The following is a 129,645-nucleotide window of genomic DNA, read 5'->3' as shown; positions in this document are numbered from 1 at the left end:
CTGGTGATTACTTCAATGCACTTTTATAGGACTGGAGTCCATTATCTTTTTCTATTTTGTGCAGGGATACTATAGCAGAATGTTAGGTTACTCCGAATAAATTCTCTGTTTCCCATTCACCGCACACATCTGTTCACTGTCAACACTAAAATAATTATTCCGTATAATTTCAATTACTATCTGTTTTTCTTGTATGCTGTATGACCCTATTTTAAAAAAGCGTCAGTTCACATGTCAGTGCATGTATTATTGAGTCAGATTGCCACATTTCTTATACCTGCTTCTCCAAGACAAGATACAAACTTAATATATTCATATATGCTTTTATGCTGTTTGCTGTGGTTGTACTTAGGAAAATAGAGCAGCCAATCTTTATTGGAAATGGACCACCCACCCACAAGTAAACATGCCTAAGAATTTTCCCCTACTATGCATGTTTTCCCTTCAGCATACACAGAAGTGAAATTCACTACAAAATTCTGCCATAATGATGCTTGCTATTATCATCGCTACTTGGTAGGGATCACTACAAAAAAACCTGAGTGATTTTAATTACCTAAAGTATTGAATTGAGGCATGAAAATTAGTACTGAGTGACCTTCATATAGTATGTTTTTTTGGTCATAATTTTATCTACTTCATAGATGTATGATACATGGAGGACACACACAATAAAATACAATTACCTGTGCATATCACTGAATCAGACAGTTGTTAGCAAAATTGAGCTTATAAGGCTATATTAGTATGATGGGGGCTGCCACATAATCATACTATAAGCTATACCACATCATTACATGCCTACACATGATGTTCCTGCTACACCTGTTAACCGATATCCTTGATTCCATATATATATATGAGTCAACATCCTTGACTCCAACATCTGTGTCCAAGAAGAATCCTTACAAAAACCATGAATAAGTACCTCATTGTAATGAATCTAATAATTAAAAAGTTGATTATCACATGCACTCAATGTTATTAAATAAACAGTCAGTAGTACTGGATAGTAAAAGTCATGAAGGTTTGCAGTTTTCTATTCTTAGTGCTCTATTGAATCATAGTCAATGCAAATTATGCCTTGTTAAACACCTTCAACTAGTTTTATGGCATTCTAAACCTCATATTCAACAGAAGTTTTATTGACTAACTAACTAACTAACTAACTAACTAACTAACTAACTAACTAACTAACTAACTAACTAACTGATGCCTTAAATACAGACTATAGTTAATGCTACAGTTAGTGTAGATGCTGCAGTTATGAGATACGAAAATTTTAATCCATGCATACTATAATAATTCCAAGGGAAATAGGTTCAGACTTCCAAGTTTAAAGCTCACGTATCCTGATATCTATATATGTATGGTATTTTAATCTCAATAATAGCTAATTCTTCTGAGTATAATAATACACAGTAGAGCATGACATGGTAAAAGACCCAATTATGGGATCTGGGTGGGTATAGTGAGATACACATATTTAATCCATTGTAAAAGCAAAAGGAAATCACCCAAAAACATTAAAACTTGATATGTAGTTCACTACTAGCTGCCCTATCTACTGGTGGTAAAAATCATTTTGTTGTAGCAAGTAATGCAGAAAAATTAAGACATGCTCAATCAGCCAATTATGGGACACTTGCAGACTATATGAGACACCATACACTAAAAGTAGTTTTCTGCATTGAATTTGAATAAGGAAGAAAATGATTCTTACAATATTTTCAGTTCATTGATAATATTTTAAATTGTAAGCAATGCCCCTTAATGTGTAATCTTTGCTGCCAACAGAGGTTTGTGAGCTTAAGTCCAACTAATCAAATATTTGAAATCAACTAATGGCATTTCTTACATTTGCAGATTGCCATCGTGTTCACACAAACAAAAAACTTAGCAAATGTGCATACAACAGTGCATATATACATGTGCAACTTTATTTTTAGCTATAGGCCCATTTTTGCAATAACTTTTGTGTACTGCATTGTGCAGTACTGGAGAAAGTATTATAACCAATGTTTTCATGACATGTTCACTACATAAACAAGTGCTAATGACAAGAAAAATCGTGACAATACAGCAAGGTGTCCCATGTTACCTACCGTCTCATAATAGCAGCACCTACTCTAAACTGTTTTAGCCTGAGGTTTGCCTTTTCACCTACTAGCTATAATGTATGCATCCAGTGATATAGCTATGCATATGTCCTCCTTTGTGTTCCTATTCTTTCTCCACACCATGTCTGTGTTGATTTGTGGGTAGTGTGTCTCTGTTTTGATAGATCATTTGATTTGTGAAAATTTACCAGGAAAGAGACTAAAAACCCTGGTACTGACTATTATGTTATTGTCTGGATTTTTAATATAGCTAGGGCTAGTTTGTAACATTGTGTAACCGGTGAAACATATAGCTGAAAATAAAATGGCCACCACATAACTTTGCTTTTCAATAATTGATCATCAGGGTGCATTCAGGTGTGAAATTTGTTATATGAAATGCCTTCCAGACACCATTTTTTTGATGTGTTGTGCACCAGTTCACCAGTGTTCACTAAAATAGTAAACAAACAAATACAAAGAAAAATTAGGAAAATGTAGATTCAAGTAGGGATCACAACAATTCAGGGCCGATGCCGGACCACTTTTCAGCCACTTGAATTTGCAAAAAGATCGAGATACTCTAATAGAGCAGTCATCACATTATACTCTAATAGAACAGTCATCGTGATAATAGCTATAGAGCATTCAGTATACACTCTTTACACTGGTTCAGTCTGGTTGATCTAAGCCATTATATCCATTTTAATTGTCTTCAAATTACTTTCCAGTGAACCATCAGCATAGAATTGTAATTGATAATGCATTAACAATTACAATCAAAATTGCTTCTGTCTCTCAAAAAAGCTAAACTCACTTTGTATCATGAAAGTAATTGAATTAATTGGTATACAGTATAGCTCAAAATTACCTGGATATATTCTTGGTGTTAAAATGCAGAAAGAGACCAAGTATGTAAAATAGCTTCCTGATGCCATTTCAGAACATGTATTTTCAAACATTTTCCCAGGGAGCATGCCCCCAGACTTCCTTAGCTTAGCATGTTAATGCATGCTGTAGCTAGCACACACAAAAGAATTACAATAGATAATCTGATTTAAATTTCAAATCAATAAAATGTAGTGTGCATGACTATGACCTCCATTGCAGTCTATGAATGGCCTGACCACTTAAAATATCTGGGCTCCGGCCCTGGCTGGATGTGATATTGTGAAGCATATAGAAAATGAATGCACAAAAGTGCCTATACTGTAAATGCTTTCTTGGCCAGATTTTGATATCATGTCTTTTGGTTACTCCATGAACATGTACTTGTGCATTCTTGGCCCGGCTCGCCTTTTTTTACAGCTGGGCTGTTTTTGGCACAGGTATATATATATATGTGACTGAGCCTGCAAAAACAGAGTATGTGGGCACAACCTACATCTTAGTACCAGAGTGGAATATCTACCCAATAAATATTTAATGTGATTTGAAAAGTTATATACAATAGAAAGTTATGAGTCTGTCATGAAAAGTAGGCAAATTTTATGTGCTCACATGACCTATTTTTGTAGGCCTGGTAACATAATATTGCTTTTTAAATTGATTAAAAAGTAGCACTGTTAGCAGTTTGGGGTCCTAAAAAACATTACTTTACCAAAATAACCACTGATGGTAGTTCAGTGGAAGCTTCTTATGCTGATCTGTTTCTAAAAATGATACTGTGTATGCCAGTATCAAACAGTGTACTTGTGTGATAATGATTAATAATCAACTGTAAATTGGAGGCCAGGTTCAAGGCTGCCCAGGTCCAGTCATGGATTTCTTTTCCTTTCTGCACCTTTTCAAACATACTTAATATAATATCTTTAAACAGGCTGTAGGACACCTCTAAGCTGTTGGTAAAGCCTTAAAACAAATATTAATCAATTCAGTATAAGTGTCTTAAACACACGGAACCAAGGCAATAAATTACTTTCTTCAATTCATAGCTAGATCTTATCATTTATTTTATAGTAGCTGGTCTCCTAAGCATGTTATGTATAACAATTTACTAGCCCAACCATGCAGTAAGGAATTGTTTTGTAGACATTATGTGTTCCTCAGTCTCAGTTGACTGAGGGCAAGAACCTTATGAATCATTCTGATCAATGCCATAATATTATATTGCATTGGTGATACAATTTGATATGGAAATGTATATATTACTTGTGGCATATAAATGACTGCATGGTGAGCATGAACTACAAAGAACAAAACCCCATTTAAGTACAACAATAATAAAATAAAAACTAAAGAAAATACACATTACCAAAAGCTGTGATCATATTGTTCAGTATATGTTAATTTTGTGTTTAGTTAACTGGATATGGGTATATGGAATAATATTCTTACAAGTGATGTTCAGCTGCTGTGCTGGATATATATACACATGCAGGTGTATGTCTAATAACTAATGTATACATTTTGAACTACTCACATTTTCATACATGATGATTAGTATACAATTATAATTATGGCATTTGTACATATATAACTTTCTAAGCAGATTCACAGGAGAAAATTTTGATGCAACAATTCAGACTGTCACAGACATAGCTGTTACCATCAGTGCCTATAGCCACTCCCCGTGGATTTAGAAATTGAGCATTGCCAGTTCCTTTTGATCCAAACTGATGAACACATGTGCCATCTTTACTGTAAACTAACACACGATGATTTCCAGTATCAGTAACCAGAACAAAGCCATCTTCATTGATAGTCAGACTACGTGGGCCACTTAACTTTTTCGTGCCATAATTTCCCATGTATTCTCCACGCAATGTGAAAATTCTTATACAGTTATGGCCACAATCAGTAGTAAGCAATTGGTTATTTTTATTAACAACCACCCCATGGGGGTTGTCCAGTAATCCCCTACCAATGACTTGACAATACTGGCCATTGGTTTGGTACTTTACAATACAATTGAGGTTTGAATCAGCAACAAACACATTATTGCCATGAACTGTGATGCCCACTGGAGAGTGTAGCTGTATACCACCATGTTGCCCAAAGTGAAGAAGATAGTTGCCACCTATGTCAAACTTTACAATTCGATGATTATTGCAATCAGCAATATACAGATGGTTGTTTTCATCAAATGCAATGCCACAAGGGCCATCCAGTTGATTTTTATGTTTTCCTTTACTACCAACTTTCCAAAGCAACTGGCCATCTTTGTCAAACACATGCACACAGTGGTTCAGATTATCTGCTACTGCCCAGGCACCATTATTTGCAAATGCTATGCCCCAGGGTTTTCCCATCTTGCCACCACTGTTAACTATGTTGCAAGGTGCTCTCATTGCTGGGTAATTTTTGCAGACAGAAATGTTGTAAGGACTACCTTTGATTTGTTGCCCATTAATGGTCACAAACATCTTTAGTACTCCAAGGTGTTGTGGCAAGAAGGATATATTGTAGCTGCCATCATTATTATCCTTGACTTGCACAGTAGTCTTGGTACCTTCGCTTGACTCCAGCCTCACTGATACTTGGCTTCCTCCCTTAGGGTAGCAAACACCATTGCCATACCTTGTAACAAGTGAAAAATCTGCATTTACCCCTACAAAGGCACATGGTTTAGGATTTGATAATTCAGACTGCAGAGGATCAACATGGAATAATAATTCACCAAACTGTGGAAGAGACATTTTGGTTGGATAAAATTGCAACGAACTAGTCAGCATGGATTGACGAGGGTTTAGTTTCTCAAATCTGCTAGTAAGTTGCTTCATTTGGTCAGTTAATTCTTTCTTGGATGACAGTACCATTTGTTGGTCAGTACTTTTTTTGACGGAGTCATTCAGCACTTTTAGCTGATTAAGTTGAGTTAACATAATTTGTATCTCACCTAAATGTTCCACAGATGATTTCTCAATGGCAGCTATTTTACAGTTTACTTCTTCCATCTTGTGTTGCTTTTGATCCATTAACTGCTGGTACAATTCATCATAATAGGAATTAATTTGATTTTTTGCCTCCCTGCCTTGTTTCTTTAAATTGTCCATAGTTGATTTGAAATTTTCATAAGTTTCAGAGAGAGTCTGTATCATCATGTCTATTGCTGTTGTGTTCTCTTTCAACTTTCTCTTGTATTCATTGGTTGTACGCTTTAATGAATTATAGTTGTGGCCATTGTGAGTTTTAACTGTACAGTAGAAACACACCAGATCCTTGCAAGTCTCACAGTAATATGCTATTTCATTTTCATGCTCCTTGCATTGTACTTCTTTCATTGCAGATCTGGGCATGGTTTGGAGCAGTGTTCTATTGTTTGAGCTGATGTCAGTTAATCCAATGATGCCATGGCCATGAGATGTGCATGGTCGCTTCATGTGATATTCCTTGCACACTTGGCAGAGAAAATGAGAGCAGTCAGGGCACAAAGCTACCACAGGATCATCATGCTCACAATTGTCACATTTCACTGGTTTTTGCTTTTCTTCACATTTCAAATGATTTGTTTTTAGTATTAACTGATCCACGAGCTGGTTAATAAAAAAGTTATTCTGCAAACTTTTCACTCCTCCAGCAGGAACCATTGTTTCCTTTCTGCACTCAGGACATGCAATCTTGGAGTCTTCCATTATCTTCACCAAACATTCTTCACAATAGAAATGGTAACATGACAGATACTTGGGGCTTTTGAACAGTCTACGACACACTGGGCAACTGAGAGCTTCTGTTGTCCTCTTCAAAGTTTGATCAGGAGCAATACAAGTTGACATGGCCTTAAATCCAGGCAGCTACGTACAGACGGCTAATATTCCTCGTGCTATTCGTATGCCTACGATTTAATATACATAATATAGCTAGTAGTAATATAGCTAGTGATAGCACGACCTACCTTGCCTTTGATCCGGATTTGATTGAGGGAATCGTGCTAAAATATCGAAACTGTGACAAGAGAGACTGGCAACTCGTGCACACAGGTCAGTATAATCAAATGTGCCCGACTTGATTATAGCTTCCCTTTTCTTTCGTCTAAATATATATTTAGCTAATAATGAAGGCAGGGAAAATCTTGTTAAATGCCCCTAGGAATGTAAATGAAACAAAAATCCCCGCTGTTGCAAAAGCTAACTCTTCATGAGCTAAGGGGATTTCCCATTCACTATAATTATTCGCATTGTTTGGCGGCGCCCGTACCTGTGTGGGCATAGATATACTAACCTCAAATCTATCAAGGTTAGTGTATCTATGGTGTGGGAGCGGTCACCGCAAACATTTGCATACCGTACTTAATGGATGGGCTTCCCCAATTGACTCATTTTATACAGCTGGGGTAGGAAGATTCTTGCTCAAGGAGACAACAATTTACTGGACAACTATCACATCACTCTAGTGCATCCACTGTTGCTACTTGACTCTTGAACTTGGTTTCATAGTAATATTAATTACATGGAGTGTGGCCATGCAGTACCATCAGCAATTTTCATCAGTTTGCGCAATCACAGGACTGACTTCAGCATGCAGTACATGGCTATTTAAAACTAGAAGTAAGAATTACAGTTGGAATGCATTTTATTGTCTCTGCTCCAAAAAGCAAATGCTAACTATTCTTGTCTTGCTCAGCAGTGTTGGGTTAGTTGTGGAACTCCAGGTTCAGCGACTCAAGTGTGCCTGAGTGGTACACAGGCATCCCTAGAATGCTTTCTTTAGAGAATATGTAGAGGCACAAAACCAGAGACATGATTAGGCCTTTACAAGGTCAACTGGACATACTTGAGTGCATTCAAACATTGCAGACCAAACATGGTTGAAATAACTAATATACGAAGCAAAGCATAGTTACGTAAATGCTGAGGTTACATATTTATTCTATTGAAGGGGACCAATCCATCATAGCAAATAAGGATCACTACCACCCCCATAGTTCCACTGACAATTCCCTTATCTTATATACAAGCATCTTTATGTAATCTGTTGCCCTAAAATATTTTATAAAGCATTCCCTTACACATAACAATGTCAAAACATTACATCAGCATTGATGTACTGTTTTAGCACATTGATGTAATGTGACACCCTGTCATCTACATAATGAAGAAAATAGTTCGTTCCTATAAAAAGAGAACACACACAAATATTATGCAAGATAAATAATTAGTGCTCACTTGGTAGCATCACTCATGTACAGTAGTCACTTTTACTACGGTGAATAGGTGTCATAAAGTTGACAAGTTTGGAGTGAATTTCTCATTCCCTGCCATGACCAACAATTACAATTGTAACATTTTGTCTTGTTACCTGCAAATACAAGCATTTGTGTTACACCACTGTATGTTGGCCACTAACAAGATGTGAACTATTTGAAGGCTTCTAGTCTTCTACCTTGTATGGTACAAAGCACAAAAAGTTTGCATTAGCAACCATAAAGTATAGTGGCACTTATAGAAACTTGCACCAGTCGTACCTCTATTCTAACAGTGACACACAGGGATATAATCAATACATTTCTAGGAAACTTGTGCACTCTTATCACTTCTCTATAAGGACAAGTTTTTAATATTACAATAGGGAAATCATCCAAATGAAGCCATACACAGAACCATGCATGACTTAGTACGTACCACAAGATGAAGTAATCTTTTCAAGTAGTACCTACACATATTGTGTGTGTGTGTGTGTGCTGTCTGGTCATTGTTACATATACTCCATGATCACTGCTGGAATTAGGGCTGGGAGATTATATTGATTCTGGGATTAATCTCTGAACATCGTCATGTTGATGTTTATTGTAAATAATCGTGTTGTGGTATCACATGCAAATGAATGCAAATGGTGGCACATACTGTTGTGGAAGAACTCAATCTGGAAAACAAGCCTACAACTGTAAGATAGTTCATTGTCTGAATACTTTTTTATTAGTTTAAAAACTTGCCTGTTAGAAACCATTATTGCTAAGGCTATTTATTATACTGTTTATATCAAACTATAACTGCAGAAGTACACAATGCCACTTTATTTAGCTAAAATAAATAATTACACAAAGTTGTACATGTAGGATGCTACTGATGTTCATAAAGTTATAACATTGTGATAGTTGTCATAACTGAGATATGCTGCTTCCTACTATTGTGAAAGTAGCAAATTTCACAATTGCTGGAATGTTAAGCACAGTAAATCAGATCACTTTTCACAAACAGAAAGGAGTTCTTGACATATATACTATAGTTCCCTACTTATACAGTATCCTCCAACAGCTTTAGGCTCAGGACTTCCAACATGGGGTTTGTCAAAGAAGCAAGGAAAAGATTTTCCGGACCATTGAATCAGAGCTCCAACAATGTTTCAGCTAATTCACTGACACATTGCTAATCTAATCAATCAGTTTGCAGGGATGACATGTCATTTCAAGTGCAATAAGGTGCATTTTAATTGATTTATGGAATATGGATAGCGTGCAACATCAATGATGTTTTTACTGCTCCTCATGTGCACACAAAACATCTGGCACATGAGAATATTGTCTCAAAGGTGTCCTTAGGAGACACAAGTGCACAAACAAATTTGGAATTTTCAACTAGAGTAGGGACCATAGCACATCGATAAAAAGTACTGAAACAAGCTGGAGTAGTCCATGATATTAAATCACAGTAAAGAAGTGTTATATCCCTACTGTGCTCAAGATACTGAAATGGAAATGCACAGTAAGGATATAACACTTCTTATTGTTTTACTGTGATTTAATACCATGGACTACTCCAGCTTGTTTCAGTACTTTTTATCAATGTGCTATGGTCCCAAATTTTGTTTGTGCACTTGTTTGTTGACTTTTTTTGCAAGTAATTATTATGACTGGTGAACCCATGCATACTGCATCTGAAATGGTGCCGTGTGCCCCAGCTATATTAATTATTGTCTGAAAAGTGAAGTATCCACTATGTTTCATCGCCAGCTATGTTCAACCCGTTACACAGCATTTTGAATCAATAACTGTTCGAAAAGCACCTCCACTACCAAAAGAAATGGTGCCGTGCACCCCAGTTGTATCGATTATCGTCTGGCTGAAAAGTGAAGTATCCATTATGCTTCATTGTTGGCTATGTTCAACCCTGTTACACAGCAGTATGAATAAAGAACTGTTTGAATAGCACCTCTGCTAACAAAATAGCCACTATGAAAAATATGGATGACTTCTGTTACAAAGGGAAGCCATCACGTGCTACCACCAAATTGACACTTCGCTGTCAGCAAAGATGAATGGGACACAAAGGAAGACACTAGTAAGTCATGAAGAGTACTGTGGTATGCCAAAAGGCACCTTTCGGGCTGAAGCAACATTGAAAAGTGAAAAAAATCAAGCCCGTAGCCTTAGCCGTTATCGAGTTACACTTGTCTGAAGGCACCAGTCAGTCAGTTACTCAGTCAGTAGAAAATTCCATTAAATATATATTTTTTAATTCTGTAGCAACTTGTTCGTTTGGGCTTAGTTTTACCTAACCGATACTGCCTCATCGTTGTCAGGGGAAATTGAGGCTGTTTTATGGGTGATATTATTTCATGGGTCACGCCTACTCCTTTATGGTTCCTACTATACAGTAACATCGCACTGTATGATGCATGCTGGCATGTTATTTTACAACATTTATTATATAGGAGCTCTTGTAAACGCTTTGTCAGATATACTGAGGCTGTAACTACCCTTAGGCTATATTTCAATAGGTTCTGTTGGCAAATATACAATGGACTATATTGTAAATGGCATAACAGACACCTATGTTTACATGGAAACAGATACCTGATTTTTCTGCCTTTACTGGCACGTGTGTCCACAGTTTTCTTTGCTCTTCTTCTCATCTTCTGTAACTCCAACAACTGCCTGCAACCATACATATAGTCACCTTCCTACAACAAACTCAAAATACCTCCCCATAGCTACTGGGTCGCTGGTGTCAGTTAGCTTCATCTTGCCGTTTATCAGTGCTTGAAGTAACTATTTGTAATTGTCATAAAGAACACAGATGCAAAATTGCACGTTTTACGTACCTGACGATAGAAATCATCGTCATAAAATATTTCTTCCTCATAATCTCTGAGATGGACATCATGTGATAGATCTAATGATTCAGGTGTTTTCCCTAGTATCTTGTACTGCGATCTCTTCACTAGTCTGGGTGTGTCCTCCATTACCTGGCATCATATCATAATATACTGAACAAAATAAGAAGGAACCTTGGACATCCTGGAATGCATATGGACCCCTTAACAACCAGGAGCCTATCCATGGTCTCATTTGTAATCCGTATCAGTGTACACACATTTAGACCCCAGAAACCAGGACACCTTATTAAGGTTTATAATCAGGGTACTTGTCTGTGGTCTCATTTACATTAATGCTTCATGGAAATACAATAAGCACACTTGTCTATGGAATCATACATACAGTACACAGAAAAGCATAACAGACCAACCAAGGTTTTCTGCTCTCAACTATATTCCTCCTTTTAAGGTAACCAGATATGTTACCTGGAAATCATAAACACAGATTCCCAAACACTGTAGCTATGTGCATATTCATCAAAATTCACATTGTAAGCAATTTTACACCTAGCGACTCTGGAATCAAGACATCTTCCTAATAAGTGATAAAGGGTTTTACCATTCATGGTAAAATATTAATTAATAGTGAACATCATTTCTGTATAAATCATATAATTTCCCTTTTGAACAGTACCTACCAACATTCTTGGCCTAACAGTAGTTTATTCTAGAATGACATCATCAGCAGGGACTGAAGGGCTATCTATGCGCCTGCAAAATATTGTTCTCTATAATACAGGCTGAGATAAGTATGCACAAGTTACATGGTCCCATTTTTAGTGTACACACATTTAGACCCAGGACACCTCATTAATGTTAATAATCAGGGTACTTGTCATTTGTATCGTTATTTCCACTGAAATATATAAGCATAGAGAATTACACTATATTATATACAACCAAGAGTACAAAATAGGGTTTTTATTATGTACTCTTGATACAACAGGCCGACCATCTGTCATAAGGTTCTCCATACTATAATTAGTTCCCATTTAAGGTAACCTGCAGATACATCACCTGGAACTTGGGATTATATGTGCATATTTATCATTGCTTTGAAAAAAATTCGTATTGTATAACTGCATGTAAGCAAAGTTCTAATATTAAAAGTATCACTAAACCTAAGGACCCTGGAATCTAGATACCTTCCTAATAAGTGATAAAGGGGTTTTACCATTCATTGCAAAATATTAACTACCAATTTTTTTAAATCATAATTTCCATAATTTCCCTTCTTGAACAGTACCTACTAACATTCTTGGCCCAATAGTAGTTTATTCTAGAGCGACATCATCAGCAAGGGACTGAAGGGTTATAGCTCCTACAAGATGATTGTTTTGTGTAATACACAGTATGAGATAAGTGACCACAAGTTACAAACTGAAAACCACAAGTGAGGTCAAAGTTGTGCTCAGCAAGTTCAAAATCAACTTTTCACAGTTTTCCTTTTGAACAAATTGCAGAGGTGTATGAAAATAAGTCAGGCACAGGCGCTGGGTGCTAAGGCAGAAGGCAGACTCACCGGCAGAGTTCTGGGGGCTTCCCCAGACGTTAATAAAATTTTCAGAATTACATGGCTCAAAATCATTGGAAAGTACACATTAGTGGACAAAACAGGATCACTTACATACACATAGCACAGTAGCTACTTGCAAATATGTATTACCTATTATAACATTGTAGCTGTGCAGTACAATTTACAATTGTACTGGTATAAGGTGTCTCATTATGTAACTATGTGTATACTACTCTAGATTAGAGAAACTGCTTTGGCCAAATTATTGAGTTAAACCAAAAATTGATCAATCAGTCATCAGTATTAATTTATCAGATCTAGTTGTTTCATTTTGGATTTCAGTGACTAAATGCTTTTAACAAAAAATCAATGGCAGTTATTTTACAGTTTGGAATATGTAGCTAATAACAAGCTGTTGTTCAGTTAACAGGCACTCCCAGACAGCTTAACTTTTAGTACACTAGAGAAGGACTTCTCAAGCAGTAAAGCTACCATCAATAAAGGCAAAAAATTTAGAATTTTCAACTAGATTATAGGGACCATAGCACATCGATAAAAAGTACTGAAACAAGCTGGAGTAGTGCACGATACTTAATCACAGTAAAACAATAAGAAGTGTTGCTCGTTTCAGTATTTTTTACTGATGTGTTATGGTCCCTACTCTAGTTGAAAATCCCAAATTTTCCTGTGTACTTGTTTGTTTTTGTAAATATTTATTATGACTGGTGAACCCATGCATACCGCATCTGAAATGCTGCCGCGTGCCCCAGCCATATCAATTATCGTCTGAAAAGTGAAGTATCCATTACGCTTCGTTGTCAGCTATGTTCAACCCGTTACACAGCATTTCGGATCAAGAACTGTTTGAAAAGCACCTCTGCAATCCATGCGTACCAAAAGAGAGAAATAGTACCATGCCCCAGTTATATCAATTATCATTTGGAAAGTGAAGTATCCATTACGCTTCGTTGTCGGCTATGTCCAACCTGTTACACAACAGTATGAATCAAGAACTGTTCGAAAAGCACCTCTGCATTCAAAATAGCCACTATAAAATACAGACGATTTCCGTATGAAGGAAAGCCATCACATGCTATCACCAAATCAACACTTTTCGTTGTCAGCAAAGATGAATGGGACACAAAGGAGGACACTGGTAAGTCCATGAATGCATTGTACATACTGCAATATGCCAAAAGGCACCCTTAGGGCTGAAGCGATGTCAAACAGTGAAAAAATCAAGCCCGTAGCCTTAGCCATTATTGAGTTATGCTTGTCTGAAGGCATCAGCCAGTTACTTACTCAGTCAGTCAGTTACTCAGTCAGTAGAATATTCTGTTAAAAAAAATTTTTTTTTAAATTCCGCAGCGACTTGTTGAAAGCATTTTGGGTTGATTTGAAGGCTTGTTTGGGCTTAACTAATACTGCCTCAACATCGTCAGGGAAAATTGAGGCTGGAATTTGGCTGATGTTATCTCGTGGGCCACGCCTACTCCTTTGTGGTTCCTACTATACAGTACTATCGCACTATACTGACACACATAGCTGAGTTGACATTGAGACAAGCTCTTACAATACTGTTAGCAGTAACCTTCTTATTTCACATTATCCATGTTAGTCCTGCTACTAGTGGTGCTTGCTGTGTTATCACCTTCTCTTTCGTTACTTTCATAAATGTTATAACTGCAGGAATGGGAGTCCGAAGGCGAATCCTATTTATCTCTGCATGTGGAACAAATGTGTCATTGTGATGGATTGTGAATTCATCGTTTCTATACTTCTTCCAGCTAGCCTACAGTGAGCTGCAACATCAGAATTGTTAGCATCACTACTGAAAAAGTCTTGTCTGGTCACATGATCCATTTTAATTACTCTGTGGTGCACGCAGGCAAATTTGTAAGGGTGCTCCAGCACCCACTGCACCCATGCTTCCTATTCCATTGCTGAAAGTGTGTTTATACTATATTAATTTGTCACAGAGACAAGTTTTGCCTTACAGCGATCAGCATTCAAGCTGCACTATATTTAGCAACAAACTGTTTGAACACTGATTTAGATTCTTTCACACATAAACAGGATATTTACATGTAAGGATGGTACGTTAGCATGATTCTGATATTGCATAACCCTAACATCAATATTATTGTCAGCTAACCCGATTAATTTGAGTGACAACTGATCGGTTGAATTTCATGAATTCCTTGTTGCTAATGACAAGGCCACTAGCTAGGTGTGTCCGATCCTGCCACTTTGTGATCACAAGATCACAATGATCCTTCAGGGAATGCTGCATCTTGGACAGGTACTCATCATCAATCCCTTCTTGTTGTTTATGTGATGAAGTAGCAGTGGACTTTGGTACAATGCGCTCAGTGTCAGGGTTTTGTACTATCACTAACTTGTTCATCAGCTCTCTCAGTTGCTTTTCCACTAAAATAACAACAGATATACAAGTCAGGAATGCTAACTATTTTTTGTAGGTGGTTACAATGAAACCTGTGTGACTAGACAGAATTACATTAATTCAATAGTAAAACTATAAATGGTACCAGGTACTACAGGGTACAGGCAATAGTAGTTATTACAGCACTACACAATATACAGCACCACAACATCAATCATTAATTAACATATGCAGTGAAACCCGAGTAATAAGAGAGAGAATGTCTAATGCCTAATGCTGTGGAAAATTATAAAATGGCTTCTTTTTCATATAAGGTATAGAGTAAAGTGTTTGTTCATCTCCTTACCATGGTTACATGATGATGACGATTTGAGAATGTTTAAAGGTTTTTATCCCACTGAACCAGCAAATCACCCAAGACTGAGTGAGAATAATATAACGGACAGTACTCTTTCAATTATAGTATGTTTGGCTGTGAGTCCATGTGTGTGTGTGTGTGTGTGTGTGTGTGTGTGTGTGTGTGTGTGTGTGTGTGTGTGTGTGTGTGTGTGTGTGTGTGTGTGTGTGTGTGTGTGTGTGTGTGTGTGTGTGTGTGTGTGTGTGTGTGTGTGTGTGTGTGTGTGTGTGTGTGTGTGTGTGTGTGTGTGTGTGTGTGTGTGTGTGTGTGTGTGTGTGTGTGTAGCAGGTACATCTCACTGACCATAAACATCATCACACTAATCCGCACACTGTTTGTTTGTATGGCCATGTTTCATTATTGCAAATGTGGAAAAGTTCAATGAGCTAACCACACTCGATAGCTCGTAACTGGGGCAACCACTATATCTATGTAATTACAATTTGTTAATATGGAGCCATGATGGTGCAGTTGAAAATTCCAAGCAAAACTTCACCTTCTGTAATTAGTTTCTCAGGTTCTAACAGAGTTATCCTTGAAGATATCAGCCATGCTTTAACAACAGTGCTGCTCCTTCTCGCTTGATACTTATGTTTGCTACATACTGTATGCGGAGCAAAATATTACTAGGCAGTCTACATCATGCAGTAGGTTACAGAACTACATAGCACATACATACATACATACATACATACATACATACATACATGTAACATTTTCACACCTCAGATCTAAGGAGCCACCCGGGCTACATTTCGTATGTAGCCCAGCTAGCCAGGCTACAACCAAAATGTAGCCAGGCTGTGATTATACAAGGGGTAGTCATCTCCATACCACCAATTGATGCACTTGTGACCGGGATCAAGATTTAATCAAGTGATCAAGGGGTATTTTTGCAGTGAATCAAGTGATCAAGGCATCCACAAAAGTGGCAATCAAGCACCTTTGAAAGCTAACTTTGGGAAACACGAGGATTTACTAAGCTTTTACAGTTGACGGTCAAGAATCAAGGCTCTTGGAAATATGAAATCAAGTGATCAAGGCAATATTTTTTGCCATCAAACTTCTTGATCCCAATCGCGAGCGCATCAATTGGCGGTATGGAAATGACTACCCCTTGTTATATAGATGTTGATGCTGAAATCAATTGTGAGGATCGATCAACATTCATGTGATTAGGATGCACGACTTAGGATTCTGCTATGAAAACCACTCAGACGGAGAGCGTTTTGTTATCCTTGCCATCCTACGAGTTGAAAAACGTTGGGCTAAGGTGAAAACTAGTGCTATAGCTTATTCATCGATCGTTTCTGCACACTTTCGAATATGGACATGCCACCATCACGAAGCTACCACTCTGCATGGAGTAACTACTCTACAAGCAAGCTTAACCTTTAGTGAACTACGTAGATTTTCCACAAATGATTCAATAACACTGACTAAAACATTAAACTCGTGTAACGGAAATTCTCCGTGATATCTCTAGGATGTGTCCGTTTATCATAATCGAATGTAACCATTTTGTACTAGCTGCTGACCCATAATCAAAAATTTTAGGTATGCATATATAATACATCCAATGGCTGCACTCGTATTGGCTTGGGTGATTGATCGCCCTGTACAGGCTATCAGCCTAATAAGTTTTACATATTAGCTGCAACATCGGCATTCAGGCTTTGCCTAATATGTATGCCCTCTGCCCTCATGCCCATGTTACAAATATTACATACATACACATACCGTATGCTACTGAATCAGTGGCTGGTTGCTTGCCATGTTCCACAAACTCTGGACACACCTCATGTGATGGCAACCTGTTGCTGATGGTGAGCATCTTCTGGAGATAAATACAAACTTCTAGCAGTTTTTCCCATAGTTCTGAAAGAATATGGATTGCATACTTAAACAGTTTGATCAGCTGTTGTGCATTTTGCAACACCAAACCATTGGCCAACATGTCAGAACACTGTTACATTGCCACCATATCTAGCTCTCACAGAATTATAGGGACAAAACCTATTACAATATTTTCAAAATTAAACACAATTCAAAATGCCAACACAATTATTATGCATTAATGCAGTTGTAAAATTCTCAATCCTCAGGAAGCTAAGCTGCATTTATCAGAAAACTCAGGAATTACACATACAGACATAACAATTCGTATATGTTTAAATGACTGGTAGTCACCTGTATAGGAACTAAATATCTCTACAGAACAAAACAACCTGTAGCTAACATCAACAAATTTGGGTGAAGTCAATGTTAGAGTTAAATTGTACAGTATATTGGCAGTTTACTCTTCCTTACCTATCTGTTGTTTGGCAGCTTTTCCCTTTGCAATATCAGCCGAGATGTCAGGTATTGAAAATGGCTTCTTGGTGTCTGGTGATCCACTAGCATCATCATGTGATCCTGGTTCTGGTGGCTCATCTCCATTCTCCATGTCCCATTCTATTTCACCATCTCCATACTCTAATTCCTGTTCCTGATCTTCACATTCCATACCTGTGTAATATTCCACATGCAACTAAAGACAAAGTAACTATGTGCCCCTAGGAAAAATGGTCATGCATCTATATAATTATGACCTACAGCTTGCATAATTAAACATGAGACCACTAACACTTGTACATAAATTCATTTGTCATAAATGATGAGAAGTATAGTGAACTATATGTGTAGGTTTACACACCATTACTAAAGCCATAGACAGCTGGGTGATTAAGGATAGTTCCAAGGCATGGATCTAATGCACACTACAGAGGTTGACTTTAAGCTAAATAACCAGTTTTGTCTTTGAATATCTAGCAGTAGAGCAGTTTCACATGATATCACAATGCAGTTTCTATAAAGTACGTAGCCTACACAAACGTGACCATGGTCAAGTGATGATAGTCAGTAGACAAGGCCAATTTTAATATCAAACATAGTATATTTAGTAGGGAGGTCAAAGAGTGTATTGCATGAAATCAGTTATTGACTGGTTTCCTGAAATCGTTTCTGTCTGTTTGCATGTACCTATACACTATCTGTGTTTATCCATACACACCCACACAAGCAACCCATCACTTGGTAAAAGCTAGCATCACCATGTGAAAAATATAGGATAAATGAAGCCTGAATAAAAAAAACCCAAAAAATTGTATAGGAAAGCATTGTTCTGTTGAGGTGGTCATGGGTGTACACAATGGTCGGCAATGACCAGCACTAAAATAAATAATCACCACCACTATCACTCACCAACCACTACACATTTGCATGATTAACACAAGCTAACCACATCTTATCCTACAACTCTGAATAGAAGATACGGAGGCTCAACTTCTTGAATCAGTTGCTGTCTCTGTTCCAATAGCCTTTCAAATAAGCTGTCGTAGTAAGCATCAGTTCTTTTACTCACATCTTTACCTTGTCTCTTCACCTGCCCCTTCATAGTTTCAATGCTTTTGTGTGCATCAGTATAAGTGGTGATCATCACATCAATCACAGAAGTGTTTTCTTTAATGGTTCACTTGAGTTTGTTTGCCATTCGTTTAATGGTATTATGTCTGTAAATACTGTGATATTTCACTGTACATGATGAGCAGACAAGTTCTTCACATGTCTCACAATAGAAAATCACTGTCATGTCCTCTGCATCGCAGCATCTTCACTCTGGATATATTTTGCTCAACCTTTTCAGCTGACTCGAGATTGTTTAGTGGAACTATGTCATATCCACGGGACAGCTTGCCACGTTTGTGATAATTGTTATAAACTGGCTTGGCAGAGAAAATAGTTACAATTGAGGTGGCAATAAGAAACCACAGGATCGTGCAGCTTCATCACAGCTATCACATTAGTCTCGTGTAGCCAGGCCCTTTTCTTTCTTTTGTGTGGGGGCGAGGAAAGAAAAGGGTCTGGTGAACATAGTATAGCATTGTCGTTGGGCTATCCCAAGGTTGTGGGGATTCTACTGCGCAGCTTCCGGATTGCTGTTTGGTGCAAATGACGTGATCTGCTGCATTTACGTCCTGTTACTATAGATATTTCAGTAGTAGCTATGGTAACAGGATGCAAATATTAACAAATCACGTCACTTGTACCTATCAACAATCCGGAAGCTGCACAGTAGAGTCCCCACAATCTCGGGATAGCCAACGACGAAGCTACACTATGTTCACCAGACCCTTTTCTTTCCCGCCCCCACACAAAAGAAAGAAAAGGGTCTGGTTACGCGAGACTACTATCACATTGCACTTCTTCACTGTCTTACTGAATGTGAACTCATCCATCATGCGATTGATAAAGAAATTGCTTTGAAAATTCTTTACTTTGTTCTTTACTCCTCCTGTAGCTTCTTGCCTGCACTCGGGACAAGTGATCTTGAATCGTTCCATAATCTTCTCTAGACATCCTTGACAATAGTAATGGTAACCGGAAGGAACTTGGGATTCTTGAATGATTGACGGCAGACTGGACAGCTTAAATGGTCGGCAGTTTTCTTGATATGAAAAGAACTCGAAATAGTGATGTTAGCGAAACAAGGGGGTGACACACAGACTCACTGTAGGTATATCTGCGACCGCGGTCAAAGTCTAAGTCAAAGGTCAAGGCCACCAAAATCGTGCCAATTCAACGGTCAAGGGTCAAAGCTTCCAACCCACAATCGAAAAGTGCTGAAATATCGTTGCTAAGTCACCGGTAAAAGGTCGAAAAAGGCTCTTAGTCACAGGTCAAAGCGAAAATTCGGCCGGTCAAGAGTTTGACCGCGGTAGCAGATCTACCTACAGCGCGTACCTACGTGACACCCCCTTGCGAAATCAGTTGTCGTGGTTCACTCTGAATCACTATAGCAATAGCTAAGGCCACTCCAAATAAATTCTCTGTTTCCCGTCCTAGACTCAAGCATATTTACATGCGGGCGGGCGGTCCATTTCCATCATTTAAACGAGTAGCTAGTTATAAGTTACAAGATTAGGTAGGGTCCGCAACGCGAAAAATCGATATCCTCCAATCAACTACCTAACTATTGTCATGTGTTAGGCTAAGTGTAACTTGAATAACACCAGCGTGGCAACCAAGTTTGTCACTTTCTTCTGGTAGAAAACGATACAAATGTCTTAAAATCACGTGATTTTTCGCTGCAGCGGTTCGTAGGGTTCTTCGTATGCCACGATATTCACTCTCAACATTGTTCAAGTAGTCTATCATCAACTCAAAGTATTGGTGGTTTGATTTTATTGGTAAGTTTCTGGTGGCAGCACGATCTGTGCAGCTTTTTGACGACAGACAAAATGTTTCCTCCTCTGGAGCACAGGACAAGCAGAGCAGCAACTGCGCCGTGGGTCAGCAATGACCAGTACTAGGCAAAGTACCTGCATGCGGAGTATGGTTATAATTGAAGCTTGTTAGCCATCTGGCTGAGCCATCTATATGCTGAAATTCGGCCAAAATGACGCGAATTTTGCAAACAAATACCAGAATGGTTGATACATCAGTGAGACAGTCTCCAACAGCAAGGATACGAAGCTTATAAATGTTCTATACCATATGCGTATTTTGTACCATACGCGTATGGTACATACCATATGCGTATACGCGTACGGTACAACCATACGCGTATGGTACGGAAAATCGTACCATCTGAGTATAGCTAACCTGGTATGCGTATAATATCAAGCAGAAGGTTTTTGCACTGCCGTACCTATTGACTACGCCTGATGGCACTCTGCTTTCATTTCTGTTCGGGGAAGAGGGAGGGGGGAGGAGCTAGTCTTTCTGTTCAGTGAAGATCGAGATACTCTAATAGAGCAATCATATATTTTATTATTATATAATTGCAAGACCTCGCACAGCGAGTATAAATGCAATATACAAATCAAAATATATAGCTACAGCTAGCTAATTACAATTTTACAGTTCATTTATAAGGTTGTTAAACACGGTGATAGATGAAGCTTCAAAAGTCTCTGGTTGCAAGTTGTTCCATATAGCAGTGGAAGGAAAAAAGCTGAATTTATATGTGTCAATTCTAGTGAATGGCAGGGTAAGTTGATCTGATTATAGCTATTCTATTCTCTAGAGCTAAGATCAATTTAGCTTTACTGCGATTACGATATAATTTACTTTACTGCATGATGATGCAAACCTATTTAAAATAAAGCATTCCTTAAAATAAAAGAATAACATGATATCTCGCATGACTATATATAAGTGATGAAACTGACATCTTGATTTAGGGCAATATATGATAAAAACAATCATGAATTCATCACACTGTTGGCAGATCCAGTCTTGAATTGTGTTAAGTCCTGCTGATCTGGTAGGATCTGATGAAATTCTACATTGTCAAAACTAATAAAGGTCAATCATCTGGGTTGGAAGCTTTACGAAAACATGATAACACCTAGCTGCATACAGTATAAGTCTGAAAAGTATAAATCAAAGGAAGGGGATTAAATATAATATGTCTTAATTTATACGTAGTCATTGGTGTATATCTAGCTATAACAATGTATCTCATTGTCTGTTTAACATTTCATTTCATCAAAGCATCTGATTTGATCATTCTAGTTGCTTTCCGTTGGATTTTTTCAAATTTTTGGATGTCTGTTTTATAGTAAGGTCCCCAAACCAAGTTACCATATTCTAAAATAGGACGTACTATTGATTTGTATAAACATGTAAATGAATCTACAGAAATATCCGAAAAGGTCTGTTTAATAAGGCCAAGAAGTCTATTAGCCTTATTAACCACTGCCGAACACTGACTATGAAACTTGAGATTGCAATCAATCAACACCCCCAAATCCTTTTCCTCATTAACCTTAACAATGTCCATCCCATCCATCTTATAACAATATCTTGGATTAAACTGACCTATATGTAGTATTTTACATTTAGAAATGTTGAAAGGCAACTGCCACATTACTGACCATTCAATGCAAGCATTAATATCATCTTGCAGGGAGGATATTGGGTTAGCACGACTAATGCTGGAATATATTTTTGTGTCATCTGCAAATAAAAGAACTTCATTCCTTAATAATGATGGCAGATCATTGATGAAAATTGCAAAGAAGAGAGGACCCAAGACTGATCCTTGAGGTATTCCACTTATTACATTACTCCAACCATGCAGACATTGAACCATTCACAGAAACTCTTTGTCTGCGTCCTTTCAAAAAGTCTTGTATCCAATTAAACAGATTACCTCTAAAACCATATGCATAAATCTTTTTGAGCAACCTTTCATGAGGAACAGAGTCAAAAGCCTTCTTAAAGTCAAGGTACAAAACATCTACTGAATTACCACTGTCCAAAGTCTCTGTCCAATCATCAAGTGCATACAGTACTGTGTCATTAGCTTTGCACAAGCAGTATAATTATGTATAATTCAGTTAGAACTTACTAGCTACCTACCATGCATGTTGTAATTGCTCTCCTTGCTTATTTACCCAATTCTGTTGTAAATTGTCAGTTATCCACACTTATAATTGAGTATATTATATAAGACCATCTGCATGCTTCTGATAGCTAATGTATAAAGTAGTATACATGCACAGTACCATTTATGTAAAGTTCTGCAGACAGAGTGAGATCATGTACATAAGATTTAGGTATTTGTATTTGTATTTGTATTTTAAGGATAAAGGCTTATGCCTGTACATCCATAAACAAAATTAATAATTATTATGCACTTAGCTATTCTAATTACTATACAAAATCAAATAAGCAATTACTGTAGTGTCTGTCGAGCAGTGTTTTAAAATCATTGACAGAGGGAGAATCAACAATAGATTGGGATAATGAATTCCAGTCATTGGTTACTCTGTTACTATAAAAATTAGATCTTGTATACGAATTAGTGTGATGTTTGAATAATTTCCTTGTGTGACCTCTTGTTACAGTAGAAGTGGATGGGGTAAATAAATGATTTTCTATATCATAACTGCCTTTGAGAATTTGGTACAAATATATCAAATCACCCCTTCGTCTACGGTGTTGTAAAGATGGTATGTTTAGATATCTTAATCTGTCGTAGTATGATAAATGGTTGATAGATGGAATCATTAATTCTGGTTGCTTTACGCTGCATTCTTAGAATGTCCATTCATTAGAATGTCCATTCTTAGAATGTCCATTCATTCATTTACATGTTGCTTTACCCTACTGAGCTGCATTCTGGTTGCTTTACGCTGCATTCTGGTTGCTTTACGCTGCATTTAGGTACATTAGTATAGGACTATAGTGGGTATTGCATGGGCATGGCAAGCTAGGATAAAATGCATGTGTGTGCTGATGAATAAATTTATAGTTACAGCTCAGTAGTAAGCAGATTATTGTGTTGTGTTCTAAGTTTGCTCAACTAGAAATACTTGTAAAGACGGCCCATTGTAGCTAGGTGATGGCAAGGCTAGAAGATACTATAATACGCATATGGTACGTACCATACGCGTATGTCTATACCGTACGCGTATGGTACGGAAAATCGTACCGTACGCGTATGGTATGTACCATACGCGTATGGTACATACCATACGCGTACGGTACAAAATACGCATATGGTATAGAACATAAACACCTAACAATACGGCTATCTCGCCCAGTAAACGCATAGAGCAATCCAATGCATGAAATAGGCACTCACGTGATTGAAATTCAAATTGCGGAAATACCCATGAAATCGCTTTCATTTCTGAATAGGAACCATGCAATGTGCTCCTTTTGTAAATATTTGTGTTAATTGTTCACTCAGACGTGGTCTGGGCCAGTGCAGGTGTGTTTTATACTATGATGGTATCGTAGGAAAAGTCTTAGACTGCTGGGCTAGTCGAGATGCTGAATTTAACGCACACAAACTGATTGTCACTTGATTCCAAGTGATTTTAAGGTCATTGGAATAGATTATAGTTGTATTTTCGGAGATTTGAATATCAATCACGTGAGTGCCTATTTCATGCATTGGACTGCTCTATGCGTTTACTGGGCGATATAGTAGTATTGTTAGGTGTTTATAAGCTTCGTATCCTTGCTGTTGGAGACTGTCTCACTGATGTATCAACCATTCTGGTATTTGTTTGCAAAAGTCTCGTCATTTTGGCCGAATTTCAGCATATAGATGGCTCAGCCAGATGGCTAACAAGCTTCAATTATAACCATACTCCGCATGCAGGTACTTTACCTAGTACTGGTCATTGCTGACCCACGGCACAGTTGCTGCTCTGCTTGTCCTGTGCTCCAGAGGAGGAAACATTTTGTCTGTCGTCAAAAAGCTGCACAGATCGTGCTGCCACCAGAAACTGACCAATAAAATCAAACCACCAATGCTTTGAGTTGATGATAGACTACTTGAACAATGTTGAGAGTGAATATCGTGGCATACGAAGAACCCTACGAACCGCTGCAGCGAAAAATCACGTGGTTTTAAGACATTTGTATCGTTTTCTACTAGAAGAAAGTAACAAACTTGGCTGCCACGCTGGTGTTATTCAAGTTACACTTAGCCTAGCACATGACAATAGTTAGGTAGTTGATTGGAGGATATCGATTTTTCGCATTGCGGACCCTACATTAGGTACTGGGCAGTCAGCTCAGCTGGTTTGCCCAGGGGGTGAAAACCCCAAATGGTACAATCAAATACATACATACATACATGCAATTTGATAATTAATTACAGTAGTGAAGGTTAAGTACGTAAATAGATTCATCCAAATTTCTTGATTCTATTATATTAATTGGCAACTCATTCCAGTCTTTAACAGTTCTAGGATAATAACTATATTTATAGGTGTTGAGGGTTGCTTGTGGCAGAATGAAATGATTGGGGTGATGTTGCCTGGTACAAAATTGAGTTCTTTGATAATGTGAGGGGATGGAGATCGGTAGTGTATCATTAATTATTTTATAGAATAGTGTTGATGTTGATGACTGACGGCGTTGTTGTAATGTAGGTATACTAAGAGAGGACAATAATGATGTAACACTATTTCTGGAGTAATCTGATAAAATCCATCGAGCAGCTCTTCTTTGCACCTTTTCTAACTTATAAATGTCAGTGTTATAATACGGATCCCAAACTGGGGCGGCATATTCCATAATTGGTCGAACCAATGTTAAATACGCTGTTCTTTTAGTATCAGATGGGCAGTTGTTTAGGTTTCGTTTAATAAAATTTAGCACTTTGGTTGCTCTGTTACTTACTGTTTGTATATGTGATGACCATGACATAGTGTTATCAATCGCTACACCTAAGTATGTATGGCACTTCTTTATATCGACATTATGACCTGATAAGGTATATGTATATTGTATGGGGTTCAGGGAACGAGTACACCTCAGCACAGCACATTTCTCAACATTTATTTTCATTTGCCATTTGTGAGTCCATTCACATATTTTATGTAAGTCTTCCTGTAACTGCTTTGAATCTTGCGGTGTTGTAACAGTCTTGTAAATAACACAGTCATCAGCAAACAATCGAACTGAAGATGTAATGTTTTCATTTATGTCATTAATATATACATAAGGGGGCCTAGTACAGTACCCTGTGGTACCCCAGACTTAACAGTTGTTGCGCTAGATGATTCTCCATCAACAATTACCCTTTGATATCGTTTGGTTAGCCAGGAAGAGATCCATTGAAGAAGAGGCCCTCGTATACCATAGAATTTTAATTTGTTTAATAGTCTTTTGTGAGGAACTGTGTCAAAAGCCTTAGAAAAGTCTATAAACAATAAATCAGTCTGTTGCTGGCTATTCATAGATCGTTGGATCTCATCTATAAAATCAACTAGTTGTGTTTGGCAGGAGTGGTTGGGCCTGAATCCATGTTGTAGAGGATTTAAAGTGTTTAGTGATGTAAAAAAGGACATTATATGGTGAAAAATAACATGTTCCATTACTTTACAAAGGACTGATGTTAGTGAGATTGGTCTATAATTTGCAGGAGAACTTCGATTTCCCTTCTTGAAGACAGAGGTGATGTTAGCTGACAACCAATCCTGAGGGAGAGTAGCATGTTCTAAAGATTGGGAATAGATGGTCTGCAATACAGGAGCGATTTGTGGTGCACAAAGCTTAATTACTTTAGTGGGAAGATGGTCAGGTCCAGGAGCCTTGGTAGGATCGAGCCTCTCCAGTAGTAGTTGGATGCCATGGATTGAGAAACTGAGGTCTTGAATTGAAGGATGAACAGAGTGATCTAGCTGTGGTGCATTCGATAAATCCTCAGTTGTGAATACAGACTGAAATTGGTTATTTCAAACACGAGCTTTATGTTTCGCATCAGTACAAATATTTTCTCCATCCTTAAGTGGTGCAACTCCAGTGTTATCTTTTCTTTTTGTCTTAATATATGACCAAAATCGTTTTTTACTTGAAGAAGAATCATTAAATAAGTTGGTACAGTAGTTACGATGTGCAGTTTCTAGTAATGTGTTAACTTCATTTCTAGCTTGCTTATAGTCACACCAGTTTCATTATAAGATTGGCAGCTTTTCATGCCAGTAATTTGCCTGGTACAACCATAAAAAGCTGCATAAAATGCTTAAGCTTGTTCCTTTTTAAATTGCAAAAATAACACAAACGTGAAGTTTGTAGTCTTTGTACTGACTTGATAGCACTGCTGACACGTGAGCTTTACTGAACCTGTCAGTATGCAAGAATACCCGGGAAATAATAGAAGAATACGGAATAATGGAATATTTAGAGCTGACAGTAACCATAGATTATATATATCTAATCCAAAACAGCCAAGCTGTAAAAAAAGTGTACGGCCCTCAAAAAGGCTATGGTGAAAAAAGATGTGAAATCCAAGGTGGCGGCCAAGAAATGACTGTGATGGTAGGTTAATGGTAAAAGTTTTAATAACGACAATTCAGGTGAATTTTCGTGCCACTTGGTCTTGGCACAAAATTCACCTGAATTGTCATTATTAAATTACCATGAACCTACCATCACACTTGGCCGCCACCTTGGATTTCACATCTTTTTTCACCATAGCCTTTTTGAGGGCTGCACACTTTTTTTATAGCTTGGCTGTTTAGGATTAGATTTCATTTCTTTTTGTATGTGTATACCCCAAAATAGGCCGGCTTTGGGACTTTTTTAACCTATCATTTGTAAACCAGGCGCACGCCCACAGCCAGCCGAAGGCCGGCTGTGGGCGTGCGCCTGGTTTACTGAAATTGTTTTCGTAAAATTGTGTGTGTGTGTGTACCTATCTACCTATCTATGTTTGTCCGTACATATCCACGAGAGCAAAATCGTTTAATAACGGTAAAAGCAGCTTTTACGTAAGAAGTAAAAGTGAAATGAAGTCTGTATTAAACTTCTGCACTCGCTTCTGCACAGGTGAACTTTGCTCTGAGGTGGTTTCTTTTCGGCGGACTGAAATACGGGTGAGGTGACTTTCCTCAGACTACCTTCCCCTTGAGGTTTTCAGGCATTTAGCAACTGAAAAACAACGGGGCAGGCCTCGTAAACTGCCAGGAATAGCCTATCGCTTCGAGTTGAAAGGGGGCGTATCCCTTACGTACGCGAACGAAAATGAAGAGCAGCTTTGAGGCTTTGTCGAGAGAATTTGTGGGAAAAAACACGTTAGTCACACTATAAAACAGTTTAGAAGATGATTTTGTGCGTAATACAGTGGCGGATCTAGAGAGGTTTCGACAGAAACCCCCTTTTAAATTTTTGCTTAGTGGCATTTTCAATGCATAAACATTGTTGTATTAACAATTTGTCATAGCAAACAACTATATACCAGTAGCATGCACACAGTTGCACTTGATTTAACTGACACCATTTATAGCTATTATATGGCAGCAACACTTCACTTTTCATCTCCCACTGCATTAAAAACGATCGAGATACTCTAATAGAGCAGTCAAGTAACTACTCTAATAAAGCAATCAAATTAAGCTACAGCTCGTAGTCACCATATTTGCCCTATAGTTAGCTATAGTATTTAGTAACTATTTACAGTTTAAAGCATTGAATTTGTAATTGCTAACTAAAAATAGCCTAAAATCCGATCTCAGAGCTTCTAAAATCTCCAAAAATTTTCCTGAGAATTGTCATCAGATGCCTTATTTAGTTATACCAATTTTCAGAAACCCCCTTTTAAAAATCCTAGATCCGCCACTGTAATATGTTGGTAGAAGCGGTTCCTTAGCAGTGCGCTTCCTTAGCAGTGCATAGCAACGTAATTGAACGAATTACGAATATTTCATGAATTACGAAATACGAGAATTAGCTAATAATATTATTACACAACCCAAAACTACCATATTGTAAAGTAGTAATACATAGTTGGTTAATATTCATAGTAGTATATACTGTCTATAGTTAATTCCAGATGAGTTAGCTAGATGCATGGCGCCTGGTTTTTAGAAGTAGCACATCAACTTGTTTCTTTACCACAGGAAGAAGAAAAGATGAAGTAGATGTAATTTAAATATTTTATCAGTAAATGTACAAATTATATATATAATACATAAATTGATTACAGAAATCTTCAAGGTGGTTTCTTTGTAACTGAACACTCTACAAGGTGACTTCCTCTAGATACTCTCTCTACAGGGTGAATTGTTTGTAGCTGAACGATCTACAAGGTAACTTCTTCTAGCTGATCTCTCTACAGGGTGATTTGTTTGTAGCTGAATTCTGTACAGGTAATTTATTTGCAGCTGAGCTCTTTACAGAATGGTTTCTTTGTAGCTGAACTCTCTACAAGGTAACTTCTTCTAGCTGATGTCTCTACAAGGTCACTAGTTTGTAGCTGAGCTCTCTACATGGTGGTTTCTTTGTAACTGAACTCTCTACAAGGTGACTTCTTCTAGCTGATCTTTCTACAGGGTGATTTGTTTGAAGCTGAACTCTCTACAAGGAAACTTCTTCTAGCTGATCTCTCTACAGGGAGATTTGTTTGTAACTGAACTCTCTACAGGTGATATGTTTGCAGCTGAACTCTCTACATGATGATTTCTTTGTATAGCTGATCTCTCTACAGGGAGATTTGTTTGTAGCTGAACTCTCTACATGGTGGTTTCTTTGTAGCTGAACTCTACAAGGTGATTTCTTCTAGCTGAACTATCTCTTTCCATATAGTTGCATGAACTCCCTACAAGGTAACTTCTTCTAGCTGATCTCTCTACAGGGTGAATTGTTTGTAGCTGATCTCTCTACAGGGTGACTTGTTTGTAGCTGATCTCTTGAATTCTAGTGTTATTTTTCGTGAATAATCGTTCATAACTCTTTGCCTGTTTATCGTATTCCAGCCAAAGTTGGCACCGAGATGCGCCTTTATACCCCCCCCTCTTCTGTGTGCCAAATTTCAAGGCAATCGGATATGGCGTTCGCGTTTTATAGCAGTTTTTGTAAGTGTGCAAAAAGAGGAAGAAAATAAGAGAAAAAAAAGCTAAGAAACTGAGCCAATTTTTGAAGTCGCATATCTCGGGAACGCGCGAAGCGATTTCGCTCAAATTTGAAATGTGGAGTGCTGAAGTTGGAGGGCATGTACACAGCAAAAATCGTCTTGTTTCATCTAGGAATCACAGAGCTACGGAGGTGCGAAAATTGCATTTTCTTTCTTCCTGTCAATATACTCACGGGAGTTTCGCGCCGGCTTCTTGGGCCGCATGACACACTACCGTGTGTCTTGATTCGTTACCCGGGATATGAAACGTAGCGGCGCGCTCCAATAGCAACCGTACATTCCAAATCTCCAATCCGTGTTGTTAATTATTTCTATGCGCTCCACGTTCTAGTTCAGCGATGTGGCAAAACTGTTATTACTATTATTATTAATGGACAAAAATTGCTTGGCAGTACAAGACTGTCAAGCTAGGCCGCAGGCCTTTGAGAGTGCCCATATCTTGTTGTTCTCCATAAATCATCAAGATTCTTCTTAAACAATGCCACGGTTGATGCAGAAATAACATCTGCTGGAAGAGAATTCCACAAATTAACTACTCTGTTGGTGAAAAAATTATGCCTCACTAGCAGCCGAGATCGAAATTTAAAGAGTTTACGGTGGTAACTTTACTTCGTTGTTTGGTCGTTTAAAAGTGAGTGTAGGGGCTAAGTAAGAAAATACCGTGTTACTGAAGAAGCGGTCACTTCGGCCTTGTTTTGACGTTTCTACGCAATTTGTAAGAAACTGACGGGCAGTGGCTACAACCTATTTTTGTGTACCAATTTCATTTATTTATTTATTAATGCTTTACAGCACAAGTGCTGAAGGTCTGTAGGACACCTGGTCCTACAGCCTGCTCAAAGACTTCAGCTTCATTGTGTTAATGTCTCTGTTTGGACTGTTTGACGCTTTTCTACAGTAAAGGACTCATGTAAGATTTGTATCACCTGGTTATAGTTTATCAATTTCAGACTGGGATGTCAGGTTGTGGGTAGTTGTTTGCAAGAGTTGCTGTTAGCAACAAGAGCTTTTTGTGTACCTGCCAAGCTAAACTACTGGTACTATTTAAGTACTTTTGTTTTGCAAATTAGTCTACTAGCGTATATTATTAAAGTTTTGCATGAGTGATATAATGAAGTGCCGCATAATTTGTGATGGTTTCTATGACTCACAGAATTCATTTTTTTAGGGCTCATTCAATGGTGTTATACGTTACCTACAAGTACTGTATGCTGGTTAAACTGATAGAATGTTATTGGAAAGCAACCGTCGCATTGCATTCCATCACAGGAAGGAAAGTTATTTACTAATATCCAGTGACAAATTACAATGAGAACAGAGCTTATCTACGAAACAGTGAGATCAACCACATATTTGGAACACCTTAGAAGCACAAGAGACGGATGGCTTAACAAAAAGGCTGTCAACACACAATGTTGAGGAATTTAGAACCTGAATGAATCAAGTGACCTAAAATATATTGAAGCTGTAAGAGCAGATGTATGACAACAGGCAGGACTCAATCCAGAATATTAAGCTAGAGGTGGCAGAATAATTCTAGGGGGGTCTGGGGGCATGCTCCCCCAGGAAATGATTTTGAAATTTTAGGTGTAAATATGCTCAATTTTGGTGAAATTTTACTGTGATGTGCCATTGAATAAATTAGGCTGCAAATACACAATGACTTTATACACTAGCTCACCTTCAGATGCTACTTTTAACTAGTCTTCCCATTACATGCGCGTTACTATAGTACATTCTAATTAAGCGCGTTAACAACACGGAGTGTCAAAAGCGAAGTACTCCGTTTCATATCCCGGGTAACGAATATATAATCTATGCAGTAACCAGATGCAGGCAGTGGACGGGAAACAGAATTTATTTGGAGTGGCCTAAGACGGAAAAGTAAAGTCTATAAATTCACTAAGATTAATTGTTTGTTAGAGCAGGAAGTGGCCAACATAACAGTGGTGAAAGCATTCACAGCGAGATTCACAGGAAAAGTCCCCATGTAGATACGTCATCAACCCCACGGGAATCATTGTAAGAGAAAATAGAGAAAATCCCTATAGTACGATCATGCACGTCATCACTTAATTATATCGCATATTAGATTATTGTTATATTATTATGTTGTGTACTGTGTAGGAATCATGTATGATTATAATGCACAGATGTAATTATAAAAGTGTCCAAATCATTACAAAACTCAGTGTATGTGGGAACGATAACAATGTTCTGGGGTAGATTATTCCACGTTTAATTGGATTAAAGGTCATGATAAGCCACTTGTGTGCCCACTGTGTTAAGGAGTTGAGATCACATTGTAACTGATGGCAGCCCTCCATGGAGTAGATATTTGAGTAAAGTATAACATAATCAGCATAACAGTTATGCTGATGATGTAATCACTCAAAATGTCTACTCCATGGAGGACTGCCATCAGTTACAATGTGATCTCAACTCCTTAACACAGTGGGCACACAAGTGGTTTATGACCTTTAATCCAATTAAATGTGAATTCCTACGAATAACAAATAAGATAAACACCATACCATTCACTTACCACAATGACAACTCTACAATCCGAGAGGTCACTCATGCTAAATATCTAGGTGTAGTAATTGATCAACATTTTAACTGGAACGAACACACAAAACAAGTTGCTAGTAAAGCCACCAGAATTAATGCATTCTTACATCGTAATCTTTATCATTGCCCTCCCACAGTTAAAAAAGCAATATGGTTTGCCCTATTATGGAGTATGCTTCCACAGTCTGGGATCCACACACATGTGCATTAATCAATTAGAAGCTGTACAGAGATCTGCCGCAAGAATGTGTTATAAAGACTTTTCTGGATTCTCCAGTGTTTCCACAATGTTAACTGATCTCGATCTACCCACCCTAACGGGTTGAAGGCTCAGCCTGTGAAACTTGTTCACATACAGTAAAATTATAACAACAGGGAAATGCCAACAATCCAGATTTCTCTCCTACTGCTGGTCCCTCTTTATCTGCTGCTAAGGCTTCAGTTGCCAACATCCACTCTACTACATTCAAGAACCATGCATGTCATGATTTACGTTGTACTCACATTGATTATTGGGAATCAAAATTTGAGACATTATCTGTTCAGACTAAATTTTTAGGCATTGTCATTCTGGAGCAAACTTGTCCTTTTTGGAAGAGATTGATGTATAGCCTCCCTGAGAAACAGCTATCCTTCTTGCTACGTGCTGGTTGTGATACTCTACCAACTCCTATGAACCTGGCTAGGTGGAATATCATTAGTAGCTCTCTAAATGCACCCTTTAAATTTGTCAAGCTCCCCAGCCCACAACAAACCATATCTTGGCTGGACGTCCTGTTGCTCTTAATCAAGACAGGTAGCTAGCTACTGATACCTGGAGACATGTTCTCATTCACGGACTCTAACAGCACATTGTTAAACTCTATGCTGACCTTCCAGGATATCTTGCTAGCATCATTCCAAGCAATCTTTCCTCCACCCCTTATATAGTTGGTGTGGTTACCAATAATTCCATCGGTTTTTTTTGAACTAACTATCTCCACCAATAAAAAAGCTGCTAGAACTCAGAAGGAAGATAGGTATGGCTGTTTACAATATAACCTTCAGCTTTTTGCATGGCTTATCTGTTTATCTCATTTCCATCGAGATCGGTTGTTTAGGCATTTTATGCCAGACATAATTGCAAAGAAGACCATAAGATCCCTGTTTGAGCAGGCTGCTCGCATTGCTGTCTCCTGCTCATACAGAATTTTTAAATCTAGAGTCTCCCTACGCTGGGATCTATCAGTTTGTCTAAACTGAACTTTTCTGCATGCTACAATTAATCATTTTTGTATTGTAATTTAATAGTGTAAGTCTTGCTAGGATTCCTGTACTGTCCACCCAGTGCATGATACTCCTGACTCTAAACCCCTGTACTTATTGTCTTCACAAAATAAGACGTCTCTCTCTCTTAGGGCTCGCAGCTTTAGGGAGCTACACTGAGTATTCCTGTGTCCAGCATGCTATCAGAGTTACAGTGGACAGTACTAAATATTAGAAGACACATCTCAAGACTCATGATCCTCTATCAAGGACTACATAATTTAGAGATAACTAATACATCACAGCATAACCACCAACCATTTTTAGCATAGATTCCAACATCCTTTCCACTTTAATGCACCTACTGCTAGAACTAATTATTATCATAACAGCTACTTTCTAAAAACCCTTTGTGATTGAAACTCGTTACCTATCCCTGCTATCGAAGCTAGTATTCTAACCACTGGTGGAATGGGTGATGCCGCAATTCAGTTTTATAAGAGATTGGCCAACCTCTTGAGTGTTCTACATGGCATGCATGGTCTTTCTTTTGGAGTAATGATGTGATGGGTTGGATGTAACTTGAGTTTTTCTTTGCTGAGATCTGCAAATATGTGTATTTGCGGTGCCCAGTCCAGTGAGTGATTTTACTGCTATATGATCCACACAATTCAATTTTCTTGTACTTGTAGCTATAATAGTTAGGCAGCATTCAGACAAAATTAAGTCTGACACTATTCTATATCTTTCTTTAGAAGCGGAATGCGTGGGTACACCACCCATAATTATATTACAGAAAAGTAAAAAGCAAGTATCAGGTACAAGGAAAACTGAATAAGTTTGATTAGGGATCATAGAAAGTGCTGCATGGCTTCAGCCGAACAGACTGAGGTTAAGGTCCTACCCAAATGGAACCATTGGACCCTCCCTAGATCTATCATTGTATTGCAAATGAGAAAATTGAATATAGTAGTCAATCTTGGCCAGCTGGCTATTAGGACCAAAAAAGCATTGTGCAGTCTGCAATGCATAATAGACAGAGCTGAACTTCATTAAAATTTGACTGCTGCAAGCTGTAAGTAAGATGTAAACCACAAATGTTACTATATATATTGTGTAAAAAGGCATAGCTAATTGTTGGAGACGAAAGCAAATTAATTGTATCATTTGTGACTGAATTGCAAAAAGGTACCTTTTTCACACACAAATTTGACCCATTTTTGAGCTTAAAAGCTTCATAACTTTTGTACCTTTGCATATAATTGTCTGACATTTTCCATGAGTACAACTACATTACCTGGCTGCATTTTAATACTAAGAGCAAGTTAATCAGTATGGGGGGGTGTGACGTGTTAACATTTTGTTTGTTGGTATGCAAATCCAATCACAGCATAAAATCATTTTAGAATACTTTCCAATAAAACATCTTACCTTTGGGCTAGAGTATTGTAAGGATATGGGTATTGGGTACAACTGTCTGTAAAACTCGTGACTGGATCTGCAAAAAGGAAGGCATCTTAAAGCCTTTCCAGATTTCAAGTTTGGCTATACTAATAACTCCTGGTATTTTAAATGTATGCCTTTATATTACACCAATTAAGCAATAGTGGTATCTTAAGAGTATCATGTGACTAAATTTCAAACTAGTACCTTTTTCACAAGTCAAGTTATGGGTTGTCAGGTACGTGCAATTGGAAAAGCAATGACCCTTTTACAAATTCAGTCGCATAATATATTATGTTACTGCACAGATGAAAACTGGACATATATGCACCATGCACTCCACACACTGTACACAGTTAATGTTGCATCAATATGATGTAATGATTTATATACACAAATTATTGCTAGAGCTTGTTTTGGTAAGTCGTATTATCAAATCACTAGCTATATGTTGTCATGTTTGAGGTAGGGATGCCACGATAGTCGTGACATATGACATGTCGTGACATAGCTTCATGATATGATATGACATAGGCTTCTTTATGTCGTGACATAAATATCTCCTAATAATGCACACTTTTCCATTCATTATGATCAAATTTGATAGAATAAATATGAGAAAAATTGACAAACAATGTTGGTTGTCGATATCATAATTAATATTACTGATGTTTAAGTTGATATTTTTGCATGTTTAAATCAAAATAACTATACAGTTTCATAAATAACAGTTTCAGTTGTGAAACGTTAATTATGTCGTGACATATGACATGTCGTGACATAAACCTCTATGACATGTGACATAAAAATTTCTATGTCGTGGCATCCCTAGTTTGAGGGTCCAGATATGTAAAAGCTAATACTAGTAAGTGCTATAAAATAAAATATCTTTATACTTGTTTTTAAATAGCTATAATATTATAGCCACCCCTACTATGATAACATCCACAGATTTGCTGTAATAATTATAGCAACAATTTATTTGCACAATGATGAAAACATAATATATATATTCTCATTTCATGAAAATATTTAACTTACAGGGAAAGTGCTGATTTACATGCAAAGGTATATCTACTTAAGTGATAAGCTAACATGTTCAAAAAACAGACCAGATTTGTGGATTCTGAAGCCTGGTAAATGTATTCACGTGTTGAGATACTGCAGTGATTAATTCAAGACTCTCTTTAATAGCATGTAATTTAAGCTGCTACGTTATACTCGACTGCATGCTAATATTGTTTCTACTAAAGAAGCAAAATAAACTTCTAAATTTATTATAAATGATGACCATAATCACCCCCATATGGGCACATTTGACACATTAAATATTTAGCTCCTAATTACAATATATATGATGTGAATTTACCCATTAATTTTATGGGTAGAATAAACCAGATACCTTTAGTGCTTTTTCTGCTTTTAACAGAAACATTTGAATATGAAAATTCTGACTATTTCATGCCCGCATGCATGTCCCTATATGAGTGATTTTCCAATATTCAGTTGATGATGAAAGGTTAATTTATACTTATAATAGTTCATTGTCCAAACAATATAATGTATCAATACTTGCCATTACAATAATTACATAATTGGTGTATACTTATAGAGTACAGTATTTCACATTTATTATCTACCTCAATGGGCGGCTTCAAGAATTTGGCAACTGGTTTCCAATCCAGACTTTTGTGATGTCAGGGCCTGGTTACATAGCTTAATAGCACAAAAGGAAAACATACAGCTGTACATGTGACCAGCACAATAAAATATGAAATGTATGCTAATCTAAAGGAGTGTATGGCATAACACGTGGGAAAGTCAGACCCTCTGAAGTCGAATTTTAATTAGGAACAATGTTTTGGTGTGTATATGTTTGACAGTTGTATTAGAATGAGTACTGTATTAGTGCATTTCAATCTTGCCTTACAACTTAGCAGTTTGGAAACCCGATCCCATTAAGGATTTGTAGGAAGATTAGGCATGTTAATACATGGATTCCAATTTTTAGGACCTGTTTGACCTCTTCCAGATTGTACAACTCTATATGTGATTGGGCTTGCGAAAACAGGGCATGTGGACACAAACTGCACTCTTAACAAGTCATATCTCAGTACCAGGATGTACGGAATATCTATATAAACTTTATATTTAAATGTTTAATGTGGGCTAGAAAGGCAATATCTAATAGAACATTACGAGCCATGCTTGAAAAAGTAGGAAAATTTTATGTGCCTACATGACCTATTTCACAGGCCCAGTCACATATGTCTAGTTTTAATATTATTGCTTTTTCATCTGATTAATTAATTAACTCTTGCACCGCCAACAGTTTGCAGTCTTAAACATCATCTACCTGAAATAACTGCTGATGGTAGATCAGTGAAAACTTAAGCTCCTTATGGTCTGTTGCTAAAAAATTTTTCACTGGCCTTTTATCGTGATGCCACTCTATTGTCCTGCTGTGTAAACTATTGGATCCATGATGTCAGGGGGCCTCTTCAGAGTTGTTGTACTGCTCTTACTTCTGTTACCCACACTTATTCCTTCTGCCATGTCACAGGTGACAGTTTGTCACTGCAGCAACCAATAAAATTCAACTCACTGGACTTATTCATTAACAGTTTTTTTGGGCATAATTCCTTCAATTTGGGCCACCATCCCATTGATTTTGAGAGAAAGAGGTACTACTGAAGGATGGTCTTCCCTTTGCTATTTACTCCAGAGACATGTTACTAACTGTTAACTATTGTATATCATGTATTTGTACACAGCTATCATATGTGTGCAGTGTATTTGAAACCATAAAAAATGATATTGTGCATGCCAGTATCAAAGAGAACTTATAATAACTATTAATCACACTCTACACAGGTAAAATGTTTATGTTGCATGTTATTTGTCTGCATGCTATAATACTCTAATAGAATAGTTGAATTAATTTAAACTTTACAGTACTGTGTACAATTACAAGGTAAGTGCATAATAATATACAATAAGTACAATATTAGTGCTGAAGGTTCACTAGCCACAGGGGCGGATCCAGGGGGGGGGGGGGGGCTTTGAGGGGGGGGGGGCTTTGGGGGCTGAAGTCCCCCCCTTCATATTTAGGCTTTACTTGATCAATATGCTGAGTATTATAATGAAATTTTGTCTTAGTATAATTATATGATCACTAATAATACAAATACTCATAAAACCACCTTATAAACATCTTTCCAAGATATTATCAGTGGATTTATACTAAAGTTTATGCAACAAGGACCCGGATCAGCATTGGAGGTGTACAAGATCGAGGTACTCTAATAGAGCAGTCAGCTAACTACTCTAATAGGACATTCACTGGAAACATGTAGTTGGTTCTGTTATGGAGTTTTTCCAAATCTGCCTGCACCTATAGATACAATGAAGTGCAGTGGTCTGTTTAAAGGGCTTCATTCATCAACTTGTGTAGTTAATATGTATGGCAATACTTAATTCAGGTACACAATTTCCATTGAAAGTGCTCTCAGATTCAATCTTGTATTGTTCAAATTTCAAAATTTCCACTTTCAACATTATTATTCTAACATGCACCTATTCAGTGTTTTGCAATTGTGAGAGGGGTGCATCATGTATTTGGTTGTCTGTATCTACCCAAACTTTTCCATTAGCAAAATGCTTCAGAGAGCCATACCTATAATCAAAAGGCAGTATATAAAATATCTACGGGCAGAAAATATTATGAATTTTATGTGGAAATGTCTCCAAATTGCAGTATTTTAGCATATATTTTTCAAAATTTTCCTGGGGGGGGGGGGGGGGGGGGGGCATGCCCCCAGACCCCCCCTTATTTTCCTGGTTAGCCCCCCCCCCCCCTTTTATAAATCCTGGATACAGTGGCGGATCTAGGATTTTTAAAAGGGGGTTTCTAAAAGTTGGTATAGCTGAATAAGGCGTCTGATGACATTTCTCCAGAAAATTTTGAGATTTTAGAAACTCTGAGATTGGATTTTAGGCTACTTTTAGTTACCAATTACAATAAATCCAATGCTTTAAACTGTGAATACTATAGCTAACTATAGGGCTAAGATGGTGACTATAAGTTGCATCTTTGATTGCTCTATTAGAGTAGTTACTTGACTGCTCTATTAGAGTATCTCGATCGTTTTTAATGCAGTGGGAGATGAAAAGTGAAGTGTTGCTGAGGGTTTAATAGCTGTAAATGGTGTCAGTAAAGTGCAGCTGCATGCATGCTGCTGGTATATAGTTGTTTGATATGACAAATTGTCAGTACAACAATGTTTATGCATTTAGACTTCCACTGAGCTAAATTTAAAAGGGGGTTTCAATCGAAACCCATCTGGAATTGCCACTGCTAGCCTAGAGGTCTTACAGCAAGATCTCTTTGAATTTTCAAACTCTAGCTTTCATATCCTGGAATGTTTTTCTGCATACGTTCAACAGTTTTAGTGTTATACTAAGTTCTGACTCCCTGCTGCACAGGCTTTCAGCAGCCTCCTTGCATGTGGGCTAGCCCCTAGTGGGATAGTGATTAATAATCGAGCATAAATGCAGTGGGACGGCTGCGGGTTAAAAGCTGGGTCCAGTAATGGATTTTTCTCTTTTCTGCACTTTTTCAAACATATACTTAATATAACATATTTGAACAAGCTGGAGGGGGGGGGGGGGGGGGGGGGAGTTCCAAGGGTTCCATGGAACCCCCCTTTTGAAAAGCCTCTCTCACTCAAGATGCTGCAATCAAATCGAGATACTCTAATAAAGCAGTCACAGTAGTCTTTTGAGGAGCAGTGTAGCAAACTAGTTATAAAGAAGGAAATATAGTTGGTGAGGTGGCTATTGTCAGCAGGTGATGACCTTTTTTTTTTTTTTTTTGGTCTTCAACTTATACAGCTAGGCTAAAATTGCAATTTCAAAGTGGAACCCCCCTTTTTAAAAGTCTGGATCCGCCCCTGAGCTGTATAGGATCAGGTGTGTCCTCGTATATAGACCTTCAGCACTTGTGCATGCATAAATAAATCATTAATCAATTCAATGTAAGTATCTTAAACACATGGAAATGAACCAAGTGCAATAGCTATATTATTATTGCTACTTTCTTCAATTCGTATAGCTAGATGATATAGCTGGTCTCCTGAACATGTTATGTTTAGCTATTTAATAGCATGATAAACTGAATTAAGCATCGTTTTGTAGACATTGACATTTCACACATATAGTATTAACATAATTATAGTGTTCCTCATAGTCTCAGTTGACTTAGAGTAGGCCTACATCAAATATGCCAACGCATAATAGGCTGGAGTGCTATATAGTAAGTGGATATTTTGAACTATGGAGTTTATTTCCACGAAAATAGATTGATACTCCCTAGCAGAGCAGTCAGTGAAAACTGCAAACCGCAATCAGTAGAGCGCTCAAATACAGATCGATACTCTCTAATAGAACAGTCACTTTGTAGTGATATACTCTAATAGAACATTCACAGATTAAAATGTTCCAAGTTGTAAGAAATGTTGCTAACCTAGGAGCATAGTGCACGTATAATGGGAACACTGAAGAGCATAATAAGTGAAAAATTTGGGAAATTCCTATTCTGATCAACGCCACTGTGATTGGTACTTTATCAAGAATGACTGGCAAACACGTACTACAGAGAACAAATGATCAATTATCCAAAACCTCTACTTACATGTAGTTACAAAAACAGCAACAAAAAACAGAAGAAGTACATGTACACATAAGCTGTAACTATATTATACTCAGTATAATTATATTGATTCAGTTAAACTGGTCCAGGATTTGGAATAACGTTAATAAGTGATCTTCTGCTGTTTACAGCACTTGGATATACATACACACGCATCCATGTACATCTATTAACTAATATTATATGTTTAGCTATTACAACTACACACACATTTATAATTATACATGACTATATATTGGTATTATAGCTATGGAATTTGTAACTTTCTAAGCAGATTCACAGGAGAACATTTTGATGCAACCATTCAGACTGTCACAGACATAGCTGTTACCATCAGTGCCTATAGCCACTCCCCGTGGATTTAGAAATTGAGCATTGCCAGTCCCTTTTGATCCAAACTGATGAACACATGTGCCATCTTTACTGTAAACTAACACACGATGATTTCCAGTGTCAGTAACCAGAACAAAGCCATCTTCATCTATAGTCAGACTACGTGGGCCACTTAACTTTTTCGTGCCATAATTTCCCATGTATTCACCACGCAATGTAAAAATTCTTATACAGTTATGGCCACAATCAGTAGTAAGCAATTGGTTATTTTTATTAACAACCACCCCATGGGGGTTGTCCAGTAATCCCCTACCAATGACTTGACAATACTGGCCATTGGTTTGGTACTTTACAATACAATTGAGGTTTGAATCAGCAACAAACACATCATTGCCATGAACTGTGATGCCCACTGGAGAGTGTAGCTGTATACCACCATGTTTCCCAAAGTGAAGAAGATGGTTACCACTTATCTCAAACTTTACAATTCGATGATTATTACAGTCTGCTACATACAGGTGATTGTTGTCATCAAATGCAACGCCACAAGGGCCATCCAGTTGATCTTTGTTATGACCTTTACTTCCTACTTTCCAAAGCAATTGACCATCTTTGTGAAATACATGTACACAGTGGTTCAAATGATCAGCTACAGCCCATGCTCCATTTTTGGCAAATGCTATGCCCCAGGGTCTTCCCATCTTGCCACCACTGTGAACTATGTTGCAAGGTGATCTCATTAGTGGGTAATTTTTGCTAACTAAAATACTGTAAGGACTACCTTTGATCTGCTGCCCATCAATAGTCACAAACATCTTTAATGTTCCAATGTGTTGTGGTAAGAAGGAAATATTGTAGCTGCCATCATTGTTATCTTTGACTTGTGTAGCAGTATTGGCACCTTTGCTTGACTCCATCCTCACTGATACTTGGCTTCCACCCTTAGGGTAGTGAAGACCATTGCTGTACTTTGTAACCACTGAAACATCTGTATTAACTCCTACAAAAGCACATGGCTTAGGATTTGACATTTCAGACTGTAGAGGGTCAACATGAAATAGCAATTCACCAAACTGTGGAAGAGACACTTTAGTTGGAAAGAATTGTAATTCACTTGTCACAGATTGACGTGAATTTAGTTTCTCAAACTTGCTAGTTAATTGCTTCAACCGGTCTGTTATTTCCTTCTTGGATGATAATACCACTTGTTGGTCAGTACTATTTTTGACAGAATCATTTAGTTCCTTTAGCTGATTAAGTTGAGTTAATGTAGTTTGTATCTCGCCTAAACGCGTCACAGATGATTTTTCAAAGGCAGCTATTGTACAGTTTACTTCTTCCATCTTTTGTCGCTTTTGATCCATTAACTGTTGGTACAATTCATCATAGTAGGAATTAATTTGTTTTTGAGCCTCCCTGCTTTGCTTCTTTAAAATGTCCATTGTTGTTTTGAAATTTTCACAACTTTCAGAGAGTGTCTGCATCATCATATCTATTGTTGTTGTGTTCTCCTTCAACTTTCTCTTGTATTCATTGGTTGTACGCTTTAATGAATTATAGTTGTGGCCATTGTGAGTTTTTACTGTACAGTAGATACACACCAGATCTTTGCAAGTCTCACAAAAGTACGCTATTGGCTCATTTTCATGCTCCTGACATTTCAATTCTTTCATTACAGATCTAGACATGGTTTGGAGTAGTGTCCTATCATTTGATCTTAACTGGGTTAATTCAATAATGCCATGGCCATGAGATGTGCATGGTCGCTTCATGTGATATTCCTTGCAAACTTGACAGAGGAAACGAGAGCAGTCAGGACATAAAGCTACCACAAGATCATCATGTTCACAACTGTCACATTTCACCAGTCCTTGTTTTTCTTCACACTTTGAATTAACTTTGTGGTGTTGCAGTATTAACTGATCCAACAGCTTGTTGATTTGGAAATTATTCTGCAAACTTTTCACTCCTCCAGCAGGAACCATTGTTTCCTTTCTGCATTCAGGACATGTGATCTTGGAGTCTTCCACTATCTTCACCAAACACTCTTCACAATAAGAATGATAACATGACAGAAATTTGGGGTTCTTGAACAGTCTACGACATACTGGGCAGCTAAGAGCTTCTGTGGTCCTTTTCAAAGCATGATCAGGAGCAGTACAGGTCTCCATCGCCGGGAACTCAGACATGCATGCAGTTTAAATTTGAAGTAATAACAGATCCAAATTCCTCTGAGCTAGCTAGCGTATATCAGTGGACTGTTAAAGCCTATAATCATACAGCAGAAAAAAAAATCTTAAATATTATAGCGATTAGCATGCACTACTTAATTTAATAATCAACCACATACAGTAGCTACCTTTTCAGTGGCTTTTGATTCGCACTATCGTTCGACGATTAACACACAAGAATACCGCGGCACTTAGCTACTCGCGTTGGCATATAATTCAGGTAGGTGTGTCACCTAAGCCCTTTTTGTCTCTAAATTATAAATAATAGCAGGGAAAATCTTTACAAATGTCCCCGGAAATGTCTAGCGTATATGAACGAAACAAAAATCCCACAGTTGCATGCTTTAGCTAATTAAGTAATGCAATAGTGTTAGCTATCTCAGCGGTTTAGCACAATTATATTACCGGCCCACGTGTCATACAAGGCGATCGTTTCCCGATATACTGCCCGTTTACGGAGTGCATCCTGAAAGCTACTGGCTAGCTTCCAAGTAGTCATACCACTGTATGCTGCCAGGTTATGCTACCTACAAATCATAATATGCCACAAATAATGCCTACCCAGATCAGTTAATCATTCAGAACTCAGTGAAAGTTGTGTGCGTGTGTGTATATAAATACGCCCATGCATAAATGCTGCAGGCCATCTGTTTATTCTATTTGTAACCCAACACAAAGGGAATTAATCCATCATAGCATATAAAGCAGCATCCACTGCCAATCCCACAGTTCAGCAAAATTTATTACAATTCCCTTATGCAATCTGTTGTTCTAATAAAAGCATTCTTTTTCGCATAGCAATGTCCAAACATTACATCATTGATGCACTGTTATAGTACCATCAGCATTAATATAATGTGACATCCTATCATCTAAATAATGAGGAAAATAGTTCATTCCTATAAAAAGAGAACACAAAATATTTACACATCATTTGTCAGTGCTCACTTGGTAGCATCACTCATGTAGTCACTTTTACTATGGTGAATAGGTGTCATGAAGTTGACTAGTTTGGAGTGAACTTCTCCCTCCCTGTCATGACCAACAATATAGTTGTAACACTGTACCATTTAGTTGGAAACTTTCAAGTGACAAAAATTTTGCAAAAATGTGAGTTAGAATTTATTCACAGGATTATAATGGTGATACATGTAACCTATAATTATAGTTTCACAAAAAGTCTGCCCTTAGAAAATTTCTGGCTACATGGTGCAAACCTTCACAATGTTTCTAATTACATAGCTTTCATGTTACGGTGACACTCGATATCATGTCAACAGAAGTCCTTCCTTTTCTATATCCAACTGGTATGCTAGTACTTTTTTAGGGGGATGGTACAAAGGGTAACTTTTACTATGTTATGCTTCTATTCTAGCAGTGACACACAAGAATACAATCAATAGAGGGTTTGTATGCAAAAAGTATTTTAGCATGAGTTATAAGATGCACTCAACAACTGTTGTTAGTTTGTCATTTGTGAGGTTAGTTTCAATGGCATATAATGGGGTAAACACTCTTGCTTAAGCAAGGTCACCGGACCATGGTTAACCAACTACAAGTCAAAAGCTAGTATAGGGTTAGCATTAAGTCGGACAAGCATATATACCAAACTTTTGTAGAATAGTCATGAACATTAATACTTTGTAGGATTTTTGACCACAGCTATCCAACGATTAACATAGCGATCTTTTTCCTATACCATTATATGGCTGCAGCCTTCACCCATGGACTTTACAAATGTCAGACAAACAACAGGTGTTAAGCATTTTACAAGATTATCATTTTACATCATGATACTATTGCATACAATCCCTCTATGGACTTCTAGGAAACATACTTGCACTCTGTTACTTCTCTCTATAAGGACAATTTTCAATAGGGGAAATCAAGCACAACAATAGCTGCAATAATTTGTGGTTGAAGCCATACACAAAATCATTTATGACTTTGTATGACAAGCAATGTCACTCTTTCGAGTCCCTCAAACTTGCCCCCTTACTGGTGTTCTCCCACACTATCATGTTTATAAGAGACAAGAATATCAACAACATGCATGGCTAGTAACAAAGTTAGCTACATTACCAGAAGGGCTCTATGTTAGACTATCCTTAGGCTATATATTGCCTATGATTTCTATTGACAATATACAATTGACTGCATTATGAAAACTCTGTAACAGCATACTTGACTTGTATGAAAACAGATACCTTATTTTTCTGCCTTTACTGGCACGTGTGTCCACAGTTTTCTTTGCTCTTTTTCTCATCTTCTGTAACTCCAACAACTGCCTGAAACCATGGTAATTAGTGACTTTTCTGTAACCAACTCAAAATACCTTCCCATAGCTACTGGGTCACTGGTGTCAGTAAGTTTCATCTTGCCATTTATTAGTGCTTGAAGTAACTATTAGTACGATGGATAATACTGATAAACATCGCATGTCTTACCTGGTGATAGAAGTCATCATCATCAAATATTTCTTCCTCATAATCTCGTAGGTGGGCATCATGTGACAGATCACATGATCCAGGTGGTTTCCCTAGTATCTTGTACTGCGACCTCTTCAGTTGTGACCTTTTCACCAGTCTGGGTGTGTCCTCCATTACCTGGCAACATGAAAAAACATCACAAAACAATGATAATGTGACTTGAGTTTTATACCAGGACACCTATTCACAGTCCCATTTGCATTATTAGACATTTAGATCCTGAAATTAGGATATCTTAATAATGTACATGTAAATAACAAGACACTTGTCATACTATTACTGTAGTAACTTGTCTATGGTATCAGACTATCAGGATGCCCATACATGTGTACGTATACATAAGATGTTTATCATTGCTTCAGTGTATACAAAGAAATAATCAACTGATGAAAATTATCTTTGTGAAGGGATAATTTTTGATAATTTTCCCACACATACCAGTAACTAGTAACATGCTCTGCATAACAGGCTAAAATGACATCACTAGCAAGGGATCGAAGGGATTTATCTTAGTAGAAGGAGGGTAGAGTCTCCTGCAAGATAATATTTTTCCATTATAAATCTAGATAAGTTACCACAAGTCACATAATGAAAACCACAAATGAGTCAAAGCTGCACTCAGCTTCAAAAACAACTTCTTATAGTTTCCTATAGAATGAAGTGCAATTATCCATTGATTCAATAATTGCACTCTTCAAAGACACATTAGGTCAGACATAGCAAGCCACCACCGCTAATAGACTTATCACATCTTACAAGCCAATCACACCTGAAACCTAAATTGCCACAATAGCTGGGGTAAGTGCAATCTTGCAGGATACATGGGGACTTACAGATGGGAATTATTGACACCCTGATATTGTACCATCAACTTCTATCACAACTCACTTGATTGATCTGAGTGACAATTGATTGGTCAACTTTCATGAAATCCTTGTTGCTGGTGACACGGCCACTAGCTAGGTGTGTCCGATCCTGCCACTTTGTGATCACATGATCACAATGATCCTTCAGGGAATGCTGCATCTTGGACAGGTACTCATCATCAATCCCTTCTTGTTGTTTGTGTGATGAAGTAGCAGTGGAGTTTGGTACAATGTGTTCAGTGTCAGGGTTGGATGTCAGCAGTGACTCTTGTACTATCACTAACTTGTTCATCAGCTCCCCCAGTTGTTTTTCCGCTAAAATAACAACAGATATACGTACAAGTCGGGAATGTTAACTATTTCTGTAGGTGGTTACAATGAAACCTGTGTGAATAGATTAAACTCAGTAATAAAATTATAAATGGTACCAGGTACTACAAGGTACGGGCACAGAGGAGGCCGGCAGCACTTTGTAAGCGTTACTTAAAACTATTTCATTAATTGCATAGTTTGTCTGGAATTTCACGTGAGCGTCAATAGTCTCAATGCAAAACTAGTGAACGGTAGGGGTGACAGGGGGTTGTCATTTATTTGGATTGCGCTTTGTGTAAGCATTACAGTGGTGTATTCTGTTTTGCAAAAACACTTGATTTTCTAGGTGAAATCTATAAAACACGTTTGCACTCGTAGCAATCTAACACTAACCAGGTATCGATTCGTTAAAAAATGCTATGATACTATGCATACTTCACATCGTCCACAAGTTTTATTTTGTCTAGAAAAACAAAAAATGCATAAATAATTTAATGGCGCTTAAATTGTTGCCGACCTTCTCTGGTACGGGCAATAGTAGTTATTACAGCACTACACAATATACAGTACCACAACATGTCATTAAGCAGCGAAATTTGAGTAATAAGAGAGAGAATGTCTAATGCTTAATGCAGTGGAAAATGATTAAATGGCTTCCTTTTCATATAAGGTATAGAGTGTAGTGTTTGTTCATCTCATTACCACGGTTACATGGTGATGACGGTATGTTCAAAGGTTTTTATTCCACTGAACCAGCAAATCACCCAAGACTGAGTGAGAATAATATAAAGGACAGTACTCTTTCAATTATAGTATGTTTGGCTGTGAGCCCGTGTGTGTGTGTGTGTGTGCGCATGTGTGTGTGCGTGCACGTGTGTCTGTATGTGCATGTATCAGGTACATTTCACTGACCATAAACATCATCACACTAATCCGCACACTGTTCATTTGTTCTATTACAGTAAATATGGAAAATGTCAATGAGCTGACCACACTGAGCCTTACCAAAAATTATGTCAAATGGCCACTGCAGTGTGGGGACATTCGTAAAATTTGTATGGGCGACTTTGGAAGAAAACTTTTCAACGGCAATATCTCAGCCAAGACGGAAGATATCGAGCTCTAACCAGCAGGTACAGTGATAAATTAGCTGAAAGAATAGGAATCCAATATTGTTTGAAAAGCAACCAAAACTCGCTTTTATGTACTTATTGTAATGTCTTATAGCCATACCTGCCAGTTAGAGTACGGTATCTTCCTTCTTGGCTGAGATATTTCCGTTCAAAAATTTTCTTCCCATATAAATTTTATAAACGTCCCCACACTATAATGGCCATTTTTATGTCTGTGACGTAAGGCTCCTTGACATAGCTCATAACTGGGGCAACCATTATACATATCTACGTAATTATAATTTGTTAATATGGAGCCATGATGGTGTAGTAGAAAATTCCAAGCAATACTTCACCTTCTGTGATTAGTTTCTCAGACATGGTTCTAACAGTTATCCTTGACGTTATGGTGTTAACAACAGTGCTGCTACTTCTCGCTTGATACTTATGTTTGCTACATACACGCCTTTGTGTCTAGTTATGAGAGGCAAAATATTACCAGACAGTCTACATCATGTACAAGGTTATGGAACTACATGGCACATACATACATACATACATACATACATACATACATACATACATACATACATACATACATATACATACATAGAGACGTACATACATACATGCATGCATGTACATACATACATACATATGTACCACATGCTACTGCTTCAGTGGCTGGTTGTTTGCCATGTTCCACAAATTCTGGACACACCTCATGTGATGGCAACCTGTTGCTGATGGTGAGCATCTTCTGGAGATGAATACGAACTTCTAACAGTCTTTCCCATAGTTCTGAAAGAATATGGATTGAATATGTAAACACTTTGATCTGCTGTTGTGCATTTTGCAACACCAAACCATTGGCCAACATGTCAGAACACTGTTACATTGACACCATATTTAGCTCTTACAGGATTATAGAGACAAAACCTATTACAATATTTTCAGAATACCAACACAATTATTAGGCATTTAATGAAGTCGAAAAACTCTCAATTCTCAGGAAGTTGCATTTATCAGCAAACTCAGGAATTACACATATAATTATATGTTTAAATGACTGCTAGTCACCTGTATAGGAACCAAATATCTCTACAGAACAAACAACCTGTAGGTGAGATCAAATTTGGGCAAAGCAAATGACAGAGTTAAATTGTACAGCATATTGGCAGTTTACTCCTCCTTACCTATCTGTTGTTTAGCAGCTTTTCCCTTTGCAATATCAGCCGAGATGTCAGGTATTGAAAATGGCTTCTTGGTGTCTGGTGATCCACTAGCATCATCATGTGATCCTGGCTCTGATGGCTCATCTCCATTCTCCATGTCCCTTTCTATTTCACCATCTCCATACTCTAATTCCTGTTCCTGATCTTCACATTCCATACCTGTGTAATATTCCACATGCAACTAAAGACAAAGTAACTACGTGCTTGTGTATGCACCTGAGGAAAAGTGGCCATCTGTGTATGACCTAATGGCTTGTGAATGTTACATAACATGGACCACCAATACTTGCTATATTCATTTGTCATAAATGATGAGAAGTATACTGGATTATGTGTAGGTCTACACACTGACACTACAGCCACATAATAAGTGGAGGGCTGGGTGATCGAGAATAGTTTCTGGGATCTGCACACAAGGCATGGATCTACATATGCACACTACAGAGGTTGACCTTTCTTACAGAAGCTAATTCATACCAACCATCACAGAGGGGAAACTACTGACATCCTGGACTTACAAAAATTGTGTGTAGATTAGCAATTGTGCAACACACCAATCAAATATTACATGTAACAATTAGTAAGCTGTGACCTACAGTAATGGCTATTCATACATCTTGGTATATAGATCATCTAGCAAATTATTCACACAGTAAGCAAGTTTGCTTGACATGTTATGGTTATATACCTTCACCCAACAGACTATGCATCAGAAGTGGAAAAGACGTGTATTTTCTATCGGTTGAACGAAGAGAATTAGACGGAAAATAACCTCTTTCCGGAATACTCAGCTCACGTGCCCAGCATGTGGGGCCAGTAGTGTGGTATATAAATGGGAATGTGTGAACATGTGCTCACTTCTACATTGCTGTTTCCAAGTGTAGGCTACATCCCGCCCACCCGCCCTGGTGTTTTCCTTGACTAGAGTTCAGCTGACTGGAGCAGAAATGAGGGCTTTGCTGTGGACTATCGATGCACACAATTTCTCATGCTAATTCTGTTTTCTGAGGGTGGTAGGCACATGGTTTTTTCCAGGCAGGCCAAAAAAAAGATGTGAAAGGTCTGTCTGGTTTTTTCCCTTGGTCCCACTTGGGCACAATGGTTCCAAAATTAATTGCACTGTGCAGGCCCCCATCCTCATAGATCACACAGTTGTGTTATGTAGTCTTTAGTGTAATGCCGATAGTTGTATGCGTTGTAGTGTTGACAAGTCATTATTAGTTGGTAGCCGCACTTAGCAGCTACGTAAGCCTAGAGTGTTGACAAGTCATTATTAGTTGGTAGCCGCACTTAGCAGCTACGTAAGCCCAAGGTTCATGAAATGGGGTGTTGAATTGCGGTAGTGGGGTGTGAATTGGGTGGTCGTACATAGTATGAGGAAGGAGAACACATTATTGGTTCAAAGTAACTGTTCTAAATGTGAGGGCAAACACACATGTAATGTACTAAACAACAGTTAGCACACAATGGATCTTACCCAAATATCAGATTGTATTTCTATAATTACCACCATCCTGCAATACACACACTTGCAATCCTAAGCTTGTGGTTGTGGTTAAAAGGTAATCAGAGTTTGCTAGTCTTATGCTGCAACTTATAAAGTATCAGGCCAACCATGATGGAGTTTTACATTACACATAATATTGAACTTTGCACAGATTTTATTTATTTTGAAAGGTTTTTCCAGGACACAGATGAAAGGTAAGGTAAGGCAAGGCTTTGATCACAGTTGCAAACCTAGCAATAGAGCAGTTTCATATCATATCACAATGCAGTTTCTATCTGGTATATAGTCTACTACAAACGTGACCATGGTCAAAGTGATGATGGTCAGTAGACAAGGCCAATTTTAATGTCAAACAACAGTCAAGCTCTTTTGGTGGTCAAAATGAGCATCATAGTGTATTGCATGAAATCAGTCAATGAAAAAGAAAAAAAAATCAACAGTCAAATTTGATCTTGTTAACCAGGCTGGTTTCCTGAAATCGTTTCTGTAAAAACATCTGTTTGAATGTGCCTATATACCATCTGTGATTATCACCCACATTAGCAACCCATCACTTGGTAAAAACTAGCATGTGAAATTATAAGATAAGCAAAAATTCATACAGATTAGCATTGTTTTGGATGTGCACAATGGTTGGCAATGATCAGGACTTAAGCACTATTGTACAAAACCCTTGGGGAAATTGAATGAACATGTGAATGTACCATCTCCGGATTTGTAACGCCAGGTGACAACATGTGGATCAGCTTTGCTAGAAGGGCCACAATTGACTAACCTGGTATAAAATAACAACTCACAGTAGCTTTGGCTGGCTCTAATTTACACAAAACAAGCAGCCACAAAACTTAGCCTATTATAGTGCATTTTTACCATATAGCAGGGGCACAGGCCCCCTCTGGGTTAGCTATTGCCCCCCTAGGTTTATACCTAAAGCCTTGAGAAATGGAAAGGTTTAATTGATCCCAAAGTTGTATAATCCAATGGTCAATATTCAATGGCATCACAGTAAAATTTCACCAAAATTGAGTATATTTACACCTAAATTTTCAAAATTTTCCTGGGGGAGCATGCCCCCAGACCCCCCCCTAGAATCTGAAGCGACTTACTTCGTCCCCTCTAGGTTTATATTCTGGGTTGAGCCCTGTATAGGGTTACTGACCACATGATCCGTGAAGTCTCGTTAATTTAAAGAGCCAAGAAAAGATGTACTTTTCTTGTGCTACAACATTGATATCACACTTGTGGTAGGATTCTGATATAGGTATAATCACTTGCTGCCTATTACTTTGACCACTATAAGGATGATCTGACAAACTGTACTACAAATTTGTATAGCTAACATGTTGAGTGCAACATGAAAATTGCAGGAAATGTCATTCAAATTCAGCTAACCGGATAACCGACAGTTGGCGTGTGCCTGGTTTACTGAAACTGTTTTTGTAAAAACGTGTGTGTGTATCTATCCATCTATCTATCTCCCTATCTATGCTTATCCGTATGCACCCATGTGAGCAAACCCTTTTAGTGGTAAAAAGCAGTCAACCTATGAAATCAAACACTAAATGAAGTCCATATTAAGTTTCAGCATAGGCAAAGTTTGCACTGAGGCAGTTTCTTTTCATGTTTGAAATACGGGTGTAGCAACTCTCTACAAACTTTGTGAACTTCCTTCCCATTAGGTTCTTCATGTATTTAACTACCGAAAAACACTGTGGCAGGCCTCTTAGGGTACTAGGAAATGCATATCTCTTAGACTCGAAAAGGGACGTGTCCCTACATATATGAATGAAAATGAACAGTAGCCTTGAGGTTTTGTAGAGAGAATTTGCGAGAAAAAACACTATAAAACAGTTGAGAAGATACTTCTGTGCGTAATAAGTTGTTGAAAGCGGTTTGTTCGAAATGCATTTCCTTAGCAATGCACAGCAACGTAATTAGAGAATTAAATAATTCACCAATTACGAAATTCAAACTACAGCAACTGTGCATAATTGCATTATTACAAAAATTTCCAGCTAACAACTATCACCTGGTTTTTAGAATTAGCACAACATCACTTGTTTACTATACAGAAACCTCCATATGATTATATAGTACAACAATCAGTTAACTACCCAGCCAACATTAACATGTTGCTTAAATAAATTAATGTTAGGTGTTTCAACAGCACTGCTGAATAAAGCATTCCATAACCTAATTGTAGAGGGGTAATAAGAGTAGAAGTAAGCATCAGTTCTTGAGTGTGGCTGTAAGAATTGTTGCCTCTATCTTGCAGTACAGCAACTTTTGTAGGGATGTCCCATTGTATACAATACGTGACCACAGTATGTAATACTGTATCCACGCATATTTTTTTTCAATTTAATTTGTAAGATGCCATTATACATGAAATATGGATCTCCTGGCTGATGATCACAGTTTACACCTTTTTCAATGTCCACAGCACCAAGAGAGAGAACTCATCATTGGTTAAATAGATGTGACATGGTCTGTGAAAAGAGGTCTTATAGCCTTTTCAATTGCATGTACTTGACAACCTGTAACTTGACTTGTGAATATGGTATCACCCTGAAATTTAGTCCCCTCATACCCCTAACATAGCACTATGGCTTGTTACCAGGTGCGCGCCTACAATCAGCCGCGCGCCCACAATCAGCCGCGCGCCCACAACCAGCCGAAGGCCGGCTGTGGGCGTGCCTGGTTTACTGAAATTGTTTTCGTAAAAGTGTGTGTGTGTACCTATCTACCTATGTTTGTCCGTACGCACCCACGTGAGCAAAATCATTAAATAATGGTAAAAGCAGCTTTTACATAAGAAGTACAAGATGAAGTCTATTAAACTTCTGCACAGGTGAACTTTGCTCTGAGGTGGTTTCTTTTTGGTGGACTGAAATACGGGTGTGGCGACTTTCCTCAGACTACCTTCCCCTTGAAGTTTTCAGGCATTTAGCAACCGAAAAACAACGGTGCAGGCCTCGTACACTACCAGGAATAGCCTATCGCTTCGAGTTGAAAGGGGGCGTATCCCTTACGTATGCAAACGAAAATGAAGAGTAGCTTTGAGGCTTTGTCGAGAGTATTTGTGGGAAAAAACACGTTAGTCACACTATAAAACAGTTTAGAAGATACTTCCGAGTGTAATGTTGGTAAAAGCGGTTTGTTATAACAAACGCTTCCTTAGCAGTGCATAGCAACGTAATTGAACAAATTACGAACATTTCATGAATTACAAAATATGAGAATTAGCCAATAATATTATTGCACAACCCAAAACTACCCTAGTAATACATTAGTTGGTTAATTCATAGTAGTATATACTGTCTATAGTTAATTCAGCTAGCTGCATGGCACCTGGTTTTTAGAAGTAGCACAACATCAACTTGGTATAATATGAATGAAAACTTGAGGAGTTATGATTAGTCAAACTTGGGCGTCACTATTCAGTGGACTGGACTACTGGACTGGAACACTGGACTGACATATTTTTGGTTTTTGCACATTCTATGGTTGGATTTTTGCTAGTAAGAACCCTTTGGGCACCTGCAGCCCACTTCTAAACACTTCTAAACACTGAAGACAAACAGTGGAATATGCGAAAACTGTCTCTTAATAATTTCGCTACTGTTCATTATGCCACTATACAACACTTATTCCTTACCTGGTGTGTAGTAATGCTGCAGGCAGTGCAGGGAATTCCACCAGTGAATGTGACAGCAATAGTTAACCAGCAATCAACTAGCCAGTAGACAATATCCCTCAAGATATATCCTTAGAGCAAGCTTGCAGCAAGCTAGTCTCATTAGTCTTGCTCTCACTAGTCTCGCTGTTTCAGTGTAGGGGCTTATCAAATAAAGATTATAAGTGCCCATGCTGAAATATCTCTAATTGGTAAGTCCCTGCACTGACTGGCCATGCTGGCGAGACTAGCTTGCTCCTCAAAGATATCTCGAAAGATTGTCTACTGGCTAGTTGATCGCTGGTGAACTATTGCTGTCATATTCAGTTCCCTGCACTGCCTGCAGCATTAATACACACCAGGTAAGCGGGAATAAGTGTTGTATAGTGGCATAATGAACAGTAGTGAAATTATTAAGAGACAGTTTTCACATATTCCACTGTTTGTCTTCAGTGTTTAGAAGTGGGCTGCAGGTACCCAAAGGGTTCTTACTAGTAAGACTCAATAAAACCAACCTCAGAATGTGTAAAAACCAAAAATATGTCAGTCCAGTAGTCCAGTCCAGTGTTCCAGTCCAGTAGTCCAGTCCACTGAATAGTAACCCCCGTTAAACTTGACAATTTGGAAAGGCTATAAGACCCTACAAATGATTAGTTCTGTCTTGTGTGAACAATTGGATCACGCAAAGGAGATCAAGTGGGCATGACAAGGTGTGTATATATGGCACGCAACAAGCTTTGATGTGGTAATAATAAATTTATACTGTAATTAAAGCACACCTGATTCCGAGCTGTCCTGGTCGTCATAACTGTCATCACTAGCCAGCTGGTCACGGCTGACCGGTTTTCCTGAGTAATACTCGTCTTCGCTTTCATCCACCAGTAAATTGGGTCTGCCAATTCCACGTACACGTGGTCCCTCATTTATTGCGTCGTTATCTTCCTCAAAATGCACTAGCTTCGCTCTGGTATCATCCGCTAGCTCTTCCTCCTCGAACAAATCCATCACGATTAAAAAGCGCTCTTAAGCCTTTTGCAAACGATTCAACCGAACCCGGCCGCTTTCGCTTCCCGGGATTTCTACAGTGTGTGAAATGCTCATGAAATACAATTACATAATACTTGATAGTTAAATCAACAGCTAGTAAACACTTGGATTCTATTGTTGCGGCTGTCACTAACATAGATGCTACCATTAGGACTGAGTGCTATTCCACGAGGACGACTAAATTGGCCGTCATCTAATCCCAGTGATCCAAAACAGTGTACACAACTACCATCTTCATCAAATATGGAAACACGATGGTTACCGGTGTCTGCCACTAGAATTAAGCCACTTTCATCAGTCACAAGGCTGCATGGATCCTTCAACTGTCCCCATTTGCTTCCTTCTGTACCGAACTTGACTGCCTTTTGAGTGTTGGGTGAGTAAGAATGAACACAGTGCAGGGAGTAGTCAACCACAAACAATTGATGATTGTTACTGAATGTTAGATCATATGGGAGCTTAACTGGTATTCGTTTCCTGCTGATCACCTGCCAAAATCGTCCATCACAATAGAACACCGAGATACGATGGTTGTCTTGCTCAGATATGTACAATTTATCGTTGCGTACTACAACACCTACAGGGAAGTTCAACTGGCCATTTGCTGATCCTTTAGTACCAAAGTGAAGCAAGTAGTTACCCTGCACATTAAACTTCTGCACTCTGTGATTTGCACAATCAGCCACATACAGGAAATTTTTACTGTCAAATGTAATTCCACATGGATTTGTGAACTGACCGTTGCTACTACCCAGGCCCCCAAATTTCCTGATCAGTTGGTCGTGGTTATCAAAAATGTACACACAATGATTGGAGAAGTCAGTTGCTGCCCAAATTCCACCAACACCAAATGCAACACCCCACATTTCACCCATGCTGCCATCAATGTTCAATATTTTACTGGGCTCACTCACTGATGAGTAGTTTCTGCAGACTGAAATAATAAATGGACTTCCTTTGATCTGCTCCCCATTAATGGACACTATAATCTTCAGTTTCCCAGGTTTGGTTGCTACAAATGAAGCGATGTAGCTACCATCATCATTGTCCACAACTTGCGCAGCTGTCACCTCAACTGAAACGGACTCAAACTGGAGTAATATCTTGCTGCCCCCTTTTGTGCAGCGACTTCCACTACAGCTATAAGTCTTGATCACAAATTGCACTTTTTGCCAAACCAATGAGGATCTTGGAAGATTGGCTGCAGTAGAGATACATGGGTTGATATCAGTGGTACGTGTAAAAACCTGGCCAAATTGTGGAAATGTTATTTCAGTGGGAACAAACGCTACAGTATCTGATTGTACTAGCTGTGCATTCAGTTGCTTGTAGTTGACAGTTATTCGCTGCATTGCATGAGTCACTTGATTCTTAGCAGACATGAGTTCTTGATCAGAGCTCTTCTGCATTGTATCTTTCAGCTGCTTTACACTCAGCACTTCTGCTTGTGTGAACTCTACTTGATCTAGCTGTGCACTCATCACTTTCTCATTCTGTGACACCATATCATGTACTCGCTGCTTTAGCAGCTTTTTCTGTTCCATCAACTTTTGTACCAAGTTATCATAATACTGATCGATGGTTCTATTAACTTCATCACCTTGCTCCTTTAATTTATTCTTCATTATGTCAATGTTATTGCGTGCTTCAGAGAGACCTCTGATAATGTCTTCAACAGGAGCAGTGACCTCACTTAATCTTCTTCGATGTGTTTCAGCTATCTTCTTCACCGTGTCATGACTATGACCAGTGTGGCCTTTAACTGTACAATACATACACACTAACTGCTCACATGTCTCGCAGTAATACTTGAGCTGTTCGTCATGATCTTTGCAAAGTGGGATATTTACCTTGGCCTGCAACGGTAGATCTTTAGTGGATTTTAACTCAGCTAAAGGAATCATATTGTGGCCCCGAGATCTCTTATCACGCTTGTGTGCTTCGTGGCAAAATTGACACTGAAATAAACTACAGTCTATGCAATAAACCACCACTGGATCATCTTCATCGCAAACATCACATTTCACTTCTTCTTCGCCCTCCACCTTGCGTTTCAGCACCAATTCATCCACCATGCGATTTATGAAGAAGTTGTTAGCCAAATTCTTTACTCCTCCTTCAGGAATCATTGTTTCTTGTCTACACTCGGGACAAGTGATTCTGTACTGCAATACCATCTTCTCCAGACACTCTTCACAATAGGAATGGTAACATGGTAGATACTTAGGGTTTTTGAATAACTGGTAACAAACTGGACAACTCAAGTTTTCTGTAGCTCGCTTTACATCCATGATGATTTCGATAACCTCGACCTCGCCCCTCGCTTTTACTGTAAATAACATCACGTGACACGAAATTATAAGAATCAGTGGCTCAACCGTAGCCCGCGCCCGCGTAGATAGCTGACATCGCGAGGTAGATAGACATCTGTGAGGGAAGCATGACGAGAAGAGTGAAGAGTCGGTATGTATATAAATGAATGTGGTATGTAACAAAATATTTGGCCCGGGTGCATAAACGGTCCGGCCGGACCGCATATGTTCGACATAAATGGTCCGGCCAGACCAGCTATGACAGCAAAAATGGTCCTACCCAAACAAAACTGGTCCGGGTTATAAATGTCAATGCTATTCAAGCTAAGCCACTTGATACTACTTGTGATTAGCTCGGATTAGCTATACTCAGTGACAAAATCAAGACTCACGGTAGTGAGTCGCGAGGCCAAGAAGCACAAAGCGCGCGCCCACAAAATAAACACGCGACCACTAGGCCATACCTATTGGATTTTATGTTGCACGGGCCCGACCGACTGTCTTTTTTCATGACCTGAAATGATAATGATAATCACGTGATATAGGATCACGTGTGCCAAGATGGTCAATCTCGTATGTATTGTATTTATGCTTTACAGTGACCAGCACTGAAGGTCTGCAGCAACATGTGCTGCAGCCTTATGTGCTAGTGAAAATCAGCTATTGGGATAACCAGGCTCCTCTAGGGATTAAACCCTTCAAAAGGTTGAGCTTTAATGGTGAATATACTCCAAACGAAATAGTTCTTATATTCAAGAGGTTTGATTCATTGTACAGCAATACATTATGGTGCTGCAGAACACCCTATATGTTTCATTAACGTTTTTTGTAGTTGTTGCTCTTTTTGTATGGTTCATAATACTTTAATTTTCTATTATGTACTAATTATTATTATCATTATCAAATCGACCTACCTACCCAAATTTTCTGAGGTTTTGCCCGCGCAACATAAGATCCAGTAGGTATGGCCCTACTGTGAGTCGTTTACGTGAGGGATCGATTACGCAATCTTTTAAAATCCGCATGGCGAAATCTCAGGTTTACTAAAAGATTCCACCTCGATACCAGGGGCATGTAACCTTTGTATAATGAGTAACTATCACACGAAAAGTCAGGCGAATTGTTGGAGTAGTTTGTTCCATCGCCCACCCATTTACCATGCGTTAATTAAATTATTTATTCAAATATGCATCGTTCTTTTTTTCATTTTCTTCATCATCGCATCCCATTGAAGCGATTTTCTTTCAACCATGAAGTCGTATTGTAAAAAGGCTGCGGCTATCAGGGGCTTTTTACACAATGTATCTGTACATTTAATTTCGCTAAAAGTTGTTTGTTACTTTATGAGATCGCTTTTGTGCTCTTTGAAAATTCAAACTTGCCGCCATGACGTCGAGGTGTGGGCGCCCGCCTCGATTCCCAAACCCAAACAGTGTGGAAGTGGGCAAGGTCTTTAGCCATAGCGAGCTGGCTGATTTGATAGATACTGTGCTGTCAACTCTTGGTTTAATTGTGAGCAGTCACTGATTTGTTTTAATTTCGCCACGGTATGCCTCCACTGACTCGTCAGCGTGACTCCGGTCCATGTATAGGGCCGTACATAGCTATAGCCAGCTGTTTCATACCCGCTGTAGTGATAGTTGAAGTACTACATTACCCGTGTATGTCTCTAATCCTGCCCCAGCCCTTCAGTGCCTGTGAAACTTCAGTGTTGACTACGAAAAGCCAGCATCAGCGGTGCATCACCTTTCAGCCTGAGTCACAGCACTTTGTAGACCCTCATACAACCACCCACAATTATAGAAACTCTTTAATGATAGCATGATATATTGTAATAGTAAACATTTACATTATGATGATCCCATAAAATTTAAAAAATGACTACAATAGCACAAGAAGCCAGATACACTAGTGTTTGGCTATGAAGTACCACCAAGAGTTCATAATATAGTAGTGGGATCTTGGTACCACATATTATTTTTTTCTTCACTATTTGCGTGATTTGTCCATTGACCATAAACTCACCCGCCAACAGTCACAACATCAGTATCCACCCTGCATATACAGAAAGGGATACAGTATGGTAAGGCACAGCTAACTAAAAACATGTAATCATAGTCAACAAACACTTACTTCCACTATTATGATTATTGTTAAAGTGAGCATCCATTCCCAAGATGCATTCAGCATACTGCAGCAGTTGATGACCAATTTTGGAGTATATTACTTGACTTCTTTTGTGGTTCTCACCTCAGTACATTGTTGACATAACAATTTTTGTTGCTAGGAGACATATGAACTAGGAGGGACTAATGGTTATAGCATAATGGTAAACAAGTTACAACAGCAAATGAAATTTTAATAAACTAGCAATGATTGGATAGTTGATAGATAAAAGACAATTTGTAGTTTTTCCATTCCTGATTGTTTGAGGATAAGCACATTAGCTGCTATAAGCATGAAAAAAGTAAGACAGACTAAATTTCAACACAAGGTTTATGATGCAAACTCATTATGCATCTACTAATGTGTTACCCTACCACCCCCCTTGGATGTAAGTGGGGCTTTACAAGGTGAATTGACATGAAACTGCTGCTTCACTATGGGGCATTTGACAATCATTCATTAAGCACCCAAGTATTTTTTCTACGCTATGTCAAATCCCCCACGCTGCAACTGGAGCCAATGGTGGGGATTTGACACAATAGGTTTGCCCTACCATAGGGCATTTAACATTCGGTTGTGCCCACTATAGCCCCATATATATGTCCAAGGGGGGGATAGTAGGGCAATACATTGATACGTGCATTATATATAATATGGTGCATCTACAGGGGTAAGTAGATTAAGCCCGTACCTTGCAGGCCTAAGCATGTTCCTCTCCTGTTTTGAAACTAATCTTTTATTGCCTGCCCCTATCTGGAGTTTACCTGACACCTTCAACATCACAAAAAGGTATCTAAAATGGTTAATTTAGCTTTGACCATTGGCAAACTACAACACTCAACAATTATATCAGAGTATACATAACTCTATATATCTGTCCACTTACTATATAGTAGGGTCCATCAGATCTGCTCATATTATTATCACATCAATCAATTGATGCATAGTAATTACGGTATACTGTATGCAGGGGCGTACGCAGGAATTTTGAAAAGGGGTTTCCACTACAGCTAAGTGACTGTTATATTAGAATATTATTGCCTGACTGCTTTATTAGTATCTCAATCTTATCACCAAAATCATAACTCACTATAAGTGTTGCTATCAGGTGAGAATCTACTATTTAACTAAGATAAAAGTTTAAAATGTGTCCTGTTCCATGATAGATTTCAGATTCTGGAAACCTGAAGTTTCAATTTCTTAATGTTTCAAGTAGTGTGTAAAATCCATTGACATCTTTGTTGTCATCACCAACCATCTTGGTTGGTTGAAAAGTTGAGAAAAAACTCTCTTTCATTTTTAGCTGTTTTCTCAGGGTTCAGCTCAACTTGTTCGCAGTCTGACCCACACAACTAGAACAAGCCAGCTAGCTACGAGGCTCTGGCCTACACAAGCATAGTATATAATCCCAGGAAGCTACTATGGCATAGGAGATTCCTGTCTAAAATTACGACGGTAGTTATATAGCCGTTTACAATGACTTAGCTATACACAAACTTACCCGGCAATTCGCTGGGAGAATAGTGTGATGTATTCAGTGCCGTCAGGCGGCATGTCCATTCCGAGGCATACATTCAGCAACAACTCGCAGCTGATTCGGTTCCACTTTGTCACGCACAGATTTCGACTATAGACTAATTATATCACCAACCCACTGCTTCAACAAGAACAGTAGCCTTGACTTTGCTGGTTCTTATTTACGTGAAACATCACGAGAGATATCACATGAGTCCTTGCGGGAATTTGAACATTATTTTCACAGTTTGAATGAATTTTCTCTTAGCAAGTCACTTCTAGTAGCGCTTCTAAACACTGAACTTGGAAGCTTTTGCTACTAATTTAGCTAGCTAATCTGTTGCTGAAGCTGTTAATATGCATGCATGCATGCATGCAGTGTCTACCTAACTATATGTTCTCTATTCAACAAAAAGTAGTGATATCCTGTGCCAAAAACAGCCCAGCTGTAAAAAAAGGCGAGGCCAAGAATGTACAAGTACATGTTCATGGAGTAACTACAACCAAAAGACATGATATCAAAAGCTGGCCAAGAAAGCATTTACAGTATAGGCACTTTTATGCATTCGTTTTCTATATGCTTCACATTTAGGGATTATGCTGGCATAATTTTGAGCATAATAGGTACCTAAAAGCATTGAGCATAATGCCAGCATAATAGGTTAAATATTTGTACAATAGTATAAATTCTTGCTGGAAAATGACAATTGCAAAATAAGATCGATATACTCTAATAGAGCAGTCAGTAACTCTAATAGAACAATCATCAAACTGACGAGTATATCGATCTTTTCTCTTACATATGCAGCAGGAATTTATTATTTATGCTCCAGCCACTCATTTTTTTCTATACAGTGTTAAACTAGTAGCAAGGCATATGAACTAAGGTATGAACATTGAGCATAATCGAGCATAATAGGTAAATATTGAGCATTAATTTAAGCATAATAGGTGAATTTTTGAGCAGTGCAGCATAGCATAATAGGTAAAGTTATGAGCATAATCGGCGGGTCCCTATTCACATTATCACATCCAGCTAGCTGTACATGTGTGCTTGCAATATAAACAATACTACTGAGACAACAAAAGATGATTACACTGCATTGTTACCAAAATTAATTTAACTAAAAATTTACAATTGGTTTCTACCTGTACTTGGCCATCTTTTTGCACTGTATATTAAAATAAAAAGATGGCCAAGTAGAAACCAATTGTAAATTTTTAGTTAAATTAATTTTGGTAACAATGCAGTGTAATCATCTTTTATCGTCTCAGTAGTATTGTTTATATTGCAAGCACACATGTACAGCTAGCTGGATGTGATAATGTGAAGCATATAGAAAACGAATGCATAAAAGTGCCTATACTGTAAATGCTTTCTTGGCCAGCTTTTGATATCATGTCTTTTGGTTGTAGTTACTCCATGAACATGTACTTGTGCATTCTTGGCCTCGCCTTTTTTTACAGCTGGGCTGTTTTTGGCACAGGATACTAATTACCCGGCTAACCGAGGCTACTACCAACTTAACCAAAGTCAAAATCTGGAGACAGTTCGTCCTCAGCACTGAGTTAGCGAATACTTGCGGAGTACCATCTTCGCATTGTAGCTACTTCCACAAAGTTACAGACAGTTGACATTGGAGGTAGCTACCTCCATAGATAATCTATGCTACCTACATTGTAGCTACCTCCATCTTCGCATTGTAGCTTGTGACATCAAGCTGCTACATGGACATAAATAAAGGTAGGTGCAGTGGTTTTTAGTGTGTACGAGATGATTTAGTTTGCTGCATGTAGATTGTAGATCTAGTGTGTCCTTGAGATAATGTAACAATATTACAGTTGAGGTGTCAAAATTTCATGTATAGGTGACTTGAGTGCATGACTTGATTGTAAATAAAATATCTTGGATCTCAAAGAGGTCTGAGGAATCTGAGTTCAAGTAGCCTGGATTTATAATTAGTATCATAGTTGTTCAAAATGTATTTTGTTACTTGGTGCTGAATACTCCCGAAGTACATATTATCCTTAATTAGGTATGGTAGCCATAACTGCGAGCATGCAGTAAGTGAAGACTGTGAGGTGCATGGGGGGCAAACTATAAATTAGTATACAAGTTTGCTTTAGCTGATCATGATGGAAAGTGATTGGAACAAATTGTGTAGGCTGTATCAGTCCCAATGATTTGTATGCTTTGAATATTCAGTATAAAATTGTAATGATTGATCCACTTCAAGTCACTGGTGAGCATCACTTCTAAGTCTTTTGCGTGGGTCTCATGACAATAGTACTAATAAGATATCTATAGTGTTGGAAGTAGATTTGAAGGGAACATATACACATTTAGTGAGGTTGAGTATCATATTAGAAATGGAGTTATTAATCAATTGATTATCTAATCTATAGAGTGTCAGTCAATTTTTATATGCTGGCAGGGGCGAATCCAGACTTATGGAAAGGGGGATCAAAATGAACAGAAGCACGAAACACACTGCATTGTCTAGTAAGGTGAGATCAAAAAAGTCACAGCCAACTGACAATAGCTGCCCACCTCACCAACTACGCATTTATCGCTGATGAAGTACATAAAAATCCTTACATAGCTCACTACACACTACTCTAATACTGTGACTGCTTTATTAGAGTGATTGCTCTATTAGAGTATCTCGATCTTAGTACACTAAAATTTTTGGAGGGGGTCCCGCCCTGTATATACTGGCATGCATTTTCAGGAACTATGTCGTGAGCAAGGGTTTAATATTTACGTTTTAGCATCAACCATATTGCTTCAGATATGTTAACTTAGCTGCAAAATTCACGTCAGCATAATTATCGGGTGCATGCATGACAAACTGGAGCGGACCGTTTATGTTCAACCCGGATCATTTATGCACTGGCATGGCTGGTCCGGGGGGACCAAGTATGTAAGCACAAGCGGTCCGGCCGGACCTTTTATGACAGCATAAATGGTCTGCCCGGACCTTATTTGCCCAGACCATTGGTGCGTTGACAGGTAATGTATATATATATATATATAAATTCGTACTGGTACTGGTACTGGTAGTAGCCTGCAGACTAGTAGTTTTGTGTGTATTTTCCCCATGCGGCCCAGCCACACAAAATAATCATAATGTGGTTTGCAATTGACTCAGGGCTGCTCAAGGTTATGTTACAATAGCTGCCAGCCCGAGTGTCAGCTTGAAGCGTGAGATCAACATGAGAACAAGCATACATCCTTTGCAATTGGCTGATAATTTGTCTGCATGTGCATGGTTGCTATCTACTCACCTAGCTACATGCTGTCTCGAGTAATTGGTATCTACTATAGTAACTATAAGTTTATGAGGCCTAAGTTTAGTAGATTGTTTCTATGGTGGCAGTAGGCGTACTATTAGTATAGATGCTTTTCATATAAAAGTATTTGCACATGTTTGTGAGAATAAAGGAGTGAACAAGTCTAGTTTAAGGACTTATGCTTATTACTTACTAACGCTATGTGTACCGGTACATGTTTCATGGTATATTTGCTCCAGTTTAGTCAAGTTCACAATTCCTGCTAGTCTGCTACTTGTATCAACCTTTCACCCTTGTCAAACTTCTAGCTAATAAACATCAGTATACCCACTATGAACAGGCCAAATATATTCCACAGCAGTATGTTTACTACTCACCAGTAAGCAAAATGTGTGTTTATAAAATCTACTCCTGGCACTGTGTACAGTATTTTTTTATAAGGGGTGCAAAGCGTGGATAGATTATGTGCTGCTTAGAAGTTTTCAATCCAGTATGGGGTGTCTATTATCTATGGTCGAACCATCAACTCTAACACAGCAACTACTCATCCACTCAGTAATCACTGAGCTCATTGCATACCTCTTATGAGTTTACATTGTGTCTGGTAACATGCAGTGTAATTTCCATGTTTATATTGTATTCAGGTCATTTTTGTATGTTATTATTTGTTGTAATCTGTCCTGTATAAATATGCTGTAATGTGTCATTGAGAGAGTGGTGATAGCTAAGACAACTGTCTAGTAATTTCTACTGAGTAGTAACCACAAAGTACTATACACTGCTCACACTATATTACTTGTTTTAACTGTATCTTCTTTTATGACATCTTTCAATCATTCCTTGGGATTGGTATTGATACTTTAGGTGTGAGAGCGTGAGATTGCACTTCAAATCATGATAACCATGCATGCCTACACCAAGAGTTCATATACTTTCAGAAGTAATGGTAGTTCCACAAAGTGATCAACCATAGTGAATTTTGTCTTCCATGCCATTACATGGCCCAAGTCAAATTAAACATATAATTCAGACAAAAGTAAGCAAATGGTTGAAGTACTTGCTTCTTTTATTCCACAACACTCACTTTCGGTGACCCTATCCACAGCACCATTTCCTTGTTCAAACACTCGTCACATGAGAAGCATCACTTGGCACAATGTATGCAGCAAAGACACGTTATCATTTGTGGACTTGGTTGGAAATAAACCTTATTGCTTGTAGGTATGAGATTTGATACTTTAGGTGGGAGAGCGTGAGATTGCACTTCAAATCATGATAACCATGCACCAAGAGTTCACAGAGTTCACATATACTTTCAGAAGTAACTATCAGTATTATGCCCTCGGTGAATTGCCAAAAATTCTAGCGCATGAGGTTTGTCTACTCCCCTACCAGTCCCTGCTAATCCCTGCTGACATCGTTTGGCTTATATTTACATGTACAAGCATGTGTGGGCTGTGACCTGCTCATGAGCCAATACTTGTGACCGTCAATTTAAAGTCCAGGGGATTTGAACATTTTTCGATTGCCTGTACATCTTCAAGTGGTGGTTGCCTCCACATTGTAGTGCTATATAGCCAGGCTGTAAGGCGCAATCTTAATAGAAATATTTCACGAAGTTGGTAAGAAGCACTAATTTAACTAAACTTCCAGCAGAGTTTGTAAACTCAAATTATTTTGTTGTAATATGCAACTTCATAAAAAGTTATTTCTTGTCAAAGTTTTCTGTTATGCTGTGCTCTATGTTATAGTCATCTAGTTTAGGCTCTAGTTATAATAGATATCGTTAATGCACTAACAATTATTTATTGTCAGTAAAATCATGAAACAAACATCACAGTTTGGGTGTGTTTTGAGCTATTTTCTTCTTTTTGAGCACACCATTTAGTATGTGTATTCATTATGCTGTTGCCTCTTGTATGTATGAAAGGGGTCTTCTTCACATATCAATTTTGATGATTCACATCTATAGATTGAAATAAGTAACTAACTTGAAATTTGGTCAACAGTGAGCGACAACATAGCTACAGTAAATGGACAAAGAAAATATCAAATTTGTGTGTTAGTTTGAAGCAAAAAAGTTATGGTCTTTCAAGTTCGAATAGTATTATAAGATGTGTGTGCATGAAAGACCCCTTTCCCCAATTTGGTCACGTAATGTATGGGGTGGTCATCTACTATTACAGTATACAGGGGGAGGCTTTAGGGGGTTTCTGGGGTTCCAGAAACCCGGGGCTGGGCTTGCTTCAAAACAGCTGTCCAGCCCTTAGGCAACTAGTATTATACTGATTCTTCCTTAACTACAACTATAAACCCATAGGACATACCACATAAATCATACTCACCAATGCTCATCTGCTAACTGATACTTTCACTATTCTTGCAGTAAAACTCTAGGACCACAAGTAATTTTGAGACTAATCGAACAGTCATCTACTCTAATAGAACATTCAGTTGAAACATTAAACAATATGCTAGTTCCACAATTTATATAATAGTTAGACACCAAGGCCAAGGGAACTAAGCGATTTAGTAACCCGAATGGCCTGAGGCTGTAGCGTCCCAAGCGCAGTGAGGGCACTACTAAGGGCCAGAGGGGTTACTAAATCACTTTGTTCCCGTTGGTGGCGGTGTCTAACTTATTTAGACTATGATTTAAAGTATGTACTTTTATAGTCACAGCATGAGTGTAGGGTGAAAGAGCAATGAAGAACAATGGAACAGTTTCTTCCTGAAGTCCTTACAGTGCTCACAATAAAAATTAATCGACCGGTAACCAAAGTAATGGCTAGAGCTACAGTACATATGCCGTTTAGTCTACTGTTTGTCCAGAATTATTTTCGGAACACGGAGAAGAAGAGTATTACAGTATTATCAAGTACTGCAGTTTGCCTTTCGTGTTATAATTATTTATCATGTACAAAATTGCTTGAGGGCAGGTTACTAAGTGAACATATGTAGGTGACTAAGAGAGCATGTCACGTGACTAAGTGATTTAGTAAACCTGTAAATGAGCCATACCACAGTCTAATTATTTTTAGGATACAATTTATCCAAACAATAATAAACCTATCTGTAATTAGAAATGTATCTCACAAATTTATGTGTATATTTCAAAGGCCTTTCATTTATTGATATCTACTTGTACCGGCAGTCATTGAGGAATACAGTACACATGCACCACTGAAATTGTTTTCAAATTCAATCTCAAATTCTCAAAGCATTCAACCTTCAAAATTTTACTATCGGGCACATACTCCCGCCTAATATTGACTAAGGTGCTGTTATGATTATTAGGTACTGTACGTACTTCCAGAATGTTAATCACCTCATATGACTTTACCCCCCTCCCCCAACTTAGGGTACTGGGGTCTGTTAGAGTACTAATCTCCTTCCCTGTTAATTCTTGTTATTGAAATATGTAGTAAAGCTTCCAAAGCTACAGAGCAAACAGAAGAGGATATAGAAGGTGATGGTAATAGTTATAATGAAGGAGAAATGCCAAATAGCTTTGAAGAAACCAACTAAGAGTTGATAAACAGAATCATGACTAGCTAGCTATAAATACTTGAAGCTATTAATAAAGATTCAGTAGACCAATCCATCACAGCTAAATATACATAACTATTTCTGAAAACATAACATATTTAATGCTAGTGAGCATCAATAGACCAGAAACTCTGTATAATAGTACGTAGGTTATAAATTTTGTTAAAATTTCAAGCATTGTAAAATTAATACCTTGTCAGCGTCTGGGGGACACCCCCACATCTGAGTCCTACTACCACTGGAAACTTCCTTCTAAAAATCCTAGACCCACCCCTGTTAGAGATAAATGTAATACACTGTGCCATTTTGTGCATTGTGTCCCATAGTCTGGCTGTATAATTATTATGACATGTTGTATCACAGGATGCCATTGATGGATTAGTAGATGCTGCTCATAATGGTAGACTCATTGAAGTACAAGAATACCTACAGAGTGGTATTGATGTTAATAGGATGGACATTGTGAGTTGATACAACAGTTGCATAGTGTGATTTGTAGTGTCATTATAATTACGTACCAGTATAAGGAATAGTTTAGAAATTTTACATGCAATGAAATAAGGAAGTAGTCTACAACTTAACTGCAGCTATACTAGTGACAGGTTCAGTGCTACAAAAACTTTTTGGAGATTGGCGCACTGTGAACAGCTTTCAACATAATATGATGCTACAGTATTAAACCTTACGAAACGCATAGCTAGTGCTCAAGTTACCAAGTTACCACAACATTGAAACCTGCTAAGCTATGGAGAAACTCATCATTTTCTGCTGCAGCCATGACAAGGACTGTTTTACACCTACCTTCTTAACAGATGTGACAATTAATTAGTGTCACATATTTAGTAGTTATATAAATAAATAATATGGAAAAAGCCATTATGCAAGCACTTTACTACAAACACTTTTTACACTATGAAAACACTTGTTTGTTTTTATGATGTGTACATATCATAGTTTAGGTAAACCACAGTCCTCATGGAGCTTTCCCCCATAGTCAGGATTTCTAATTTGGTGAACACTGCAGCTGGGGTGGGGTCTGGGATCAGAATTTCAGTCTTGTGTTCCTCTTAACTGGGTTGAATATTAATTTATTTATTGCATTCTACACACCAGTAGTTACTACTTGTGTACTAGCTGAGAGCACACACGCTGCTACTCCACAGTATATAGTACCAAAATATCCCATGCTATACCCACTTATAATAAAGAAATATGTAATGTAGAGTGTAAGAGGGCACATGTCCCCTCACCCACTTACCCAAGAAATTACACAAGATTGAGATACTCTAATAGAACAATCAGTCAAATAGTCGTTTGAAAACTAGCATCTACAGCGCTATCCCATGCTGCATGGGCACACTTGGCCTGCTAAAAATATTTTGCAAATGAAATTAACATAAACTTGTGTATGCCATTCTTTAGGCTCATATAGCTACGTAGCTATTCATGACTTATCTCTCTATACAACTCTTGATCAATGTACAGTGTAGTCCACTTAGAAAGTAGTATGATTTAGATATTTGTGCATAAAGCATCAAAAATTTTCATCCTGAAACATAGTACTATAGCTTTTGACTCCCAGACCCTGTGCTCCATATACCATGGTGCACCCCCCTCCCCCTAGCCAAACCCTGGGTCTGCTCCTGTTTTATCGTGTATAGTGTCGACTTATTAAATTGAAAAAAGAAAAGAACCTTCAATCTTGGCCAATGGCTATATTTTTCTTGCAGCTCCAACTAATCGATTGCTCATTTGCTTTATCAGGCTATTCTAGAGTATATTAGCAGCTTTTCAGCTCTACTCTTAAATTATAAATCTAGCTTATACTTTATTAGCTGCTCTTCATGTTAATCAAGCACGGCTGGCCTTCAGTTCCAGTTGTCTGCCATACACATTTTGAATTGACAAAAAGAGCTAGGAGGTTGGCAAATCACCCTGGCCTTGGGCCTCAGATAGAGCATGTTATATACGTATGTAGAATGTGCATTGCAGATTTTATAAATCCCAGTGTTCCCCTATTAGAATTAGTCAATGGGCAACATCAAAACTTTGTTTGTAGCACCACATACATGTACCATATATATCATGTCGGTTATGTACAGTACATAGTATTCCACATGTAGCACATCTATTTCCAAGTCCTACCTTTCCAAACTTGATCACCTACTATTCTCTTCCTTACATACTTACTAAATTGCCATAGTGTAAATATCCCATTCCTTGAATATGTAAAAGCTATTATGATCAATTAATACTCTTTGATTGTTCTATACAATGCTGTGAGAACATTTCCTGGTTGTTGTATTAGAGTGACTGCTTTATAAGAGTATCTCAATCTCACTGTTTGCAGATATTGGGCATCTGGTAAAGCTGTAAAAAGATGTGACCACAGTTAACATGATTCCTGTAGTGAAACTGATTATTGTATAACTGTAGTTTTGTGACATCTTTACAGAATAATGCATCTCTAAACATAATGCACATATATTCTATTGTAATTGTACTGTTGTGTAGATGGGATGGTCTGCCCTACATGCAGCAAGTAATTAGGGAAATGTGGACGTTGTCTCACTATTACTACAGAGTGGAGCTAATGTATTCACTTTTGATTATGTAAGTAATACAGTTACAACATGCACTCATGGTGTACCTGATATATACATTCGCCCTCCAGCCGTATTGGTGGTAGTAAATTTAGTTTATTTGTTTCATTTAAAAATGAAAGGCTGGTGGACCCTCTCTAAAGGATACTCTACAATTAGCTGCTTTATAAAGGTCAGGCCTCTATAGATCACTACCAATCCTAGTTTACCTCTGAAATAAGACAATCTCCTTAATAAAATTTAGTTGGGATTTCTAGTTAGCAGTTCTTTGAAAAGCATACTTGTAAAGAAGAAAGGATCATTTTGTTTTACTATTAAAGAATCTACAAACACTGGCACACAGCTTTTGAGATGTGGAGCTAGCAATGAAAATTTGAATAGTCCACCATCAGCACACATATTTCTTGTGGGCATTCCTGTAGAACATTTTACTTAGCTGTTCTATTGTATCCTATAGGATAATGAAACACCAATGGATGTGGCTAGAAAGAAAGGACATCATAATGTGGTACAGCTGCTGGAGTCACACAGGGTGTACCAACGAAAGGTTTGCACAGTACAAGTATTTATGAAGCATAGATGTGCAGTCTAATATGTACGTATTATACTGTATACAGGGCCCTTATACTGATCGATGTACTGTTGATCATGAAATTTCAACTTTTCCCATGCGAAGTAGTAGTTATAGTACAGTATATAGTATAGTATGATTTTCTTTTACAGGAAAGCCCATCGTCTCAACATTCACGAGAATCATCTCCAGGTTCAGATTTTATTACAGAAATGGACGAACTATTGGATCATTGCAAGTGTAAATCCACTTGTCAAACACGTAAATGTCCTTGCAAGAGCTCTGGATTAGTTTGTAGTACTGCATGCAAGTGTGGCTGAAAAAGGAATCCTTGCAAGAATCAAGTAAGTATAATAGTAGTAGACATTTTGTGCGATTGTTGTAACTCTATTAGCCACCAGCTGATGATAATAATGATGTTCCTGGTCCCTCCACAGTGGTCTTGCCACAAAATATCCTACATAGTCTACAGGTACATACTGTTTGTACATGCTTAATAGTAGTACAAAAATGCTCAAATTTTGCTAGTGCACTCAATCTTTACGATGATCTACCATGATACATGATCCAAAAATGCATACCATATTTGCTTAGGTAAACGCCACACCTTCAATAGTAGGTGCACTCGAGTGGTGCAATGATCAATTTTGAACATAAAAGCTTCAACATTGTTTTCGAACATCAAGTGGTGGTCACTTTCAAATAGTTGCCGCATTGATTTTTAAACTAATGTAATAAACGCTACAGCGTTTAACCAATATACACATTCATCTTGTGGAAAAACGCCGCAGCATTTAACCAAGTAAATACAATATGTACATTCATCTTGATTAATTTTGTGTTTCCTCATTATCAACTGATTCAGACCATTAATACTGTAGACAGAGATTTCTAACTATTAATACTATAACATCTTGTGTAGCCCATTAGCAAATTTTTAGATATTTTAATATTGTGGTTACATAGGAAACCTCACAACCAGTATCAGTTCAGCATAATCAATCACTGCATCAGCTAGTGCAGCAGTTAGAAAGTCAATTGCAAGGTTTAAAGGAAGAAAATAACCTTATTGTTGTACAAAGGAAACAACTGTCGGAAGAAAATCAAAGCCTCAGACTGAAATTGCATTTACAAGAAACAGAAGTACAGAATCTTAGACAAGAAAACAAAGAACATCAAAAACTATTCCTACAACAGAGGTTAGAAATTCTAGATCTCCAACAGCACGACTATAATGAAAACAGATAAATAGAAACAAGATAAGCCTAATAGAAGAAAGAGTTGGAAAGAAGAGTGTTTACATACAGTTTTATTATAGCCACAAAAATCTGTTGACATTGAAGCAGGTCAAGTTTGGGTGACCACTTTATTGTTATAGAATTCCAGAGGAAGCAATGCTCATTTGTGTCAAAATAGCAAGTATGCATGGATAACTATGTAAGTAAAACTCTTGAAATATACATGATTTCATTTGTACACTGTATCATGAAGGGTATACAAATGTGATTTTATCAAGTGCTGTAATAGGATATTCATGGTCACTCCCCTGGGTTATAAAATGTACCATCACCTAGCAACCAAGTGGTTGAGCTGGTAATTTAAACAGGCTGTATAGGACCAGGTGTCCTACAAACCTTCAGCATTTGTGCTGTAAAGCCTTAATAAATAAACAAATAAATAAAAGTACACAGCTACCTTAAGCTTTGGTCTGGCTCATTATTGTAATCAGACTATATAAGCTACATGTCTATTTTGTCCTGTCCAGACAACAAAAGAGGACACATGTTAGTGTGTTGTGCAGCCAAGTACAGCTAGTGCGGATACACGACAGACAAGTGTGTATTTTACAGGAACCAAGACAATGCCATTTTCACGCATTCATAGCTTGATAATGGCAGGACAGAAATTAACCATTTTTGCTGTGGAAACCCTTCAGGGTAGGGCACCTCCCATTCCAAATTTGAGGTGAATCCGCCCATCCATCACTGAGATACGTGCCTTCAAAATTTGTCTTATTTTCTTTGTATTTTTTTAATCTTTTTCTTCTTCGCACAATTTAGAAAAATTGTAATAACTCACATGTGCTTTAGTCAATTTGCTTAAAATTTGTAGGGCATTAGGAATGTAATACTGCACATTTACAGTCCAATTTTGGTACAGATCAGACAAAGGAGTTATGCGCAATGTTTCAAAAATCCAAAGGCAATTTGTTGTCATGCCTCCAGGGTGAACCGCTTGACAGAATTACTTGAACATTGGTCTGTATATGGATTAACTATCGTAGTGCAAACCTTTTGTGGTTTGAAAGAAGTCGCATTAACAGTCATGGAGTTATAATAAAAATGCCAACTATGTGTAAAAAGTGCACGATCGAGTTTTTGTTAATAAAAAAGTATTACTGGTCATGCCTACCAGGCAAACTAGTTTATGGAATCAGCTGAAAATAGGTACAGAGGTAGATTAATTGTTTTAGAACAAGCTTTCAGTGGTTTATAAGGAATTAGATAAAAAACCATTGAGTTACACTACAAAAGTCAACTAGTTGTAACAAGTGCACGATCGAGATATACTTAATAGTGCAGTAACCCTAATAGAACATTCAGCTTCATAATAAATCTTTCTATTAGAATGTTCAGCTACAATCAAGTTGCCATGTAGAGAGTTCAGCTAACAACAAGTTAGAGTTCAACTGCAATCAAGTCACCCTGTAGAGAGTTCAACTACAAAAACATCACTCTGTAAAGAGTTCAGTTACAAACTAGTTACTTGTAGAGAGTTTAACTACAAACAAGTCACCCTGAAGAGAGTTCAAGCCACCCTGTAGACTTCAGCTACAAATAAATCAACCTGCAGAGAGTTCAGTTACAAATAAGTCACCCTGGAGAGAGTTCAGCTACAAACAAGTCATCCTGGTGAGAGTTCAACTACAAACAAACAATTCACCCTGTAGTGAGTTCAGTTACAAACAAATCACCCTTTAGATAGTTCAGCTACAAACAAGTAACCCTGTAGTGAGTTCACTTACAAATAAGTCACCCTGGAGAGTTCAACTACAAAAGAAATCACCCTGTAGAGAGTTTAGTTACAAACAAGTCACCTGTGGAGAGTTTAACTACAAACAAGTCACCCTGAAGAGAGTTCAGCAATAAACAAGTCATCCTGCAGACTTCAGCTACAAATAAATAGAGTTCAGTTACAAATAAGTCACCCTGTAGATAGTTCAACTACAAACAAGCCACCCTGTAGTGAGTTCAGTTACAAATAAGTGACCCTGGAGAGAGTTCAGCTACAAACAAATCATCCTATAGAGAGTTCAGCTACAAACAAGTCACCCTGTAGAGAGTTCAGTTACAAATAAGTCACCCTGTAGATAGTGCAACTACAAACAAATCACCCTATAGAGAGTTCAGCTATAAACAAATCACCCTGTAGAGAGTTCAGCAACAAACAAGTCATCCTGTAGAGTTCAGCAACAAACAAGTCACCCTGTAGACTTCAGCTAAAAACAAGTTACCTTGTGGAGATTTCTGCTACTAAGTTGTCTACCTGTAGGAGAAAAGACATGTTATAATTTTCATACAGTATTAATTTTTGTAAAAAAATGCATCATAAAAAAAAGTATCCACAGAATTCAGGTCTTGATGTCTTCTCCTTTCTGCAGAAAAAGACAAGTAAAAGAACTACAAAGCTGGCCACAGGCTGGCTTTGGAGTATACAAATACAAAAAGAAGTGGTATCTATGTAAAAACAGCCAAGCTGTGAAAAAAGGATGCGGCCTCCAAAAAAGCCAGAGTGAAAAAAGATGTGAAATCAAAGGTGGCGGCCAAGAAATGGCTGTGATGGTAGGTTAATGGCAAAAATTTTAACAATGACAATTCAGGTGAATTTGGTGCCAAATCCTAGGAGAAGACAACACAAATTCACCTGAATTGTCGTTATTAAAATTTTTGCCATTAACCTACCATCACAGCCATTTCTTGGCCACCACCTTTGATTTCACATCTTTTTTCACCCTGGCTTTTTTGGAGGTCGCACCCTTTTTTCACAGCTTGGTTGTTTTTTTTTATAGATAAGAAATTACACTCTATATAGGCTATACATGCAGCAAGTCAAGTTGCATAGGTTGCTGCAGCATTATACAGTTTCACAATATAGATGACCATCCTCATTACTGCAGCCCTTGACTTTTTGTATGCATCTGTGGAGTGTTGGAATCACCGAATTATTAATCATACAGCTGTCAAGAGGAAAAGACATGCTTAGAACCTATATATAATATGCTATAATAATATTATATAAGCCAAAGACTGTGTAAATGAATTTGGGAATACAGACTATTATTGTTGTAATACTGATTGCGATAAATTAACCAATAGCTAATTATAGCTGGAGAATAGTGGGGCAGAACCTGTAAGTTTATAAAAATATAATTAATTAGCTAGGTGACTGTCCTATTATGCATTTATAGTAAACCGTGGCCGGTCTCGATAAATTCCTGGTCCTGTTTAGTTTCCTGGGGTATACAGCATCATAACAAAAATAAATTCTGGGTCTCAAATGAACATCTATAGTATGTATACGTGTTGAGCTGGATCCTCAAAAATATTTAATAACTCACGATGGACAACTTTACCAGAAGCCATGGAATGTTAATTGGGTAATAAATTAGCTATTGTATAATCACTGGAGTACTATTGTGGATGGATTGCCTTTTTGAAAATGCTATTATTTGGCCTATGCTTTGCCACAAGTCTATGAAACTAGTTTCATTAATGCAGTTATGGTCTAAGGATAACTGACAAGGTCAATCAGAGCCTTGCTCATTACTTGTATGGGTGCACTCATTGGTAATGATTTTGTAGCATGGTAATAAACACTCCTTCATCACCCTGTTAAAGTGATCTGAGGCATTGCAAATGTTGTTTTACATCAGTAAGGGAAACCATTGAACACATAACAGCAGTGTAGTCATAATGCTTGCTGCACTGTGATCATTTTAAATCAGCTACAAGTAATGTACTCAGTGGTGTGCCTTAAGGATCTGTGATTGGCCCTCTTTTGTTTTCAATTTATGTTAATGATCTTCCCAGTGTAGTATCATCCCAAGTGCATGTTGTTGTTTGCTGATGATGTCAAGTTGTTTTGCCCAATTGTAAACCAGCAGAGTAACTTTCAATTGGAACAAGATATCTTATTACTAAAAGAGTGGTCAATGAAGTGGTTGCTGAATTTCAACATTGTTAAGACATTTGTTATGCATCTGGGTATTGTGGGTAACTCTAACCCTTGTCATACATATTATATGGATGGACAACCCCTACAGGTAGTATCAGAACATAAAGACTTAGGAATAATAGTGGATTCTAGCTCAAAGTTCCATAGCCAAGCTACCTCTGCTATAAACAAAGCCAATCGTGTATTGGGATTAATCAAAAAATCATTTAACACTCTAAATAGAAAGACCCTTCCAATACTCTACAAGGCTCTGGTAAGATGTCACCTTGAATATGCTAATGTTGTATGGGGACCCAATTATATTGGAGATTGTGACAGGATGGAGAGAGTGCAAAGAAGAGCCACTAAATATGTTCAGGATCTGTCCAGTTTAGAGTATGATGAACGTCTGGTTACCCTCAAGCTTCCTATATATATTGTCATATCGAAGGCATTGTGCTGACATGATTATGGTATATAATATCTTACAAGAGAACGTTAATCTTCAACCTGAATTATTTTTCCACCTGAATTTGTCAAGTGCCACAAGGGGACATGACTTCAAACTTTTTAAACCTCATGCCCAAAAGAATGTTTGCAGTAAATTCTTGTCAGTAAGAACCATCAATTCATGGAATAATTTACCCAATTAGCTAGCTATGTAGTGTCGTCTAATTCTACTGACAATTTTAAAATTTTGATTGATAACTTTTATTCTTAATGTAATTGTTTATTGTAATGAGCAGGACTCACAGGCATAATGCCTTTTTCTCTGTGTATTATACAACCAAGTACTAAGAATAATGCGAAATGCGGTTAAAATTACGTCATTAATAATGAATGAAACAAATAATAAATAATGTTTGAGAAAACTACGAGGCCTAGAGACATGAACTAAGTGGGGATAGATTCGCCTGTGAATGAAGGCACAACCGTATAATAAATACACCTGTTCGTGCTGGTGACTTTACCATACGTGTAATTCTATATAACGCCCGGCCCCACACCCTTGTTTAATTACAGATTGCTCGAAGGAGAAGATTAGTAAACGTCTGTGGAGAGGCCAGAGGCCACTTTACTGGTAAACAACAACATTACAAGCATGTTTAAATGTTTGTAACAATGTATTTTGTGTGCAGGATATACGCTCCAGGCGTCATGCAATGAACAACCAGCTGATGCGCTCATAAACAACCAGCTGGAACAACAAGGTAATGAGTAATGTAATACTTGTACTGGTGGTAGTTGTATTATACATCTTCATCCTTCATCTGGCTTGCTAATGGCTGGAATTATTTTCCACTGGACTTATCTACTGCCGCTCTACTGTGAGTCTGTATAATAGCTAAACAAGAAGCCGATGCAGTACTGCATATACAACAATGTGTAACTATCTCCTGTATGTTGTGCATGGCTGTATGCATAATATTATAGACTGTGATCACTGTGCCAATGCCACACCGCTGATATACTGGCACATCACCTGTGGCCTCTAGTTACAACAGAATCTATTGTGCCATATTGGCTTGATTGGGATGAATTGTTAATTGTGACTTCACCATGTCCCTTGTTCTGCATAGCCTCACTTCACTGCTGAGTCATCTTGAGAGACACGTGACACCTACAATATATAGCTACTTTCAATATAGCTTGGTTTTTGTGTAGGTTGTGTTTTAGTATTGTGGTTTTCTGATGCCAGTTAAACTCCCTTGCCTGTGTACGTACGCATATGTATCATTTCCCCCGGTACACGCACACTGCTCTGAGTGCTGCCTATGGCACTGTTTATACTTGCCCAATGGGTAGGCTGCAACGTTGGTGTATGTACTTGGTTGTATGTGACGCGGTCTTAGTAATAATAGTAATAATAATAATATGTAGTACGAGGTTGCAGAGGCGATTTCAACTGTATGTGCTTAACAAACAGGTGTCTAGCACAAGTCTACCATATGCACTTAACAGGCAGTATGTGCTTAATAACCATGTGTGCCTAATAACCAGAGTCTATGGTATTGCAGTCAAACCACAAGTGTGTATTGTTGACATTTTTGCCATCACCACTAGTCATCTGGTTGGCTGAAATGTTAATTTTCTTGAGAAAAAATCCACTTTTTATTTTTAGCTGTTTTTCAGGATCCAGCTCAACTCAGTTGTACATACTATATTTGCAGTCATTATTTTTAACAATTCCGGATGGTGTTATAAATGATAAAGTGAAGAACGTTTTACAGAGTTCCTTTTAAGCTTGAATCTGTGAAATATGCTGAGGGAAACATCCAGGAGAGTACAGCACCAAGGTATGAAGTTGACTCGTGAATGCTGATCAGGTATATAAATGCCAGTCTCGTTTAGTATAGCCAGGGTAAACAGTTGCTTGAAAGAAATAAATGCCTGGGGCATAATTCGAGACAATATGGTAGTTGATTCATCTTGATTGAAGGTATGTAGCTATGGATGTATACATGGATGCATTCATACTTGTGATCAACTTTATATATACATATATATATATATATATTTTTTTTTTTAATAGTATACATGCATGCAGCCATGCACACATTCAAATAGTAACAATAAATAATATAACATTTGTGTACGTACTTAATTTATGTGCATGTAACTATTCTAACTGCATGCAGTGTTCCAGATTCAGATATGTTCTCCTAACCAGTATATGAGACATAAACCTCCTGTTGCATGGTATCACAGCAATCATATTGTTTTGATGGATTTGAGCAATAATAAGCTGTCACCAAGTATTTTGAATTATAGCTGGGATACTGGTGCTCAACATTGACATTTCTAAGAGTAGAGAATGTGTCAATGTCTGCAGCTGAACCATCACCCCAGTCCACTTGATATCTATATGTTCAAACATAATGTTCACACCGACAGCAAAAGAATGTCAATTTACTTACTGATATCCAGTATCACTACTGCTGCAGGTACCCCAGCTTATTATAAGGGAAACTTGAACCCTGTACCCACTGAATAGTCTGATTAATGATGATGTTTTGGCAATGACTGGGCAGCAGCCTTCACACCCTACACAATACACAGCGTATTGCAAGTTAGTTATAAGTAACAGACTTTCTTGATACTTACCTGGAGAATCCAGGGTGTCATTCAACACCTTCAACACCATCTGTTTTGCATCTTGTACAGTTTTTTCATCATGTGATGATGAGAGTGAAGCTGCTGTCAGTTGGAAAAGCACCACCAGACATAAAATAGAAGGCATTATCCTCAGGAACATTTTAAACAGAAACTGAGCTACCAATTAATTACAACCAACCTGAAATGAAGCAGAATACTATACTTGATGGTTTATATATCAGTTGAGAGGCGTCACATTTGGGATGATATCATGCATGAGTGGAAAGCCCATCAAACTGTTTAATTGCATTCAGTGGAAAAATCTTCAAAGTGGCATGTTATGGTTTCTGTGTACAGTAGGTATGGTAGTTATGTTGATGTGGGTACATAGGGTTGTTAAAAGTAATTAGTTAAGAAGACCAGTAAGAACCAACCAATGTAAACAAGTACGTAGGTATGTTACAACATTGCTCCTCAGTAACATCGGTAACATGTTGATTGACCTCTCACTGACCTGTGTGTTTGTAAGGTTATATACATTTCAAAAATTATTTACATGCATATTTAATAAAACTGTCTCCTTATTTGTCTTTTGCACCTAGTGTTGAGGGTGTTATATGCCAATTGTATCTTGTAAAGTGAAGCTACGTATAATGATCAGAGATAATAATAATTTGAAAACTAAAACATGGGAATGCACACAGAGACCTCTACTTGGGCTCAATGGATATACTGTTGAGACTAAGTGAAAAACGTTTTCAGGGGCAGATAAGTACTGAGAATGCTTCTCAGTGTGTGATGTTTATTTGAGTCCAATTATAGCCGAAGATCTCTGCATGTGTGTTTAACATGTTGGCTTGTCTGACTCTTATTTCTTTACTTTTTTCAGTGATCTCTTATTCCCATGTTTCAATTTTTTAAAATTATTTTTATACTAATTTTTTTACTTTTTATAAATCCATTTATGGATAGCTAACAGGATAATAAGAGGTGCTGGTGGTGCTTGATATTAGCTACACAGTACTAAACATGTATGTCAAGTCAGTCATCATGTCCAGTAGCTGTTAAGTAGTCAGCTAATATAATTTATACCACAAACACCAGTGTATTGTTTCCTTAATTATAATTGAATGTGCCGTATAACAACAATTATTGTAATTTTGGTGACTTGCTATAAAACTGCATTGGTGAAAATTTAATGTGCTCTCACTGAAAAATTGGTACTTTGTACTATATACAGCTTTAATTTATCAGCAACAATAATTTATGGCTTTTCTGATAATATTACGTATTACGTCAAGTATGTGGTGGTACACAACAACACAACAGCATTGCTGCTCTGGACATGAAGAAAGACATAGGAAGGAAGGAAAGCTATGTAGTTTTATCCCCCAAAAGTGAACAGATTTTTCCTGTATATAGATCAGTGAAAAAATAATAATATATTAACAAAATGGTTCAATATGACAGATTTCAGTTCTTTAAAAAAGTACTTTTATCAGGTCCTTTTGACTTCATATTTGCTAATGGGCCTAAACTTCTTCTAAATTATCTTCTAAGGCTTTTTTTGAGGTTGAAAAGTTTTAGTTAAACACTTATCATTCCTATAATTATTAACTAATGAGTAAGTAGCTATAGTATTAAATCCATGTTTCTTTTTTGTATATAACCAATCACAACAAGGGAAATGTTGTTTCGAGAAATCCTGTGTTCTGTGGCGAAAGAAGCTACTATCATTGTATAAGCTCCTGATTGTATAGACATTACGTTCATTATGCTGTGGTCTGCTAACAGTGAAAAACATTTACACATGTTACACTGCCAGAAAGTTTCAGAGAAAACCACACAGAGTTGGCTGATTGATGTAACTTTAGTTTATAGTTTCTCATGTAGGTGACACCGAAAGACATCAGCAGGGAGTTAGAAACTTACAACTGACAATTTATTGATTACAAAAATAATATCTCAATCCAGGTGGTGGCTTGATCCCCACACTACTTGCAGTCTAGGAAAGTGCCTTAGGAACCACACAGCCTGGGAATTTTTGTATGCATCTGTGGAGTGTTGGAATCACTGAATTATTTGATGGATGAAATCATACAGCTGTCAAGAGAAAAAGACATGCGTGTTTAGAACCTATAATGTACTATAATATTATACAAGCCAAAGACTGTGTAAATTAGTTGGGAATATAGACTATTATTGTTACAATACTGATTGCGATAAATTAACCATTAGCTAACTATAGCTGCATGGCTATGGAGAATAATACTGGGGCAGAATCTGTGAGTTTATAATGATAGGATTAATTGGGTGACTATTCTATGCTGCATATATGCATTTATAGTATACTGTATTACCTCGAATTACGGCCGGTCTTGTATAAATGCCTGGTCCAATTTAGTCGCTGGGGGTATACAGCATCATAACAAAAATAAACACTGGGTCTCAAATAAACATCTATAGTATATACGTGCTGAGCTGGATCCTCAAAAACATTTAATAACTCACGGATGACTATCTTGAAATTTGGTAGCACTGCTTGACCCGCTGAAAATTAAACCCGACAATATTTATGGCCAATCAAAGTTTCCACCATACATTTCCTATGGAAGCCATAAAAGCACAGTGCCTTTTTTTTCCTTTTGACCTGTAACGAAAATTTTGGTCCGGGGAAAAAAATGGTCCGGCCGGACCAGTTTTGGTCGACAAAAATTGGTCCGGCCGGACCAGTTTTGGCACCTAAAAATGGTCCGGCCTGGTAAAAATTGGTCCAGACCAATATAGGTACGCCTGGTGCTACCCGGGTGCTTAAATTTGTTAGCTATCTAGCTCATAATGTGATTGCTCACCTAACTGACTTGGAGTTTACAACTGACTAGCCACGACTTGGCGATGCGAGTTTTAGCGCAACCTGGTGCATGCCTTATATGGGTGTACGAGATTTTTTGCATAGGCTAGCTTTTTGAGCCACGTGTACGTTTGTCACTTCACTGGTTGAGTATCTGTAACGATCATTTTGCTGTGTTGTTGGGTTACTGCGGACGTTTACAAGTTGAGCTGATCTTGTTGGCTGGCCTATGAGTCTGGAATGTCTGATTTCAACGAAGAGGACGAACTTTTGGATAAAGTTTACCTGTATATAACAGAGAAACGGTATGCTGATGGAACTTCAGAAAATGGCAAAAGGATTATCAGAAAGAAAGCTTTGAAGCTTACAGTTGTCGATGGAGAAATGTATTTAACCAAGAAGCGAAAGGGAAAGGTAGCTAGCTAGGTGATACAGAGTTGTGATCGTGAATTCTGGTGTTTATAGTAGTGTTGCACCGATATGCATATTTTCACTTTTACCGATACCGATGTTTCACTCATTCCTGTAGCCGATATGCTGATATTTACCGATATTCTTCTATTCTGTAGGTCAGGGGAGAAGGAGCAAAAATCATCTAAAGTTTATGTGCGTGTATAACATAATTTAATTACTTGCGTGGGCAGCCAATTCTACAATGTTTGCTACCAGTGTGCCACTAACCCCTTACATGGAAATGAAAGCCAAGTAGTTATAAAACACCTAAGTCAGCTTCTCAAACGGAGTTTTGGTGGGATTCCAGACCCTTTCCAAATAGTGATTGGTTGATTGCGTGGGCGGCCGATAAATATACACAGCCTATTATAGCCTTGCAGCCACACTATTCACACATAAACAAGCCTAAATAGTTATAAACAAGTACAGCAAATAAATGTTTACCACTTACCACTGCATTCACTGCTTTCTTTTAATTCTGTCACATGTTTATTACTGTCGTTAATGATTGATTGTGGGTTTAGGTTATCGGCAAATAACTTCCTCTTTGTAGCCGATACCGATACTTGCAAAATCACCTTATATCGGCTGTTACCGATTATTCAACCGATTATCGGTGCAACTCTAGTTTATAGGGTAACATTCAACTGAGATACATCAGAAGCAAAGAGGAGCAGCTAAGAATTCTCCTAGCTTGTCATAGTGATGCTACATCTGGGCACTTGGGATTTAAGAAAATTCTTGCTAGGGTAACAGAGAGGTTCACGTGGTATGGTATGACAAAGGATATAGAGGATGTGGTAAGTGTCACACTAGCTACTATCTAGTTTTGTACATGTTTACAGCTGTGTGATACAGTGGGATCTCAGTATTCCAGACCCCACTTATCTAACCGAACTACAAAATATGACTGCTCTATTAGAGTAGTGATGCATGTTCTATTAGGGTAGTTGAAAATGGCTGTTATTTTTACCTATGTTATTATTAGGCTATTGACCTATACACAGTTTCACACTTATGACACACTTAATTTCAGTTTCACACTTAGCTTCAGACTTATGGACCATCCCTGATCCCAAGGCGTTCAGATAACTGATGTTCCACTTTATAATTAATGTATAATAGATTCACGCAATACTACATGCAGGTCAAACGATGCAATGTCTGCCAAAAAATGAACAGAAAGCTTGATATTGTGACTCCGGAGTTGCATCCAGTGCCAGTCAAATCACCATGGCACCACATAGGAATAGACTTTATTGGACCAATTGCTCACAAGTCCCCCTCTGGTAGCTATAGTGTTTTTTTTTTTAAATTTACACTTGCACATTTCTGTTTTCTAGGAAATTGTTACATTTTGACTATCAGTGATTATTTCACAAAGTGGGTGGAAGCATTTGCAACTCCCAATAAGACTGCAGTTGAAGTTTATTCGAGGTGCATAATAGCATAACCTACTGTGTAATAATTATATGATAATTACGCTTATGTATTTCTATTATTACTACTGGTGTATAGCTTTTTATGAGAATGGGCATACCCAGACTGATAACAACTGATCAAGAGTCAGAGTTTAACAACAAATTAAATAGTGAGCTGATGAAAAAAATTGAAGATAAGACATATTTTAACAACACCTTACCATCCCCAGGTAATATATTGTATGCCTTAACCAAGAGTTAATAATAGCAGGGAGGGAGAGTATCCAATGCTCAATAGGCCTGTGTTAAATGGGCGTGTAGAACGAATGGCTTCTTTGCCAGATGTGTTAACAAAATCAAAGATTAGAGAACCTTTGCAATTAACGCTGCTGCAAGTAATGGATACATCCACAGAATCGATATCAAGTATTGACATTTGTGCATGTCTTGCTGGGTAGCGTGTCTCGCTGGGTAGCATATCTGTTTGCTCTTGTTGAGCGTGAATCCAATGGAGAACTGCAACTCTGGATCCGGAAGAGTAAACTTTGCCATTTCTTCGACAGTACGTGACACACTAGTTTCAGTTGAAGGAGCGCTCGATTCTTGGACAGGTATTTCTTCCTCCACATCACGGCAGACATTTATTGAGAAGCTTCTACTGATGATGTTGGTCAAAAGCAAGGCCCCCAGTAATCTTCATTCATGGACACACCAATAACTCTTCTCTTTGCTCTTCTCGCTAGAGACCACCTTTTCAATCTCTCATCACTCAAGAGACTATTGGATACGCATGCTGGAGTAGATATGTGCCACAAGTATACTTGTATTCAGCTAAAGAAAATATTTCCGCTTGAACATTGAGAAAATACAAAAATTTATGGTGATATCTGGAATGCTATATGCACTCATTTAACACAGGTCTATTGAGCGTTGGATACTCTCCCTCCCTACTATTATTAGCTCTTGCCTTCTCTTCTATCATTTGGCTAGTCGTGTTTCAATATAAGTATAATACTATGTACTCTGATATAGGCAAATGGCCTGGATGAGAGATTTAACCAAACTCTGCAGAGCATGCTAGTGAAGTTTGTGGAGGAAAAGAAAGATTCTTGGGAAGAATACCTTGATACATGTGTTTATGCATACAACAACACAGCATGCCATGAGTCAACCCAATATACACCATTCGAGTTGATGTTTGGAAGGAAAGCTTTGCTCCCGATTGATATTGAAATGGAGAAAAAGATGCAGGGCTACTTTTAGATCAGTACAACAAGGCTAAAGATTATCCAATAAGTGAAGCTAGAGAAGAGCATCAAAAGGTGCTTGAAGCAGCTAAGAACAACATCACAAAAGCACAGCTGAAACAGGAACTACACTATGATAAACGACATTTTAAGCCAGGTGAGACACATGCGAGTAAATCATGTACTATAATCATCTGTGTATAGCTGCTTAACTCCTGTTTATTATGTAAACATAGGAAGTTTCTCAGTTGGAGCAAAAGTGCTTGTTAGAGATTTCAATCGAAAGAAAAGAAAGGGTGGGAAACTAGACTACAAGTGGAGAGGTCCCTACATTATCACCAAATCTCTGGGTCGTGGACTCTACTCATTGCAAGCAGAAGATAATTCAAATGAGATCAGTCGGATAAATGGTGCTCACCTCAAACAGTACTTATCCCCTATATATTCAGTAAGTTATAAGCCCAATATTGCAAAGGTATTGATATTTATTTCATTACTCAGGGACCCGCTGACACCACAACCCAGGAAGACAGTCACATTCCATTTAAGGATTTTGATTGTAACCTAAGGTCTCAATCTCAGTCAATTCAACATGCAAGCTATGATTCTATTTGCTCTGGGAACTTACTACAAGAGGTGAGTAGGATAAACAGTCCCCATCATAAGCAGCACTTATCCCCTACACATTGTGTAAGTTATTAAACCAGTAAGTTTGCAATAATAATTATTTCCTTACTTAGAGATCTGATGGTGTTACCAAGGAAGACAGTCACACTCCATTTAAGGATTGCGATTCTAACCAAAGGTCTCAATCTCAGTCAATTAGTCAACATGCAGCCAATGATTATATTTGCTCTGGGAACTTACTACAACAGGTGAGTAGGATAAATGGTGCCCATCTTAAGCAGCACTTATCCTCTAGTTATTAAAAGTTTGCAAAGCTATATGTAATATTATTTCGTTACTCAGGGATCTGATAGTGTGACCAAGGAAGATAGTAAGACTCCATTCAAGGATTGTGATTCTAACCAAAGTTCTCAGTCTCAGTCAATCAGTCAACAAGTGGGCAATGATTCTATTTGCTCTGGAAACTTACTACAAGAGGTGAGTAGGATAAATGTTGCCCATCTCAAGCAGCACTTATCCCCTACACATTGTGCAAGTTATTAAACCAGTAAGTTTGCAAAGCTGTATGTAATATTATTTCTTTACTTAGGGATCTGATAGTGTTACCAAGGAAGATGGTAGCATTCAATGTCAATCAGTCACTCAATCTGCAGCCAATGATCATGATCCATTCATCATTCATAGTACCACCACTTTATTGCAAGGAGATGTTGCATTTCTTAACAACCTAAGTGTTTCCTTGGATTCCCTAGAATCCTGTTTCTGTGATAAGAATAGGCCTGAAGATCAACCAGTAGATGTTAGTACACCTAATAAAGCTGGTGGCTTTTTTCCGACATTCTTTGGAGATGGCCACCCACTATCACCCATTGTGCATTTGCCAGATATGTACCCTAAAGGTACAAAAATTAATTTGTCTGTAAAGTACCATTAATCAGGAAAATTTTGTTGTCAAAAAATTTTTGTTGCTGGCTGTATCAACTAAAATAAAATCAATGGAATTATTTTTAACTAGCTATAAAAATAATTTGCACATACAATGTTAAGCTATTTTGTAAATTTCATCGATTATGAATTTTGCTGCGTTGAAATTTTAAGACAAAAATTTTCTGTGACAAAAGTTTCCTGATTTACAGTAGATCCATCAATAGTATCAGGTGCAGATCCAGGAGCTGGCAAGGGGAGGGGGTACGAACAAGCTAAGTTGTAGGTGGTTGGGGAGAACTAGGTTCTTTTGTAAGTTGCTGCATTTTGAAGCACCAAATAATCACCTCTTAGTAGTGTCTCCCTGTTGATTTTCGACATAATTATTGTGCAAATGGTCATGAAGTCTTAAAAAAGGCTCTGAATGTTTTAAACAACAGCAACACCATAATTATTTTTAGAGGCACTTAGTATGCACGAAGGTGTTGGGTTACAATTTCATAGCTTGGTTCACTTTTGTTTCTGTAACAAATGCTAGTACAATGTGCTATATGACACTGATCTTGATCTGACATTCGTAAAGTTTAGTATTAATCAGAAGTATGGCTGGCTCCTTCACAAGGTGAGGGGGGTATTTTCCCATTCTTGATCTGCCAGTGAGTATTGGGATCATTTTACAACTAACTTCAATTCTGATCAATCCTGTTCATTTCATCTCTTATGTCCATGCCACCAATGCTCAAGACAACCTATCTCCACCAATTTTCTCCCTCTTTAATTACTGACATTGATCTGCAAACTAGCTAGTAATAAGTATATGTACAGTAGTTATTCTACATATATATATATATATAGTTAAGTAATAAGTAATTGTAATGTATAGGTGTGCATCTCTGGCTGTGGGCACAGGTTACTCACAGACCTTTGATGCAGGTTCTCCTGCTTCAAAAAGCATTATAAGTAAATAATATCTACAGTTGGGGTTTTACTACCTTTAGATTTGCCTAAATTTTTAAATGTGGAAAAGGAAGTTTTATACCCTTTTCAAATTTCCAAATTTGACTAATGTATAACTCTTCTTGACTTTGATTATCAACTTTGAAATTACATCAGCAATAATGGTAGTGTTACGAATACATTCTGACCAAATTGAAAACTGATACCTTATTGACACCTTGAGTTATGGGTTACCTAGTATATGCAACTAAAAGACCCTTTTTAAAAGTCCAGGTGTTGTCATGCAAACTGTATATTTTCAGCTCATGTTAGAGTTGCTCAAACCACACCTAAAGGGCAAAGTACTAAAGCATCTGATGATAAAGGTATGCACCCTTACATGTATCATTCATACTTTATAATAATTACACTAGGAAAGAATTTTGTTGCATTGATTTTGGACTCACCAAGAGGCACCGATAAGTGCAAAAGAAAACTTCAATTTTCTGAAGATGATGATGTGACAAAGCAACAAAAACCAAGAAAGAAGAAACGTAGGCTTCTCAAGGTAAGTTAGGATTATACACATAACTCCAGATACGATCATGTGCGTTAAGTATGTTGTAGCTCTGCAACAGTGTAATGTTATTTGTCCATGCTCATATTACAGTTTACATTGTGCACATATATATAGAATGAAAATGTTCAAAGAGTGGCTAAAGTGAAAACAGACTAGACACAGGTAAGGATTTCACCATATAAATATGTTACTATTATGTTTACTCACAGAATGATGTGTACATGCTTGCCAATACCAATATCCCTGCAAATTCTACCGCTATCCCAGCCAGTTCTACTACCACCACTACTACGGCTATTCCAACCAGTTTTAATACCACTACTGCTATTCCAGCCAGTTCTACTGTCACCACAACTGCTGTTATTCCAGCCGGTTCTACCGCCACAACTACAACTACTATTCAATCCAATTTTATTGCCACCACTATTCCAGCCACTACTACTACTGCAATCCCAACTAATTCTACTGCTACTAATGCCATCCTGGCCAATCGTATAGTTTATGCCACTTCCTCAACCACCACTAACAAGGTAGCCAAAACGTAATTGCATGTGAAAAATAATTACCAAATTGTTTGCTTTAATTATGAATGCCAGCAACTGGAAAACATTCTAAAAGGACAGCCAAGTCATGCAGTTAAGGCAAGAATTGGTAGATTTACTATACACCATGGGAGTTTTCACACATTGAAACCCAACACTTACATCAATGATGAGGTGAGATAATAACCATATCCATTGTATGCATGATGTGCTATAAGCTACCTGTATTGTATTCTAGATCGTCAATGGATACCTACGATTGATTGCAAATATCCATGGGAATTGTTCTGTTATCGGAACATTTTCACTGACAGCCATCATTAACCGTGCTGCTGTGAACATTTCTTCACACCTATTATCAAAGGTACATATATTCACTATACATATGAAACAATTATACAAAGGCTATATATCTACATAGGAAGTGTTAACCTCTAAAAAATTAGTTGCTGGTGCATACAATCAAGGCAAGAATCACTGGGTCCTTATTGTGAGTTGATGCATACATAATTATACTTTCATTTGTGCATTGGCTAAATCAACCTGCACAGGCAATAGACTTAGAAAGAGGATCCTATTATCACCTGGATCCATATGGACCAAGTCGTTGTGCTCGTGGCACTTTTAGTGCACTAAAGTTAGTTCTGCATGCATAAATCAGCCAGCATGCATTTTGATTTGTCAACATTTTAATTAATGTAGAAAATATTTCAAGACAAGAAATAACTTCCTAGGAACAGACCTTATCAGCATTGACAAGTTCAAAGTAATACAGTTGGGAAAGCGTGTTCAGTATGATACTACTAGCTGTGGAATTTACTGTTTAAAGGTATGACAAAAGTTGTGGAGTTGTAAAGACAATGCTGTATATGTTTTAATATAGATGGCTGAGCAGCTGATGCTGTCAGAACGGATAAATGAATCTCAGCTAGTCAGCTTAGATGTGATGAGGATTCGGATGTATATTGGAGTCACATTACTCTCTTATTCAGGTATTCAAGCTATACACATTCCTGTATATAGTCTTATTTACAGTACATTCATTTTATGTAGCTGACATGAGTGACAGATGCATTTTGTGTGGAGTAGGTGATGAAAGCATAGACCATCCAGATTACGTAGATTGGGTGAGTATGTCTTATCCGCTTAGTACTGGACAACAGTTTAGCCAAACACCATAGGTTAAATGTGACCGATGCAAATCATGGAGCCACACCATTTGTGCTCAAGTTCAATTAGAAGATGTAAAGGACAGAAAGTTTGAATGTTTGGAATGCTTTTCTAATAGAACTAGAAGTGCTTACTTTGTTGTTGATTAAACGTTTTGTCATTACACACACACTGTACTACATGAAATCCTTATTATCCCAGCAACATAGCTATAATTATCATGCACTTTATACCATGCATGAATTTAATTCATGTATAGCTACTAATTGGCTGACTAATTGGTTCAACATCTCCCTAGTGATGCATGGTTTAGTTCTTGTGGTGACTATAATATATTAGCTACCTTGTTTGTTAGTCAGTCAAAGTCTGAGCCTTTTATAGCTAGTCAAAGGACAGTGACACGAGCGTGATCGTGTTTCCGACTCGGAGAAATAGCCGCCGCTTGAGCTAAACCACTACGGTACTGTCACAGTGTCATACGGCGGACTTTTGATAGCTAATATATGCCGGTGCTGTCCTTGTGGGCCTGCGATGACTAGAATCATCTCGTTGAATTCAATCAGGCGTAGCCTAGGCCTCGGACCTATTTTGGCCAGGGAGGACCAATTTTGGATACTAAAACTGGTCCGGTAGGACCGATTTTGGTCGACCAAATTTGGTCTGGCCGGACCAGTTTTGGGATCTAAAATTGGTCTGGGCGGACCAATTTTACCCGGACCGATTTTTCCGTGACAGACCCCTTTCCTGAGCTTGTATTGCAGTCAAACCACACATGTCTGTTGTTGACATTTTTGCCATCACCATGCACTAGTCATCTGGTTGGCTGAAATGTAAATTTTCTTGAGAAAAATCCACTTTTTATTTTTAGCTGTTTTTCAGGATCCAGTTCAACTTGTACATACTATAGTTCAGTTATTATTTTTAACAATTCTGGACAGTGTTATAAACGATGAAGCGAAGAATGTTTTAATTGCTCCTTTTAAGCTTGAATCTGTGAAATATGCTGAAGGAAACATCAAGAGTCCAGGAGAATACAGCACCAAGGTATGAAGTTGACTCGTGAATGCTGATCAGGTATATAAATACTGGTCTCATTTAGTATAGCGGCTGGGGTAAAAAGTTGCTTGAAAGAAATAAATGCCCGGGCCATTATCTGAGGCAATACAGTAGTCAATTCATCAGGATTGAAGGTATGTAGCTAAGAATGTATACATGGATACATTCATACTTGTAAAGATCAACTTTATATATATATATATACCGTATTGCCTCGAATTACGGCCCGGGCGTTTATTTCCTTCAAGCAACTTTTAACCCCGGCTACTATACGAGACCGGCGTTTATTAGCTCTGGTGAGTTTAGAAGACCATGGCAGCTGGTGAGACGAGTGAAGCGAGTAGACTACGAAGTGAAGCAGACTACGAAATCTATAGCGTGGTTCGAGGCCACCATGTTTATATAACAGTATGGACACCAGTAATAGGAGAGCAACTCTACCTCGAACAAGAGTACAGCAATCCATATGATGATTTCGCCGTAGCTGTAATTAAAGATCACCAGATAGTAGGCCACATTCCAGAAAATTTTGCAATGATCACGTGGCGTTTTATTTCACATGGGGGCTCTGTATACTGTCGTATTACTGGAAGAAGGAAGAAAGGAAAAGGCCTAGAAGTACCTTGCAAATATATTTACTGTGGGCCTTCAAAGCATGTAAAAAAAACTAAAGAAGCTCCTTGCAGAGGCTGATACTGACAAAGATTGACTGAAATGTATGCATGTTGTTATTGGCAAAAATCAATAATTTATATTAATGATTGAACATGATTAGAATATGGTACAGTATATACATGATAAGAAAATCACACTGAAAATGATGTATTGTACATAGAATACATGCAGTAACTAGCTATGGTCCTGAGCACTGCCGTCACTCACTACTGTCATTGTCGCTGCTGGTTGTTTCTGAATCTTCGTCTAAATCTTCATCTATTCTAACTTCATTACTTTCAGCTTCTTCTTCATCTTCCTCTGAAAACGGATCGATGTCGCCATCCTGCAATCGTTGTAATAACTGGCGTGATTTCTCATCTAGCATCGACTTCCCATCTGCACATGGTTGGCCTTCCTTAAAGCAGTGAATGAGATTATCTTCTGCACCACTAGTGGCTGTTGTAATACCACAAGACTTGAAGGAAGCCTTAATGGTCTCACAGGAAATTTCCGCCCAGCTAGATTTTATCCATTCACAAAGCAAAACTCTGGAAGGTGCCTTCAAATTGCCACCACGTGTGAATTGGTGACCAGCTGAATCAGCCATCCATGCATCATACCGACTCCTAACTTTGCTCTTGAAAGCTGCATTCCATACCACATCAGGGGCTTGAATGTATTTTGTACAACCACCTGGCACAATTGCTGTTTTGAGTCGCAATCGAGAAACCTCTGCTTTGACGGTACTGCTTATGTGACACTTGTACGAGTCCCAAACAAGGAGCCTCTGACCAAAGCTTAGTGCACCAACAATGCTTTGCAAATAGTCCACTGTAAGCGCATCGTTCATCCAGCCATTCGCACTGAATCGGACAACAATACCAGGGATCTTTTCTAGTGCTTTGATCAACCTAGTACCTTTTCCTTTAAAAACTATATAAGGCTTCAACTTCATGCCACTAGCCCTAGCTGATAACACCACTGTGAAGTGGTTCTTTTCATTTCCAGTCGTCTTCAGAGGCACAGAACGTGAACCAGAAAATGTGACGGTAGTGTCTGATGGCATGTCCATCCAGCATGCAGTTTCATCCATGGCAATTATATTTTGTTCACTAAAGCTGGATTTTATCATAAGATGTCGTAAATGAAGGACAAAATTTACCAGCTTTGGAATGCAATCAGCTGGTGTTGACTGAGCCAAAGTAGTCCTCCTCCTCAAAGATAAGTTCTTGCGTTTCAGAAAGCGATACAACCACCCACGACTTGCCTTAAAGCAATCAGAACTGGACAATTCCTTGGCCCTTATTTGTATCATCCTCAACGAAATCCGAAGATTTTGTCCGCGCATTTCAACAATCCAATCGAAAAGCTCTTCTTCCATTTCAACATCGTCTACTTTTCGGCCGGCTCCTGTAAGCCTTTTTCGAGAGCTGTTGCCTTTCTTCTTTTGTTCTGTAAATGAGTCCTTTTGCTTACACCATTCACGGATTCGTTTGGCATCAACATTGAAATGTCGTGCGGAACCTTCCTTACTGTGTTCTTCGGCAAACTTTACAGCTTTTAACTTGAAGGTAATATCATAAGAAGCTTTCCGCTTTGCCATTCGATATCAGGTGCAAACCAGGTGGTACTGCCCAAATTTATTAGAAACTTAAAAGTACCCGGCGTTTATTCGAGACCCCGGTGTTTATTTCTGTAGTTGTGCTTTTACCCCCCGGCTACTAAACGAAACCCGGCGTTTATACGAGACCGGCCGCAATTCGAGGCAATACGGTGTATATTTAATAGTATACATGCATGAACACATTCAAATAGTAATAACATTTGTGTGCATAGATAGCTTAACTTAATTTATGTGCATACAATATTCTAACTACATGAAATGTTCAAATTCAGTCCAGATTCAGATGCGTCCTCCTAACCAGTGTATGAGACATAAACCTCCTGTTGCATGGTATCACAGCAATCATATTGTTTTGGTGGTGGATTTGAGCAGTAGTAAGCTGTCACCACATATATTGCATCATATCTGGAATACTGGTGCTGAATATTGACATTTGTAAGACTAGAGAATGTGGCAATGTCTGCGGCTGAACCATCACCCCAGTCTACTTGATATCTGTATGTTCAAGCATAATGTTCACACCCACAGCAAAAGAATGTCAATTTACTTACTGATATCCAGTATCATAACTGCTGCAGGTACCCCAGCTTATTATAAGGGAAACTTGAACCCTGTACCCACTGAATGGTCTGATTAATGATGATGTTTTGGCAATGACTGGGCAGCAGCCTTTTTCATAACCTATACAATACACAGCGCATTGCAAATTCAATTCTAAGTAACAGTTACAGCTTTCTTGATACTTACCTGGAGAATTCAGGGTGTTATTGTAGACCTTCAACGCCATCTGTCCTGCATCTTGTACAGTTTTTTCATCATGCGATGGTGAGAGTGAAGCTGCTGTCAGTTGGAAAAGCACCACCAGACATAGAATAGAAAATGTTATCCTCAGGAACATTATAAACAGAAACTGAGCCACCAATTAATTGCAACCAACCTGAAATGAAACAGATTACTATACTTCATGGTTTATATATCAGTTGAGAGACGTCACATTGGGAATGATATCATGCATGAGTGGCGTGCATTGAGTGGAAATCCCATCAAACTGTATTCAGTGGAAAAACCTTCAAAGTGGCATGTTATGGTTTCTGTGTACAGTACGTACAGTAACTAACTGTTTATGTGGCTTCTATTTGTGGGAAGAGATGAAGTGTTTGTATGGTTACATATATTTATTTACATGCATATTTAATAAAACTGTCTCCTCTTTAGCATTATGCAGCTAGTGTTGAGGGTGTTGCTATAGTCACTTAATGCCAATTGTATCTTGTAAAGTGAAGCTACGTATAATGATAAGACATCATATATAGTAATAATAATTTAAAATTTAAAACATGGGAATGCACACAGAGATCTCTATTTGGGATAGTAGTAGAGACTAAGGGAAAGATCTCTGCATGTGTATTTAACATGTTGGCTTGCCTGTTTGAGTCTTATTTCTTTACTTTAAGTGATCTCTTATTCCCATGTTTTAATTTAAAAAGATTATTTTTACACTAATCTGTTTACTTTTTATAAATCCATTTATGGACAGCTAACAGGATAATAAGTGGTGCTGGTGGTGCTTGATATTAGCTATACAGTACTAAACATGTATGTCAAGTCAGTCATCATGTCCAGTAGCTGTTAAGTAGTCAGCTAATATAATCAGACTAGAGTTATAGCACAAACAACAGTGTATTGTTTCCTTACAATTGAATGTACCGTATAACAACGATTATTGGCGAAACTAATATTTGGCGAATTGCTATAAAATTACAGTTAGCAAAAATTTAATTTGGCAAAATGTACTCACTGAAAAAATGGTACTTTGAACTATACAGCTTTGATTCATCAGCAATAATATGGCTTTTCTGATATGTATATGTCAAGTACACAGTGGTACACAACAACATTGCTGCTCTGGTATGAACTTAATACTACTGTGGTTGAAATACAGGTAATAAAATAAAGTTTCCAAATGAAGATGTAATTTATTAATACATAATATTAACACGGTGACGTTACCTTTACAGAGACTAAATCAGATCAATGGCAGAGTGAAGCAAATTTGCTCTAGAATGGATGTTATCATTACAATATGCATATAAAAATATAGGTCATGGACATGAAGAAATTCATAGGAAGGAAAGCTATGTAGTTTTATCCCCCAAAAGTGAACAGGGTTTCATAGATCAGTGAAAAAATAATAATAATATGAACAAAATGGCTCAAAATGCCAGATTTCAGTTCTTGAAAGTACTTTTATCAGGTCCTTTTGACTTCATATTTGCTAGTGAACCTAAACTTCTTCTACATTAACTTAACTTTTGAGGTTGAAAAGTTTTAGTTGAACACTTATCATTCTTAACTAATGAGCAAGTAGCTATAGTATTAAATCCACGTTTCTTTGTTGTATATAACCAAGGGCAATGCTGTTTCAAGAAAACCTGTGTTCAGTGGTGAAAGAAGCTACTATCATTGTATCACAGGAGCTTATAAGCTCCTGATTGCATAGACATCACATTCATTATGACTGTGCATGGTCTGCTAGCAAACAGTGAAAAAACATGTACTCATGTTACACTGCCAGAGGTTTCAGAGAAAACCACTTAGAATAATCAGTTGATTGATGTAACTTCAGTTTGTGGTTTCTCACATAGTAGATATTGAAAGACATCAGCAGGGAGTTAGAAACTTACAACTGACAATTTATTGATTACAAAAATAAGATCTCAATCCAGGTGGTGGCTTGATCCCCCACACTACTTGCAGTCTAGGCAAGTGCCTTAGGAACCACACAGCCTGGCCGGACCTAGTGGACATATTCCATTTTTACTGTAGAAACACATGTGTACATAGTATGTCATGCCTTTTGTGTAAGGAAGTCGGACCAATCATAACAAGGGAAATCATGTTGTTTCAGGAAAGCCTGTGTTCAGTGGTGAAAGAAACTACAATCATTGTATCACAGGAGCTTATAAGCTCCTGATTGCATAGACATCACATTCGTTATGACTGTGGTCTGCTAGCAAACTGTGAAAAAACATGTACTCAATCATGTTACACTGCCAGAGGTTTCAGAGAAAACCACTTAGAATAATCGGCTGATTGATGTAACTTCAGTTTATAGTTTCTCACATAGTAGATATTGAAAGACATCAGCAGGTAGTTAGAAACTTACAACTGACAATTTATTGATTACAAATATAAGATCTCAATCCAGGTGGTGGCTTGATCCCCCACACTACTTGCAGTCTAGGCAAGTGTCTTAGGAACCACACAGCCTGGCTGGACCTAGTGGCCATTTTTACTGTAGAGACACATGTGTACATAGTATGTCATGTCTTTGTGTAAGGAAGTCGGACCAATCATAACAAGGGAAATCATGTTGTTTCAGGAAAGCCTGTGTTCAGTGGTGAAAGAAGCTATCATTGTATCACAGGAGCTTATAAGCTCCTGATTGTATAGACATTACATTCATTATGACTGTGGTCTGCTAGCAAACAGTGAAAAGCATGTACTCGTGTTACACTGCCAGAAGGTTTCAGAGAAAACCACTTAGAATATTTGGCTGATTGATGTAACTTCAGTTTATGGTTTCTCACATAGTAATACAGAAAGACATCAGCAGGGAGTTAGAAACTTACAACTGACAATTTATTGATCACAAAATAAAATCTCAATCCAGGTGGTGGCTTGATCCCCCACACTCCTTGCAGTTTAGGCAAGTGCCTTAGGAACCACACAGCCTGGCTGGACCTAGTGGATATATTCCATTTTTACTGTAGAGACACATGTGTACATAGTATGTCATGTCATTTGTGTAAGGAAGTCGGACCAATCATAACAAGGGAAATCATGTTGTTTCAGGAAAACCTGTGTTCAGTGGTGAAAGAAGCTATCATTGTATCACAGGAGCTTATAAGCTCCTGATTGTATAGACATTACATTCATTATGACTCTGGTCTGCTAGCAAACAGTGAAAAGCATGTACTCATGTTACACTGCCAGAAGGTTTCAGAGAAAACCACTTAGAATATTTGGCTGATTGATGTAACTTCAGTTTATGGTTTCTCACATAGTAATACAGAAAGACATCAGCAGGGAGTTAGAAACTTACAACTGACAATTTATTGATCACAAAATAAAATCTCAATCCAGGTGGTGGTTTGATCCCCACACTACTTGCAGTCTAGGAAAATTATGCCTTAGGAACCACACAGCCTGGGACCAAGTGGGTATTTTCCCATAGAAACACGTGTGTATATAGTATGTCATGCCTTTTGTGTAAGGAACTTGGACCAATCATAACAAGGGCAATGCATGTTGTTTCAGGAAAGCCTGTGTTCAGTGGTTAAAGAAGTTACTATCATTGTATAGACATCACCAACCTCACGTTCATTTATTTATTTATTCATTAAGGCTTTACAGCACAAGTGCTGAAGGTCTGTAGGACCCAGTCCGTGTACTTTCGTGCCAAACCAATGTACAAAAAAGCAATACGGAAAAGAATAAGTGCTTGGCATACGCAGCGTGCCAAGCGCTTATTCTTTTCCATATTGCTTTTTTGTATATTGGAATTCGTGAATTCCAATTTTCCAATTCTGCATTGTATTGGAGTAAGTGAAGTCAGCCTTAAGAAATGAGTAAAGGGTGACTTGACCATACATATAACAAATTTATACTTAAGTATGATCTTATGAATATTCGGTATCTGATCACAGTTCAAATATTGATGAGTTTTCTAATGTCTAGTGAAAAGATTTATAATTTCATAGGTGTGTGGTTGACATCAAAACCAGATTTCACTCTTCATTGTGATATATCTGCAAAATCCATGAAATTTTAGGGTTGATAAGGCAAACATTTAAACATCTTACAAAAGACTCTTTTTATCTTACCAAATCATATTCATTCACTCAGACTACTGTGCCTTGTGTATATCTAGCAAAGAACATGAAAGTGTATAAAGAACAACAAAGTTGATTCTGAAATTGTTGAATTATGAAGAAAGACTTAATTGTCTATTTAAATCTGCACTTTTTGTACTGCCTTAGGCAGCCTAATAATTATAGTAGTGACTTGGTTGAAATCTACAAAATAATCAGTTGTATAATGATATTCCATTCCACCTCAGCAATTCATCTGTATACCAACAGATTAGTCAACAACATGTATCCCTTAAAATGTTGTTAACTCCCTCCAATGTTAATTCATTGAAGAACAATTTTGCAGGATATTAATGTACAGTTACACACCCTCACCTTGTTCAGACACTGTGCTCTCTTCTGCTCTAGTTGTGTTGGCTCCTGCATTCACTTGATTGAGGAGGTTTGGTAAGTGCAGGGAGTCTCGTCTGCCATGGTAGATAGCCTTAGAAGTTTGAGGGGGCCCAAAGTAGGAACATTAGATATTTGCCTTGATGCTTGGGTGTTGAAAGAGCTAGGAGGGATGGAGAGGCGTCTCCAGCCCTCCAGATTCTTTCTGACAAAGGCCAAAGTTGGGGGGGGGCCTAAAGGCAGATAATCTATGTGAGACTCCCTGCTGTCTCAGACTCCTCTAAGGAGAATGGATGTACTGCATATAGCAGCAGAGTGATGACTGTGCGAGTCACTGTTGCCATGTGCCATCTGGTGTTGCCGCAAAGTAAACACAGTGTGAACACCTGTGCGCAGGTGTTCTGGTGGTCAAGGCGTGACCTGTGTACCGGGGTTTTCAAGTCCGTTGTCCTATTATAATTGCGCATGCGCTAAAAACCTACTAACCGAAGGGCCATTCACTGGTGATAAAGGAGTCACAACAACACAGTGAGTAATAGTTTTACCACATTTACAATCATCCATCATAATAGGGCACATACAGTTACTTGATCTCACTTGAATCTGCCATTTCTTTCGCACTGCTAAGCGCATGCGCCAAAATACATAGGACAACGGACTTGAAAACCCCGGTACAGTGGGATGATGATGAAGAATATGGATGCGCTAAAAAGGCCATCCTATATTAATTTGCAATTTCAGTATCTAAACAAAGCACAATATGGGTTAACCTTAACTTACAAACCTGTAGCAGAGGCGTAGCCAAGGGGGGCAAGGGGAGGCATCTGCCCTCCCGCCATCACCGTAGTGGTTTTTTTTAAACCTCCGTCACAAGCTTACCAGTATTAAACGACACGCAAATGACTAAATTATGTGCGCTACTACGCGGTATCACCAGAGGTTGCTAGTGAACGCGCACGCACAACATTCAACTCGATCGTGAATCCACCGAACGAAAATATTAGAGACACACTTCTAGATTACTCACGTGATAGAACATTTTCGAATCTGAAGAGTGACCCGCTCTAAGGACCTCGCCGCGGCAGGAGTCGCAACTCACAAGTGACAAAGGAGACCAGATGACGCTACGAACCTACTGCCCACGAGGTGATAAAGTGTTAAATGTACCAAGTTTATTTTACCAAGTTTATTTTCTCGAGTCGATCACACTAGATCGATCTTAGTACGGCAGTGTAGTCTTTTTTTTTTTTTAACTTTATCAGTCAGTCAGGCGGATTAGTCACAAGCTTACAAGTTCTGCTAGCAAGAAAGACAGGTGGAATCAGTTTCATGCAATACGTGGCATTTGATTTCGCCGAGTGAAGTGAGTGAACGTGTCATCCTGTCAGCAGTGTGCTAGGACTGCAGCAAAAGCTGTGGCTAACGTAAAGTAATTTGTTATTAACACTAAAATATTAACAATATAGCTCTACAGAAGTTTTCAAGTCGCTTGCGAAAACGTAGAACAGAAACGTGATCGTACACGTGACCCGTGATTCAAATATCTCGAACTAGCAATGATTCTAGTTCAGTTCGCCAGCAAAATTTGATGTGTACTATATGATAATCTTTGAATGATAGGCGAAATACACAAACGTTCATCAAAAATCATTTTAAGTCCTTACGTGAAATGCGCACGTGATCACGTTTGTGTTTACCTTTTCGCAAGTAACTTGAAAACTTCTGTACCGGACTGTGGATGAATTTGTTGGAGTACAGTTGTGGCACGTGCGATGATGCTCGACGAATTATACCTCCATTGAATCATTGATACGTGATAAGCAATCAGTACTGAAATAGTTACGTAGCTAGTTGTATAAGCTATAATAATATAACACCGTATGTTGGCTAGCCCACCATTGGGTCATTAGCCCTTTTTGCAATCATGAATAATTTTGAGCGTTTCGTGGAGGCATGCCTGCCCCTCCATGTTCTGGCTAGCTACGCCCCTGACCTGTAGACATTGATTTTATAGTTGTACACTCTACACTAACAAAAACTGTAATTTAAACCTGCCACATATAATATTTTATATATACACAGAAATTTTATTGATACACACACACACACACACACACTGAATTTCTTGCTGAGTTGACATATGAGCATATATGTAAAATAAATTGCATGCTCTCCTCTGAAGCTGGCCTTGAGTATATTTTGCATAATTATGGTGTATATATGGCCATGGAGTGGCAACTAGCAAGTGCATGCAATTGCTCTTGCATCCCTTTCAAGAAGAGCCCGGCTTGATATACTACAAAATTATAATACAGACTATGAAGTATAACATTACTATTTAATTCTTCATGTACAGCTGTCATTTACCATTAAGAGGCTCAGAAGCACCTGACCAAATTCAACCAGAATGTTTATTCAAACACCCTCCCTCATGTTTTCATATAAACAACAAAGGTTGATCAGAATGTGAAGAACAAAATTAATGTATATACTCACATAATATGTTGCTTGTCTTTCTGTTCGCAGATTTGTGTGCGTACAACTTTAAAAGTGTGACCTAAATTTAGAAAATAAATCATTGGATGTATTTGACACTCCAAATCTTTCATTCTTATAAAAGAATGGTACGATTTCTACGTATATGTACTTTGTGGTAGAATCAATGCTATAAGTAGTCAATATAAGAAATAAAAAAGGTAACTACCTGTTGACAATAGCTTCCCCACACCAAGTATATCTCCTTATTTATAACTACACATACATAGCTAAGTAACTTGCTACACTGCTTCTCTGAATACTGTGACTGCTCTATTAGAGTATCTAGATCTTTTCTTGCAAACATTGTCCCATAAAAGTCCACCGCCTATGTTATGTACACTGAGAAATTCAAATCAAAGCAAGCTGATAATGTCACTTCTGTGTAATGTTCCACGCTCACACAGGTATTTAAATAAATTCACAGCAACACACAGCAAACATTCACTGTTGTCACATGACGTTAGAGAACATAATGCATAGACCACAGCATGGCTAAATTAGCCACAATAATGCATGACAGAACACTTTCATGAAGTTAATGGTTGTTTGCCGTTAGCAATTCTACCATACTATGCACATATGTACTACATGCACAACATTCTATAAGAAAGTAACAATACTTCACAGTCTTTGAATACTCAATAAGCCATTTATACATGTAAATCCTGCCTATGCGAGTAATTCATAGATTCGAGTCACTTTTTCTGGAAGCTTAATCCACACCATCATAGCTGGTTGGCTACAATTATTTCAATCAGCTCATCAAACAATGCATAATAACAATTTGGTTTGTATCTGTAATTATATAGTGTTAGTCAGATTCCACAACTCTGCTATTGTGGTTCACACTAAATGTATGCAATTTATAACAATTCATGATCAATTACACAAAATAAACATTAAGTTCTTGTTTTACATTCACATGTTCCCTAAGCAAATGCCATTTACCTACAGTTGATGAGCAGTTATTATATGAACTAGCTAGTACATACATATCACTGGCGAGTTCAAATTTAACCTCTAGACTCTCCAATAATAGCTAACATGAAAACTATAGTACAAACGAACATTGGGATAGCAACAATGTTGAGCTTCAGTGAGCACATTCCTTGTTTCTTGCCATTTTCAATGTCTCCTCTGTTGAAACTATCATTACTCTGAAATGATATTTATTGTAGTTTGAAGTATATATATAACAAGGAGAAATATTCATTACTTTAAAATCTACACAACAGCTTGGCTTACACGCATAACTGCAATGAGGCACAGCAGCAATTATCATGCACCCAAATCACAATTTATATAGTGCAATAAAAATATTAATTTAATAATGAAGTAGTTAAACAAGAGACAGTAGTAGTTATGAGGGAAAATCCCTACTTGGCATTGTAGCAATGTGTTGAAATCCCTAAATTGGCATGTTTCACCATCTTTTTAATGCCAAAGTACCCACATTAACAGGTGCACCCCATAGCTGGCTGTGGCAGCCTAAACACTAAACGAAGCCTGCGTTAAACTTAATTTTTGGCCTGAAAAAGCCAAATCTCCATGATCCTTAACATACAACAATTCATCTCTGGTGAAAACTGTTGTTTTGGTTCAATCATATAAGGCATTCATACAATACAACTATAAAAATTTAACCACAAAATTATTTCTGCAAATTCTCATGTTGTAGACAAGTTTTCTACATACAGTGTGTAAGAAATGAACTACAATATAAGATAGCTATCTTCAAAGTGGAAATTCTATGCACGGGTGCCAACAAAATGATCACAAATATATAGAATAGCAGATTTATGGTTACCATAGCATGCAGAATACATAACATACTTACCATTACAGAATAGATCAGTGCAGGAATTGAACATATCAGCGATGGCCAAGAGCACATGACACTTAGCACTACGCATAGAAAAGACAATGCAATGAAGCTCTGTCCAACTGTACTAGGATGACTTGCAATCACAGCTGTACGTGGCTGTTCTTGTATAACCATCTATACGGTGTCAAAGGGATATGTATATACATGTTTGCAACAATAATAAATAAACTTGCATAATATGTCTACAATTCTACAGGAAAGAAACTAGGAAAATTGGGTGAATGAGCATGCAGCATTCAATTATCATAAGTTACAGTGTTTTATAACAAGTAAATTATTTCCAAGTTAGGTATGCATTTGTCTAATGGGATTTTTTTTTGCAGTGACTGTTCTATCAGAGTATCTCAATTTTTCATGTAATAAGTTGCAGTTGCTCAACTTTTAACAAAATAAATCCTGTACCTTTGCTAGAATACTATTTCCAGCCTGTTGTCACAAGTTTGCTGGCATAGTGCTTATTATGATAATTATGATGATGATAATTGACATGAGTGGGTCTGAATCATAGTGTACTACCCCACCAATCAGTTCCAAAATATCTATAATATTGGCTTTGATTCGATAGAGAAGTTACAATAGTATTATGTTGCACAGTTTATTTGATTACTTTTTGTAGTAATCTAATAGAGCACACTAAAGATTTCTAACAGAACACACATGGATTTTCTAATGGTAAATCTATGAAATTACAAACTTTTACGACAATTTATAAAATAGAAATTAAGTGATGTGTACAGCTGTGATAGCAACAACTCAGTGGTTAAGGATTTTGGTGGATCCTTGGTTCAAACTCTGGTAAATTTTTCAGCATTCCTTTTTACCCTGCGGTAACTGTTCTATTAGAGTATCTTGACCCCACAATTTAGTAGTTTGGTTTTTGTCTTGTAACTCCATAGCTGTCAATGAGATTTCTTTTAAACTACAACAGGCTTGAGCTATGCATGATGGTTAACTTATACACATACTGATTTTTAAGTTACTACCATAAGTGGATTATGTTGTAGGTGTGTTGCCTTATTAAATGCAAATAATTGTCTGTAACTTTATGATGATTTATCAGACTTGTACCAAACTTGGTACATGATTTTGCTGTAATATGTTCTTAAAGTGCATCACATAATTGAAGAAAATCGAGCTATACATTTGCATTTTATAAGGGTTGTGCAGAAAGAATAATCTAACCCCCCCCCCCCTTTCCAAACCAAATTTGAGAACTTGTATTTGCAATTTTGATCAAATTTGGTATATGGGGTACTGAAGGTGAGGGTGTATGCAGTACAAAAATATTTTCAATTCGAGAAGAGAGCACAGAGTCACATATGCATGAAATTCTTCTAGTAAGTATACTCACGGTGTGGTGCACTGGCTTTGTTGACCGCATGACACACTACTGAGTGTCTTGATTCAGTTAAAAGTTTCATTGAATTTGAAAATGTTAGCAGTCTAGAGTTTGTAGGCGTGGTTACATTAGATTATGCCTGACCAATACCCTCAAGCTATCATGAAGGAAAAGTGAGGCTAGCTATGGGCAGGAAAGCCATAATACAGTAGTCTACCATACTGTATGATTAAATTATACATATGCAGATGTGTGTATTGTATAATAATTTAACTTTTTTACTTACTTGCACAGTTTGTGTTTGCGCCAACGGATATGCACCCTTCTCTTCCTCAAAATCATATGGTGGAGGTTGGGTGGGATAATTAGCCATTTGGTTAGGGGCTGCAAAATTGGCGTCCTGAGGTGGGTAGTACTGCAGTCCAGCATTTGGATCTTGATACTGCTGAACAGGATGAGGTTGCTGTTGATACTGGGGTGGTGGATAGGCATCTGTGATAACATGCAGTAATTTCAATCATATAAGACCAGACTTCAGACATTGCATGTATTATCACACGTTAAAGGAAAAATTAGAAATTTAAGTTTGATTAGGGATCATAGAAAAAAAGTAGGAAAACAAGGGAGGTTGCCTACATCTCCAGATATACTAGCGAACATTTAATCCCTAATCCAGTCTATACCAAAGACCAAGACTGAATTAGGAATTAAATGATCACTAGCATATCTGGAGGTGTAGGCAACCTCCCTTGTTTCCCTACTTTTTTTTCTAGGATCTCTAATCAAACTTAAAATTTCTAATTTTTCCTTTAACTTGTTTGTTTACTTTTTTTGTAACATTATTATGACTGGTGAACCCACGTATACCGCATCAAAAGAAAGGATGGCACCAGAATTAATGTTTCGTCTGAATGCACGCCCCAGTTATCACAAACTGCTTCAAAAGTACAGTGGCCATTACGCTTCAATTTCAGCTATGTTCAGCCCGTTACACAGCGCTACAGTAAAAGAAGTCCCTCTGCAACAATCCAGTCACCACGAAAATACGACAATTTGCACGCCCCCAACTATCAATTACTGCCTCATAAGTGCAGCAGCTATATTACGCTTCACTTTCAGCTATGTTCAGCCCATTACATAGTGTTACAAATGAAGAACAGTGTCAGAATCATCTTTGCAATCAGTCCAGTCACCACGGAAAATACGGATGGTTCCCGTTTACAAACATACTGCAGGGAAGCCATGAGTCACGCTACCCGAATCGACACCTTTGGCTGTAAGCAAAAAGAAATAGGACACAAAGAGGACAAAGGTAAGTCCATGATGCGTGCATTGTACATATTGCGGTATGCCAAAGGAACGTCTCAGGATGAAGCAATGCCGAACAGTGAAAAAATCACGCCTGTAGCCTTAGCCGTTAGCGAGTTACACTTGCCTGAAGGCAGGCAGGCAGGCAGGCAGGCAGGCAGGCAGGCAGGCAGGCAGGCAGGCAGGCAGGCAGGCAGGCAGGCAGGCAGGCAGGCAGGCAGGCAGGCAGGCAGGCAGGCAGGCAGGCAGGCAGGCAGGCAGGCAGGCAGGCAGGCAGGCAGGCAGGCAGGCAGGCAGGCAGGCAGGCAGGCAGGCAGGCAGTTAGTCAGTAAAAGTTACATTGTATAATTTTTTTTTTAATTTCTTAATTTATTGGAAGCCTTTAGGATTGTACTGAAGGCACTTTTGGGCTTGCTTATACCTAACCAATACTGCCAAGGTGCCAGAATGAAGTTGTAAAGCTGATTTTTGAGTGATTTTTTTTGGGCTAGGAAAACCCAAATCTTCACTGTATGATGAAGTATGATAGTACTGTATATTAGAGGTTTGGGTTTTCCTGGCCAAAAATATCACCCAAAAACCAGCTTCACAATACCATCCTGGTGCCTTAGTAGTATTGGTTACGTACAACCAAGCCCAAAAGTGCCTTCAGTATGGCCCTAAATGCTTCCAATAAATTGCTACAAAATCAATGGAATTTTCTACTCATTGACCAACTACCTGCCTGATGCCTTCAGACAAGCATAACTAGATAACGACTAAAGCTATGGGCTTGATTTTTTCACTGTTTGACGCTGCTTCATACTGAGATGTGCCTTTTGGCATACTACAGCACATACAATGCACATACCTTTATCCTCCTTTGTGTCCCATTTCTTTTTGCTGACAACCAAAGGTGTCAATTTGTGGTAGCACAATGGCTTCCCTACCACAGGAATCATCCGTATTTTTCATGGTAATTGGATTGATTGCAAAGGCACTTCTCTTACTGTTCTACGTTTGTAGTGCTGTGAAATGGGCTGAACATAGCTGAAAGTGAAGCGTAATGGCCACTTTCACTTTCAAGTTAGTAAATGATAGTAGTGTTATACACTGGTGTGCAAATAACCGGTTATTAACTGGTGTTGTCTAGGTCAGCCAATAACTGGTGAAGAAACCTTTAAACTGATTATTGCCCACCTACTTGGTAAACCATAAATTACCCCTGCAGACAAGTGTTAACAACATAACATAACCACAAAGCATGTGTAAATATGTGATTGTAATAACTCTTATTGCAAGACAGGATGTTGATACTTTGGTACCACCCTAAACCTACCAGCAGGCTTGTTGAGTACCTGTTACGTCTGCCAATATACACAAAAACCAATTAAGCAGTTATTACCAATTATTGGTAGGCAATCAATTGGCGAAAAATTTTTGGTAGGTGTAACAGCACTAATAGTGACCATCTCAGCAAAAACCTGACTATTTTGCACAATTTAAAAAAATTTTTATTCACTCACCATTATCTGCAGTGCCCAAGGAATGTATCACCAAAGTTTCAGTCCTCTGTGGTGTAGTTTTGAAATTACAGCGCTAGAAAGTAGGAAGAACAAGGAAATCGATTGTACAGTGATTATACTAAAAATAAACTACAGGCACTTGCATTCGCAGCCATAACTTCCAATTGGATTAGTCTACAAAGTTGGAATTTGGCTTACAATATTCACCATGGATTGGCAGATCAACCAAGGTATAGTTTTATCCTTGCAGTCACTTGCAAATTGGCGTATGAAGGCAGAAGAAACAATGACGATCTTGTTTACGTTTACCGCATTGTAAACAAATGCACATCACACCCATACCGTTGAAGCTACAAAAACGAAACAAAGATTTGCGAACTCTCCATGAGCAGGCGAATACGATGGTATATAGTTTTAATCAATTTGAGTCTTCCTTCTTCGAGTACTGGCCCAATAACAACTTGCATATTTTTACTTGTAGCATGCATAATTAATTTACGAATTATTTTTAAATTACGATTTTCTCAATATACATGCTTGTGCGAACTATACGGGTTTTCACTGAGATGGTCACATTATTGATTGTTGAGGTGAGCGAATCGTCCGTAGTTTTAGTGAGGTGACTGCAGAGGCACTTCTCCTACCTGTTCTTCATTCGTAGCCCTTTGTAACGGGCTGAACATAGCTGAAAGCGAAGCATAATAGCCACTTCACTTTTGAGTCAGTAATTGATATTTGGGGTATGTGTTTGGTTGAAAACATTACCTTTGGCACCATCTTTTCTTTTGGTGCAGTATGCGTGGGTTCACCAGTCATAATAATGTTACAAAAAAGTTAACAAAACAAAAATTAAAAATTTTAAGTTTGATTAGGGATCATAGAAAAAAGTAGGGAAACAAGTGAGGTTGCCTACACCTGCAGATATACTAGTGGACATTTAATCCCTCTACCTACCATAGGGATTAAATGTCCACTAGTATATCTGCAGGTTTAGGCGACCTCCCTTGTTTCCCTATTTGTTTTTTCTATGATCCCTAATCAAACTTAAAATTCTTAATTTTTCCTTATACTTGTAATTATAACTCTAATGACTTCTGCATGCTATAGAATTATTTAGTTAATAGCTACCTAGCTACTATCTGGTGTTTGATGTGCTACAGCTTCTTATTAAATTGGTGACATCAAGAGTTAATGGTAAGATCATCATGTCATGCATTCACTCAGATCAGCACAACTGAAAGCAGCTAGCTGCACTTAGCTAGGCTTCCAGCCTGAATTCATTGCCTTCAGGTTAACACTGGTATAGATACAGTATAACAGCACTCAGATTTCTGTTGAGTTGTACCCATTTATATGAAGCAATAGTTGTTATTTTACTATCTCTACCAAAATCAGCGAAGCTGTGGTACACCTCCAAAACAAATGAGGCCAGAGTGAAATACTTTGTGAAATCAAAGGCAATGCTAAGCTAATGCTTTTATTTTTAATGACAGGAACATTTGATTTTATAACCTTTTTCTTACTAGCCTTTTTAGGATGTCGCATCCTTTTTTCCCTAGCTTGGTTTTTTTTTGGTATACATATTTATCACTTCTTTTCTTGTAATTGTAAGCCCCAAAACTGACCATAGACCGGCTTTGAGGTTTCCTTTTTACTTGTCTTTACCGTATCAAGACTTTTAAGTTTTTCTATAAGTTAGAATGAACTATTTAGCTACATGTGTCACAGCTGAGCTTTTAAACAGGGTCAATCTCATTTGTAATAACTGAACTCTCATCAGGATCACTTGCATCGTAGCTGAACTCTACACAGGATGACTTGTATAGCACAGTTGAACTCGATTTGTTAGCTACATACTGTAGCTGAGCAGATGACTTGAAACATACTTGAACTCTCTACAGGGTAGATCTTTAGTAGCTGATCTTCTCTACAAGTTGTATCTGAACTCTCTACAGGGTTACTTGCTACATAGCTGAAGGCTCTACAGTACATAGATGAACTCTCGACAGGGCAACTTGTATCATAGCTGAACTTTCTCTGTACTTTTGATGCAGCTAAACTCTCTACAAGGTGACATGTTACATAACAGCATGAGTTGTATAATAGCTGAACCTTCAACTGTACAGTCTCAATTACCTGCAGTTGAATGGCTTAAAAGTTCAAATAATCAAGAAACTATTTAGAAAGGCAATTGAAGGCAACACAAGTACTGAGCTTACTTTGGAAATACTCCGTCTCCAGTCCAGCTAATGATGATGGAGTAGATGACTTCAATTGATGCTACCAATGACCCAATCATAATTGATTCCAGCAATCAGTGGAGATGCTAGTCACTAAGAAACAAAACCAACAACAGCAGTTGTGCTGCAGTGCTACAACAGAGATACTAGACAACTACCACCTTCTTCAGAGAGTGACACTGTTTAGCATAATGTGGCTCAGAGTGGCAACCAGTGCTGTTATCAGTAAACATCCAACAGCCTCAGTATCACACATGATCCGAAATTCACAGCAAAATATTCTGAGTGGATTTTGAATTGATTTTTGTAGCTCACAGCTAGAAAGAGGTGTTCTAGCTTGCGTATATATATATATATATATATATATATATACAGTGGTATCTGGACCCCACTTATCTGGATTCCCAGTTAACTGAACTATGGAAATGACTGCTCTATTAGAGTAGTGACTGTTCTATTAGGGTAGTTGAAATGCTAATAATTTTAAATTTTTATCTTTATGCTATTTTAAGTTATTTATACACAGTTTCAGAGATACAGACTTTTCAGACTTATGGACCATCCCTGGCCCCAAGGGGTTCGGATAACAGGTTCCACTGTACTAGCATGCGTTTTGAGAAAAACGCGAATTTAAAAATATTAGTGAAATTATGCATGCTACAAAGAAGAAAATAAGCAATGTTGGATCAAGCCAATACAAAGGCTAAGTATATTATCTTATTCATCTGCTCATGGAGAGTTTGAAAATCTTTGTTTTATTTTTGTAGTTCCAATAGTACCAGGAGCTCAATCGAGGACAAGGTAGCAGGAGTATATATACCTTCGTTGATTTGCCAATCCATAGTGAACATTTTAAGCCAAATCCCAATGATGTATACCAAATGCACATTATGGCTGTGAATGTAAACGCCTGTAATTCAGTAAGGTCAATGTACAAATCAATTTCCTTGATCTTCTACAAAGTTGTCTCAGCAGCTGCAAGATTATTCACCCACTTAGAACTGTTCCTTCTTCTGTTCTACAACCATTTCTTTGTCAATTTGACTTTAAGCTTTGCAACTATCTCAGCCGTATTATGAACTGCAGTCTTTCTGATCCATCTTGGTGCCAAGCCAGCTTGCCTTTCCACCTAGGTGGTTCAGTCTGCTGCAGCTGCTTTTTGGGTTCTTGCAATAACATCCGAGCCTCTAGACTTCTGTTTATTGCTTCAGATCACCTTAATTTCCCTGATGAAGATGCTGCTGCTGCAATGTTCTCTGAAATTCCCATTTCTTCAGCTTTGCAGCATGATCTGCAAACCTTTTTAGATCAGCATCTGTTTAATCATCATTTTGCTTCTTGCAGTATTCGGGACTGTGCTCGGTTGACTGCCCTTTCTCACTCTTCTGGCACCAGTAGTGGCCGGCTTAAAGCTATTCCTTCAACCTCTCTTGGTTTAGCTATCCCAGGTCCAGAGTTCATTGTTGGTTTGCATCTATGGCTTGGAGTTTCTGTTTCCCATTTGCCTATTGTGTACATGCCTCTCTTCCATAGATTGCTTTGGTGACCATCTTTCAGGCAGTTCCCATGGTCCTATCGCCATGATGCCTTAGTTAACATCCTTCATCGTGCCTTATTACAAGACCATCCGGGAGTTCTTAAAGAGCAACGTGCCTCTTTTGATGACAGTTCACGTTCAGGAGGCATTTTCCATCCTGATTATCAACTTGGTCGTCCTGCCTATTTTGATGTCTCTGTCTGCAGCATTACTCAGCCTGCTCATATTTCTTCCTCTGCTTCCTGTGCTGGGGTGACTGCTGCATCTGGAGAGGTGGCTAAGGACATGAAGCACCTTGCTATTGTGGAGAAGGCAGGAGGTGATTTCATTCCACTAGTTGTGGAAAGTTTTGGGATATGGACACCTTTTGCCTTGTCGGTTCTTAATTCTATTACTGATTGTACCACCACCCATAGTGGCATTTTACCTAAAGTGGCCAGATGAAATCTACTTCAACAACTTTCTGTTTGTTTATGAGTGAATAAAGCTCAAATAATTTTAAGGTATTGGGCTCTGCAAGGTGGTGATGATGACTTTCCCCTTTCCTTGTAGTTTTTCTTTCTTTGTTGTTCCCCTTTCCCAGTAGTTGTATTTTAATCGTGGTGATTATATAGTTTGTGTTATAGATTGTAATTGTAGCATTTGTTGTCATGTGCATTTTTTCCATTTCTTAAACTTTGATTTTACATATTTCAATTTAAATAGAATTTCCTTGCTCTTCCAAATGTCCAGCATTATAATTAGTCTCGCAGCACTATCAGTCTTTTCCAATCCATTTATTTCCCTTTCCCTTTGTGCTTTCCATTGCTGGTGTTTGCATATCAAAACATTTGTCAACTATTCACCGTACATTACAAAAATTCATAATGTAAAATATATGCAAAAATGACACCATTTAGAATTTATGGAGATCTGGTATGACACATCAGAACCCTTGATCAACGGCGAATTAAGTGATATATTGGAGTTTGTGAAGTGACCAAGGGAAAAGGCAGGATAAAGCCTTGTATCGCCAAATTATGCATTTAGATACATAATAAAACAGTGGGAAAACCCTGTTTATTCGTATATTTTACAATGTAACTTGGTATAATAATTGATTAGGCACTTACTTCGGGCGGATTCTTAATCAGCAAGTGTTGACACAAAGAATAATATCAAGTTTAGCGAATTTGGTTGAGGAAAACAGGTTGCTTTTTCCACCCAAGTAATTAAATTCTCCAATATAAATTGCATGGGGTCATATATTATGTTGAAATCAATAGTAAATAAATGTTACTATGGTAACACTAGAGCATTACTTCTGGCGAAATCATGTAGAGTAATTCAAGGGCTTCAATTTTTTGTATGAAAGTACACAGAAAAATTTGGAATTTTCGACTAGAGTAGGGAGCATAACACATCAATAAAAAGTACTGAAACAAGCTGGAGTAGTGCACGATAGTAAAACAATAAGAAGTGTTATATCCCTACAGTGCATTTCCATTATGGTATCTTGAGCACAATAGGATATAACACTTTTTATTGTTTTACTGTGATTTAATATCATGCACTAATCCAGCTTGTTTCAGTACTTTTATCGATGTGTTATGGTCCCCACTGTAGTTGAAAATTCCAATTTTTTCTCTGTACTTGTTTGTTAACTTTTTTGTAAATAATTATTATGACTGGTGAACCCACGAATACCACATCTGAAATGGCACCGTGCACCCCAATTATCGTCTGAAAAGTGAAGTATCCATTACGCTTCGGTGTCAGCTATGTTCAACCCATTACGCAGCATTTTGAATCAAGAACTATTTGAAAAGCACCTCTGCAATCCACGTATATGGAAAGAAATGGTGCTGCGCGTCCCAGTTATATCAATTATCATCTGAAAAGTAAAGTATCCATTACGCTTTGTTGTCGGCTATGTTAAACCCATTACACAGCAGTATGAATGAAGAACTGTTTGAAAAGCACCTCTGCTATCAAAATAGCCACTATGATAAATACGGATGATTTCCGTTACAAAGGGAAGCCATCATGTGCTATCACCAATCGACAATTCACTGTCAGCCAAGACGAATGGGACACAATGGAGGACACTGGTAAGTCCACGAAGAATGCATTGTATGTACTGCGGTATTCCAAAAGGCCCAAAGCAACATCGAACAGTGACAAAATCAAGCCCGTAGCCTTAGCCGTTATCAAGTTACGCTTGTCTGAAGGCATCAGGCAGTCAATCAGTCAGTTACTCAGTCAGTAGAAAATTCCATGAAATAAATTATTTTAAAAATTCCATAGCAACTTGCTGAAAGTATTTCGGGTTGGCCTGAAAGCTTGTTTAGGCTTAGTTTCACCTAGCCAATACTGCCTCATCATCGTCAGGGGAAATTGAGGCTGTTTTTTGGGTAATTATTATTTTGTGGGCCACGCCTACTCCTTTGTGGTCCTTACTATACAGTACTGTATGATGTCCTGCAGAGATTGTGGGTGCTAATGCTTGCTTTTTGCTTTTTTTGTAGTTAGTACACAATGCATACAATTTACATAGGGCAAGAAATAATCCCTGTCAACAAGGTTTTTCAACCAACTGGTTTTACTAAGCTAAGAGTACCAAAATGACATGGAGTTGATTTTTAGCCGTCATAATACATAATTCATACGATCTAACAGTAAAACTTGATGTTATGTAAAATTATATTTTGACCACTTCGGTTTTTGAGTCGACCCCAATAGCAAGTTTTGATATGAACTAAAGCTCGAGACACTGTCAAGATGGCAGTACTTCCGCACGTATATTTCCTGATAATGCACCCATCAATGTAATTCCCGACTATCACTAATACGGGCTGAGTTGGGGGAAGGTGGGGATTCACATCACTGAAAATTACAATTCCCCACCTACTGGGGAAGTACTGGCGATGCAAACCCTGACCAAGCCTCGACTTGCAAACCCTGGGGAATATATACCAGGGATTTGAATGGTCGTGTGGCATTGGTCTAGCAATGAGTCGGTGTGAGTGGATTCTAGTTTGAATGTAGTAGTTAGCGCCCCAAACACTCCTTCCAAATTGAAAGCCATGTGAAGAAGTTTGCTACATGGCACGGACATAATTTGGCTTAATCACAGAACACTGTAATTTTCGCAAACTAACCTGCAGAACTAATTAACAGTACTTTTGTTTCATTGTAACACTAATGTAGTGAAGGTTAATGGCTGTCAAGACATCAAGATACCTCGTAGCATTCCCTTCCAAATATCTTCCATTCAATTCACCATAGAAAAAGTAAGTAATTTTCAATAATGCACTTAAATATTCTCTGATTTCCTTCTGCTATAGCTCATTGTAGTCGCTACTCACTGCTCTTTCTAAATCTGGTTCGGAATCTGAGGTATCTATTACGTGTTGTGGATTATTACGCCTTTTATTGCATGTCCCCAAAACGCCCCATACAAAATGTATGGGGAAATTTGCTACACCTAATCAGTTTAGGTCATTTTGATGTGCCAAAATTTCCATGAATTAGACTTCTTTTGGTATCAATGTACTCGTAGTTTCTTTACATGTATCAAATTCGGGAAGTTACTAAACAGACTCGAGGTAGGCAGTACACAATAATTAATTAAATTTTTAATGATTTTCAATCGAAATGTATTGGACATGCTTGTTCCAGAAGGAATTTTTGCCATGGACAAAAGTATAGCAAATGTCTGCAAACTTCTTGATATGACACACTTTTGCTGCCTGAGTGAATTTCTTTAGTGAAGACAAATCCCCACTATGTTGGGGAAATTTAGCTATCAATTCCCATACCATCCCCAACTTTTCCCAACCCTCAGCCCGTATCAGTGGTATAGTCGGGCACTATGCACCTATCAATGTTAAGCTCCATCTAGCCCAGGTCGGGCAGAGGTGGGGATTGGTGGGATTTGCAAATGCTAGATGACAAATTACCCACCCCTGGGGACAACTTCGAGTTACAAATCCCCTACTAATTCATATTATTTATCCCGGGAATCACTAACATTATGGCCAAGTATGGCTATTCGTGTTGCAAATGCCCCTACCATGGGGACGAGTTTGGGTGACGAATCCCCTACAAATCCCCACCCGCTGCCCGACCTTGGGTAGGTGGGGCGTGACAGTGATAGGTGCATTACATTGATAAGCGCATAAGAAATCGGAACTAAAAGGAAATAGACTCTTTCCAAAACCACGCCCTCTTTAAAATAACTATGGTAACCAACCGGCCGCCATTTTGAATGGGTCCAGTACAAATAATCTCGATTGCATTGCGTAGAAATTCGGTGTTGACAGCAGCCCAAACAGAGCAGTTTTGATGAACAACAGACTATGGAACTCTTCGAGGTTACAGAATTAGTGTTTCTGGTCAGAGACAGGTGGTTATCAGGGCTGAGCAGGGCGTAAAACATTGACAGCACTAATTTCATTGTCTCCTGGTATCTCTCGCCTTGTGTACTAGTACAAGTGAGTACTGTTAGCATCTGTGAGCTCAGCTGCTGCTACAATCACAAGTTGTCAAATGCAGTACAGCCACTGTAGAATATTGGTATATATCTCTTGGACAAGCTCTTGACCCGCCTTGTATGGTACGTGCGAGGTAGCTATGGTATGTGTAATCTGAGCCATTACATATAACAGAAAACAAACAGGGTGTGAATTTCCAGTACAGAATTGAGAGACAGCACTGCCCATTCACCTGTGACTGCAATACAATTTGGCATGCCGATGTACATAAAACTTATTGTGAGCCGGTGTAAAATACAGCTTACAGAGAGCTACCATCTATTACATACTGTGACTAGTTTTAAACTGGTACACATTGACAATGTACTGTGCCCCACTACTAGTGCTATGTGAAAATGTTGGAACAAATTGAATTGTTGTACTGAAGCTGAAGAAGTCAGGAAAACAAGAGTCAGAAGAAAAGTCACTTCTTCAAAGTAAAGCATAGAGCTGCCCCCTGGTGTGGTGAATTTGTACTCCTCACACCCACACTTATCTGAGGATAACACAATGGTCAAGTATGATACGAAACAAGACATTGTAGTGTGGCTGGTGGTATATGTGTATGATCAAAATCATGTGGATATGTAGTGTATGTGGTGGGGTATGATGAACTAATTGTATTATTATTCATATGAGTTGATGTATCGTAATTTAAACAATAGTACTGAAATGATACAGCAGGTTACATGAAACATGGGATGGCACAATGGATTGTGCTGTTGCAATATCACTGCTTGTGCTGCTGACACGTATGTCTGCCAAGTATTCCTGGATACTATGTGGGCTGATGTATCATGTAGCACTATGCAATAATCAGATATATTCAAATGTTCTCAAAGATGCATCTTCTATGCTCAGTCATTGAATGTGTTGACTCAGTGAATCTTAGTAAGCATGTACCATATACTTACAAAATGTCAGAAAGAGAAAAACCATCATTATTATTGATGAAAACCATGTGATACAATATAACATTAGGTGTGTCCTCAGACACAGACTGCCACAGATGGGGTTGTACCCAATGAGTGGGTGTGGCAAGGAATAACAATTACAAAAAACTTTAGCAAGTGTCAAGATTCCATTTGGAGCAATCCTTGCCCAAGAATATTGTTCTGGAAGGAAGCTGCCAGGTCAAATATTCTCCTGTAGCTTGATTTAGATATGGTGGTCTCAGCCATCAATGAAATTACTAGTTTTGAAAGGACAACAATGAAGATAGTAGGTGGTGGCCTAACGGTACTTAATTCAATCGTACTGTAAAAACAAGGAACTCCCAGGTGATCAAATTTTAACTTGTATTTATTTTTTTCCTTGCTTATGCTTGATTTATTTGAATAATCCAATTTTATTGAATAATCAATAATCTAAGAGCTTGACCAAGAGGTATATACCAATATTCTTCAGTGGCTATACTGCATTTGACAACTTGTGATTGTAGCAGCAGCTGAGCTCACAGATGCTAGCAGTACCCACTTGTACTAGTACACAAGGCGAGAGATACCAGGAGACAATGAAATTAGTGTTGTCGATGTTTTACGCCCTGCTCAGCCCTGATAACCACCTGTCTCTGACCAGAAACACTAATTCTGTAACCTCGAAGGTTTCCATAGTCTGTTGTTCATCAAAACTGCTCTGTTCGGGCCGATGTCAACACTGAATTTCTACACAACGCAATCGAGATTATTTGCACTGGCCCCATTCAAAATGGCGGCCGGTTGGTTACCATAGTTATTTTAAAGAGGGCGTGGTTTTGGAAAGAGTCTATTGAGGGGATAGTTTACTGTACATATAACTGTAGTTGTGCTATACGTAATCATAGATTATATATTCCCTATGTAACTCACCTGGTTGTGGTTGGTCCGAAGGGTAGTTTGGTGGCAAAGGCTGAGCCGCGCCTTCCGGATGAGATTCAAAACCTTTATTAAATAGCGAAACAGAAAATAGAATGACACAAATACCAATCCATAGATAATATTATACCGGCTTTACCCATGACCAACTACTAATATTACCTGCAGACATAGTGCCAGTGATTGTACCAAGGGATGTAGCTACACCATAGATAGTTAGTCTCGCGTAGCCAGACCCTATTTCTCCGCACGGCGCTTATCGATTGGAAATTATAAGCGCCTGCTCCGAAAGGGTCTGGGGACTCTACAATAGAAAAGTTCTGCAGGCAAACCACCCCTAGGTAGGTGAGCGTTGATTGGTCCTAAACCACTTTCAGAAGAGGTGTGGATGACCACAGTTGGCTTCATCCTCAGCTATAGGCAAGATCGGCTTCAGCCTGTTCAAACTTTAATTACAACCAAGGTAAAAGTTACTAAATTTGCTTGAAATGAGCGTAATCATGTCTGAGATATGTCACGCAAATATACTGAGTCTCGCATCCAGATAGCCGGGCTCGTGGCATAGTCAATACAGTACTACTACTTTCACCTTGATTTATATATACCAGCTAGCTACATCTGCCATTTTCTCTGCGAGCTGTCTGGAGGCGAGACTGATCGGCTCACACCTCAGGCATGATTACGCTCATTACAAGCAAATTTTATAGCTCTCTTACCTTGCTTTAGAGTTTGAACAGGCTGAAGCCTTGCCTATAGCTAAGGATGAAGCCAACTGTGGTCATCCACACCTCTTCTGAAAGTGGTTTAAGACCAATCAACGCTCACCTACCTAGGGGTGGTTTGCCTGCAGAACTTTTCTATTGTAGAGTCCCCAGACCCTTTCGGAGCAGGCGCTTATAATTTCCAATCGATAAGCGCCGTGCGGAGAAATAGGGTCTGGCTACGCGAGACTAATAGATAGTATATTCTACGTACTGTACACAACAAATCAGTTTGCGGTACTGTCTTAAGATCAGTGGCAGTTTACGCACCTATATAGCTTTGTTTACCATATATGGTGTCATAAATTTTCCCCAATTCTTGTCTAAGCCATGTAAACACATTTTTGAATGACTGTGGTATGCACGTGTCTTTTAAAGACGGGCGGCGCTCGACGGGTAGTGGAAAAGGCGGATATGGGCGGACACGGACGCGGACATTTTCAAAATTTTATATCTATACAACTAACGTCGTTCAGTAGTCTTCGCTTCTAGGCCCAGACATGGTCTTCGCGTTGCATTTAAAGCGGAGGATTGATTGGTTGGAACGCTACAAGATGTAGAGTAGAGGCTGGTATTAGGCCACTCCAAATAAATTCTCTGTTTCCCGTCCTGGACTCAGGCATACTGATTTGCATGCGGGCGGGCGGTCCATTTCCATTATTTCATTATAAGATTGGCTAGCTTTTCAAGCCATTATTTGCCTGGCACAACCAAAAAGGCTGCATAAAGCATGCTTAAGCTTGTTCCTTCTTTGTAAGTTGCAAAAATAACTCAAACAGGAAGTTTGTGCTGACTTAATAGCACTGCTGACACTGTTTCAAGATAGCTTTTAATGAGCCTATCAGTATGCAAAAATAACCGGAAAATAATGGAAGAATACGGAATAATGGAATATTTAGAGTTGGCAGTAGCTAACCAGATGAGGGCGGTGGACGGGAAACAGAGAATTTATTTGGAGTGGCCTTAGCTATGGGACAGAGCTATATGGGTAACATAGCTTAAAACAAATATAGAGTCTACTTGGTTAAATCCTGCAGATTTAGGAGTAAAGAAGATAATCATAGTACCTATTCAGATAGTGATTATAAGTCAACCCAGGCACATTAGGGGACTTAGTAGCATAGCTCCTAATATTATATTGGAAAACTGTCAATGATTGTCTTTGTACCACTCACTATGTTGTTACGAGTGCAAATATGTAAAGTACATTATGACTGTCTACAGTGTCCCTACTACCCTTCAGTGGCGGATCTAGAAATTTTCAGAGGGGGATTCAGATTCCACTCAACTTCAGCCTAGCTGTATATTGAAGACCAAAAAAAAAAAAAAAAGGTCGCAACCTGCTGTTGAACATCATAATTGGACAAAAGTATGAAGTTTTGCCAGTAGAAAGTCCTTCTGTAACACACTGTGTATAACTCGTAGCAATTTTATCACCCACACGACGACTCGTCATAAATTTGGGACGCGCGCTATTTTCAGAGGGGATTTCAGCTGAAACCATTGCAACCCCCCTGTATCCGCCACTGCCCTTTAATATAAAATTCACCATAATCAAACTGATATGAAATAGTCAATTTACAAGCACAGCGTCTCATAATACCCTTATATGTCTCATAATACACACATGCACCTAGTCAGTCACCTACAGTGTTCCAGAAAAATGATCGTACAGACCACCAAATGGTATGAAAAATTTTTTGAAATTTTAGGATAATGTAGTTTATGGGCATACTTTCCCCATTAGTATTGTGAAATACCATGCATCATATGGTTACAGTTTTAGGTGATAGCAATGCTTTGAAGTTATGTGTCTCATCAGGAGTTCATAAGCCCTACAGGCTTATGAACTCCTGGTCTCATAACTACCACCACTACTCTACTGCTGTACAAGTGGTCTAAGAATCTAATGTAGTTACGTAATTGTAGAGATCCACCCTATTTACTGTCTAAGGCCAGATCCAGGAGTTCTCAGCTTTCAGTATAAGGCACAGGCGCTTATACCTACTAAGGTCCTGACTTGCAAGGCTAAGTTGGACCATTTTGCTCACCAGCTACTGGTGTTTTTCTAGTATACTAGAATTAGAATTAAACATAGTTTTAGTACAGCCTTTTCTTTTTAGTTCTAGAAACTACAACTAAACTATAATTCCATTAACAGTTTAAAAAACTGGAACTATGCTAGAAAAATGTTGTTTTTAAGTTTTTGAACAAGAACTAAACTAAGATTAGTAGCTTTATAGCGGTACCAAAACTAGAACAAAACTAAAACTTTAATACTGCAACTATATAAGTATGTTCACGTTGAGCTGAACCCTGAAAAACAGCTAAAAATTAAAAGTAGATTTTTTCTCACCAGAGTTAACATTTCTGCCAACCAGATGATTATTGGTAACAGCAAAGGTGTCAACAACAGACACGTACGGTTTGGCTCCATTACAAGTTCGGGAAAGGGCTCTAATGGACACTGTGCTTATATGGCTTCTCCGTAGGAAATGTATTGTGAAAATTTTGATTGGCCGTAAATATTATGTCAAACATTTGAACAACAAGATTTTGAAATATTTTTAGCGGGTCAAGCAGCACTACAGATGAGCCAAATTTCAAGATCGTGTGTAATTGCATCCATGAGTTATTAAATGTTTTTGAGGATTCAGCTCAACGCGAACATACTATACTACTGCAACTGTTGTGTGAGATTTAGCAGGAGCCTGATTCGTGAATTTACTATCTGGCACATTAAAGCCTGAATTTGAAGTACATATTAACATATAAGATGCATGATATAACCTTTTTTAAGAACAAACGTTAGGGATGCCACGACATAAAATTTTTTTATGGAACCTATCATAGAGGTTTATGTCACAACATGTCGTATGTCATGACATAAGCAATTCTTAAAGTTTCACAACATAAGCTACTGATTACTTCTGAAACTGTATAGCTCAGTATGTATTTTGATTCCAACATGCAAAAAAATCAACTCGAATATCAGCAATATTAACTATGACATCAGCAACCAACATTGCTCATACTTATTTTGTGTCAATTTTTCTCATGTTTATTGCATCAAATTTCAGTGTTCAAAATGAATGGAAAGGTTTGCATTATTAAGAGATATTTATGTCACCACATAAAGAAGCCTATATCATATCATATAAGGGGCGGTAGAGCAGGCCAAAAAGTGAGGGGGCCAGGCCAGCTGTAAGTTGAAGACCAAAAAAAAAAAAAGGTCACAGCCTGCTGACAATAGCTGCTCTCCACCAATTACATCTCCTTATTTATAACTACACATACGTAGCTAAGGAATTTGCTACACTGCTTCTCTGAATACTGCGACTACTTTATTAGAATATCCTGATCCTGACTGTTCTATTAGAGTATCTCGATCTTTTCTTGCAAACAGTGTCCCAAAAAGTGGGGGGGCCATGGTCCCCCGTCTCCACCGCCTATGTATCATATCATGGAGCTTTATGTCATGACATGTAACATGTTGTATGTCACAAATACTGTGGCATTCCTACTTTCCATTACTATCTCGAATGGCTTGTGACATTGTAACAACCACTGCTCTGGTGCAAACAGTAATTTCTTCTCGTGGCGAGGTGACATTAAGGGAAAAACAAAATTGTACAACAGACAAAAACTTAGAAAAATCTTCTTACGTAGAAATAAGAGGTACATTGTTTAGGTAGGGTGTTTTTTAAATCTTTGATTAAGTTGTACTGTGACTTCTCAAAGTGGTTTAGGATGATAAGTGATCATTTTTTTGTAAAAGCAATAAATACGAAGTATAATTCTTACTATCAGTACTGTACTATAATACAGTACGATGGTATCATACAGTATGATAGTACAGTATAGTAGGAACCACAAAGGAGTAGGCATGGCCCACGAAATAATATCACCCAAAAACCAGCCTCAATTTTTCCAGATGACAATGAGGCAGTATTGGTTAAGTGAAACTAAATCTAAACAAGCTTTCAGATTGACCCAACACGCTTTCAACAAGTTGCTATGGAATTTTAAAAATATATTAATTTAACAGAATTTCTACTGGCTGAATAACTGACTGAATGATGCCTTTAGACAAGCGTAACTTGATAACGGCTAAGGCTACGGGCTTGATTTTTTCACTGTTCGGTGTTGCTTCGAATTCAGCTGCAGCCCGACAGGTGCCTTTTGGCACACCGCAGTACATACAATACATTCTTCATGGACTTACCAGTGTCCTCTTTTGTGTCCCATTCATCTTTGCCGACAGTGAAAAGTGTCGATTTGACAATATCATGTGATAGCTTCCTTTTGTAACAGAAATTGTCCATATTTTTCATAGTGGCTATTTTAATAGCAGAGGTGCTTTTCAAACAGTTCTTGATTTGCATTGCTGTGTAACGGGTTGAAAATAGCCACAACAAAGCGTAATGGATACTTCACTTTTCAGATGATAATTGATATAACTGGGGCGTGCAGCACCATTTCTTTCAGTATGCGTGGATTGCAGAGGTGCTTTTCGAATAGTTCTTGATTCAAAATGCTGTGTAATGGTTGAACATAGCTGACAACGAAGTGTAGTGGATATTTCACTTTTCAGACAATAATTGGGGCATGTGGCACCATTTCAGATGTGGTTTTCGTGGGTTCACCAGTCATGATAATTATTTACAAAAAAAGTTAACAAACAAGTACATAGAAAAATTTTAAATTTTCAACTGGAGTAGGGACCATAACACATTGATAAAAGTACTGAAACAAGCTGGATTAGTGCATGATATTAAATCACAGTAAAACAATAACAAGTGTTATATCCCTACAGTGCTCAAGACACCATAATGGAAATGCACAGTAGGGATATAACACTTCTTATTGTTTTACTATCATGCACTACTCCAGCTTGTTTCAGTACTTTTTATCATTGTGCTATGGTCCCTACTCTAGTTGAAATTCCAAATTTTTCTGTGTACTGGTTTGTTAACTTTTTTTGTAAATAATTACTATGACTGGTGAACCCATGCATACCGCATCTGAATGGCACCACATGCCCCAATTATCATTTGAAAAGTGAAGCATTCATTACGTTTCATTGTCAGCTATGTTCAACCCGTTACGCAGAATTTTGAATTAAAAATGCACCTGTGCAATCCATGCATACCGAAAGAAAGAAATGGTGCCTCATGCCCCAGTTATATCAATTATCATCTGAAAAGTGAAGTATCCATTACACTTCATTGTCAGCTACGTTCAACCCATTACACAGCAGTATGAATCAAGAACTGTTTGAAAAGCACTTCTGCTATTAAAATAGCCACTATGACAAAATTTAAATACGGACGATTTCCATTACAAAGGGAAGCCATATGTGCTATCATAAAATCAACACTATTCGCTGTCAGCAAAGATGAATGGGACACAAAGGAGGACACTGGTAAGTCCATGAAGAATGCATTGCATGTACTGCGGTATGCCAAAAGGCACCTGTCAGGCCGAAGTGATGTTGAACAGTGAAAAAATCAAGCCCATAGCCTTAGCTGTTATTGAGTCACGCTTGTCTGAAGGAATCAGTCAGTCAGTTACTCAGTCAGTTATTAGAAATTCCATTAAATATATTTTTTTAAATTCCGTAGCGACTTGTTGAAAGCATTTCAGATCAGTCTGAAAGTTTGCTTTGGCTGTTTTGCCTAACCAATTAATACTACCTCATCATTGTCAGGGTAAATTGATGCTGTTTTTTGGCGATATTATTTCATGGGCCACACCTATTCCTTTGTGGTCCCTACTATACACTACTATTGTACTGTATGATTCTTTCAGCCATGGATACTAGAACTAATACAAACTATTATTGTTTCTAATAAGGAGCACTAGAACTAATACTAACTAAAAATTGTTTTAAACAATGAATATGCTACAACTAATACTAACTTGAAATATTTCTGGCAACTGAACTAGAACTCTACTAGAACATTACAACTGTACTAAAAAAACACTATTGTGCACTCCTGCATTGAAATTGTTATATAACACGAATTTTTTTGCCATGTTGGCAGTCATGTGTCATCTACTCCCTTGTGGAATGTGTTGTTTTGAATAGGACATAATCATGCCAGGCAAACTTGATTGGCTACTTTTTTCTCATCCACAAAAATCAGCAGTTCAGATTTCCATGCGGGCGCGAGGTCATTTTTCATTATACATTATTAATGAAAATATTCCATATCAAGTTGTCTGTTTTTGTTGTGTATTCACAGTACAATTGGTGAATCCTGTTGTTTTATCCTTGTAGTCCTATAGTTTCATTTTTTTGTAATGACTTATGTTACTGTATGTATGTATTTGTGGGGAGTGTGCTTGCAGGCTTGTCCTTCTGTACAATCCAGTCTTTTGACAAAATTGAATATAGCTAAATAAACAAATAAATACGTAAATAAATAAATGCCAAAAAACTAGTACTGACCTGTTTCGGTACTTATTTACGTCAGTTCGAGCTTACGTTTTACCACCGTTTCTGAGGTACAGGTGATACTAGTTGCTGTGCTGTAAAATGATAGCCAGCCGGCTGAGCCAGCCTCCTTAGCATCAAAATACATGTCACGTGCACGTGATTGATAACTTGGAGGCGGTGGGGTAAAAAGGGATGCGGGCGGGGATGAGAAACAATTAATTAATCAAGTTTGCCTGGCCTTAGTAGGTGTGAGTTGAGAAGTTCATTGTACTCGTTTTTAATTCTGGTGATTTATGTGATCTCAGAACAGGTATAGGTTGTGGCTGAGGTACATGCTAATGAATATTAATGTTGTTAATTAGTATGTACCGTCATTCGTATATATCACGTATGTTACGATACCTATAGCTAATTGGCATTAGAGACTGCATACTGTTAATCTTTTTCAGTTAGAGTTGTGTTAAGGAGGTAGCTAGGCTACTAGTCAGAGACTTTAAAACCAACATGCACACACACGCATACACTAATCCAGGGGCGTGGCCAGGAAGGGGGTTTGGATTTGCAGTGGAATTTCTTTGGGGGAAGGCCTAAGTACTTCCTTTGGACTATGTTTGAATGAAAACAATACAGGCAGTAGCTAACTTAAAAGGTACTGTCTCTGCATCTAACTACTGCTTTTTCACTTCCAGGTAGCATACTGATGGCTAACTTCAACTTCCTAGTACACTGGAGCCCTCAAGTCTCTCAGTTGCCAAAACTTTTCTTCTGAATATACTTGGTATTCCAACAGTAACTTCAGACTTGGCTTGTACTCCAATATATTCAATCACAGATAATATATATATATTATCTATGATTCAATACACCACATGCCCCGCAACATGTGACAAATAAACAAATTAAAACATTCATCATGTAAGTATACGTACATCAACTATTGTTAACAGACATGTGTATAACACGACTACTCAAATTTATCGTAGCCGCTACCTTGTAACAAGCTGATAGAGTGTAGATATTGTAAATCTGGACAGTTTAGATTTGGTCATCTTTTTAAGGATCACTTACAATACTTGATTACTTAACACATATTTTTACTTTAAAGGGCTTTGCCAATTACCAAATAAATAAATAAGCCTCCACCAACAGTCTTTCACCATTTTCACCATTCATCATGTGATGCAATACTTGATCTATCGATGATTGATGCAGAACCGTGCCAGTGTGCAAGTAGCTAACAAAGAACTGAGCTCCAAAGTTTCTTTTATTTTTTTAAATTCTGCCTCTGAAAGGGGAGGGGGGTGATCCAAATCATCTGAGCTCCCCTGGCTATGCCCTTGACTAGATTTGGTTTGCACCTGTTCAATTAGAGAAAACATGTCAGAATGTAAAATGCAAAGTTTTATCTTGGTCTTTTACGTAGATGATCAGGCAGTACTGTGATTATTGTATTAGAGTGGCTGAGTGCTCTATTAAAGTATCTCAATCTTCTTGCAAAATTTTAAGTGGTGGTGTAGTTTCCCTTGTTGAAGGTACTATAGTTGTCATGTATATGCGATCTAATGTTAAACAAGATGTCCAAAATACTACCTATAGACTGAGATAGGCTACTAGCCATATAGTACTTGGATCATGTATAGACTTGTGGTCCACTTTAGTCTCACTCTATAGCAGAATAGTAGTTTCAATACTGACACAAGTGCAGAGTTAGTATAGGCAGTAGTGGAACATGATTTTGGGTGTGCTGTATATTGTGACTATTTTGCTACAGTAAACAATCTACTGCTCTACTGCTAACCAAGTTGTAAACCAATTCATTGTTTGAAATCAGGCTGCCACATACCAAGTCATGGTATATATATATATATATAAAATGTAAGGTATGGATTTTTGGTTTACTATATATGTGACTGAATTTGACAAAACAAGGCTTCGACGCACAAAGCTTTGTTAGGAGATATGGCGATTTTAAGGAATCATTGTGTAATAACTTCCCAGTGCCTAAAGCTGTGCAGACAAAATTTGCACCAATTGTTCATCTGTTCACTAGCTATCACTGAGTGGGTGTATACATTTCTGATACCCAACATTTGCCCTGTTTTGAGCAGCTTTTTTCGAGCGGGTAATAATATCACAGGTGATAGTAATAGGGTGGGAGGGTGGGGGTGGACGGTGGTCTTAATATAGGGGTATAAAATGGAGTAAGAAGACGATTGGAATCCAGGGGCCAAGTTTGGGCTCTCCATGGCCCTCAAATTACTCCAAATTGACTGAGAACACTATTGGCGAGCTCTCTGTGAAGTCCCAGCTCACTACACACCATTATCACAAAGCCATGGCCATTCAATGGTGCCAATCTCACACTCGTGGCTTTGACAGGGTCGGAAGAAAGCTGCTACAGAAACCAGACTTGCCAGTGCTGAAGGAAGTACAGTGTGAAATATGATAGTGTATTAGACCAGCAATCCATTTCTGGTAAAATCGTAAGTTTGATTTTGTGTGCGTGGAAGCCTTGTTATATGAAATTCGGTCACATATGGTAATTATTATATGCTTGACTAAATCTACTTATGCATGATAATCCTTTATTTCTCTGCATTTTAAAGAAGAGTTTATGACATGCCCCATACACTAGAAGATTTTGCCACTCAATCAGAAATGTATTACTAAACCCATTTTATCTGATAACTCATAAAAATATCATGTGTAACTTTCAGACAGTAACCGATTTTATCCAAGTGTTGAATAGCATTATCACGGGTTTATACATTTGTTTTATTGTACTTTGTGTGGGAGGATCAAAGTGCATGTTGCCACGTACTGGGTTTTCATATATATATATGTGTGTGTGTGTGTGTGTGTGTGTGTATGTGTGTGTGTGTATGTGTGTGTATGTATATAACTGTATTGTATGAGTTATAAAGTCTATCATAAGATCACAAAACTGTGCCATTTAAAATCTTTACATATACCGTAGTGAATAGCTAGAGTGTCCTGTATAAAAATGTATAAACCTGTGATAATGCAATCCTGCACTTGTAATCCTGCAAACCAGACAGCTTCTGAGTACTGTATTCTTCATACACACAAGGACAGACAGCATTATAAGTTATATTTGTTTTTCCTGGTCATCTTGCTCTTCTTCAGTACTCAAATTGCTTTGTGTATAGTGTTAAAAGATTGCCTGCTACATTAGTACATTCTGTGATATTTAATGAGTCTATTTGAAAGCCAATAACCACAGGATTAAAGCCAGAAGGCTGCACAGTTAATGGTTGAAGAAATGTTGGTTTGTCATGATGGTGTGATTAATAAAATGCAATTTAATACAGAGACAACTGCTTTTTTACAGTAGAGGAACAATTTTCTTTAGGCCTGCGCCTATTATGCCGGCATAATCTTGAGAATAATAGGTCACCAATTTCGTGAGAATAATTCCGGAATAATAGGATGGTTACACGCATAATTTTAGAATAATCGGACGACCACGGGAATGATCAGTGGAATTAGGGGCGTGTCTCTTCTTGATTACCTAGAAGAAAGAGGTAAGGTACTACAAATGATACAATGCTGACGGAGTGCTGGCTGAAAGGAGCTGAAAAGCCTCTAAAAGATCGATATACTCTAATAGAACACTCAAATACTCTAATAGAGCAGTCAGACAGTTTCATGATAACAATCTACAGCCAGCATCAGGGATTTAACTGTATGATTATCTGCAATTCTGAAATTGTACATCTTATACCAGTGTATCTTGTATCTTCTTCAAGTCTTTGAGCATTATTATCTACCTAACTTCATAGCTATAGAGTAGTTACAGCATATTATTATAATACACTAATAATTAAATACACTTGAATTATTACTGTAGATAGCTATTCTAACCCTGCTGTAACTATTATGGATAGAAAAATGATGTATAAGGTGGAATGCTTCATATATGGCTATTAATAATTCGGACAAAACTACTTATAGCAGCATCTTGAAAACTAAGTGACTAGCTACAGATATATACTGAATGAGAATAATTATGGAATAATAGGCTGGATACAAGAATAACAAAAAGAATAATAGGAGAATTTTTTGGGAAATTCTGGAAAGAATAATAGGTAAAATTTTGAGCATAATAGGCTCAGGCCTAATTTTCTTATGAAGGAGTTCATTGCGGTTGATGGGTGGTTAACATGTTTATTTTATTCTATAGCATCATGTTGTTTTTTTGCAGGCGTCTAAGCCAAGATGGGACAATACTCAAGGGAGATTGCTGCTACTCTCTGTATTCTACTACTGCTACTGGAAGTCATCCAAACTGTCAATGGTGAGGATTTTAGTATGAGAACTGAGTGTGAGCACCATATGTGACCGGATTTACGAAAAGGTACCTTTTTCACACACAAAATTTG

At 38.0% G+C, this 129,645-nt stretch overlaps 9 protein-coding genes and 2 long non-coding RNA genes across 25 annotated transcripts; 2 read left to right on the top strand and 9 right to left on the bottom strand.

Moving 5' to 3' along the window:
* Positions 1-4,194: 4,194 nt before the first annotated feature.
* Positions 4,195-7,575, bottom strand: LOC136258684 (tripartite motif-containing protein 2-like). Its single transcript, XM_066052026.1, has 2 exons — positions 6,934-7,575; positions 4,195-6,873 (listed from the first exon to the last, which is right to left on the bottom strand). Exon 2 carries the CDS (start codon positions 6,812-6,814, stop codon positions 4,583-4,585), a length of 2,232 nt encoding a protein of 743 aa, XP_065908098.1. The 5' UTR covers positions 6,815-6,873; positions 6,934-7,575; the 3' UTR covers positions 4,195-4,582.
* Positions 7,576-7,958: 383 nt separating this feature from the next.
* LOC136258688 (protein AATF-like) lies at positions 7,959-20,075 on the bottom strand. 3 transcript variants are annotated; one of them, XM_066052031.1, is made up of 9 exons: positions 18,693-20,075; positions 17,760-17,957; positions 17,190-17,327; positions 14,804-15,078; positions 11,079-11,222; positions 10,958-11,025; positions 10,831-10,911; positions 8,204-8,292; positions 7,959-8,149 (listed from the first exon to the last, which is right to left on the bottom strand). In XM_066052031.1, the coding sequence occupies exons 2-8, from the start codon at positions 17,953-17,955 to the stop codon at positions 8,286-8,288; spliced, it is 909 nt and encodes a 302-aa protein (XP_065908103.1). In that variant the 5' UTR covers positions 17,956-17,957; positions 18,693-20,075; the 3' UTR covers positions 7,959-8,149; positions 8,204-8,285. The 3 variants fall into 3 exon arrangements, with proteins under 3 accessions (XP_065908103.1, XP_065908104.1, XP_065908105.1); XM_066052032.1 differs by having other exon boundaries at positions 18,730-20,075; XM_066052033.1 differs by having other exon boundaries at positions 8,204-8,336; positions 18,693-20,073.
* Positions 20,076-40,761: 20,686 nt separating this feature from the next.
* LOC136258028 (tripartite motif-containing protein 2-like) lies at positions 40,762-43,625 on the bottom strand. 2 transcript variants are annotated; one of them, XM_066051330.1, is made up of 2 exons: positions 43,533-43,625; positions 40,762-43,441 (listed from the first exon to the last, which is right to left on the bottom strand). In XM_066051330.1, exon 2 carries the CDS (start codon positions 43,360-43,362, stop codon positions 41,107-41,109), a length of 2,256 nt encoding a protein of 751 aa, XP_065907402.1. In that variant the 5' UTR covers positions 43,363-43,441; positions 43,533-43,625; the 3' UTR covers positions 40,762-41,106. The 2 variants fall into 2 exon arrangements, with proteins under 2 accessions (XP_065907402.1, XP_065907403.1); XM_066051331.1 differs by having other exon boundaries at positions 43,524-43,615.
* A 543-nt stretch (positions 43,626-44,168) lies between these two features.
* LOC136258682 (protein AATF-like) lies at positions 44,169-55,710 on the bottom strand. The gene is made up of 9 exons (XM_066052023.1): positions 55,381-55,710; positions 49,380-49,577; positions 48,847-48,984; positions 46,782-47,074; positions 45,852-46,010; positions 45,740-45,807; positions 45,612-45,692; positions 44,353-44,436; positions 44,169-44,303 (listed from the first exon to the last, which is right to left on the bottom strand). Exons 1-9 carry the CDS (start codon positions 55,604-55,606, stop codon positions 44,273-44,275), a joined length of 1,278 nt encoding a protein of 425 aa, XP_065908095.1. The 5' UTR covers positions 55,607-55,710; the 3' UTR covers positions 44,169-44,272.
* On the bottom strand, positions 55,691-57,978 carry LOC136258680 (E3 ubiquitin-protein ligase TRIM71-like). Its single transcript, XM_066052022.1, has one exon. It carries the CDS (start codon positions 57,937-57,939, stop codon positions 55,735-55,737), a length of 2,205 nt encoding a protein of 734 aa, XP_065908094.1. The 5' UTR covers positions 57,940-57,978; the 3' UTR covers positions 55,691-55,734.
* A 42-nt stretch (positions 57,979-58,020) lies between these two features.
* On the top strand, positions 58,021-73,181 carry LOC136258679 (uncharacterized). The gene is made up of 7 exons (XM_066052021.1): positions 58,021-58,111; positions 68,848-68,946; positions 70,999-71,097; positions 71,545-71,634; positions 71,811-72,002; positions 72,053-72,130; positions 72,625-73,181. The coding sequence occupies exons 2-5, from the start codon at positions 68,870-68,872 to the stop codon at positions 71,947-71,949; spliced, it is 405 nt and encodes a 134-aa protein (XP_065908093.1). The 5' UTR covers positions 58,021-58,111; positions 68,848-68,869; the 3' UTR covers positions 71,950-72,002; positions 72,053-72,130; positions 72,625-73,181.
* Positions 59,777-60,854, bottom strand: LOC136257372 (uncharacterized). Its single transcript, XR_010701932.1, has 3 exons — positions 60,818-60,854; positions 60,094-60,210; positions 59,777-60,015 (listed from the first exon to the last, which is right to left on the bottom strand). It is a non-coding gene; the product is annotated as an uncharacterized lncRNA (long non-coding RNA).
* Positions 73,182-79,433: 6,252 nt separating the features above from the next.
* LOC136257727 (uncharacterized) lies at positions 79,434-92,273 on the bottom strand. Of its 6 annotated transcripts, none has more exons than XM_066051014.1 (5): positions 83,724-83,897; positions 82,329-82,375; positions 79,978-82,071; positions 79,791-79,917; positions 79,434-79,734 (listed from the first exon to the last, which is right to left on the bottom strand). In XM_066051014.1, exons 3-5 carry the CDS (start codon positions 80,126-80,128, stop codon positions 79,536-79,538), a joined length of 477 nt encoding a protein of 158 aa, XP_065907086.1. In that variant the 5' UTR covers positions 80,129-82,071; positions 82,329-82,375; positions 83,724-83,897; the 3' UTR covers positions 79,434-79,535. The 6 variants fall into 6 exon arrangements, with proteins under 6 accessions (XP_065907086.1, XP_065907087.1, XP_065907089.1 ...); XM_066051015.1 differs by lacking the exon at positions 82,329-82,375 and having other exon boundaries at positions 79,978-80,482; positions 81,901-82,071; XM_066051017.1 differs by lacking the exon at positions 82,329-82,375 and having other exon boundaries at positions 79,978-80,167; positions 81,901-82,071.
* On the top strand, positions 84,803-89,350 carry LOC136259239 (uncharacterized). Its single transcript, XM_066052728.1, has 11 exons — positions 84,803-84,923; positions 85,933-86,097; positions 86,177-86,388; positions 86,442-86,576; positions 86,681-86,815; positions 86,910-87,044; positions 87,157-87,466; positions 88,751-88,813; positions 88,862-88,995; positions 89,122-89,169; positions 89,217-89,350. The coding sequence occupies exons 1-10, from the start codon at positions 84,803-84,805 to the stop codon at positions 89,161-89,163; spliced, it is 1,452 nt and encodes a 483-aa protein (XP_065908800.1). The 3' UTR covers positions 89,164-89,169; positions 89,217-89,350.
* A 1,935-nt stretch (positions 92,274-94,208) lies between the features above and the next one.
* Positions 94,209-99,881, bottom strand: LOC136257864 (uncharacterized). 6 transcript variants are annotated; one of them, XR_010702227.1, is made up of 6 exons: positions 95,855-95,869; positions 95,752-95,806; positions 95,569-95,697; positions 94,804-94,993; positions 94,608-94,737; positions 94,209-94,551 (listed from the first exon to the last, which is right to left on the bottom strand). It is a non-coding gene; the product is annotated as an uncharacterized lncRNA (long non-coding RNA). The 6 variants fall into 6 exon arrangements; XR_010702225.1 differs by adding an exon at positions 96,911-97,682 and having other exon boundaries at positions 95,569-96,853; XR_010702226.1 differs by having other exon boundaries at positions 95,569-95,806.
* Positions 99,882-102,715: 2,834 nt separating this feature from the next.
* On the bottom strand, positions 102,716-119,096 carry LOC136258760 (cell death-inducing p53-target protein 1 homolog). 2 transcript variants are annotated; one of them, XM_066052113.1, is made up of 6 exons: positions 119,002-119,096; positions 118,202-118,256; positions 118,034-118,105; positions 105,369-105,574; positions 103,696-103,857; positions 102,716-103,015 (listed from the first exon to the last, which is right to left on the bottom strand). In XM_066052113.1, exons 2-6 carry the CDS (start codon positions 118,209-118,211, stop codon positions 102,872-102,874), a joined length of 594 nt encoding a protein of 197 aa, XP_065908185.1. In that variant the 5' UTR covers positions 118,212-118,256; positions 119,002-119,096; the 3' UTR covers positions 102,716-102,871. The 2 variants fall into 2 exon arrangements, with proteins under 2 accessions (XP_065908185.1, XP_065908186.1); XM_066052114.1 differs by lacking the exon at positions 118,034-118,105.
* Positions 119,097-129,645: the final 10,549 nt, after the last annotated feature.

The sequence above is a fragment of the Dysidea avara genome, chromosome 6, assembly GCF_963678975.1.
Source record: "Dysidea avara chromosome 6, odDysAvar1.4, whole genome shotgun sequence".
NCBI classification, from domain to species: domain Eukaryota; kingdom Metazoa; phylum Porifera; class Demospongiae; order Dictyoceratida; family Dysideidae; genus Dysidea; species Dysidea avara.
This window is presented reverse-complemented; position numbering and strand designations above follow the sequence as displayed.

What these genes read in the sequence shown, in the direction of transcription:
- LOC136258688 (XM_066052031.1), bottom strand. Translation starts at nt 17,955, where the DNA reads ATGGAATGTGAAGATCAGGAACAGGAATTAGAGTATGGAGATGGTGAA. An exon ending in AGCTGCCAAACAACAGATAG is followed by an intron (nt 17,328 to 17,759) that starts GTAAGGAAGAGT and finishes ATATTCTTTCAG; the next exon opens with AACTATGGGAAAAACTGCTA. An exon ending in GACCCAGTAGCTATGGGGAG is followed by an intron (nt 10,912 to 10,957) that starts GTATTTTGAGTT and finishes GTATGGTTGCAG; the next exon opens with GCAGTTGTTGGAGTTACAGA.
- LOC136259239 (XM_066052728.1), top strand. Translation starts at nt 84,803, where the DNA reads ATGGGCATACCCAGACTGATAACAACTGATCAAGAGTCAGAGTTTAAC. An exon ending in CAACACCTTACCATCCCCAG is followed by an intron (nt 84,924 to 85,932) that starts GTAATATATTGT and finishes ATTGAAATGGAG; the next exon opens with AAAAAGATGCAGGGCTACTT. An exon ending in CTGGGAACTTACTACAACAG is followed by an intron (nt 86,816 to 86,909) that starts GTGAGTAGGATA and finishes TTCGTTACTCAG; the next exon opens with GGATCTGATAGTGTGACCAA.
- LOC136258679 (XM_066052021.1), top strand. Translation starts at nt 68,870, where the DNA reads ATGCTGCTCATAATGGTAGACTCATTGAAGTACAAGAATACCTACAGA. An exon ending in ATGTTAATAGGATGGACATT is followed by an intron (nt 68,947 to 70,998) that starts GTGAGTTGATAC and finishes ACTGTTGTGTAG; the next exon opens with ATGGGATGGTCTGCCCTACA. An exon ending in ATGTATTCACTTTTGATTAT is followed by an intron (nt 71,098 to 71,544) that starts GTAAGTAATACA and finishes TGTATCCTATAG; the next exon opens with GATAATGAAACACCAATGGA.
- LOC136258682 (XM_066052023.1), bottom strand. Translation starts at nt 55,606, where the DNA reads ATGGATTTGTTCGAGGAGGAAGAGCTAGCGGATGATACCAGAGCGAAG. An exon ending in AGCTGCTAAACAACAGATAG is followed by an intron (nt 48,985 to 49,379) that starts GTAAGGAGGAGT and finishes ATATTCTTTCAG; the next exon opens with AACTATGGGAAAGACTGTTA. An exon ending in AGTAAAGGCAGAAAAATAAG is followed by an intron (nt 44,437 to 45,611) that starts GTATCTGTTTTC and finishes TGGTCATGACAG; the next exon opens with GGAGGGAGAAGTTCACTCCA.
- LOC136258760 (XM_066052113.1), bottom strand. An exon ending in TTCGGACCAACCACAACCAG is followed by an intron (nt 105,575 to 118,033) that starts GTGAGTTACATA and finishes ATGTTATCACAG; the next exon opens with ATGCCTATCCACCACCCCAG. An exon ending in CGCAAACACAAACTGTGCAA is followed by an intron (nt 103,858 to 105,368) that starts GTAAGTAAAAAA and finishes GACACCGTATAG; the next exon opens with ATGGTTATACAAGAACAGCC.
- LOC136258028 (XM_066051330.1), bottom strand. Translation starts at nt 43,362, where the DNA reads ATGTCTGAGTTCCCGGCGATGGAGACCTGTACTGCTCCTGATCATGCT.
- LOC136258684 (XM_066052026.1), bottom strand. Translation starts at nt 6,814, where the DNA reads ATGTCAACTTGTATTGCTCCTGATCAAACTTTGAAGAGGACAACAGAA.
- LOC136258680 (XM_066052022.1), bottom strand. Translation starts at nt 57,939, where the DNA reads ATGGATGTAAAGCGAGCTACAGAAAACTTGAGTTGTCCAGTTTGTTAC.
- LOC136257727 (XM_066051016.1), bottom strand. Translation starts at nt 80,128, where the DNA reads ATGTTCCTGAGGATAATGCCTTCTATTTTATGTCTGGTGGTGCTTTTC. An exon ending in TGACACCCTGGATTCTCCAG is followed by an intron (nt 79,918 to 79,977) that starts GTAAGTATCAAG and finishes TGTATTGTGTAG; the next exon opens with GGTGTGAAGGCTGCTGCCCA. An exon ending in AGTAGTGATACTGGATATCA is followed by an intron (nt 79,735 to 79,790) that starts GTAAGTAAATTG and finishes TTGAACATATAG; the next exon opens with ATATCAAGTGGACTGGGGTG.